Here is a 143,085-nt window from a genome sequence, read left to right on the forward strand (position 1 = left end):
TCCACTCACCACACCCACGTCGCCCGGGGCCTGAAGGCCGATCCAGCCCTGCGTCGGTGTGGATCCACCATCCGTTCTGCACCAACATTCGGTGCCACTTTTTGCCCAGGGGGCAGGGCTTTGCTGGCGGGGGGCCAGGAGGCGGGACGCAGAGCACAAAGAGGCTGGTGTACGATCCCGGAGAGGAGGTCTGGTTCTCACTGCGGCTGCTTATCCATGTGTGTACACCGTGGCTTCTTGTCTCTCTTCAGAAAGTGTCCCAGCAGGCCAGGCAGAGCAGGGGCCGCGGTGCCCTGCAGCTGCTCACAGGCCAGCCCTGGGATGAAGACTTCCCCCCAACAAGACCTGGGACAAGCCAATGCCTCCAAGGGTGTCTCCATACAGCAGAGGAGCTGCTGCCTCCAGGCCTGTAGGCAGAGGGAGGGGCCCGACCCCATCACCCTCCTCAACAATGACCCTCTGGGGCAGAGGGGTCTGGCATAGCTCACTGTGTCCTGCCTGACCTATTGCTTCTAGAGACCTAGGGCCTGGCCCTCTTCCTGAGCCACTCACCCTCTCCACAGAGCAGGCTCCTTGGATCGCTGGGCTGTGGTCGGAGACCGCAGGAGAGAATAACGCCCATTGGCAGGAGATACCACCACCGACAGGCACCACCGCTGCAAGAGAGCCAGCCCTGCAAGCAGTTGGAGACCCTCCCCGCACCAGCTAGCAGCAGATTCCCCGTTCCCCCCGCACCCCCGGGAGGGGATGGTGCAGGAGAGATGGCCCTAGCTGGGCACCAGGGCCAGGCTACAACAGGTGTAATCCTGTGCCAGGGGGTGCCCGAGGGAAGGGGCCGTGTGAACGATTCACACGTGTGGCTGGGGCTCTCCAGGAAGAAGATGCAGGTGCAGTGAGGAGGTTCATGTAGGCAGCCCCGTGGCCATCTCGGCTCCTCGGGGGGCAGGAAGGCAACGGAGATGGCAGGGGCCAGAAGGAACAGGCTGCACAACAGTCCTGAGAATGACGCCCTGGCGGCTCCAAATAACGTGTTCCCCCTGTGGAGGGCGATACAAACCCCACGTGGGACAACCAGGGGGGAAGGAGAGGCTCTGGGTTCAGCCAGCTCTGCCCCACTACACCTGGCTGGAAGAAGAGTTTCAAAGTTGAGCAGAACAGCTCACGGCGGGGCGGACCAGAGCACACAACAGACCTTCAGCTCCTGATGAAAGGTGCTTCCCAGCTGGCTGGTGCTTAGATTCTGGTGTGCCTGAGGGGGACTTGTTGCCTCTGTGTCCACTTAACTCTACTGATTTGCATGAACGTCCCTTGCTGTTTGTTCATGGACTGCCCCAGAAGGGGAGTGGCTTCCAAGTGACCGGCTGCAGCACCGAGTCCCAGAAAGAGGCGCGCAACCACAGAGGTGGAGCAACCATGGGCAGGTGTTGCAAACCTCTCTGATGCAAAGAGAGCTACCAGGCCATGTTTGGCCACAAGGAGACACTAGCAGTGCGTCAAACCTCCACACCCCCTATCCTAGCCCCAGAGGGGGCAGTGCTGGGGGCTGGAGGAGGGGCTGCAGAGCCAGTGCGGGAGGGCTGAGCCCTACAGGAGGCCCTATGGAGAGGTGGGGTGGGAGTGCTTGCCCTGCTCTACGTGCTATGGGAGGAAGTAGCCCCTTACAACATGGAGCAGCTAATTTGGCGCTTGTCCAGGAGCAGCCAGATGTGAGGAAGGACAGACAGACAGACAGCCATCCCTCTACCCATCCTTCCATCCTACTCTTCACCCACCAACTGATCCATCCATCCCTCCCTCCCTCCATCCATCCGTCCTACTCTCTACTCACCTACTGATCCCTGTATCCCTCCATCCCTCCGTCCTACTCGCTACCCACCAACTGATCCATCCATCCCTCCCTCCACCCATCCATCCATCCATCCAACTTTCTACCCACCTACTGATCCCTGCATCCCTCCATCCCTCCGTCCTACTCACTACCCACCTACTGATCCCTCCATCCCTCCATCCCTCCGTCCTACTCACTACCCACCTACTGATCCAGCCATTCTTCTGTCCCTTTGAATCATTAACTTTATCCTATCTAATCCCGTCTCTAGTCCCTCTGTCTCATCTCTAAACTAACCTTCCATCTCCACACTCACCTGTATCTCTGTTTCGTAACCTGAGCCATGGTGTCTGTTACTTTGGGGAATATTTGTGACCAGAGCGGGGCTACTGACTAGGTCTTCCCATTATCAGTGTTATGGGGCACTGTTTTAGGGCGAGTAGTGGGGGTCATGGTATAAATCACAACCCTGCTCTCAGGGATTTGTGAGTGCGGGTAGAGGGTGCTAAACGCTTGACACAGAGGTGTTATGTTTGGTGAGGGGTAACAGAGGCGCTCGGGCAGTTTTGTTGCTGTTGGGGTGGGTAGCTGGGGCAGATTGGGACAGGAACCCTTTTATCCTTCTGTCCTACAGGCCTGGAGCCTTCAGCTCCCGCTTGTCCTGCAGGGTGGCACCAATGGATGATACTGAGGTCCTGTCCACCAACCGGACACTTCCTCTTTCTGCAGGACCCAGGGGGGGCAGGGTTTGAAGGCAGCTGAGGGGATGTAGGATGATGGGACCAAGGTGGTGATGGATATAAGACAGCAGAGATTGTGCATTTACCTCACTCATAATAAACACACAGAAATGGAGATTTTAGCCACAGGATTGTCTGGGATACTTTTTTTTCGTGAATTTTCTCTCAGTATTTCCTATTGGGGGCTGTTGTTAAAAAGGGAATATTGTCCGTTAATAGTCCCACCCAGGGCTGGGAATAGAAACCCGGGAACTCTGACCCCTAGTCCTCCCCTCTGCTCTAACCTCCCCTGCCAGGAGCCCTGACACACAATCCTGTGTACTGGAAGGGTGCCAGGGCAGCAGGACTCCTGCAGACACGGCCCCGTCTGAGCCTCACTCTGACCTCTCCGCAGCTTTGGGGAAGAGCCCCTTGACTTCTGCGTCACTGGGTGGGACCTGGAGAGGGTGGGAGTGGATGACACCAGCATGGGTGAGGGCCGCAGGGACCCTGAGGTGGTGGCCATGGCTCACAGGAGAGAGGATGAAGGGGATTTGTCCCGGCTTGCAGGAGAGGAGGGTGCAGGAGGGGGAGACTGTGACAAAAGAGTGGTGACCTGGAAAGTGGAGCGCTACTAGTGGCTAAAATCCTAGGGTGGAATCCTGTCTCCATTGAAGTCAATCAAAGTTTTGCCTTTGACTTCAAAGGGGCCAAAATTTCTACCACTGAGTAGTGCCGGCCTGTGTCAGCGTGGGGCGGGGGGGACTAGACCTAGAGGCTCCTTGCTGGAGGCTTGAGGGTCCTACCACACCCGTCCCAGTAAAGAAGCAGTTGAGCTAAGTCCTCCGAGCAGGCTAGAGTGGCTGCAGAGGAAGCAGCCAATCAGAGAGGCTGCAGGGAGCAGCCAATCAGAGCCCAGGAGGGCCATATAAAAAGGAGCTGCAGAGCCTGAGACAGTTAGCTCCTTGCTGGAGAACAGAAGGTCCCAGAGGCTGTTCCTGGCTGGCTAAAGGGAACTGCAGCACCATGGACAGCTCAGTGCTGGCAGGGACTGGGGGTGCAAGAGAGCGCTCCTGGCTGGCTGGAACAAGGAACAGCCCTGAGATAAGGGTCAAGCACTGGTAAAGGCTGGGGCCATGGGGAAGTGGCCCAGGGAATCAAAGGCAGTTTCATTAAAGGCACATGGTGGTGTGTGGCTGCTATTCTTAGGGTCTCTGGGCTGGGACTTTGAGTAGTGGGTGGGCCTGGGTCCCCCTCTGTAGGCCACTGGGGAAGGGCCTACAGCTGGACAGTGATAAACCCCTGGAAGGGGAACTGAGCTGTTAAGATGCCCAGCTGGGGCCAGAACTGACCCAGAGGGTGGAGGAAGCCCTGGGGGTATGGCCTGATACCAGGGCTGGGACTGTTTAAAGACCACAGCCACACCTGACCAGAAGGGGCACTGGTGAGAGGTGGGTGCCAGGCCCTTACAGTCAGGATTCATGGTTGCCCCAAAGGAACAAATCTCAGCTGCTGTCCCTAATTCCAGACCTGTTATGGAGCTGAAAGTGTCCCAGGGCACTGAAAACTTTCAGCTCTGCATTTGGCTGTCATCTACAATATGAGCAAACAGGAAGCTTACAAACTAGCAATGCTTTTGGGGGACCCCCCCAAAAAAGGATTAAGGCAGCATGCTGGCCAACTCTCCCTCACTCAGTAAGAGGTTTGGCTGGTGAGCCTGGGTGGGAGCTGTTGCTGAAAATACAGTGGCTCCTTAAGCTTGTGTGCATTACTTGTCTGGGCAATGCGCTTTGGGTGACTATGAAACACACGACAAACCAGGTCTCCTGCAGATGGGAGAAAGGGAGCCAATTCTTGTAGATGATGGGTTGTTGTAGTTTTTTTTAACTAACATGGAGGGACACTCCAGGGCTGGTTGCAAACTGAGTGGAAAATCCTAGGACTGATTACTGTGAAGCCCATATCCAGCGTGCAGGCTCTGGGGGAGCAAAGTGCTGTGTGAATGGGTCATGAAAGATCTGGGGAGCATGGATGATGTGGTGTTACAGGGAAGCAGGGGGACTAAAACCTATTCTTCTCAGCTTCCTGAGCAACATCCCCCTAACTGTTCCCATACTGCCCACGTTGAGGTCTGTTGCCCTAGTGAGGAAAGCCCAGAGAGCTGGTATTTAACCGCTATGTTGTTCTGATTCGGCGCTATAGACTAGTCCCCCACCGCTGCCTGGTGTCTGCAGCTGTCTGCTGTGCCCTGATCTGTCCCCCACGGGCCAGAGCCGTACTGTCTGAGGTGGACGTTAGTCTCTGTAGCCACCCCAGGGCCTCGGACAGGAATGCTTTGGGCACGACTCCTCCTGGCTCCCCCATGTCTGGGCATGCTGCCAGCTGTGTGAAGTCAGTCCATAGCTGCAGGATGTCCTTGAGCTTTGTTGCCCAAGATTCCAATCCTGTTGTCGGCTGCATTTCATGGTCGCAGGGGCCTATGAGTACCCTGAGAGGCAGCCCATACCACCCCTCTGCAGCCAGCCCGCCCAGTGGCGGGGTCCTGATGGCCAGTGACTGCATGTCAGGGAGCAGCTGAGCAGATGGACAGTTGTCCTAGGGGATCCATAGGTCTGCCGAGCCAAGGGCAGGTCTCCCAGTGAGTTTTGAAATGGGCTGTCACTGGGTTGAAGAACAGCCCTGACCCACAACAAGCAGTTATGGGGCAGGGCAGAGCCCCTGCTCCCAACATCATCCTAACCTGGTACAATTCAGAAGGGAGGGCTCCTGCTCCCCTCTGCTGGTGTCTGCGCTGGGGTTACCTCCCCAGGCCCAGTGCCAGGGGACAGACACCAGGACCTACTCAGGGCTGCTCACGGGGACTGACGGGGAATTCTCCCACATCACCTGTAGTAGCTGGGTAGCCCTTGGCCAAAGGGCACCTAGAGGTCCCCTCCCAGCTCTGCTGCAGTGGGAGCAGGTGGCCCAGCCACGTAGCACTAAGGGCCTTACTCCCTCTATCCTAGCAGGGCCAGGATCGGGTCCTAAAAACCCCCTAATGCTGCATTATCACATAAGCACTTTGCCCAGCGCCACGCTGACCCGCAAAGCAGTGGGGCAAAGGGGGTCATGAGAACAAGGGATAGGGCACTGGCCAAACTCTCATATTGCCCAGATAAGCCCTTTTGGGTTCTAGCAAGGAGTCAGGTGGGAGTTTGCACTGTCATTTGTTCCTTATTTCACCTTCATCCTGTCTCCTTACACAAGAAAGGTGCCCTGTCCAATGCACCACTAAACCAAGGGCCAAAGCAGCAGCCATTCAGCTCCTAGGCTGCAGTTATGAATCTGGCTAAGAAGCAATGACTTGAACGTGTAAACACTGTGGCAGGGCCTTATTCAGGTGGGTTTCTGTGTTGGAAAATCTCTAACTTTAGCAGGAGGCTGGTTAGAAATGTTTCCCTGAAACTTTTTTCTGTCATAAAAAATATTCATGGAAATCATCTGTTCTCCTTAAATATTTGACTTTTCATTACAAAAAACACTTCGGCCACCACCTCTACACACAAACCTCTTGGTTTTCAGCTGAAAACATTTTGGCTTGTGCCAGCTCTTTTAGCCGAAAATTGAAGTCTTTGGGTTTGGGGTTTTTGACAAAAAGTCAAAATTTTCCTTGGGTTGGCAGCACAGGGAGAATATTCCAATCACTACTTCTTAGGAGGCGATGCCTGATTGAATTTCAAGGGGGTTTGGGCTCCTTAGATAAAACTTTTCAAAGGCTGCAAATGGAATTAAACTGAAAAAGGGGTGTGTGTGTGTGTGTGTGTGTGTGGAGAGAGAAAATGTTCCTTTAGTAGCAGATCTAATTTTATCATCAAAAAAGCTTCAATGGAAAATTCTCATCAGCCCTAGTGTTGCCTCTAAGTTATCTGGGTTGGACTGTGCCATTAGGCTCAGCACCGGGGAAGACAGGTTTCAGAGCAGCAGCCGTGTTAGTCTGTATTCGCAAAAAGAAAAGGAGGACGTGTGGCACCTTAGAGACTAACCAATTTATCTGAGCATCAATATGCTCAAATAAATGGGTTAGTCTCTAAGGTGCCACACGTCCACCGAGGAAGAGTGACCCATTCCCTCCCTGAGTTATAAATTACTGCAGCCCTTGTAGCTTGATGGCCTTGAAAACGAGAATCAGTGTGAGACAGCCATTAGAGCTTCTGCAGCTGGACGGTAGGGGGCTAGTGACGCCCCCCCCCCCCCCCGACACCTTTAATGTAACAAGCACTCAGCATTTTCCAAGGTTTGATTATTTGAAAATTTTCCTTGACATTTCAAATGTTGATTAAAAAAAGGGGAGGGGATGTTAACAAATTGCATGAACATTTTTTCCTGCTTTTCAGCCTGATCTAGGAGTCAGTTGGTTTGGGGCATATCCCAGTGAATATCTCACTAAGGCTCCCCGTAGGCCTCCAGTAGACCCCGTGCATAGCCGTGGGATCATGGGGGACAGGAGTCTTTTACAAACAGGGTGTTTGGTGGGCAACAGGAAAACCCTTTGCAGACTCACCAGAAATTTCCAAGGCCAGCCCTGGCTGTGTGAATACGAGTCTTCAGGTACATTAAACCAGGCGAGCCGTGACTATACATCACTTTTCTCTTTACTTGCTAGAATTGTTCTTACTGTACATGGATTTCAAAAAAAAGTTGTCCAGATAAGGCCATAGGTCGTCAATATCATTGGGACCAATCTTCTGCTGGTGTGAATCCAGGTAGCTCCATTGGGTTCAGTGCTGCAGATTTAAGCAAACTGAAGATGTGGCCCTTTCGAAGTGTGGATGACGCGCTTGTCATTGTATTTGGAGCTACTCTGGAAAAGTCCTGATGTGCCCGATGGGTTGGGTGCGATATCCCAACCTGAGAGATCTGGGCTGCCTTCCTTTCGTTCGTTTGCAAACCTTGGAGCTGATGCATGAAACACTGTGGACTGGGGAATTCTGGTTTGCCACTGCACCCTGGCTTGCCTGTGCTGATTTATGGACTTGTGAACTCAGTGAGCCCTGCCGGACAGCCCTCTTGCTGGTGAGTGGGAAATTTCCCTGTGCGTCTGCAGTGCAGGTTCCTGGGGAAAAGTAGCTGAATGGCATAACAAAGTAAGTCCTTGTTTCTTTCTGTCCTCTGAGTAGCACCAAAGATCAGGGCTCTGTTGTGAGGGGCATTGTCCAGACCCTGCCCCAGAGACAGGACACAACCAGTGGGTGAAACTGACAAAAGGGGGAGAATGGGGGCTTTTTATGTGGCTCTAAGGCAGACATGAATCTGCTCTAGTTAGGAGAAGCTGGATTTTAGATATATTTACAGGCAGGTTTCAGAGTGGTAGCTGTATTAGTCTGTATCAGCAAAAACAACGAGGAGTCCTTGTGGTACCTTAGACTAGCAGTTTATTTGGGCATAAGCTTTCATGGACTAGAACCCATGCATCTGATGAAGTGGGTTCTAGCCCACAAAAGCTTATGCCCAAATAAATTAGTTAGTCTCTAAGGTGCCACAAGGACTCCTTGTTGCTTTTAAAAAGTCATTGTCTGGCTCTTGTGGTGAGATGACAAAAGTTATTAATGATTATCGAGTCTGAGAATTTATCAAGTCATGGTTTGAAATTATTGGGCTGATCTATCCCAGAAGTCTTAGATGATGAAATGTTAACAAATTACACTCTGAAGCGCATTTGTCTGAAGTTAATACAATACACCGGGTGAGACGTTACCCGTACCTTGGGGAACATGCAACCTAAGCTGCTTCTGCTGTTTCGTTTGGGACAAAATGGCTTCAGATGAGAATGTCAAAACTAAATAGGGGGTTTAGGCACACACCAGCCATTGGTTTCAATGGAAAATCCCTGAAATCTCCTAGAAAGCCTTAGTATTTTTACAGGTAAGTCAGATTCTTTCCTTCTCTGAAAGAGCAAAGCTTGGGTGCCTGTCAGGTTTCCCAGGTCAGTATTGGCTTTGTTTTTTTTATAAACACAACCCCAAAAAACAAAAGCAATTCTGTTTTGTTTGGTTTTGGTTTTTTTTCCCTTCAGTATTTGTGCATCTAATACTAAGAGTAGAACTGGCTAGAAAATGGATTTTTTTTCTCTGCTCATGGAAAATTTTTGACTTATCAAAAAAAAAAAGTTCCGCTCATGTCCAGAGAGTGATGCTGGTGGGGAAGTGGTGAAACGGAGCGGGGATCAGCCCCGATATCTGTGGAGCGAGTCACTGAGAATGGGTGGTGGTGCGTAGGAGAGAGTGGTGAACTCTGCATCAACACTGCTCCATGTTTCCCATGTACAGAACGTAAAATTCCTGTCAAAACAAGTCATCCAATGTTCCCGAGAAGTTGGATTAAAAGGAAAGGGGCTAGAACGTACTCCAAGGAAGTCACGTTGGAAGAAATCCCTGGCATGCTATTAATTATCTAGCCTTCCAAAACGAATTTGTTAAAACAGCAGGGATGGCGGAAGCTTCAAATGGGAATATCTTAAAATAAGCACTTGGTGTGAAAATGGACATGACTCTTTGCAGACTCATTGGCAAGCCTTTATCCCCTTTTCTGAGTAGTTATTCATATGAGTAATGCCCTAGACTTCAGGGGGATTGCTCATGTGAGTAGTTACTCACTGGTGGGAGCAAGGAGTTTGCATTCTGCCCTTTAATACATAGCTCTTTTCTGTAGATCTCCAAGTGCCTTACAAAGGAGGTCACTACCATCCTTCCCATTTTACAGATGGGGAAACTGAATCCAGATTAGTGAAGTGACTTGCCCAAGGTCACTGCAATTCAGGTGTCCGAGTTCTAGTCCACTGTGCTAGCCACACTGGTTCCCCTACTGTGCGTTTCGTGTGTAAGGCTGTGTTGTGAGCAGCCCTTAGTCATTGCTGTCAGTTGAGTTATGCCAGCAGAGACTGCTCCATTGTGTTCGGCTTACCCGGGCTCTGAGCAGACTGGTCAAATCATGCTGGTGGCTGTTTTTACTTTGGATTTGGTTATCCCGGTTTGGAAAAGTAAGTTCCAATCCCCCAGCTGCTGTAAATCCCCGTCCCTCCTTTGACTTCAGTGGAGCTATGCTAGTTTACACCAGTTGAGGATCTGACACATAGCTTGCAAGAGAAGATCTGCCAACTTAATGCCACATCACCAGTGAAGTAATTAATAATATTGGAATAAACATCATGCCGCTCAGTGCCAGCGGTATAGAGACTCCTCTCAGGTAGATGACAATTCATTTGATGTGCACAGTAGTTCTTTTTCTGCATTCCCTTTTCAGATGATGCCTCTTGCTGTTTGAATTTTAAAGAGTGCTTTGCAGTATTTCTCGTTATTGATGGTAAGAATTTATTTACAGGAGTGGTCCCTAGCTGCTTAGTTGGTGAATCATAGAATATCAGGGTTGGAAGGGACCTCAGGAGGTCATCTAGTCCCACCCCTGCTCCAAGCAGGACCAATCCCCAACTAAATCATCCCAGCCAGGGCTCTGTCAAGCCAGGCCTTAAAAACCTCCTAAGGAAGGAGATTCCACCACCTCCCTAGGTAGCCCATTCCAGTACTTCACCACCTTCCTAGTGAAATAGTGTTTCCTAATATCCAACCTAAACCTCCCCCACTGCAACTTGAGACCATTTCTCCTTGTTCTGTCATCGGCTACCACTGAGAACAGTCTAGATCCATCCTCTCTGGAACCCTCTTTCAGGTAGCTGAAAGCAGCTATCAAATCCCCCCTCATTCTTCTCTTCCGCAGACTAAACAATCCCAGTTCCCTCAGCCTCTCCTCATAAGTCATGTGCTCCAGTCCCCTAATCATTTTTGATGCCCTCCGCTGGACGTTTTCCAATTTTTTCCACATCCATCGTTTTTGATGTGATGCCCAGATGCTAAGGGCCGTGGCATGCAGTTAATTTGGAAGCAGAACGCTTCATTGATTTCAGTTGGGAGCTTTTCTTCAACACCTCCAGTGCGATCAAGCCCGAAGTAACTTAGTGATGTATTTACAGGGGAAAAACCTGTTCCATTCAGGGCGTGTCTCCGTTCCTTTATAGCAAGGGCCCTTGGAACACTCCATCCCTGCGTTAATGGGTAAAACGGACAATGTTACTTAAGGGTTAGACTGTATCCTTGACTTATGCAGCTGCATATGGTAGAAAGGTCCCATCCCTTGCCCTGTAAAACCTACCTGGGGCCAGGTCTCCTATAATCCCTGCTGTGAACAAAAGGGAAGGGGTAAGGCGGGTTTGGCTCCACCCCAGCTCCATGGCCAGCTATCAGGGTGAAGAAAACGGCACCCTTTCCAAGGTTACACTAGCTCATTTCCTTCCTGGACCAAGAGGGTGGAATGGTGTCTCTGGGATACCAGGCCTCTGGGACAGTGCAGTTACACAGCACCCCATGCCCAGGGTTGGGTCTAACATCTCCCTCCCGCCCAGACTGTGTCTAGTGTCTGGATGTCATAATAACAAATCACACTCAGATTGTGATGTCCCACCCATGAGAACGTGGCCTGGTGACTGATCAGGGCTCCCGTTAAAGCCTGAGCACTTCATGTGGTTAAACACGGCTCGATTCCCTGGGCATCTCTGGGGGTAACCAGGGAGACTGACCACCAGGGCTTTAACCAAGCACACAGAACAGACTTGTTACCATCCCTTTACCTCTCGTTAATAGCCATTTAAAGCCAGTAAAATACCTAATCAGCTGTACCAGGCAGGGTGACACGTGTTTAGACGATACATTTCTGGGGCTTAACTGAGCTGTGGAAGTTCACTTGTAAGATATTTTTGATAACTTGTTCCCTGCCTTTTAAGGTGTCATTTTGTGAGCCTGCCAAGCAGCTTGGTATGTATCAGCTGGATGGATGAATTCCTTTCCTGAGTCTTGCTATACACTCGGGAGCCCATTCATTAAGAAGCATTCAGGCTCTCTCTCAATGAGTCTTGCATGCAGCCAAGTCACTTTCCCTTTCCTCATCACTTTTGCCCTTCCATTGTTTCCCATCACTGTCACTCTACTGGTACTTTGACTCCATGAGCAGAACATGAAACACTGAAATGGGACACTGGAGTCTCCTTTTTGGGTTTAGACTTGGAAGCTGAAATTAAGACCCACTCCCTCGGTACATGTCAATTGGCCTCACCCCACTGAAGTGAAGAGCTTTGAATAGTCATCCCACTGATGCAGCGTTGGGAAGACCCTGGTCTGAATTGTAAGTAATGGAGCTATGACAGTTTGCATTCGATGAGAATCTAGGTCCGTGTTTCTTTTGTTTTCTGCTCTCCTAAAAATAAAGGACATTATTAAATCAACCTCAAAGCTCTTTCTTAAAATAACCGTAAAAGCACTGGATAGCTTAAACCAGTGGTGTCAGACCTGCAACCCCTGGGCTGGATCCAACCTTCGGACTTCCCATGAATCTTTGCAGTTGTCTGCACAACCCTGGATTCCATGCCATAGGGGTGTGCTTTGGAGAGTGCCCCAGGGTTGCACTCTACCTGCCAGTGGGCATTGAGGGAGTCCGGTTTCAAACACAACTAAATCAATGCCTGCTAAGAAACATTCAGCGTGTGCCAGCAGGATCCACACATGGGAGTAAGAGTGCAACATAAACACCCCCGTAGTCCAGACTCTGCATACAGGGATAGAACCACTTGGGTGCATTTCAGAGGGGCTGGCAAGGTATACATCTGGCAGAAGCTGATGCGTGTCTGGGTGAGGGGAAGTGACGCTGATGAGTGCTTGTCTGCCAACTGGAGAGTAGATCCTCCTCACCTGGCAAGTCCAGGAAAAGGAAACTTCCAATAAGTCCAAAGGTGAATGTCAGTAACCACCAGCCTGGCTTATCTTTATCCAGTTCTGCTGAATGTGGCTTGTGGCAGAGCGTCTGTTCTGGCTGCCATATGAAATGAGTGTCACGCCCTGCTAGAAACCCCCACAAACTAGGAAGAGGAGTAAGCACAGCGAATTCAGACAGCCTTTCCTCTGACACTCCATCGTATATAACGCTGATCTTGGAACCAGGTGTTTGCCAGCAGCTGTTGCACTCTGTGTAATGTAGACACAATGGGATGAAGAAAGGATGTTGTCGCCTCATTAACTCTGTGTAAATAAAGACTGCTGGAGCTGGAGAGAGACAGACTCGATTGCCTGCCAATTAGGGCAATCCTGGGAGACGTGAACCAGGCTGCTCTGCTCTGCTTGGTAGGGACCTTAACTAGACTAGAATCACTCCCGCTTTAGTCTGTTGGCCCAAGGACTATTCCATTTATTTGAGATAATGTTGAAATAAGGAACGGTACAGAGTTCAAGCACTACAAAGTGGAACCACTCCAAGAGGAAAGCTGGCCAGAGCCGCACGTTAGACCAGCCTAGAGCCCAGTGGTTCCAGCACTTGCCCAGACTAGATTGTGCCTGATTCAGGGTGGGAACTTGACCTGCAGCCTCCTGTCTCCCGGTGACTATGCTAACCACTGGGCTATTGGCATTCTGGGTGGGGGGGCTCTCTGTTACTGCATACAACAGAGAGTTCCAAAGCCTCCCTTTCGTCCCAGTGTGGCAGGGGAAGCGTGTCAAAATCTTGACTTTTTAGTGGGATGGGAAAGCCGTTGCCTGCCCAGCTTTAAATTTAAACTCTGTGCCTCAGTTCCCCGCTGGGGACAATAATGTTTCCTTTGCCTGGCTTGTCTAGTTAGACAATAAGGTCTTCAGGGCATGGATTGCCTCATTATGTGTGTGTGTACAGCGGGGGCCTGATCTCCTTTGGGAACTTTAGACACTACTGTGATATCAATAAGAAGAAGTCGGCGTTTGTGGTAACTTGGGAAGAAGTTGCAAATAGAAGTGTGACATAAATGCCCAGATGTGCAGCGGCTTTGTTCCAGTTCCCAGTGAGTGAAGATGCATCTCTGTATTAGGAGACTGAATGGCACAGGAGATTGCTAACCTCGTCCAAGGGGAGCCTTTCACATCTCAGCCATCTGTCTGAATCTGGCCAAAGCCTGCAGTGCCTGAATATTGTTACAAGTTGATGGCTGTGTTGCTTCCTTATAAGAAACCAGATGGTGGAGCCAGCCTGTTTCCTAGCTGACAGATGGTCCCATCTCAGCAAGCACTAACTGGTGCCTTTCTTGGCAGCCGCAGAAGATGGACCAGGAATCCCAGTGGGCATGGAAATGGAATGGTCCTCTGACCTCTGGGGCTTGTCCTTCCAGGCCAGGGCTGACCATTGTGCTACAGCAGTCCTAACTCAGGCGCTGACCACCATGCTGCTGTACCTGAGAGGGTTAAGGCCAAGATAGTAAAACCCGAGGGCCTAGGTATATTCAGCTCAATCCATCCTTCGGCATCTCGGGAAGTGTCATGCTTTCCAGAAAGAACAGGAGGACGTGTGGCGCCTTAGAGACTAACCCGTTTATTTGAGCGTGAGCTTTCGTGAGCGACAGCTCTCTGCATCGGATGCAGACTAACGCGGCTGTTACTCTGAAACCCTATGATTTCCAGAAGAGCTGAGCAGTGACATCTCCTGCACTCTGAAAACCAGAGCCCCTTTTACTGACATGTGGAGTTAGGTGCCTGACATTACACACCCAAGATTGAAAACGTTAGGTAACAAGTCTTTTCCCCTAGCCTTGGTGCCGGGTCAGGGAACATGCATCTCACCATAGAGCAATGGGGATGTAACGCTCTGTCCTGGGGCCTGAACCCAGGACCTCTGTAGCTAAAAGAAGAGCCTGGCCTACTCACTCTGAACGGCCAGCCACTGTTAACTCAATGGCCGTAGCAGGCTCATAAACCTGTGTGCATGATCTCACCACTAGAGGGGGACAAAGCCATACAGCACTAGCGTGGGCTCTAGAGAGACCAAGGCTAATCCGTCCGTTTATCGTTTTCCCTCTGGTTCAGCTCATTGCTCTTTCAGTGATTTTGTTAAGCATTGTGGGAGTGCTGATTTCTACCCTCCCCCTTAAGTGTTACAATATTTGCTAAGTAAGCACCACGCTTGGTGCTTAACACCTCGTTTCTTTTTACCCTTTTCTTTAAATCTACATGACAGACCCTGACGCTCCATGGGGAAGCTGCATCAACCCCATCTCCTTTTCCTGATGTCAGCAAGAGATGCGCCAATGTGCTGCCTGAGTGCAGGGAGAACCTGTGTTGTGAAACGAATGATGGATAGCATGGAAAAGGTGGTAATCTGTTTTCAGTGTTCGCTGTCTCAATAGCAAAGCATAAAACAAGGGAGAAGAAATCAGTCCGATCATCGTTCACCGAAGCATTCAAGGCTGCATTAATCCCAAAAGACTTTAGCTAGTTCTGTGCTATGCAAGCTGAAGATGGCTGGAGAATCTCAGGGGGGCTGAGACGTGGTAGGCGAGACTTATTTCTGTATTGCAGTTTAGGTGCAGGGAGCACCCTCTTCGTCAGCTGAGCCACAAGATGTGGAAAAATGCACATCTCCAGAACTGCCTGGATGACATGTTGTTTTCAAATTCTGAAAGTTAATCTTGCACTAGCCTACACATTTGGGGTCTGATCCAGTAACTGGAGTGATTCTCACTGCTCTCAGTGGGAATTCGAGTCAGACCCGTGGTTACTTTCTGAATTCTATGCAATCCATGCTGTGGATCTGATCCTGGGTTCTGGTTCCGTCATAGCCAGCCTCTCGAGTAAGGAATTTGCTCTAAGGGACAAAAGCGCCAGCCAACAGGTTTGTGAAATTCTGTGCATAGAATCCTATAGCTGGATTGCTTTTTCTAAGGAATAAATAATCTTTGAAATCTTGTGCCCTTTCTATTATTTCATTTGTAGCATCTAGTGCTCAAAATACATGGTGTTGCTTTAAGTGCCAGCAATCACCCCTACTTCCCCTACTCTGATTGCCATCGCCACCTTCCATACCGCACTGCACCAAGATCAGCTCCCTTCAACACTTTCCCTTCCCTTCCCTCCCCCGCCTCGGTTCAGCAAAATCCTCCTGCACCCACTTGCCTGCCTGGAGGAGTGAAAGAAGAGGTGGAGCTGAGCAGATTTCCTCTGGGCTGATTCTTCCCAGGGATGGGTACAGAGTTGCAGCATTCTTACAGGTAGCATAGCCAAGTGCATAGGTCTGGCCTAATCTTTCTGAGAGGTAGAGTAGCAAAGTGGATGAGTGCTGGCTGTAAGAGCTGGGGACAGGGGCTCAATTACTGGCTGCACCTGAAGTGGTCTTGTGGAATGTCCATCAGCCTTATTTACCAGATCTGTAAAGTGACACTTGGTTTCCTTTAGGTCAATGGGTACTTATGTGCCCCCATTAAAGTGTCGCCCATTGGTTCAGCAGGGATCATGCCTTCCCTTTAGTGGCTAGTCCACATAGCAGGATTACAGCCTACTACTGCTGCCAGAAAAAGGAGTTATTCCTTTAGTTCACGTGGTGGTCTGTGCTGAAATGGTGGAAGTTCTGGATTCCTGCTCTGTTCTGAGAAATGAATAAGTGAGGAGCATTTTTGTTTGCAGTGTGGAAGCCACGTTGGTCCCAGGATTGGAGAGAGACAAAGTGGGGTGAGCGAATATCTTTTATGGGACCTGCTTCTGCTGGTGGAAGGGACAAGCCGTCAAGCTTGAGATCTGCAGCAGAGCTCTGTGAAACTCGGAAGTCGGCTGTCCCCTTGGTATGCCTTTTTTATCCTCTGTAGGAGGAGATGCTGGCATGGTTTCCACTCTGGAGCCTATGCTGGTAATGCACTGGCAGAGCGCTGTGTCATTCTGCTCCGTGGCTGCAAAATGGATGATGTCTCGCATTTCCAGGGTTAAATGGTGGTGCACAGGACCAGACCTAGCTCTCACCAGTCCTAGAAGTTTCATCTGCCTCCTGCCCTCCTTATTCGTTCCTCTGCATGGGGAAAAAAAAGAGTTGGATGGTTTTTGGAACACAGGAAACAGCTCCAGTTTTCAGTTGCTCCATGGCAGGCACCTCTTGGTTACCTGACTTTGAATATCCAGGCTGCTCCTCCCTTTCAGGACAGGGATAGTTTTGGGAGAGGATCCAAAGTGTGGCTTTAAAGACAAGGATAGCTGTGGCCTCTGTCAGCACTGGTCAGTTTAGGCAGCTTTATTGGTATGGACAGATAAGAACAGAAGACCAACAAATTCCAAAGCGTGGGTACCAAGGAGTAACCGCCACGTGGCAGCGATCTCAGGGGTGCTGAAGCTACGGGGGCACGAAAGGAATGCGTATGTGCCTCCCTTGCAACCAGACCACCCTCTGCATCTTGCCGGAGATCCTCACTCTGCAAGGAAGCCTCCCTCACGGTGGTGGGGATGACGGTGATGCAGCCTGACCTGGGGAGTAGGTGACCGTCCTTCCATAATGCAGCTGGTTTATTTTGTGCTGTGTTTCCGGGAAGAAGCCTATGAAATGAGACGTCGTTGCCCCTTTGTCTCAGAATTCAGAGATGCCTGCTCTGCATGTCAGACATTTCTCTTTTTTTCTGAGCTTTGTTTGGCCTCTCTTCTCCTGTGGATGGATGGGCTGGGTGGCAGGCTGGGATGATATTGCACCCATGCTAGGCAAAAGTGGGCCTTTGTCCCCATCCCCCCGTCCCCCCACCCAGGGGCTGGGCCACGTAAAGAGTTTGAGTTGGCTGCTGCTCACCACTGCCAGCTTTAATCCTTTAGTTTAAGTGGTAGAGGCTCATGTTTTTACCAGGAAGGTCCCAGGTTCAAGCCCCACTATAGACCCAAGTAGGATTCTCCCATTTCCCCCCTTTCCTCCTCCTCCTCCTGCCCTCATTCCAGGAAGGTGACCACCATCCTTCTCATCCAGCGCGAGAACCAGGTTCTCTGTCACTCCTTGCCCAACTCCTCCCGAGTGCTGTGTGCAGCCTGGCGGAGTGACATGGCTGGGTGCAGCGAAGGGCTGGAGTTGCTGGTGGCAGGTAGGTGTCCGTGCTGGGTCTCGGCTTGGGAAGCTTTCTTTCTGGTCCTCGGCCCAGAACTGGTGCCTAGGTACAGTTGCTGGTTCTGGGAGTATTTTGTCTTTATCCACTTCTGCCCTGTAAGTCAGGGAACGTTGGACCCTGGAGTGTGACACCCCTTCCCCCCTCCCCCCACCCAACTTATCGCTTTAAAAACTCAGAGGTTTTGTTGCACGTTGATTAAAATTTTACTTTTAAGAAAGGTTCATATTTGCCTCCCAGCTGCTTCCTTCTGCCACAAAGACTGAAGGTCTTTCCCCACAGGACCCATGTTGCAGGTGATGCCACAGGCAGCTTCTGCTTCCACGTTCTGGAGGAGCTATGCCAGCCAAGTGAAACTAAGCGGGCTTCATTATTTTCTCCTCAGTACAGTATTTTCTCCACATACCTGTAGTGGTCGGGGCAGGAAGTGCTGAGTTAGAAGCTCACATGCCACAGGGATGGTGTAATCTAAGGAATACAATGGAATCCAGTTCCTCGGCTGGTGTAAACGGGCATCGCTCCATTGACTGACTTACATCAGCTGCGGGTCTGGACTAGGAAGTGTCTTGTTGTCTGCGGTAGCCTGGGACTCGGAGGAAGGATGGCCATGTGGCTACGGCAGCGAACTTCATAACTGTGGAAAACCCACTTAATCTCTGCCTCTCTTCCCAGTCCTTTGCTGGAACGTTGTATCCCTTGGTCTTGATTATGTCGGCTCTAGGACCCCGATCCACAAAGGCACTTAGGGGCCTAAAGCTGGGGGTGAAGCATCCAAGGCCCAGTTTTAGGTGCCACCGTGACCTACACAACCCCAGCGTGATCCATGAACCAGGGGAGATGGGTGCTTCTCTGCCTAGCTAGCACGTGGGGCCTGTTCCAGTAGCCGTGCTCCATGCAAAACAGGGCTGGGAGGCGTCTCTTTCTCCCTGGCCCAATGAAGATTGAATTAATCAACTTCAAGAGGGGTGCTGGAGTGAGCCCCACATCCGTGTAGCCCTTAGCCAGGGGCCTGCACCCCAGAGGTGGCAGCAGATCCTCATTCAACCCCCCTCTCCTCAGCAGACAGAGAGGGGGCTTAAACCAGGGTCTCCCCCATCCTGAGTGGGTCTCCTAACCACTGGACTAAGTCTCCATTGCAGTCTTTGTGGAGCTGGGCCTCAGCGCTGATGGGACAAGGCCTGTCCTTGACTGTGTTTGTACAGCACCTGGCGCAGGGGGGCTCTGCTCCCTGGTGTTTTTCAGGGCTACCAGAACACACACAGCTGCTCAGGCAGAGCGGGAGCCCCCGCTGAGATGTAAGTGCCAACGTTTATTAAACCAGCTGCTGAGAGGTTGTTTTGTTGTTGTTGTTTATTTATTTATTTAATTTTTATTTTTTACCAAGTTTAACACTCGGTAACAGCGGTGCTGAAAAACCAGTGGTATCCACCCCCCGGCTCAGACCCAGGGCGTTCTCCTTACAGCCGACCTGCTTTCCCCCACCTCCCACGCCAGTTACAGCCTGGCTTCAGGGATGCTGAGGTCCTCACAAACTCCTTGGACTCTATTACTGCCTCGGAGCTGAGATTCGGGGAAGCTTTCAGCTGTGGGTCCAGCTCTGACGGGTCTCTAGGCCGAGGTCACTAAAACCAGGGCAAAGCCGGGGAAAAGCAAAGGATCAAGGGGAATAGTGTCAAGGGCTGGGGTGAGCAGCACTGCTCCACTGAATTCAGATCCTTCTCTGGGAAATGTCACCGGAGATCTGGGATTTCTCAGGGGACTCCTTCCTAGTGGTTTGAAATATTGTTCCTTGAAATGGCCCCGGGCCCCTAGGAAGAGTTCAATGTACCCACCATGCCAAGCTGCACCAATCTGCCTCCACTTCTTTCCTTCTGCGCTGCTGGCTTCCTCTCTCTGGCGGGAAGTCCCAGACAGTATTTCCCAGGTCTTTGAACTCCCCACCCCCGCCCCCTTTGCCTGCACCTCTGCTCACACGCCCTTCGCCTCCCCGCTCAGCACTGTGGGTTCAGCCCGTCGCTCAACGCAGATGAGCTGCCAGGCCGCTGCCCGCCCCGCCTGTGTTCAGCGGGTTGGATGGTTCTTCGCAGCCCTAACCCCAACAGTAGGGCGGGATATTTCTCACGTAGCTTTTCACAGCAGGCTGCAGGGGAGGTTAGACCAGCCGGAGCGCGGTCTCTTACCCTGTCATTGTAAGAGCGGGCAGAGCCTTTCCCTTCTAGCCCGCCCTTTGCTAACTTCCCATCCCCCACGCGCTCCGGGTGTGTCCACCCTGGAGTTTGCATTGCGTCGGTCTAACTGGAGTTGTACCCGCTCCAGCCTTTTAGCGCCTGGCCCCCTGGGGAGAAAAGGTCTGGTTTATAAGCACCAGCTCAGGGATTTTGCAGACACCTGGCCAAGCCCCTGGAACCATGCTGGTGTAAAGAGAGGCTTGTCCCGCTCCGCTCAGCCTGCTCTGAAATCCAGTGGGGGCAATCCCAGCTCCCTTTCCTGGCCCGAGACGGGGGCCCAGTGCACCTCACCCCACGTTTGCAGTGACCCCAGGCAGCCTTTTCAAAGCAGAGTGGGGTTACCTCGTCAACAGAAAGGCAGTGTGGGGAAATGCTTGAGTCAGCACCGAGGCGCAAGGGTTAAGACTCAGTTCATGCTGGCCAAGCCCGTGCTCTGCCCAGCCATGCTGTCATGGAATCCATTTGCTGTCTCCCCAGACACCAGCTCTTCTATTAGCTTCCTGTCACCTGGGGGCCCACCGTCCTCCTGTCCTGAGTTCACATGCGCTGCCTGCTGGCATTTCCCCTTGTTAGGTGTGTGGGGTTCAGTCCCTGGGGACCCCGTTGTCTTTCCAAATCCTACATTGAGAGGGTTGGTTTCAGCCAGTCCTTTAATGCTCTGCATTCCTTCCGTCCCGCACAGCTGCATACCTCAACACTCAGGGCACCTGGTATGCCACGGGGGTAGCTTTTTAACCCTTTCCCCCACTCTGGGTAGCATTCCCTACTCAAGTAAATCACTGCCATACATATCACTCATAAAAATAGTAAATTCCCTCCACATCACAATGGGTAACAAAAATATCTAGTTATAATACTCAAATATAAACCAGAGTTTGGAAGGCTTCAAACCTTCATGCTTCAGTGGTTAAGAAAATCCTCTAAGGGGGTCAGGAGGGAGCTTTCCCGGAGGGCAGGTTATGCCATTGCAGCTGACTGCCGAGCTGGTGCTGACCAGTGTCGGAGCGAGACGGTGGGTGTGAATGCCGCATTGTTCTCTTATACCAGCAGACCCAAAGATGTGGGTTTGTATAGGTACAGGCTGTAAGACGCCGGTTGCCAGTTAAGACCTCAGGGTTGTTGTTCTGCTGTACAAGATGCTCACCCAGCTTCACAGCAAGCGGGGATCAGAACGCAGCTGCTCCTTCTGCAAACACCCAGCTTCTGCTGCTTGCACTAGAAGAGGCTTATCTATCACGATTAGCAGAGTGGGGCCATTGACAAGTACCGGAATGACTGTGGTTCTGTCCAGCAGAGGGTAGCAGAAGACACACAACACTGGTGAACTGGCTAGAGTGTATTTTCCATGTAATCTGCGGCCTACATCCCTCTCTTCTTTAACTTCCCTTTTCACTCCATTTTAATCTTCTCGATCTGTCTTTTATCTCTGATATTAATAGAATCATATTGTGTGTCTGATTGTACAGAGTGTTGTAGTAGATGCAAATTATGATAGCAAAATGACAGCTGTTCCCATGGAAGCATACTCTGAACTGGCTTTGAAGATATTAAGGTATCTGAGAATACCCCTATTTTTGTACTCTCAGCTTTTCTCATGGGCATCTTCTGCATTCAATTCATAAATGACGGAATTTAAAAATCAGTCCTGCATTTAATACCTGCATTGTGTTATTGTGGCTAACATTCAGAAATGTCAGCTGATAACAGCTAAAAGGAGAACACTGGGCAAGCTGTTGAGATTAATCAAATGCCAGGTCTTTAAGAAGAACTGAGAAAGCAGCACATGTCGGTTTGTAGAGCTCTGCATGAGTGTGACCGTAGGGTATGCTCATCAGAGCCGGGAAACTTTACCCAGTATCCACTGGCTCAGGAACGAAGCTTATACACCAGCCCCATGCCATACCCTCTCCTGAGTCCCAGCCCTGCCTGCCAGCTCTCCTGGGGAGCAGATACCCCTCCAGGCCTTTTGCTTAGGTCCAGAGATCACGGTGTCCTGCTCTTTGCAGGCTGGACCTCAGGGCATGCTCCCTCCCCAAACACGAATTACATCAACTAACGCTGCCCCCCAACACTATCATCAATGGAGGCAGCTTGTCCTTCGCAAAACAAGAAATAAATGGATGAATGCTGCTGTCCCCCACCCCCAATACACTGACTCCTGGAGATCCTCCTGCCCCGTCTTGCTTCATACTGCTCCCCCTATCGGGGTGGTATCGGCAGACATGCAGAACTGTTCGGCCAGTGCTTCCTACCAGCAATGGCTTGCCTGATCCTCTGGACCACACCACCCACGCCCACCCTACCAGTGGTGGCAGCTGGGTCCAGATGCAGCCAGCCCCTCCCTCTCCTCAGCAGATCATAGTGACTCTCTAGATATAGTGCTTTCCTACCTGCCATCCCCAGGCTAACCGAGTGCCTCCCACCCACCCAGCAGCCCCGTGTTACTGGCCCCCTTGCAGAGGGAACTGACGCACAGAGGCTGCATGACTTGTGGTAGAGCAAGGAATTGAAGACAAGGTGTCCCCGGGTCTAGGCTGGTGCTCTAACCAGTGGACTAGCCGTCCTCTCTGGAGGGCAGCTCCCTGCAGACTCAGGCAGGTGGTACTGTATTGGGTTACGCTGTCATGTTTGCAAGGGGATTTTTGTCACAACTAGCAGGACTGGAATTTTTTTTTTAATGCTCACTGAGATTCTGCAGAAGTGGATGATATTTGCCCAGGAAAGTTCCTACTCATTACAGAGTCTAGGACTGGAAGGGACCTCGAGAGGTGATCTAGGCCAGTCCCCTGCACTCAAGGCAGGACTACATAATAACTAGACCATCCCTGACAGGTGTTTGTCTAACCTGCTCTTAACAACCTCCCATGCTGGAGATTCCACAACCTCCCTGGGCAATTTATTCCAGTGCTCAACCACCCTGACAGCTAGGAAGTTTTTCCTAACGTCCATCTTAAACTGCCCTTGCTGCAGTTTAAGCCCCTTGCTTCTTGTCCTGTCCTTGGAGGTTAAGGAGAATAATTGATCACCCTCCTCCTTGTAACAACCTTTTCTATGACTTGAAAACTGTTATCCTGTCACCCCTTACCACCACCACCGCCCACTTCAGTCTTCTCTTCTCCAGACTAAACAAACCCAATTTTCCAATCTTCCCTCATAGGTCATGTTTTCTAGACCTTTCCTCATTTTCTCCAAGTTTTCTACATCTTCCCTAAAATGTGTCCAGAACTGGACACAATACTCCAGGTGAGGCCATGATGGGCAAGTGGGTTTTTCAAGCCCCGATGCCACCCAAGAAATAAGAAGAAAAATTTTCAATAAAACATTTTTTACCCTTCAGAAAAATGGGGCTTTATTAAAACAAAAATCTTCCAAGGGAAAAGACTGAGTGCAGCTGAATTCTCGGTTGGGAAAATTAACTCAAAATGAAATGCATTGATGTGTGAACATCAAAATGTTTTGATCAAAAACATCAAAACAAAATATTTTGATATTTCTCAGTAGATTTTTTCTGAACTTTTCATTCCAGCAACAGTTTCAACATTTCAACTTTTTGTCCCGACTTGGGATGTAAATAAATGTCAGTATCAGAATTTCAGGTGGGACAGAAATTCCATGCTTTGAACAGCTGTAGAAATAACGGAATTGCTCGACTTTTCACATTTCAAGAACAGCAACTGAGCAAACAAATTAGTAAAACTGTATAAATGGAGAAAGAAAAATGTGCCGAGTGTAAATTTCCAAGCCATGTACAAGAGATTTAAAATACAATTAAATATTGAGAGTGATCTTTCATTAATGATTTGTCACTAGTGCTTTTGCAAGTATGACTAATGAGGAGACTGCTTGCAAGAATAGAAAATCCATCATGCTCCTCATTAAAGATTTCCAAGGCACAGAATGGGTATGGAGCCACAGGGGGGCTAGCCTGATGACTATCATGGTGTGGATGATATCTGCAGCTGGTACAACTGCCAATTGTGTTGACAAAAGCAAAGAAAGAGCAAAGAAAGAAATGAAACACACACAATGGGCAGGGATCTTGCGCTAGAATTTTAAGCCACAAAAGTTGAAGCGTCCAGAGCGGTGAGAGAAGCTTTTACCCAAGTGGCTGGTCTAGCAATGCTGACAGTGGTGGAAAGTGACACGCAGCCGAATCAATGAACCCTACTACCCTTAAAAAAATTCACTCCATGCATCTGAAGAAGTGGGTTTTTTTACCCAGGAAAGCTCATGCCCCAATAAATCTGTTAGGCTTTAAGGTGCCACCGGACTCCTCATTGTCAGCTACCCCCTGATACTTTCCTACTATCCTTATGTTTGTATTGTCATGCCGTGTAGGAGCCCCAGTCAGAGCCCAGGACCCCGTGGTGCTAGGCGCTGTACAAACAGAACAGAGCTGGGCCCGGCCCCAAAGAGTTTACAGTCGAAGGAGTCCTAGAAAGTAGCGGTGAAAACCGGTTCCATCATAGATCTCCCCGGAAGGGTTGTTCCCGCTAGCCAGCTGCCGGCGCGGGATAGCTCCCTGTGGCCTATTTCTACTGCTGTGCCCGGCCCAGCCGGGTTTCTCAAGCAGTGGGGCTGCCGGCTATTCCGGTCTAACGGATTTCCACCGCCCGGCTGGGGAGCAGCCTGCCAGGCTCATTCTGGCCTCACAGGGGTTTGACATGGGTGTAATGCAGCTGGCTTCGGCCGAGTTTACCCTGATTTACAGCGGCGTCTGGGCGTGAGCCAAAGCCCGTTGAAGCTAAGGGGAGTCATTTCACTGATTTCAGCGCCCTGTGGACCCTGGCCCCGGGAGCCCCGTCATGTCTCGGTAGCATGGAGCCCTGCAGGCCCTTTTCCGTTCCGAGAGGACAGGCCGGGCACCTCGCCCAGGTGGGAGGCAGGTCCGTGTTTCGGAGCAGCCAGCCCTACAGGTGAGCTGCACTGCAGATGTGAAATTAAAAGCCGGAGCTTTGCCTGTGTTTGACGAACAGGCCACGCAGGGCTGGAGCCCCGTTGGGGCCCGGAGATTAGCCAGGCACGGCGGCGGAGGTGGCCCACGGCTGTTGGTGAGAGCCGAGCTCTGGAGCTCACACTGGCTCTGCTCCAGGGCAGGGCAGGGCAGGGCAGGGCGGGGGGACACTGTCAGCTCCCCCAGCCCCGATTCCAGGCGGGACTTTCAGCGCCTGCCAAACCGAAGTGACACCAGCCGAGTGCGGAGAGCGAGCCCCCGGTTTTTGCGGGCTCTGCAAGGAGACTGCAGGGGGAGAACAATTAACCCGCATGAGACGGGGCTGGTTGCGGGTGCCCTTTGCAGCAGGAATTCCCGGGGGAAGGGAAATCCTTTGCAAGAGCCCCCCGGCCGGGGCCGCCTGCGGGGGCAGCATGGAGCCTCCCGCCGGGCCAGAGCCGCGGGGAGGAAGAGCTGGTAGGAAAAGCAGCCGGATCGCTTCGCCCGGGGCCGGTGCGGGGCCGGGCTGTCTTTAGGACCGGGAGGGAGAGCTGCGCAGGGCGGTCAATCCCCGGCCAGCCTCGCCAGCGGCCGCCGCGGTTCTTCTCCTCAAACCTCCGCCGCTTCCGCGGGCAGCCGCCGCCTCCCTCCCTCCCCGCGGCTCCTCCCGGCGGGGCACCCCGCGCTCCGGCAGCAGGGGGGCGGCTGGCCCGCTCTGCCATGCGGGGCCGCCCTCGCCTCCTCCCCGCCAGTGCCGCGGCAGGCGCCCGCGGTGCAGCCAGGCTCCCCGCCGGCTCTGCCCTGCGCCCGCAGCCCGGCGCCTTAGCCCGCAGCCCGGCCTCCCGCGGGGCGCCGCCATGCGGGGCGCGGCGTGTGCGGGGCAGCTAGAGGCGGGTCACCTTGCGGACCAGGTGAGCGCCGCCGGCCGCGGGAGGATGCACCGCAGCCCGCGGGGAGCAGGCGGGGGACGCGGGTCCGGGCGCGCCCCGGGGATGCGCCCCGGCGGGGGCTGCGCGCTCGGGGGCGGCGGGGCAGCGCGCAGGCCGGGGCCGAAGGGAGGATCCCAGCCCCGCTCCCCGGGCGATGGAGCCTGTAACCGCCGGGCTGCCCCAGCTCTGGTGTGAGTGTATGGGGCGGGGGGCGGGGGGTTTGCACGTGTTGCTTCTGACTCCTGCCCCCCCTTGTCTCGGGGGCTCCCCGGGGCTCCCCTTGTAACGGGAGCGGCGCTGGGCTCCAGCGGTTTTGTTTTCACAGCGGAGGCGCCCAGGCTCTGAACTGCCCGGCCCAGGGGGGCTCAGCCCTGGCACAAGCGCTGGGCCCCTCCCTCGGGGCCCCCGCCCCAGCTCTCTGCACCAAACCCGCCGGGGCTCGGGCTGCCGGCGGGCGCAGCTTGGTCCCGAGCCGGCGCTGTCCCGGGGGAAGGTGCCCGCGATGCCCGGCCCGGTGCCCGGAACATGCAGGGCGCGGCGCGGCGCCCGGGGCGGACACGCCAGACTGTCCAGCTAAACACCCAGGGGAAGTTTGTTTTCCGGCCAGGCCACCTGTCGGGGGGCTCCCTGCCTGGGGAGACGCGGCTCCCGGCTGCGGATCGCCCCTGCCAGCGGGGAGTGCGGTGGTGTCTGCCCCGGGGCTCAAGGCACAGCGGACCAGGTGTCCGGGAGGTGGCTGATTAAGGGGAAGGTGGAGCGGGCTTTGATCGTGTGAGCAGAGCGAGTGTTCCCAGGCTGCTGGGCAAGCAGAATAATTCTGCAAGAAGAAGAGATTTTCTCCTTCCGTTCGCAGGTAGGAACCGATTCCTTCGGGGGAGGGAAGCGGGTGGGTAAAGCCAGCCCCTGAGAGTCAGGAAATGGGGGTCTCTCCTGCCACCGATTGCTGTGTGATCTAGGGCAAGTCTGTTACCCTTTCGCTCCTCGGTTTCCTGTCGGTAACGTGGGAATGCAGCTACCTGAGGTGTTGTCAGAAGGTAGGACAAGGGTTTGTAGGTATAGTTTATACTGTGTCGTCTGCAGAGCACGATTTGTTTGCAACAAAAACTGTAGCAATGAGGCGTGCAAAGGTATATCCAGTTGTATTTTCTTAATGGGCTCTGACTCCTAAGAATAAAAGTTAAAAAAAAAAAAAAAAGATAAACAACTAAGGATAAGTAAAGAAAGGGGAGGCAAGAAAGAACCTGTGAAAAATCTAAACTAACTTGAGGGGGTTAAACATTCAGTTCAAAAATGAGCTGTGAACCCCTCTGACACGGCATGAACAACCACTGAAAGATGCTTTGCTGGTCTCAAACCCAGGAAGATGTGCTCACTGGCATTTTCCAGGGGATTATTGTGGGTCCTAGGCTGCAGCCAGGGTGAAGAATACACTTGTATCCATTCTGTATGAATTAGTTAGTGTTAATTATTGTTAATGAGTTGTCTACCTCAAACTAGCAGCCTTTGGAGCCTCTTCATACTAGTTGGAAGCTCAGCCCTGCCACAGGATACATTAATTCTCATTTTACTGGTCAAGGTGACATTTTAGCCACAATTTTGTATCTACAGCTTGTGTGTGTGTTTATGGAAGATAAATGCATTTGTAATAAATTAAATCAAGCAAAAGAACATTGCATTCCTCCACCACCACCTACTTAATAAATCATACACAGAACTAAAGCTCTTAGTTACACAAATGCAGGTATAATGCAGTTGAACTGTATATCTGCAGCACATCCCATTTAACCTAATGAATTCTGCATTCAGTATTCCTAATGTTTTGGCTTCATAGGATGGTATCAGAAGGTGTCACATATTCTAGCAATGCCCACTAGTGCCGTGAAATGCTTCTCTTCCTTTCTATTATCGATTCCTATCTGCAGGCATTTATAACTCAGCCATAAATGTCTCAGTCCAGGACAGTGTTAAAACCAGTTTGATCTGCTCTTAAACTAAAACTGCAAAGCCAATGAGGGTTGCTGACTTCAGAATTTTTGTGTGCATCCTTGTTGTGTTTCTTTGGAAACAGGAATCAGGCAGGTCATGATTTTCATTGTGCCCGTGGGGGGAGAAAAAAACAAAGTGAAGTTTTAATATTAGAAATAACTAATAACTTTGGGTCGACCAAGATGCAATAAGTCTGTGTATATGCTTGGGCGTACGGACACACAGAATAAATAATACATCCTTTGGCCAAACTTCCCTAGGTGTAATTAACACAGTGGAACCTTAGAGCTATTACAGTCTGTTCGGTGGTAATAAAACAAAAAGCCAGATCCTCAGCTGGCACAAATCAGTGTCGCTCGAGTGCTTTAGATGGGGCGGTGCGAAGGATCTGGCCAGAAGGACTCAGCAAAGCATGCTGAGTGTCATCACAGCAGTGTTAGACGGCACTGGGTTTCACTGCACCTGCAAAGACTGCATTTCAAAATAGCAATGCAGTGCAGTGGGACGTCACTGTGTGCCTGCAGGACACAGGCCATTCTTGTCCCTATTGCATATATCTATGCATTAGCGTTTGTAAAGGTCCCTATTCCCCACACACATACCTGCAAAATTTCTTTAATTTATCTTTAAGCACTGAAGTCTCGATTCAACAAAGCGTTTGAGCGTGTGCTTAATTTGAAGTCGGGGGAGTTCAGCTTTGCTGAATTGGAGCACTGGGCCTGTTTCTTCTTCTCTTCCCAGAGAAACCTGCATAGTGGCTGCGAGCTCCACAGGATTCCTTGTGCATTTTCCACTAGATTGGTGGGTGGGTGGCTGGTGCTTGCCTGGCCCAGGGAAGAAGCAAGGGGTTATTCTCAAGGCCTGCAGAGATCTTAGGGGATCTTGCTGCTGACAGGGCTTCCCCTGCTTGCAGGTACCCCCAGCACAGCTCCAAAGGGGGGTGCAGCCCTAAGATAGCATCGCTTTTTCGTGGGGTTCCCACTGGTTTGCAGGGGAGGACGATGTGTGCTCTGCTCCTGCCAGTCCCACCCACCATCTTCCCATGGCCCATCTTCCGAGCCGGGAACACACCCAATTTTCATCCCGTCTGGCCATGGTGGCGGGGGAAGGTGCGTAGGCCCTTGTTTTCTGCTCTTGTGGTGGGGTCTGCTAGGCTGGCTGCACAATAACTCTGGATTGGTGTCAGCTCTGCTCGGCTTTCTAGGGCCCATTCCCGTGCTCAGTATAGGAGCTACAAAACATCCATAAAGGCTGATCCCAAGCCCAGCGGAATCCATGGAAAGCCTCTCATTGATTTCAGTGGGCTTCGGACCAGCCCCTGAATGCGTTTACCTGTGCCTTATAGACTGTGCCCAGGCCCCACTCGACCTGACTCTGGTTAATTCTGTCTGTGTCCCATTCTCTTCGCTGCGTCCTCTTGTGCCTCCCCTAGCTTGTCCTGTCACACTCCAGTTACAGCCCAGCCCCGTTTCAGTTCCTATTGCATGGCATGTTGGCACCATTGTCTCTTTCTGGCTCCGTAATTGCTTAAAAACCTGATAAAGCAAGCTCTGTTTTATTGCCCTGACTGTGTCAGCTTAATCTAATTCTCCTGTCCCTGATAGACTGATATTAGCTATTTTACTGTACCAGTGAATTGTTTCACTGGCAAAGTCAGTTCATACATTTGTATTTTGCCAGTGAGGGAGCATTAATTCTGAATTGTCTCCCTGTTTTTCCATTGGCGCTTCCCATCCTCTGCTCTGTCCTTACCTGTATTACGGTAGAACCTAGCGGCCCCAGCTGAGATCAGGGTTTGCTAAGCCATTGTGCTAAGCTCTGTACATATGCAGTCATTGTGCTGAAGAGCTTCTAGTCAAAATAGACAAGACAGGAATGGGGTGGGTGGGAGGGGAAACTGAGGCACAGAGGTGCGACATAACTGGGTGAAGGTCACAGAGCAGGTCAGTGGCGGGGAGATGAATAGAATCCAGGTCTCCTGTGTCCCATTCCAGTTTCTAGAAACCTTGGCCCGTTCCGTGGGCCGGCTCTGTTACAAGTGACAGTGGATTTGCCTCTATAGGCTGCTTTGGAAAATGTAATTGAGAAAATAGTGTAAATTTGGAGACTCTTGGTAGGAGTTCACAGGACTGAGCCCGGCAGTCGTGCACAAGGCGTGAGGCCAGCTGTAGTGCAATAGCAGCCCTTAGAGCACCAATTGGAGAAGAGGGGAAAGGTACCTTGCATATTAAATTGGCCTCTTTCTGTCGGCTTGCGGTTGACCTGCTGTGTATGTCATCTCTGAAGCAAACTGTGATCTTGCTTGGGGTGTCGTCTGATACGACATTCATTCATTTAAATGCCTTGTCAATCAACCTAAACATTCTGGTCGAGTGGTTACCACAGACGTGATTACCCCGGAGAATTATCACCGTTGTCGTCTCAGTGTTCATGCCGGTTAAACAGATTGTGCGAGGTCACAGCTGATCCTGTACGATGGGGAACAGCCACGACCACCCCCCCCTTCTTCTAGAAGAGACCCAGGAGGAGACCCTTGATAATATGTAAGCCCTAACTTCTATTCATGGCAGTGGGTGGTAGACACCCAAATATCTCTGAGGACCTGGCCTCAATCTATCTCTGCCTCATTTCCCTATCTGCAAGATGGCAGTTAATAGCAATTCTTTTCTCCCATCCTTTATCTTGTGTGTTTAGACTGTAAGGTCTTCGGTGCAGGGACGGATTTTTCCTGTGTGTTTGTACAGAGTATAGCGCTGTGGGCTCTGATCTCAGTGGTGCTATTGTAACACAAATCACAATAATAGTTAGAGAAGAGAGAAGCCCTGGTAACTCAGCCCTCAAGGTCTCAGGAGGGAAGTCCATCTCCAGTGGAACAATGTAAGTGCAGGGTAGTTCCATATTACTACTATCTGGCTCTTATCTAGCACTTCACATCATTAAATCTTGAAGTGCTTTGCAAAGGAGGTCAGTATTATAACCCCCATTTTACAGATGAGGAAACTGAGGCACAGGGCAGTGACATGACTTGCCCCCAGTCACTCAGCAGGTTACTGGCAGAGCCAGGAGTAGGAGTCAGGTCTCCTGAGTCCTCATCCAGTGCCCTAGCCACAGGGCCACACTGCTTCCCCTTTAAGCTGCTCAAATACTACAGTGATGGGTGCACTGGCATAGAGTAGAAGAAAGACAGTGGAGTTTCTTTGGGCCCTGCGTCAGTGTAAATGTGATCTGAATTTATCTCTCAGTGATATTGAGAAGTGCTGGGTATTGTGACGCTGCAGAGTTAAGGTTGCAACTGAATTGTCATTGAATGCCCAGTTCTGGCCCTTGCTAAAATCTACAGCAAGGGTCAGATTGGCCTTGAATGTGTGAGGTGAAGTCTGGGACCAAGGTAGAATTTTTCTACTTCATTTGACCTGTTTTCTGGTGTATGGGATGAATTCTTAATTACGCACAGAGGAGCCCGTGGAGTCACTTTGGATTTCTACTGCATTGAATGAGAGCAGCACTTTGTCCTTCCCTACAATTAAGAATTCAATTATCCACACCAGAGAACAGATGTATCTGCAGGCTCCAAAAGTGCAAGGCAGGGCAGTTTGCTTTCCTTCTGCTTGGCTAAGTGACCTCAGCTGCTGACTGCGAGGTTCCTTTCTGCAGGAAGACTCTGGTGTTCCTGGCCGTCCTGTGCATGGCCTCCTTCACGCGAAGGACGGGTGTCCTGCCGGGTTTCAGAGTACATCAGTGCCTCGTGCTTGCCTCCGGTCTGGAAATCTGCTAATAGTGAATAAAGGAGAAGATCTCCAGGGGGGCAGACTCCGCTGTAGAGACCTAAGTGGGGCTCCCAGCGAAGTCAAAGGGGAAGGCTCCAGCATATAAAGTGAGCATACCTGTGTTTTCCCAAAGAAAAAGAAATACTTTTCTCTTCAGGACGCTCCAAAGCGCATCCCCTTAACACCTCCATCAAGTGTCTGAGTGACCCCAGGCCTAGCCAGAGAGGAGCGTGGCTGGGGTGGGCGGAGCTAAGAGACCCACACTGTCTCTGGGGGCGGGATCGGAAAAGGGGAGGTGTGAGCAGAGCAGTAGAACTGAGCTGCCAATCAGTGAAGAAAAGTATGAGCCTAGCTGATCGAGTGACCAGATGTCCCGATTTTATAGGGACAGTCCTGATTTTTGGGTCTTTTTCTTATATAGGCTCCTATTACTCCCCCACCCCCATTCCAATTTTTCACACTTGCTGTCTGATCACCCTACTAGCTGATGGCAATAATACCTTGGGGCCGGGGGGAGGCAGCAGGGAGGTACCTTTCTGAATGTACCTGAGCCTCCATTGGACTGTCTCTCTTCAGACGCTGATCAGGGGTCTGCCATGAATGCGTCTGGGCTTTCAGCTGCAGGCAGGTAGGTCAGAGTTTGTTACCTGTGCTGGAAAAGCAAAGGGCAGTTTAATTTCTCAGCCAAGCCAGAGTAGGTTGTGTAGCATCTTTAGAGCCTTGCAAACTTAGCAGCACCAGCTGCTGCTGTTGCAATGTGGTTTGATTGTTAAGAGGCAGAGCATAAAGCTTGCAAGCTACAGTCTTGAGACCAAGGTAGGGCACTCCCTTGTCTTCTGGGCATATGGTCTCTGTGGTGCTCCCCCTCTATCAGATGCATACCACAGGGAAAAGCCAGGGATTGCGATGCTGGACTGATTCCGCCTTCCTCTGCTCTTCACCCCTGTTTAGTGGAGTCCTACCTTGTCTAGACACAGGTCATACTGCACCTTTCAGGGGGGCTGCATGCATGAGGATCCTCGGCTGGCATCCCGCTGGTCCCCGTGCCCGGGCTGTTCTGCTCTGCACGCGCTCAGACTGGGGAACGCATCACTGTTGCCCAAACTAAAGAGGGGAGGCAGGTTGGGCTCGTGTGTGAGACGCTGGACAGGGCCGCGGGTTCTGGCTCTGGGTGACCCTTTCTCCCACCCGTTGTCCATTTAGACTGCCAGCGCCTGTCCCTTGTTACCGGTCTGCTGAGGGCCTAGCGCGTGGGCCCCCAGTGCAGTTGGGCCCCTGGGTTTTTCTGTCATACAAATACTAATAAAATCAAGACAAAACACAGCAGTTCAGCCTGAATGTCTGAACCGGTAGCAGCTATGAAAAGCCAACCGCGCGCTCATGAGCAACCCCGCTGTCCCCTCGGGAGCGCCGGGGTAAGGCTCGCTTTGCCTTCACAAGCGAAAAACTGCTTGGCCTCATGGCCTCCATTTATCAGCCTCGCAGAGCCAGGCCACGCGTGGTCAGTGTGGGGCCTGGACTGGCCGGGGGCTGCAGGTTGGGATGAGGGACGCTGCCAGATGTGTGTGTTTGGGGGGTGGCTCAGCAGCGACCGCCACGAAGCCTGGGTTGGTGTAGTTAGAGTAGCCTGTCAGCTCTTCTTCACGTCTGCGCAATGTGCCCCAGGCGGCACGGGGCCAGGGCTCCTCGCCCAGTTTGGCCCGCTGGTTGGGTCAGTAGCGTCCCCAGGCTGGGTACTGACGGGCTTGGGGCGTGCCCGCTGAGCCTCCCTCCACCTCCATCCTCGATGGGCAGACGTGACTCGCTCGTCAGGGCGGTGTTAATGACCAGGGCAGAGCTCTGAACAGCCGCCGTCGGCAGCTTCGCTCAGGCTCCAGGCAGCAGCCAGTCTTTGCGAGCAGCGCCAGGCCGTGAAGGTACGTTAAGAGTCTCCTTCAGGGCGAGGGCTGCCCGCTGAGCTCTCTAGCCAGCCCAAGTAGCCTGCGCTGTGGCCTGGCCTGGGGACTTGGGCAAGGAGCGTTTTCGGCTCTGCGAGCGAGCCGCGAGTATGTGATCCTGGCCTACGATCCGGGCAGCGAACTCCCCTGCTGCCGGGGAGCTCTGGAGATCAGAGGAGCCAATGTCAATGATAAATTAGCCGCAGTGCCAGTGTGCTTCCATTATCCTGAGTGAATGCAATTAAACGCCAGGAGCCTGAGCCCCAGGGGGTGTTTCTAACAGCACACCTAGAACAAAATCAAGCACATCAGACTGCCTCCGGTTTTACCATCCTACCAAAGTTAGAATTTCACCAAACAAGTATTGAGCATTAAAAGTCCAGGCAAGGCTCAGCCCCACCTGTCAGTAGCCCAGCGACCTGCCCCGCAGCGGATCCAAGCTTACCATCCCGGCTTGATTCTGCGCTCTTGTGCCATCAGAAGAAGCTGCAAGTCCTGCGCGGGGAGCATGCTCCATGCAAAAGGGGCAAGTGCCCCCTTTTCACAGCCCCCCTAGCTAATGGAGGGTCTGATCCTGCTCCCATCAAGCTCGGTGGGGAGTTCAGCATTGATTTCATAGAGAGCAGGAACAACCAAAGGGTGAAACACGTCCAGCTGTTTTCTGCTAAAGGAGGATCAGCTGGTGACATGGGGAGACGGGATAAAGGGGCAATAAAGAGATCTTCAGCCGGGATGTCAGAGCTTTGGTTGCTGGCTTCATGGGGTCAGGGCTGTGAGGATCTGAATTGAAAGCAATATGTTTTTAGCAAGGGAATGAGCTCTGATAATTGTTATTTATATTGTAGCATCGTTGAGAGGCCAGCCAGAGCTAGGCGTTGTATGGACACTGAGGAAATGACCGTCCCTGGCCCAACGAGTGAGAATTTTAAGTCTCTCCCTGGCCTGCAGTTTGGCAGAAGTTATTATGGTCGCTTCAGGTGACCCATCAGGCTGAAATAAAAGCCACTTTGCGGCACACAGGGTGTCAGTGTTAAAGCCCAAGTGAAGGCCCAGCGTAGACGCTTCTTATTTTATACCCAAGCACCCCCCTTAGCTTTGCATTTGGACCCTTATTTCCATCCTAGCTGGGACCCTGATTCATCTGTGTGCATTTTAGAAGCGAACTCTGATTCTAATTTTGATGAGGAAACTCAGCTTTCATCAGAGAGGTGCAGAAACAACGAACAGCCCTGTTCCCATCCCTAACGCAGCGATGTCCTGCTGTAGAACCCAGCTTTCCAAAGGTTGGCAAATGAAACTGATTGTGCCCCTTGCCGAAAGTGCAGATAGCCTGGGCTGAGTTTGGTAATAGGATACATCTTCCCCTTTCTTAGGGCTTGCCTACATGAATTGTACCGCTGTCGTTTTACCAGGCTAACGACCTGTGTGACACTCTTACTCCAGAATAGGAGAGCCTTTTCCCAGTTTAGTTTATATTGCTTTCAAAGTGGCATAAGCTAAACTGGAAAAGGGCTCTCTTATGTTGGAAGAAGCATGCCCACATGGGGAGATATGCCAGTATAACTATCGTGGTATAATTAAGCCACTGAATTTCCCCCTGTAGACAAGCCCTCCCATGCTCCACTGAGCCATGAAATAGTTAATGTTGATTGATGTAATCACTAAGACCCATTGAAATCAATGGTGCAGTTCATGCTTCTGAGGGAGATTGTTTCTGGCTCTCTGCAAACTCAGGCAGACACCTGCATTGGTTACATTCAGGCTACGGTCTCAAGGTTTTTTTCACAACCACGACAGCTAGAGACTTACTTTTTTTGTAAATGAAAGCCGAGTTTCTGGAGAACAGTTGAGAGGCCTATTTGTGTTGCTCTAGCTAGTCTTCCCGGGGTGCACTCCATATTCTGGGGAACTCTATCCTAATTGATTAATAAACCCCCCAGAAGAACCAAATCTATGTAGAGGGTTATTTATTGTGGTGAGGGTTTTCAGAAGTGCTCAGCACTGGCTGAGTTCTGCCCTCAGTGAAATCCATGGTAAAACTCCCATCAACTTTAGCGGCGGGGGGGGGGGGCCTAGGCCAGCAATGAGTGCTTCTGAAACTCACACCCTTAAAGTTGATCATTTAGAGATGACAAGGTCAAAAATCTTGAAAACGTTCATTCAAAACCCCACCTTTTTAAGGGTAAAACGTTTTGTTTCAATAATTTTGAAGTGTTTTGCCTTTTTTTTCCAAACTCATTAGCTCAAATTTCTCAATGAAAAGTCACTGCGAACCCAAAACCTGGCGTTTTTGTTTTGAACAAAACAAAGTATTTCAACAACTTAGTAACTTTTTTCCCAACGTTGTTTGGAGCTTGGAGATCTCTGCCAACTGGCCCCGTATCATCACAACCAAAAGTGTTCATGAATCAGTATTTTTTGATGACAAAGCTCTTTGTAAAAAGAAATTCACATCCAGCTGTATGAATAGGTGAGAATTTCCATAATGTCACACAAGGCTCCTTTGACCAATGGACTAATACGGGGTGGGAGCTAGACCTGCCAGACTCCGTCTTCACAAATTTCAGAGTAACAGCCGTGTTAGTCTGTATTTGCAAAAAGAAAAGGAATACTTGTGGCACCTTAGAGACTAACCAATTTATTTGAGCATGAGCTTTCGTGAGCTACAGCTCACTTCATCGGATGCATACCGTGGAAACTGTAGCAGACTTTATATATACACAGAGAATATGAAAAAATACCTCCTCCCACCCCACTGTCCAGCTGGTAATAGCTTCTTCACAAAACAACACACACACACGCACAGCTAAGAAAATTGTTTGTAACTCTGTTTGCACATGCATAGCAGGAAGGGTGAGCGCCATGGCAGGTGCTTCATCTTTGCTTCAAAATGTTTGTTGTCATATGCCTTTGAAATATGTCTGGTTTAACTCTGCTAAGCCTGTGGCTCAGAAATACAAAGGACTTGTGAGGGTTTGGAATGAGACCGTCTGCTGATGGCTCATCCTTGCTGCTTTACTGTTGAGAAATGAATAGATAACTCTGTTTCTTCTTTGAGTCCCTTGGTGTCTATTGACCTTGTTTCTATTGCACAACAAAATTTGTTGGCATTCAAGTTGCTTATTGATTAAAGCTTAGAGGCTTGCAGCTCAGGAATTTCTCCTCAAAAGCAATCAGTGACACCTTTTATTATTTTGTTGTCACTGTATTCAAATAAAGAGAGGCAAGCATCTCACCCAGTCTGTGCTCAGAACATTGGGTGATCACTACTTGAGAATCACCTCTGAATTAGGGGAACGCATTAGCCCTGTTACTATAGGAATGCTGAGTGGAAATACGGCTCATTTTCTCATCCTTGCAGTAATTTCAGACATAGATTTCAAAGTGGACCAACCACGTGATCCTTCCTGTTTAAGAAAATGCCTGTTGGTTTAGGATCTTGATTCAAGTGGGTGGCCGCCAGCCAGTTAGTCATTAGCTCTGCCCTGGGTGTGTTGAAATCAGTGGCAAAACGCTCTTGGGAGAGTGGTGCCTTAAGAAATGTACGTGTTACTTCACCTTTAAGGTCTGGAACTTCTGGTGTGGCATTCCTAGCTGGAGACCAAACTTGGCCTCTGGTCTACGCTTAAACAAGATCAGCCTGGGTACACTATTCAGGGCTGTGAAAAATCTCACGCCGTATGCAATGTAGTTAGGTCAACCTAACCCAAGGGGTAGACATGGCTTGGTTGATGGCAGAATTCTTCTGTTGACCTCGCTCCTGCCTCTGAGAGGTGGATTAACGATGTTGATGGAAACACCCCTTTGGCTGAGGTAGGAAGTGTTTACGTTATGGTGCCATAAAGCCATTGCTGTGCTGGCATAGTGTAGACATACCCTCCATGATCCCCGTAGCAACTAGAGTGGCCATTGTTTGGCCTCTTTTTTTTTTTTCCTTCTAAAACACCTAAGTGACTGAAACAACGAGGAGTCCGGTGGCACCTTAAAGGCTAGCTATCTGTTAGTCTTTAAGGTGCCACCAGACTCCTCGTTGTTTTTGTGGCTACAGACTCACATGGCTACACCTCTGCTAAGTGACTGAGGTGTCGAAGTCCGATTTTCAAAAGATTTAGGGCACTTACAGCCAAAATCCCATCGGCTTTCAATGAGATGTAGGTGCTTAAGTCAAGTTTGAAAATGTCACTTGGCTCCTAAGTCACTTAGGTCCAAATTATAATTGACTCGAGGGGAGATAGGTGCCTAAATGCTTTTAAAAATCTGGCCCTTAGGCACTTAGGAAAATTTTGTTCTGTGTTCCCCAGCACCACACCTCTTTTTCTCCCCTGGGATGGGAGAAGAATTGGAGGATGGCTTTCATTTCCAAAAGTGACAAGTGATTTGAGACCCATTAAGGGCTCTAGTTTTCGGAAGGTTCTGAATACCCTGCCTCTGTTAGGACCTTTTATGGTGTTTCAAGTTGGGTCCTCAGACCTTACTAGTCACCATGGAAATCTAGGCCGCTTTGTGCACTGCCAGATTCTCCAGTCCCACTACTTCTCTGAGCCCTCCCTAGCCACCGCGGGGGACCAGGCCCAGGAAGCTGGAGGCAGGATTAGTCTGGGTGCTTTCCCGAGGATAATGTCACTGATCTTGCCATTGCTGGAAGTGGCCCAACTCGCCACCGCATTGTGTCCCCACTCAAATCCAAAGTGTGTTTAACACTCTGCCAGATGAGATGGCGAACGTTTTATGCTCGCTTGCGCTGTTGTAAATAACAACCCAGGATGAGACTCCAGCTCCTGGAGCTGAGCGTTATCTGGTCAATATTAGCGCCTACAGCAAGCAGGCAGGGAATCTGACAGGTGAACTTGAAGGCAGAGATAAGGGTGGTTTGAAATTGCATTTCCCCAAGTCCTACTGACACAGACAAGACTTTCTTTGTTGGGCGGCGTGACCTCCTGGAGGTGTGGGTCCTGCTCGCCCGACGTTAGTGAAGCCACTCAGATGACTGGCACAACAGTGGCCACCCCGTGCGTTATTTTTGGGCACAGCCTGACGTACACATTTTATCCTAAATAATGCCCCAGTTGTGGAGCTTCCTGTCAGCATTTCTACATGGTGGCTCTGTGTGTGGGGACAAATGCGTGTCAGGGCGCCAGCCACGGGGCAGAGGGCAAGGGTTGGTTGAAAAATTTCACTCTGCTCTATCGAGAACCAGAACACTTTTTCTATCTGAGAAGGGAATGGGAAAAGCTGGACTATCCAGGGAACAATGGTTAGCTCTGCATATGATGTCTGATACTGAGAACTAATCAGAAAGTGAGAATGTTTCTTTGCCTTCCTTGTCTCGCTTTCCTTTGTCACTAACTGAAGAGACAAAAACATACCGATGCTAGAGGAGTATTAAGTGGTATAAGGCAGATTATAAAACCATTCAGAGCAGCTTCTGGATGATATCCTGTACTGTAGAAAGAGGTTTATTCAATCAGAAATTGCTTGTATCTTAGTAACGACTGGAGGCCCCAGCCAAGATCTGGGCCCCAGTGTGCTCGGCATTGTGTGTGTGTGTGTGTATATATATATATACAGTGCGAGACATGCTCTTTGGAGGCTACTGTGTGAACAGGCGAGTGATTATTTATTATCCTCGTGTCGTTGTCAGGGAACAGAGGCAGTCAGTATTTTGCCCAAGGTCATGCAGGCATTCTGTGGCAGAACCAGAATTTGAACCTATGTCTGCTGAGTCCCAGGGCAGTGCCTTAACTACAGGCCATGCTGCTTCTCTACCGCCCCATATGGCGTCCATCAGAGGGTTGTTTGGCCAGCTTGCTCCTGGAACTCCTCTGAAGCCATCCAAGGCTCAGAGATGTCCCTTGCTGAGCACAGAAGGTGAGACTGGTGCAAAACATCAGGTGACTTGCTTGGCTCATGGCGACGCGTTGCTCTGTTGTGTTTACGTTCCTTGCCTGAGCCAGCTGGAGGAAAGGTTGCCACTGGTCGAGAAGGACCTTCTGGAAGAGCTGCGGTGAATGACTATTATACTGTTGTTGAAACTGGTTCATTAGGGCCAGCTGCAGACCTGGCACCCGGGTCCCGGCCCCAATAATGGTCAAGTTCCTGTTAGATGAATATTCTTATCAAGGAAGTTAGAGGGAGCTAGGCTGGCTGTTCCTGAAGGGAAGGGATATTCAACACCAATGTCCCTCCATGCGTTTAGCCCGATGCCCAAGTAAACTGCTGTTATAGAAGGCAAGCCTGGGGACTCCTGTCCAAGAGGTCCCTTTAGAGAACTGCCCAGTAAATGATGGCCCGATTGGCTCCTCCCACAGGAAAACATGTGGGTGGAATCTGAGGGGGAAGAAATCTCCATTGGAGAGACCGGGCCCTCTTTCCACTACCCCCCAGTACATCAGGCTCCAAAGCCTGGGGGTCCATGAGAGACCAGGGCCACCAGGACAGGAGTTCTGTGCCAGCTCTGGGACCCTGTTGCTACCTACCTCGCTGCTCCCTGGCAGATATCCAGTAAGTGTTTCCCCAGCTGATGGCTGTCCCCATACCTTTTAAGGGAGGTCCCACAGCCTCAGGGGAGGGAAGGGGCAGTTTTACAAAGCAGCTGAACAGAAATATTGAGGCTTTGTGTGTTACCAATAGTCGGCGTTTTTCCTTTCATTTCCCCACAGCAAAGGGGTAGCTTGAAATTCAGAGGCCCACCAGAATATCAAATACTGAAGAGAGGTTCAATTTTAGGGCTGTCTCAAACTGATAATGATCTCTTAAAGACACATTTGTTGTCCAGAAGCTCAGTGAGAACGGACTCAAAGGTGGGTCTCCAATGTGCCATTCGCCATCACTGTTTCATGTACAGCATTCTGGGTGAGAACATAAGATGACTTCATGCCTGTAAAACTAAACTGGCTCTTTATTAAAATAACTATTTACAGAGATGCTTCAGCCAGCGCTCCAGCCATGTGCACACAGACTGACTTCCTGGTGCTTTCCTCAAACTCTTCCCTTCTGCAACCTGTGCTCTGCCCTGCAAGTTCCATGAAGGTTGCCATAATTGCTGCTCTCAAATCGCCAGCTTTACTTACAAGCTGAGGAAGCGATTCTCCTTTCACTCATGCCACTTTTACCCTGGTGTAACTGCAGTGGCATCGGTGGAGGGACTCCTGCTTTGCACTGGCATGAGCTAGAGGAGAAAATTGGCTGATTGTTTTGCAGGATGATGAGCATCACTCATTTAAACGAGTTTTAATCATAAAGACGAGGCCCCTTTTCTGACTCCTCTAATATTGTCTCATGTTAGTTGTACTGAAAAGGGTTTTAAACAATCCTTCGGTGAAACTGACCCTCAAATCCTGAGCTAAATTAATCTGGAAACTAGCTTAAATATTCTCACTAGGTTCTACAGGTTTAGGGCCAAATTCATTCCTGCTGCAACTCCATGGGCATCCACCAGGGTGGAATTCTACCCACCCTGCCCTCATGCAAGTTCTGTGAGTGCAAGTTCAGAACTGTTAGCCAAGGGAATAAAGTGTATTCTTGACATGTTAAACCAAGAGGGTCTCCGTGCCGTGAAACCGAGCAGCGGGCAGCAATTGGAACCTACTTACATTAGCTTTCTTGTACTGTAAACAAATTTCCTGCACCATCCCCAGTGGAAAGAACCGTAGAGCAGCTGTTACAAGTGTTTTAAATATCTCCAGCAAGTAGGCAGGGGGACAGCAAATATTTGAAATCTAGAATTGTTTAGAGGAAACCAGCACGAAAGACTGGGATTTTGCTTGTCATGGTCACTCCATGACAGGATTTCCCCACTCCCCTTGTTCACGTGGGATGGAGAGAGAGGGCAAAGACGCTCTAATTAGAAAGATATTGAATTCAGCTTTGTCTCTAGACAATCCACAGGAGTGAAATCCTCCCAGTAGGGCGGGTTGTCTTGGAGAGCCTGCTCTAAAGCCCACTGAAGTTAATACATTTTTCCGGGCTTTGGATCAGACTGCGGCGGAGAGATCATCTGGGCTCCTGTTGATTTACTGGATACCTGTGAACTTCAAGTAGCAATTTACACAGGCTGCATTGGAAGCAAACAGGTGTCCCTAGAAGGAGGGGTTTGGGCCAGAAACAAGTGTTCTTAGCCTGATGAGCCGCCCTGTTGATTTCTAGTGCCTGGATGTAACCCCACTAGCTAGACGGGATGGATTAGGTCTCTTCCTGAGGCTGAGTTGCATAAGAGGTTGACCAGGCTATGACTGTGCCCATGAAAGGGCATTCGTCCTTTAGCTCCAGCAGCAGGCGTGTTTGCTTTCAGGTCTGTAGGTCCTGTGTTCTCACCACTGGCTGGCCCGTGCCGCATTGATGACGCTGACACTAACTGCCATTAGACACCGCGGCTGGCCTGTGCCGGCTGGCTTGGGCTGCAGGGCTCTTCAATTGTGCCATAGATGCCCTGATGTTACCCAGGGTTTTTTAGAATCCAAAGCAGTGGTAATTTAACTGTTTTTTATTTTTTATTTTTTTTAAAGGTGGTGTGGGGAATAAATTAATGGCGGGCACAGCTCATCCGTCTGATAAATGATTGATACAAGCAAGCGTGCTTTTATTGAAAACTGCTATTCATTAGATTTTAAGCACACATACGCGATAGGTTTAGGACATTTTTAGGTATAGTTATTTACAGTTTGAGATGGCTTTGAGTGATCACCAGCCGGGTTTTTAGGGCCCTTTTTTTGCCCAGCTGATGGGGAGCTTAGATGTCAGCTCTTTGCTTAAAGAAAAGCTCCCCAAACTGCTTTAAAGCATATGTTTTATTTAATTTTTATGGCTAACTTTAAACAAAGCACATAACCTTTAGTTTTCAGAGTAACAGCCGTGTTAGTCTGTATTCGCAAAAAGAACAGGAGGACTTGTGGCACCTTAGAGACTAACCAATTTATTTGAGCATAAACTTTCATGAGCTACAGCTTACTTCATCGGATTTAGTGATTTTAGTGGGTTACCAATTTTTTAAATTTTAACGAACTGTTGTTTTAAAGAATTTTTAGTATTTGTAGTTATAACAATAATATGTTAGGGGCACTTAAAACCAAGGTTGCTCTATGTTTACTTTTTTATATAATTTTTTGTTTTAATTTTTTTATTTTGATCGCAAAGCTGCTAACATGCAGCTGTACGGCTTTGCCTCTTAGGGCCGAAGGGTTCCCTAGCTCTGTGCAGTTTGGTTTGGGCTGGCAGTGCCTGAACATACAGAATTGCTGACTGCACTTCTATCGAATTCTGGAGTAACACGGGCTCAGGCTGGAGTAACGTGGGCTCAGGCTGGAGCCCGGGCTCTGGGACCCTGCGAGGTGGGAGGGTCCCAGAGCCCGACCTGCAGCCGGAGTGTTGACATTGCGATTAAACTGCCCCGTGACCCAAGCCAGCTGGCACAGGCCAGCTGCAGATGTGTAATGGCGGTGTAGACATACCCTTTGTGAAGTGAAAGCCAGTTCTGATTGAAACAACTCCCCAAACCCACATTCCATCTATAAACAGCAGCCTCCTTAGATGAGGAATTGTTTGGAGATGGGTGAAAAAATAACTGCTAGTGTGGAGGTCCCACTGAAAATATTAACACACAAACCCGCGCTATAGATTTGCAGTGATCCCTGGAGGAACTGAGTCCCATTAGCTCCTTGGGATAGATGTAATCCCTTGCGCTCAGGTGGTATTCAGTCAGTTTGAAGGGAAACTGTCCCCCAAACACACACATTTCCCTTTTCCTCAGACCAAAAGCCTGAAATTTCAACAGATAATGAGCCCCTTCCGGGAACCCTGAGAGCTCTACAAGAATCCATTTGCTGTCAGGTCTGGGCAAGCACAATGGATGCTTTCACTTCACCCTGCTTGTGGATTTGTGTTTTTGAATGTGCCGAGTGCACACCAGGATAGGAAATTCTCCATCCAGTGGGAGTGAGGTGCAGGCATTGTGTGGGCTGCATGCGAGTGAAGTGAAAAGCATTTGCCATGCAACCGCTGCGTGAAACATTCTGGGTGATGGACCCCAGCCAGGCAGTGGGTGCGGGCCCTGCCTTTCACATCCCTCCCTGTCACACCACCACGTTCCCTGCTGTTTCTCTTGGAACCTGATGTCTTGGCTCTGTCAGCAACGTGGGAGGACCTGAATCGACCTGTATGCCATACATGTCATGCCTGGCACACAGGAATTGCAACACTGGTCCATGTGGTCCCTTATCCTGTCTCCGATGGCCGTCAGCACCAGAGGTTTCAGCGAGAGGCACAAGAAACCCTGTGTCATGGCTCTGTCCCTCTAATGGCGGTTCAGTTTACAAGCCTGCTACTGGCTGCGAGGTTTACAAGCCTGCTACTGGCTGCGAGCTAATAGGCCTGGTGCTTTGGCTCAAGCCAAGTGGTAGCTGCTGTTGCTTTTAGGTTGAGGGTTCGGTCCGCTAGGATGATCCACCCAGTGGTGTCATTGGTAGGTGGTGACCCACAGGGAGCTTTGAACTCCTCTGAAGCTCCGGGCAGCTTACCGGGCCATGGGGAGCACGGGATCCCTCCTAGCAAAGTGTCTCTCACTGGCCCTGATCCTGGTTGAAGCGTGGGGGGGGGGATGAGTCTTTGACACACTCTGTGCTAACAGTACAGGCCAGATTCCAAGGTTTGTGTTTTCTTCCCGTTCTTTGTTAATTTGCCAGGGGAAGGTGCGGTGGATGCTCATGGGGTTTTGTGCCATGAGTGTGGAGTTTCTCCTGAGGGTTAATGCTTAGCTGAAATCCTCCTTTTGGCATGGCACAGCCCAGTGCGAAAACATAACCCCAGGCCGGCTTGGCACGTCGCTTGGGCATTCCCTCTTGTTCCATGCGTTAAACTACAGGGGTTCTCAGACTTCATGGCACCGCGACCCTCTTCTGACAACAAAAGTTACTACCACCCCTGGCCAGGGGGCGGGGGGGAGGAGGGGGTCAAAGCCGAAGCTCAAGGGCTTCAGCCCCAGGCAGGGGGCCTGTAACCTGAGCCTCACCGCCCAGGGCTGAAGCCCTCAGGCTTTGGCTTCGGCCCTGGGCAGTGGGACTCGGGCTTCGGCCATGGGCCCCAGCAAGTCTAAACCAGCCTTGGTGACCCCATTAAAACGGGGTCACGACCCACTTTGGGGTCCCGCCCCACAGTTGAGAACCCCTGCGTTAAGGTCTTGCTTTAAAAGGACTGGGTTAGAAAAGGCCAGGGAAGTCCCCACTCGGGGCTCCGGTGGGCCGGGCGACCTCCCTGCGTGGAGCGGCTGGCAGGATCGGGGCCTACGTTTGTTAGTCTCTAAGGTGCCACAAGTACTTCTTTTCTTATTGCTTCCATCATTATACCTGCTGTCAGGGGTCGGGTGCAGATTTGGGAGGTCTGGTGTTTAATTTTCATGTTAGTATTTATTTCACACCCCCCCTCAGGAAAATGGGAGCCGTTACTGCAGTGTGAGCAGTGTTTCCGAGTGACCAGCTAAGACCCCTGTGGGAGGAAGGAAAAAACCAGCATGGATGGGCTCCTAGAACAGACCAGTGTGCTAATGCACGGGAAAATCGCTGAAGCTGGGAAAAAGAATGGCTTAATTAACACCAGGAACTTAATGGCGGAGAACAGAGATGGCCTGGTCTCCGTGTACCCAGCCCCACAGTACCAGAGCCACATTGTGGGCAATCTCGCTGCTCAAAGCAGGAACGACCCGGTGCAGCAGCTGCTGGACCCCAATACGCTCCAACAGACGGTGGAGTCCCACTACCGCCCCAACCTCATCCTCTACTCGGAGAACGTGCTGCGCTCCTGGGGGGAGAGCGTGAGCGCCGAGTGCTGTGAGACCACCTTCATCGAGGACCGCTCCCCCACCAAGGACAGCCTGGAGTACCCCGACAGCAAGTTCATCGACCTCTCCGGTGACGACATCAAGATCCACACCCTCTCCTATGACGTGGAGGAAGATGAGGATTTCCAGGAGCTGGAGGTCAGATATTGCATGTTGCCTGTTGGAGAGGGATGCTGGGGGGTGTTACTTTGAATGATATGGGAGGGGCATGATGCTCATTTCGAGCACTGGTGCGGCCCCGATCCTGCAAGGCACTTGAGCACACACATGACTGTAACTTCTCAGGTGAAACCTCCAGCCCCATTGAAGCCCCTGGCAAAATTCACATTGAGTTCAGTGGGGTCCATGTGTTTCACCCGTCCACTTCCACTGGAAGCCTGTGAGGCTCCCTACTGTGCACGTGCTTTGCTGGGCTGCGGCCTGGATCGTCTTGCCTGGATCTGGCTACCACTAGCTGCCCTAAGAAGTGTGTCCATGTAAGACATTACTGTGTTATCAGCCCTGAACTGTAGCCTCACATGGTCCAAATAAAACCTAAGAGGCTAAGTATTTCTTTATGTTGTTCCCTGGCCAGGGGGTTTCTCCATTCAAAAAGGCCCAGATGGGAAGAGTTTGCAAGCTTCTGGTTTCCCTAGGGCTAGCATTACCCTTTGATTGGCTCATGGACATGCAACAAAAGGCAGAAATGTTTTTTTTCTTTGCGGTTTCTGTACCGATAGAGCAGGGAAAGGGGAATTCTTCATGTCCGGTTTAGTAGCCGTCAGGCTGTCTTGGCTACCAACTCCACGCGAGAGACATGGTCTTAACAAGGTATGCCAGAGGAGTTTGCTGTAAGAACCCTGTCCTGCGGTGTTTGCCAGTCAGCTCTGGGGACTGGGATTTTAGGACAACAAATTGCCCAGCTGTCCCCTTCAAAGCCAGCTCCTCCATGTAGGGTTCGATGTAGATAATTATCATGCGTGTTTAATTGCATGATCCTGTTGTTGACACATCTGGCCCTAAATCCTGCACCGAGAGCCCCTCCCTTTCGGTGAACTCAAACCAGCCAGGCCTTCTGAGGCCACCTGGAATTTCTGGCTGGAGCAAGCTGCAGACCGCCCCTGGAACCGACGTGCCGGGGGGCTCAGTGGAGGGCCTGTGTGTGCACTGAATGGGCTTCTCCCTCTTTCACAGGATTCTGTGGTTTTTAACAACAAAATATTCAAAAGGAGCCCAGTCCAAACGGGGCCTGCTGTGATCTGGGGGGCTCTTCCTGAGAAGTCTAATGGCTGTTCGGTCAGGTCTGGCCTGTGTCACTGTGCACAAAGGGGGCCGTGTGGTTCTGAAAAGCTCTCTGCAAAACCTGGGGCGGGGGGAGTAGCCTCACGCTTTCCCTCTTTGCTTTCCAAGGAGGTAGGAGAGACGCCCTCTTTCCCCTTCCGTCACTGTAGGGAGCAGCATTGGCTGGTGGCTTGGGCACTGGGCTCAGGAGACCTGCGTCCTGTTCCCACGTCTGCCCCGACCTTCAATGTGACCTTGAAGCGTTCTGTGCCCTGGTTAGATTGCACGGCCTCTGGAGCACAGCGCGTCGCACGCCAGGCGCTCGACAGCACCGGGCACAACCCAGCCCCCGTCTACTGTTCTACCACAGAGACAATTCTGCTGGAGGGGTGGAGCTGGGCTGATTGCTGCATCAGCACAAGTGCTTCGAGCAGCCCCGGTCCATGGGACGTCCTCCCCTTGGATCCTGGGTAGAGTTTGGGTCACCCCAGCTGGGACAGAGTAGCTCCAGGGGAAATGCTCGGCGGAGGTGCCCATCTGAGGAGAGAAGAGCGGCAGGGAGTCTGCGTGTCTGAGAGAGGCGGGGAAGAACGCGTGTTGTCTGCACCTGGCACAACGGGGCCCTGGTCTCGGTTGAGGCCCCTAATACGGCAAACACACAGCAATTGTCCCCCTGGCCCAAACAGGCAGGGCAGGTTCCTGTGGGGGCCCCGTCTCTCTACACCGCGGGGGTCTATTGTCTTGGTGCTCAGTGGGCACTGGGGCTGCGATAAGCCCTTGACCCGCCTTGAGCCCAGGCTGAGACGATGGCACATGCAGGCGTGGGGGGGAGAGTAGATCTGTGCATGATCCCACTCGCAGAGACGCAGTGCGAGGCCCGTGCCAGGGCTGCGGCGTCATGGAGCCCCCAGGCGGCTGGCTCTCAGCCAGAAGAACGCTGCCTTAGCGCGGCTGGCTATGCAGAATTGGCAGCTGCTGGTGGGAGCTGAATGCTTCATGTCAAGCCAGCTCCGATAGCTGCTTAAGAGAGCACCTGCCACGGGGGAGGGTCCCTGAGCCCTGCTGACAGCAAGGGGAGAGCATGAACGGGCTAACCTCGACCCACCGCGCCCTGGATCAGCCCCGTCATTGGGCCCCCCAGTGCTATCGCAACCGAGCACCTCCTAGTCGAGAGCGAAGGTGACCTCCCGGCCCCCCTGTGAGAGGGCGAAGTATCACAGCACTGAGACAGAGAGGTTATGGCCCAGGTTCTCCAAGGCAGTTGGGTACCTAGCTCCCAGTGAGCTCAATGAAACTCAGCTGCCTCAATGGTCCTGAGGAGAGGAGCCCAAGGTCAGAGGCTATGGCAGACCGAGGACTTGAACGCAGAGCCCTGATTTCTGGCCTTCTGCCTCAGCCCCACACCCTATCTTCACAGCCGCTCCTGTGTCTCGCCCCCTGCCCGCTCCCTTACGGTGCTAATGCCTCGCCTCTGAATGTGACGCAGAGAGGGAACTGCAAAGGGATCCTAGTGCAGGTCTCCCTGGGGGGGTCCCCGGCAATGGGAACGTGTAGCCCTAACATGCCTCTCTGGGTGCGGTCCCTGCATCCGTTCACGAGAATCTGTTCACGTGGCTAATCCTAGGCTGGAAGTTGCCACAGTGTGAATGAAGAAAACATTAGCGCAGCAGCGGCTGAGGTGGGGAATGAGCTGCGCTGGGTTGTTAATGACATAAAAATGTCTCTGTCTCTGTCTAAAAGAAGAAAAGAGCCTCTGAATGACACCGCAGGAGCCCTGCAGACTAACAGTGCTCATCACCAGTTACTGGTGAGCGAAGGAGTCTCCCTCCTCCTGGCAATAACACGGAGGACGGGAAAAGGGTTTCATCCCACCGGCTTCCCTGGCTGTGCCGCAGAGTTGTTAAGGCAGATCAGCAGTAAAGGGAAATGTAAGCAGAGATCCAAGTCTTTTTTCATCAGCCTTTGGAGAGACTCAAAAAATTTGATCCTGCCATCCCGTATGTGCGGCACATTGCTGTGTATCTGGGAGAATCAGCTGCTGTGCCAAGAGACAGTTAGATGTGAGCTGCATGGCCCAGTGCCCATTCAAGGCACAGATTTGCAAGGGAAGTGTTCTCTTCCCCACACATCTGCGTTGTGGCTTCTTTCTGGGGCTAACCCCCCGCCGTAGACCCTTTCTAGGCGGGCCAACGTGTGGCCAAGGCCTTGTCTACATGGGAAAGTTATACCGGTTTGAATTTACATTGGTGGTTAAACTGGTTTAGCTAAATATTGAATCAACAATATTTAATAGGCAGCAGGTTTAAAACAAACAAAAGGAAGTATTTCTTCACACAACGCACAGGCAACCTGTGGAACTTCTTGCCAGAGGATGCTGTGAAGGACAAGACTATAACAGGGTTCAAAGAAGAACTAGATAAATTCATGGAGGAGAGGTCCATCAATGGCTATTAGCCAGGATGGGCAGGGATGGTGTCCCTAGCCACTGTTTGCTGGAAGCTGGGAATGGGTGACAGGGGATGGATCACTTGGTGAGTCCCTGTTCTGTTCATTCCCTCTGGGGCACCTGGCATTGGCCACTGTCGGCAGACAGGACACCGGGCTAGATGGACCTTTGCTCTGACCCAGTCTGGTCGTTCTTATGTAACGTTGAATTTCATCTGCTGTTTTGTTGTCTAGTTACCCGGTTCAGTGAGATTCCTTTGTAACTCTTTGCAGTCTGCTTTGGACTTAACTATCTTGAGCATAGGCACCAACTTCCTCTCTACCCAGGGGGTGCTCGACCTCTCCCACCTCCACCCCAGGCCTGCCCCCACTCCACCCCTTCCTCCGAGGCCCACGCTGTCTCTTCCCACCCCCTCCCCCGAGCACACCCTGTCCCTGCTCCTTCCTCTCCCCACCCCCAGCTAGGGTTGCCAATTTTGATTGATGAAACCTTCAGGAATACATCCATGTAACATAATCTTTAATTCCTGGAGACTCTGGGGCAATCCTGGAGGGGTTGGCAACCCTACCCCCAGCACCTCCTGCATGATGCAGAACAGCTGATCGCGGTGGGCCCAAGGTGCTGGGAGGGAGGGGGAGGAGTTGATCCATGGGAGGGTGTGGGGGGGTGCTTGGCTACCAGTGGCTGCTAAGCACATGCTAATTTTTTTTTCCGATGGGCACCTATGATCTTGAGTAATTTTGTATTGTCTGCAGACCTCCCTGCCCCCTCACCGTTCACCCCTTTTCCCATATCATTTGTGAATATGTTGAACAGCCCTGGTCCCAGCACAGACCTCTGTGGGACCCCGCTATTTACCTCTCTCCACTTTGAGAACTGACCATTACTTCCTACGCTTTGTTTCCGGTCTTTTAACCTGTTACTGATCCAGGAGAGGGAAGGTCCTCTCCCATGGCAGCTTAGTTTGCTTAAGAGCAAACTCAAGGCTTTCTGAAAGTCCAGGTACACTCTATCATGTACATTAGATCGCTGGATCACCCTTGCTCGCATGCTTGTTGACACCCTCAAAGAATTCTAATAGACGGGTGAGGCTTGATTTCCCTATACAAAAGGCATGTTGACTATTCGCTAACCTATTTTGTTCATTTATGATAATTATGTTCTTTAATATAGTTTCTACCAATTTGACTGGTGCTAAAGTTCAGCTTACCAGCCTGTAATTGCCAGATCACCTCTGGAGGCATTTTTTAAAACTGGGTGTCACATTAGCTATCTTCCACTCATCTGAGACAGAGGCTGATTTAAGCTATATGTTATGTACCACAGTTAGTCGTTCTACAGTTTCATATTTGAGTTCCTTCAGAACTCTTGGGTGAATCCCATCTGGTCCTGATGATCTATTACAGTTTAATTTATCAAACTCTTCCAAAACCACCTCTGCTGACACTTCAATCTGGGACAGTTCCTCAGATCTGTCACCTAAAAAGAATGGCTCCGGTGTGGGAATCTCCTGCACCTCCTCTGCAGTGAAGACTGGTACAATGAATTCATTTAGTTTCTCTGCAAGGCCTTATCTTCCTTGAGTGCTCCCTTAGCACCTTGGTTGTCCAGTGGCCCCAAAGATTGTTTAGCAGGCTTGCTGATTCTGATGTACTTAACAATTTTTTTGCTGCTAGTTTTGGTGTCTTTTGCTAATTGATCTTAAATCTTTCTTGGCCTGCCTGATTATACATTTACACTTGACTGGCCGGAGTTTATGCTCCTTTCTATTGTCCTCTGTAGGATTTGACATGCATTTTTTAAAGGATGTCTCTTTGCCTCTTAACATCCTCTTTTAATCTGTTGTTTAGCCATGGCGTAATTTTTTTTTGTCCTCTTACTCTTTTTTTTAATTTGATTGATTTTTATTTGGGGCATACATTTTAGGTTGAGCCTCTATTCTGCTTTTTTAAAACAGTTTCCTTGCAGTTTGTAGGCATTTCACCTTTGTGACTGTTCCTTTTAATTTCCGTTTAACTCGCTTCCTCATTTTTGTGTAGTTCCCTTTTTGAAGTTAAATGCGACTGCGGTGGGTTTCTTTGGTATTTTCCCCCCCTGCATGATGTTAAATTCAGTTACATTACGGTTGCTGTTACCAAGTGATTCAGCTATATTCCCCTCTTGGATCAGATCTTGTGCTCCATTTAGGACTAAATCAAGAATTGCCTTTCCCCTTGTGGGACTAATTGCTCCGAGAAGCAGTTATTAATCATGTCTAGAAATTTTATCTCTCCATCCTGTCCTGAGATGACACCCAGCCAGTCATAATGGGTATACTTGAAATCCCCCATTATTACTAAGCCTTCTGTTTTTGTTTCCTTTCTAATTTCCCTGAGCATTTGACCGTCATGGTCACCGTCCTGGTCAGGTGGTCGGTAGTGTATCCCTGCTGCTATACTCCTATTATTCAAGCACAGAATTTCTCTCCATAGAGATCCTATGGTACAATTTGATTCATTTAAGATTCGTACTCTATTTGACTCTCTGCTTTTTTCACATACAGTGCCACTCCCCCACCAGCACAACCTGCTGTGTCATTCCTGTATACTTTATACGCTAGGACAACTTTGTCCCCTTGTTTATCCTCATTCCACCACGTTTCTTGGATAGCTGTTACATCCGTATCCTCAGTGAATACCTGACACTCAAGTTCACCCGGTTTAGTATCTAGCCGTCTGTTTGCAGTGGTGTTGGAGCCATGTTGCTCTCAGGATGTTGGAGAGCTGAGGTGGGTGAGGTAGTTTTTAAAAGGTGCATTTTTGTCTTAACCGCTTCTTCTACTCTGTTGTGTAGAACAGCAGCACTGCTTTGGTCCTCTTAGGGTTTGTTTTTTAATTTGGGTTTGAGCCTCCCATATGCTGTTTCTAAAGGGTTTCTCTGCCTGTGGCTGTTCCTTTATAATTTTGCTTCACCAACAGAAGTTGGTCATTAAAAGATATTACCCAACCTACTTTGTCTCTCTATTTAGACTTCGAGCATTTGTAATAAGCACTTATAACATTTGTCTGTATTTAGTTGTCTGCCTTCCTGTGATGTAATTGAATGGGACTCTTTTTCATTTGACTGTTTCTCTTGAGTTCCTGTCTGTACTTTATCAACTTCTATCCTCTCCTCTTTGCTAGGACACAGATTATCCCGTTTAATAAATCCTCCCCTCAGAGATGTCTCTGTCTGAACCATGTGCTCTTCTGCACCCGTCGGCTTTCCCTTGGCCCTTAGTTTATAAACTCCTCTGTGACCTTTAAAATGTGAAAAGCTAGCTGTCTGGTTCCATTTTGGTTTAGGTGGAGCCCATCCTTCCTGTATAGGCTCCTCCTTTCCCAGAAGGTTCCCCAGTTCCTACTAAACCTAAACCCCTCCTCCCTACACCATTGTCTCATCCATACACTGAGACTCTGCTGTTCTGCCTGGCCCTGTGCATGGAACTGGAAGTATTTCAGAGAATGCTACCATGGAGGTCCTGGACTTTAATCTCTTGCTTGACAGCCTAAATTTGGCCTCCGGGTCCACTCCCCTATCCCTGTGTCTCTGGTGCCAACATGTACCACAGTCACCGGTGCCATCCCTGAACTGTACATAACTCTGTCTAGATGTCTCGAGGTGTCCGTAACCTTTGCACCTGGCAGGCAGGTCTTTATGTCAGGGCTAATGGCTAGACAACCCACCAAATAAGGCTTTATTAAAATACGGCACAAGTTCCTTACTGAGGTATTCTTCTGTGGCTGGGCTGCTGTCTCTACTCCAGGAGTATCATTCGTCATACCGCGCTCGCTCTGCTATGCTAACGTCTTAGTAATGAGCTTATTAAAGAAACCCAAGTTATTGATGAAATACAGGAGTGAGAGAGTGAATTATTCATACATAGAGCATAAGAGAATGGATTTGAGTTCTCTTGTTAAAAAAAAATCCACCGATGACTGAAATATTCTCTGTAAAATGAAAAAAAAAAGTGTTTGAGTGAATAAAAACCGAAAGCTGTCCCTTTGCCCGACGAATCGCAGCACAAGGCCAAGGAGCCTAGAGGTGGATCTATTGCACCTGAGCTCTCCGCTCAAGTCTCGTGAAAATCGCTACATCTGTCTCAGTGCTTATGTGGCCCTTTTCTCCATCGTGTCTACGTGCCCTGGACTCGTGCCTGGATTTCCAGCCTCACAGGGCTCTGCTCCCATTGTACAGGTGGGGAACTGAGACCCGAGGGGCCTCGATGACTTGCCCAAAGTCCCGTCAAGGAGAGTTTTGTCATTGATTTCAGAGAAGACAGGATTTCACCCCTGGGCTCTGTGTTAACAAACTCTACTTACTGTGTGGCATCTACGTGGAGGATGAAACGGTTGACGGGATTCTAAGGCCTCTTATGACTGAAGTCAGACTTGGATATTGATTCTAAAATTCCTGGGTGAGAGCTCGGCTTGTACAACACGTGCCCAGAACAAACACCAGTGAACAAGGTTTTTTCCATTCTCCTTGGACAGGCTGGCGCATGCTAAAGCCATGTATGTTCCTTTGAGTGCAGCTACCATGAAAAACATGCAGTTTGGTTCTGTGGAGGGAGCCGTTTCATCCAATGTTGGAAAATGAATTGCCTTCCACCCTAACGCAGTGATGAACTTCGTGCTGAGATGGCTCGGTATTCCAGCAATGCCTCTTCAGAGCATGCAGAAAGCGGAATGGTCCAATTCTCATCTCGGATGCACAGAATCCCCTTTTTGGAAGAAACCCTATAGGGCTTGCACACGAATGGGATTTTAGACCTAGGAAACAATAATGCAACATGCACCTGAGATGGAAATCTGGTACTTAACAGACCTTTGCAGTTTCTATGGCATTTATGTGAGCTGAAGAATCTATCTCAGGTATTTGTGTGCCCCCCATTGCTATAGTATTCGTGCACCTCACAATCTTGACGATATTTATCCTCAGAATGCCCCATGAAATAGGGAAGAGCTCTTAGCCCCATTGTACAGATGGGGAGCTAAGGCACAGAGAGGCTAAGTGATGGGCCCAAGGTCTCTCGCACACAATCTGTGACAGAGTAGGGACTTGAGCTCCCATCACCTGAGCACCAGGCCAGCACCCTAACCACTGGATCATCTTTCTTTCTGGAATATTAATGCAAATGCAAACCTATGGGCCGAAGCCTGCAAACACACTTTACTCCCTGGCCTCGTCATGCTGCAGCCAAGCTATGCTCGTGTGTACAGGTCTCTAGAATCTGACCCGATTGTAGAGCCCCAAGTCCCAGAATAGCGAACTCTCTCCTGGGTTTTCATTAGAAACCATACGGTTCGCAGGGTTCTAGAACTTAGCGGTAACGGCCAATTCTCGTCAGTCAGCGCCTGAGGTGAGAAACGGAATTTTGTTCTTTGACACAGTTTGCATTCAGTCCCTGTCATCTTGTTTTATTTTCTTAGTTAATGAAAACCAAACTGCTTTTCTTTTCTTCCTTTTTTCTTTGATTTCAGGTGTGAGTTTGGGAGTTCTCCATCCACAAACTAGCTTTGATGTTTGAAATGCATGTTTGCAAGGTACCAGCTCTCAGGTGCCGTCGAGCTTTGCGGCTGTATTTGCCTTTCCATTTAAAACGAATGACCTGTTAACATTAACAGAAGCACCTGGGGTAGCAGCATTCCTGGACGCTATGGTACTGACCCGATCATAGGACTTTTGTGACCTTGACCCAGATTCAGTGATGTCCTTCCCCATTTACCCTCCCTGCCACCCCAGTTGCATAGAACAGTGTGAAGTGTGTTGTGAAAAGCGAAATCAAAACAAGTTTTGCTGGGATGTTCAAAGGGGCCCAACTCCCATGGGACTGTCAATGACAATTTGGGTCCTTACCTCCCGTAGGGCCCTTTGAAATGCCCCAGCCTTAGTTCCCAGCACTGCGAGGTCTGCAGCCATCCTTATCTCCTGCAGGAGCAAGGTCTATAACGTAAGTCCTGGCCCCACAGATATTCTGTCCCCCACATGCGCTGGCTGTGGTGAAATGTTCATCGTTCCAGTGGGTTATAGCTGGTGGGGGGAGAGGCTTTAGGGTGGGAAAGGGAATAATCTGTTACAGGCAGAACAGACAGATTGAGAAGTTCAGGTCAGACCCCCTCCCCACATTTCATGGTTCTACTATGTAGGCAATTAATTAACAGGCTGTACTAGTTATGTTTTATTTGCATTCAATCTTTTTCCCCCTAAAAGGAAATATGTTAATAGAAGCCACTGGAGTCTGTAGACACTGAGCTCTGCCAAGCCATAGGGATATTAACACTTGTTATCCATGCATGAGACTTGGGGATACTTTTCAGTTGTCTCTTTACCAGCCTTCCTCTGAGTCACACTTACTACACCTGGGGTCCAGACATAGAATCATAGAATATCAGGGTTGGAAGAGACCCCAGAAGGTCATCTAGTCCAACCCCCTGCTCAAAGCAGGACCAATCCCCAACTAAATCATCCCAGCTAGGGCTTTGTCAAGCCGGGCCTTAAAAACCTCTAAGGATGGAGATTCCACCACCTCCCTAGGTAACCCATTCCAGTGCTTCACCACCCTCCTAGTGAAATAGTGTTTCTTAATATCCAACCTAAACCTCCCCCACTACTCCTTGTCCTGTCATCTGCTACCACTGAGAACAGTCTAGATCCATCCTCTTTGGAACCCCCTTTCAGGTAGTTGAAAGCAGCTATCAAATCCCCCCTCATTCTTCTCTTCTGCACACTAAACAATTCCAGTTCCCTCAGCCTCTCCTCATAAGTCACATGCCCCAGCCCCCTAATAATTTCCGTTGCCCTCTGCTGGACTCTCTCCAATTTGTCCACATCCTTTCTGTAGTGTGGGGCCCAAAACTGGACACAATACTCCAGATGTGGCCTCTCAGTGCCGAATAGAGGGGAACAATCGCTTAGCCAGTCAGTTAGTCACCAGCCTGTAGCATGGGATTCTTCCGTCCTAAGTGCAGGACTCTGCACTTTCCTTGTTGAACCTCATCAGATTTCTTTTGGTCCAATCCTCTAATTTGTCTAGGTCACTCTGGACCCTATCCCTACCGTCCAGCGTATCTACCTCTCCCCCCAGCTCAGTGTCATCCGTGAACTTGCTGAGGGTGCAATCCACACCATCCTCCAGATCTTTAATGAAGATGTTGAACAAAACCGGCCCCAGGACTGACCCTTGGGGCACTCTGCTTGATACTGGCTGCCAACTAGATATCGAGTCGTTGATCACTACCCGTTGAGCCTGACGATCTAGCCAGCTTTCTATCCACCTTATAGTCCATTCATCCAATCCATACTTTTTTAACTTGCTGGCAAGAATACCGTGGGAGACCGTATCAAAAGCTTTGCTAAAGTCAAGATATATCAAGTCCACCGCTTTCCCCATCGCCACAGAGCCAGTTATCTCGTCATAGAAGGTGATCAGATTGGTCAGGCATGACGTGCCCTTGGTGAATCCATGCTGACTGTTCCTGATCACTTTCCTCTCCTCCTGGTGCCTGTGCCATGAACATTGTACATAGCCACAGCAAGGCCAGACGGGCTCTATACTGGGATGGTAAAACGAGCTGTCTGGTAACCGTTCCATCGTGGGAGGATGTGTGCACTGTTTCTTGAAAACTGAGGGGGAAACCAGACTGGGGGGAGATGGGAGGCGGCAGCTCTATAGTGAAGCAGAGAAAAAAGGGAGAACTCCTCGTAGTCTAATCAGTGCCCTCCATCAGTGTCGTTGTGCTTCTTTACTGTTGTCACTGGCACACCGTGCCGGTCGACGTGCAGGGCCAAACGCTCCACAAGTCTTAACCAATGGAGCTGCAAGCATTTACAGGAGCTGAGAGTTTGGGTCTATGCATCCTAAGTGAGGGTCACCTAGAGGGCTCCACCATTGCCCGGAAGTGAGCTGTGTTTCTGGGACAGCACTCCAGCCTGTACAGAATAGAAGCATTTCAAAGCAAGGATTTCTGGAGCAGGTTTTTCAGAAGCAAGGTATATGAAATACCAACTACGTTGAGCTTCCATTTAGGTTCTGATTGAAGTGTGCTTTAGAAAGTAAAGGGCAATTCATCACTGATTCTCAGCCCATCTTTAGGGACATAAACACGCCCCCTTTACTGCACACATACCGCTCTTGTGAGTTGGAGAGATTGTTGAAAGCTCCCGGGATTAGCTCCCTGCCATTCTCCAAAGAATATGGATATTTAGACGGCATCTTCACACTTGCAATTACTGCTCTCTGAGAAGAGGGCATGATTTGGCCAGGTGTGGCACTCTCCATCCTGCTCTGAGGTCGATTTGTATATTGCCATCTGAAAAATCCTGTTCCAGAGGCAATGCATTGAATGTAAGTTACTGCTCACCCTGAGACATAGTAATTCTTGGTGTCTAGATATACACATTCAAAATCCAGGAAGAGCAAGGATGGGCTCAGACAGCCACACTTTGGTTCAAGCATTTGGCTGTGTTTTGGATTTACAAGGATAAAATCAAAAGCTTGCTTGGTTTTGGATTCAGAGTCCACATGAAGTAAGGAACGGCCTCAAGCTTTCTTAGGCAGGTACTGTAAGGAAAGGGGCTGGATTAATTCTAGATACAGCAGCAGAACTGTGCTGGTGATGGTCTGGAGATTGTCATAGCATAGAAAAGGGTTAAATGGGAAAGTTGTGCCATTGGAACCATGTTTCTTACAAAAGATCATTTTGAACGCAATAAATCCACCTACAGTGCAATCAATGAGCCAGCCAGAACCTCTCATTGAGTCTATGGTACAGTCGTGCACACCGATATTTGCAGCTCCAGCAATAAGCCTTATGGGGAAAGCAGTATATCTGGCGATGCACAAGTGTCTGAAATCTGCTCTGCTCATTCATGTTTCACTTTGAGTCAAAGTTTGTTACTTTGTCCACAGCAGAGGCCCTTAAGAGTGGTAAATCAGAAATACAGTGCCTTCTGTAATGTTTCTTCTCTACATCGTGCTGCTATATAAGAATGGCCATTCTGGGTCAGACCAGTGGTCCACTTAGCCCCGTATCCTGTCTTCTGACAGTGGCCATTGACAGATGTTTCAGAGGGAATGAACGGAACAGGGCAATTTATCAAGTGATCCATTTTGGCTAATAGCCATTGATGGATTTATCCTCCATGAACTTAGGTAGTTCTTTTCAGAACCCAGTTATGCTTTTGGCCTTCACAACATCCCCTGGCAACGCAGGGGCAAGATTCTGCATTGCATCTCTTAATCTCCACACCACTGTGTCTGGTGGCCCCAGACACCTTCCTCCTTATGCGGGGCTTGCAAGGGGTTCTTTAGAGAGCAGCCTCCTAGCTCTCTCCCACCATGCCTGCACTGGGGGGATTTTTACCTAGCCAAATAAGAGGCCATGAGGGCCCCATTAGGCTGCCCCAGCCCTTTTAAGCCAGCGCAAAAGGGCAGGCACAGGGGTGAGGATCTCACATGGGGTTCCCTACAGATTTTCGCTCTCTCATGGTGTTCATCTCAATTTGAGCTTTCCCTTGTAAAAAGTTTCTAGGTTTGAAGACAGGCTTTCCCCTATGACTGTCTGGCGTATCGTCTTCAGGCTTGACAAAGCCCTGGCTGGGATGGTTTAGTTGGGGATTGGTCCTGCTTTGAGCAGGGGGTTGGACGAGGTGACCTCCTGAGGTCCCTTCCAACCCTGAGATTCTCTGATTCTGTGGGTGACCAGTCCAGGCGTGAGCTGGGCGAGATGCTAACTGCCACGTTCGTCTCAGTGCAGTGTTAATACACCAGTAGCTGTAGGCCACCGGCAGTATTTCGGCGCTGTCGTAGACCCAGTCTAGGTGATAAAACACACCCTCGTTAAACGTGGCAATGGCCAAAACACGTTATACAGGTAATCTACTGGTGCCTGTGTGGACAGGGGGATAACAATCAATCCACCACTTTTTATCCTGCTAAAATCTTCTGCAAGGTCTTTTTGAACAAACAAATAGTGAAGAGCAAGATTCAAAAGGAAAAGTAATGGCGGCAGGGGGAGGAGGGGTTACTACCGGCCTCAATTAATTGTGCTCTTCCCCCCACCACAGACCTTCTTTAAAGTGTCATTCCCCCCCCCCCCACACACACATTTTCATTCAGTGCCCCGCCAGGGCCCAAAATCACAGCTGCCCGTTAATCGAGAACCCTGGGCACATGCAGAGCCAGGTCATTTGAAAACACGTCCACATGCTCCCCAATCCATTTTGCTCTCTTACAGAGCCCCCTAGTTACCTACACCCCACTGGATCTTCCCCGATAATTCTGCTCTCCCCACACAAAGCCCCCTGACACTGTCCCTCCGTAGAGCTTCCCAATTAAGCCCACGATCACCGGTGCCTCCCCTGGTGCTGGAAGGACCTCAGAGAAGATCAGAGGCTTTCCTCTTCTTCAGCGCCCTACCAAGAGCCCCAAAGTCTTCAATAAGTCCCACATGATTCGGTGTGGGTGGTGCCAGGGTGAGTGAGCACCAGGGGAGGTTTGCCAGTCAGTGTCAGAGCCCGTGGGAATACAGTGACGCCTCGTAAAAGGAATAGTGTCTGTTAGTACAGCTGGACTGGACAAATGAGTTCATTTTTAAAAATACATTCTCTCCTAACTCTCCGTGAAGATGCATGCGTGCACCTTCCATTCACGCGAGCAGGACCTGGACATGCAGAACCCCTGCCCTTGGCTATGTTCATGGTGAAACAAGACAAGTGCTGCTAAAGCTGTGGGGTCATGAGCAGGAACAAAACCTGTGCCCTGGGTCATAAAACCAGACTGGGTGAAACCCTGGCCTCATTAAGCCCATGAGGAAACTCCGCTTGACTTCCGCAGGACTAAGATTTCACCCAACATGTATTAAGGGGTGACTTCCCCCCAAGGAGTCAGTGTTATTCACAGAGTAAGAGATTCAGCCGGGTTTTGGGCTGGTGAAGTAGGGAGAGTTTGGGAAGGCAAAAAAAATCCACTGTCCAATCCATGGCCGGGGTACGTGGCTGCCTCCGCCACCAGCGCTGAAAGAGCAGCCGCGTTCCTTACCTGTCCCCGGGGAGCGCTTTGCTCGCCATGCTGCTGCAGCAGGGTGTCACGCTCGTCTTGCGCCAACGACGCCGGAAGGGGTAGGTCCGGGGTGAAGTGAGCAGCCTGTAGGAAGGCGAATGTCTGGGGGATCTGATAGGGATTCAGCGGCACTCACCCTGCAGGGCAGGAAGTGGCTGGCAGGAGGGGTAGAGGCTCTGAGGCTGGGGGAAGTATTTGACAAAACTAAATAGAAAGCTCCTCCCAGTGAATGCTGCTAGCCAGTGTGGACTGTTACGGCTACCAGCTCTGAGCCCATGGTCAAGCCCTTCGCTTGCCCAGACTGCCTGCGTGGGGCTGGGGCAGAGTCCCTCTCCACAGGGCAAAGGGGATGCCCGGGCCCCAGTGAATAGCCGTTGTGCTGATGCTCCTTGCAGGGCCGGAACAGGCGGCCTCGTACTGATAGAGACCCGGGTGAAGTGCTTAGAAATGACGAAAGCACAAGAGGCCGTATCGTAAGAGACTAACATGGTTACTACGGCGTCACTAGGGCTCGACCAAGGTTTACACGTCGGGCCTTCCCCCGAACAGGGAACAGCAACAGGGTCTGTGCTTAGTGTGACCCCCCGTCCCTAACTGGGCAGGCCAGTCCCGAAATGTACAGTTCGAGTCCCGGTCCTGGGCTGAATGACTCCAGGACAGCATTTGTCCCCGATGCCCTGTGGCCCCGCTCTGCCTCCGCCTGAGGCTCGGGGCAGTGCCAGCCTCTTCCCCGTGGGGGGCTGAGGGGAGCCTTAGCACCCCATCGCCATGAGGCCCCGCCCCCTGCTCCTCCTCTCCCCCCGTGGCCCCGCCCTCTGGCCAGAAGCTGGAGACTGGGGCTGCCTGGGCAACTCTTACTACTGCCCGAGTCCCGGACCCTCCCCTTGCCCTGGTCAGCGCACCCCAGGGACAGGGACACAGGCCGGGGCTTCTCTGGGGCACCCTAGCCCCCCGGCCAGGGCAGATGGAGGGGCCCGGGCTCCCTGGGCAGCTCTTACCATGGCTCAGCTCTGGCTTCTAGCCTGGGCGGGGCCACCGGGGGAAGAGGAGGAGCAGGAGGCGGGGCCTCATGGCAAGGGGGTGGGGCTCCTGTATGTGACCCTTTTTTTTGCATTTTGAAAAGGTGATCACCCTGTCTGTGCTATAAAAATACGCTGAAAGTTACTGGGGAGGTTCTTCTCGTAGGTGCTCACAGACTGCGCCTTTGGCAGGGGAGGAGTAATTGCATCATTAACCGGGTTTTTTTTCTTTCTTCCTGCTTCCTCTTGCTCTTCCAGAGCGACTACTCGAGTGACACAGAGAGTGAAGACAATTTCCTCATGATGCCCCCAAGGGATCATCTCGGCCTCAGCGTATTCTCCATGCTCTGCTGCTTTTGGCCACTGGGGATTGCTGCCTTTTATTTGTCACATGAGGTAATGTAAAAGTCTCTCCTGCTAACTCAGAACACTGTAGCCTAGGATTTGGATGGACCCAGTGTGATGTGGAAGGGGGCAACTGGGCATATATTTTTGGGTTACACACACACACACACGTTGTGGGTAGCTAGAAGCAGAGAGGGGTTCAGAGTATAGATAACCCACTGGTGAGTGTGTGTTACAGGTCTCCTTCTGTGTAAATGCATATATCGATGGTGGTATATACCTACATGTTTTCCTTTGTACTGAGTGCAGATGCTATAAAAGTCCTTAGCTCTGATTCTTGTGGTCCAGTCCTATGTTGCTTCATAGCTGAGAGGGTCAAGAATTTTCTGTTGGAAAATATCCTTTTTGGAAAAATTCAATTTTGCAAGGGAGAAACTTAAATGTTGCTGAAAAATTTCCATTCCCCCTTCCCAGGGAAACTCTAAATGACCACTAACAGACAGCCCACCTGGAAGGCTCTGTCAGTTTCATTTTCTGTCCAGGAGAAAAGTGAAATTGACAAGAGCATTCCAGGCAGGCAGAGGGAAAGCTGAAAAACTCCATTTTGGTTCTTTCCAAAATGGATTTTTTCTGGGAATCCCTTCCTGAGACCTTTTTGCTTTTTTGACTTTTCAACCCCATTCAGATGGAAAAATTTCCAAAAACATGAAATTTGTCTCAGGAAGGATTTCCCTTTTCCAGCCACAGTATGACAAATATCCACTGAACGTCTCTACATCTCCCTCCAGTACGTCTTCATAAAGCCTGAAATCTCTCAGAACAGAGGGTCATGTAACTTACAGGCCTGGAATCACATTGGTGGGCTCGTCAGTGGTCATAATGAAGTGAGCTGCCAACACTAGGCTGTTAGCTGTTACCACTCAAGAAAGAGATCTTGGAGTCATTGTGGATAGTTCTCTGAAAACATCCTCTTAGTGTGCATTGGCAGAAGTTGGGAATCATTAAGAAAGGGTTTAGTTTATCAATTTGTTCCAAAACCTCCTCTAATCACACCTCAATCTGGGACACTTTCTCAGATTTGTCATCTAAAAAGACTGGCTCAGGTTTGGGAATCTCCCCCACATCCTCAGCCATGAAGGCTGATGCAAAGAATTCATTTAGTTTCTCCGCAATGGCCTTATTGTCCTTGAGTGCTCCTTTAGCATCTCGATCGTCCAGGGCCCCCAATGGTTGTTTAGCAGCTTCCTGCTTCTGATGCACTTAAAAAAATTTTTGCTATTACTTTTTGAATTTTTGCTATTACTTTTTTTTTTTAACTATTACCAAGTGGTCAGCAAGCAGCAGCCTGTTGCAGAAGACAAGAGCCCACTTACCATTACAATTACCTGGCTCTGTCAAATTTCAGAGGGCCTGCTGGGGAAAATGGTCCTACCAGAAGGCATCCTTGCAATTCAGATAGATTAATAGAGGCTTGATTGTCAGAAAGGAAGGTACAGTGTGTTGTATATTACCTCTAGGGCAGGGTGACAAGCATTTGGGGGGAAGGAGTCAACAGTTTTTGTTTTTTAATTTAAATATATTGTGAAATGTTAGTATTATTAAACTCCGTTTTAAAATGTAAAATGTATTTTTGAAAGCTGTTTTCTCCCCCTCCCCCCAAAAAAACCCCAGACAAATGGTCTCTGAATGGTTATTGAGAGGTTTGGGGTTTTTTTGAATTTAAAGTGTTTGAGAATGTTTTCCATCCATTATTTTGGTGTGGCAGTGGTGAGAGAGAGACACGCACACAAAGTGGGGAAGGTAACGTCTCTTATTGGACCAACTTCTGTTGGTGAGAGACAAGCTTTCGAGTTACACAGCGCTCTGCTTCAAGTCTGGGAAAGGTACCCCGAGTGTCACGTTAAATCCAAGGTGGAACAGATTGTTTAGCATACGTAGTTAACACATAGTGCAAGATATTACCTCACCCACCTTGTCTCTCGCATATCCTAAGGAACCGTTCTAGGTGAGGTAGCCTGTTAACACCCTATAGTCATAGGTCTAAAAAGGGATGTTCGTGCATTGCAGATTGTTGTAATCAATAAATCCAGTGTCTTTATTAAAACTATGATTTTAATGGCTAGCAGAGTTATGAATTTAAGCTCCCAGGCTCACCTTTTGAAAGTGGTGCACAGGTTTCCTTTGAGGATGAGGACTGAGAGGCTAGACATAGAGTGGTCGCTTTGTGAAAAGTGTTCACCCACCAGTGATGTGGTGGTTGTGTCTTTTATCGCTTTCCGGTGTAAGTTTATTGGAGAGCGCAGTGATTGTCTGGTTTCCCCCACATAGTTGTTGTTGGGGCATTTAGTACACTGGATGAAGTACAGCGCATGTTGTGATAGGCTTGTGTAGGATCCAGGGATCTTGAAAGGTGTGTTGTGGGGGTTGTTGATCATTGCAGCAGGTGGAGATATGTCTGCAGGTTGCATCTGTTGCTCTGGCAGGGTCTGGTGCCGCTTAGAGTTGGTGGTTCCCGGTCTGTGGGGAGCTTGCTTCTGATGAGGAACTTGGCGAGGGTGGTGGTGGTGGTGGAGGGGGGGAGTTTGCAGGTCAGGAGAGAGTGCATCATGGAATGGGCCACCCAAATATACCCCAAGAGAACTTCTTAATACGGGGGGGTGTGGGAGCCTTTGACCACACACCCCTAGCTGCATCTACCACCCCATAGTGGAACCCACACAGGGTATCATCAAACAGCTACAACACATACTCGATGTGGACCCCCTGCAGAAAGAAATCTTTCCTGAACCCTCTCTTCTGGCCCCATTTTACAGACAGGGAAACTGAGGCATGGGACACTGAAGTGGCTTGTCCATGGTCACCTGGCAGGCCAGTGGCAAAGTCAGGACTAGAACCCAGGTCAACTGAGTCCCAGTCCAATGCTCTGTCCTTTAGACCTCACTGTCCTATCATGTCATGCGACATATCACGTCTGACAGATAAATAAACGATTGACGGCAGCGTCAAGGCGGGTAGTTTGCAACCAGGCTTACTGAGATTTGTGTGCATGGACAATTCTGCAAATACTCACGTGCAACAAACAAATGTGCAGAAAAAGAACAAAAGACTAAATTCATCAGACAACTTGTTCGCAACAAATACCATCATAGGAACAGCTCTGGTTCTTGGGGACGTTGCTGTCCCATGCAGCAAAAGGGATGAGACAAAGGACGTAGGAGTGTTGGCTTAAATTTTCAAAAGCGATGAGTGGCTTTTCAGTGTCTCTATTTTTAGTTATCCAAATTGAGACACCTTAAAAAGGGGAATGGCTTTCACTAAGACACCCTCTGAAAACATGGCCCCTTTGCGGGGGTCTCAGGTTGGGCTCCCAAAGTCCCTAGTTGCTTTGAAAATGTAGACCAACATTTCAGCTCAGGGTTAAGTGCCGCACTGGGGCAGTGCGGAGAGGCCTGTATGGCCCTGGCCTATGCAGTATCTATTCTGTGGATGCTTTATCCTCTCCATCCTTTCAGGCCGACATCTTATGTAAGCATTAAATTCACGTTCCAATAAAATAGTGTAATATCATCAGAGAGCGAGTGAGAGTGCGTGCTTTGAAGTGTCCCTCCTGAGAACTCAGAAAAGGAGCCTTTTCTTTGTCCTTGTAACAAAGCAATATTTTAGAAGGCTTGAGCTTTAAACGGCTTTGCAAATGAATGACTCCGACAAACCCTTATGTTTCGGGATCGAGTCAAAATTAGAAGCATTTCTTCAGTCTCCTCGTGCAAAGCTCTTGTGAGGAAGGCGCTCTTCAAAGACGAGAAGGTTCATGGCAGAAATCTTTGCAGCTGGGCTTTGTGCAGGTCTCCAAATCCAGCAGTTCCAGGCTGCGCTTCCATCCTTCCCGCCTTAGACCCCACTTCCCCAAGAGAATTGGTACTTAGTGTTGTGATTTAAAAACCCCTCCTGTCAAGGCTTTCCAGGCTCCATACAGAAGACACAGTGATGTCTTGGTTCTTTTTAAACTGTTTAAATATTAATAGTTAGTTAATATTGCTTCTATTTAATTCATATTATTGCTGTATTTACATTGGCCTAAATCTTGAAGTCCATACTCAAAATCACTCAGGGAAGCTCCCAGTGGGCCAGATCCTCAGCTGGTGTAAATTGCCACTTCAGTGGAGTTACACCAACTTACACCATCTGAGGATCCAGTTCATTGACTTCAGTGACAGTTTGCACCAGTAATAACCTCAGCATTTGCCCCACATTGCATGTTGCCAAGGTGGCCAAGATCAAGCACTCAGCAGTTAGGAAATGCCAGCATTAAGGTTGCCTGTGTAACCTTAATTTGGCCCCTTTCTGTTTATTTGGTCCTATTCTGCCTACGTGTTAGGATAGGCTTTAATTACACAATCCCATACTGTTTTTCCCCAGGACCCCAAACTCATTCAGTGACTGGGTAGCTGTTTAATACCTTTCTTTAACCTCTTCATCCAAAGCCAAGCTTGAAGCCTTATTCCCTGCCCAGAACAGCGAATTATTCACGTCCTCCCTGGCAGTGCTCTCTCCAGTGTGTCTGAGGGCTAGATCCACAAAGGGGACTCAGACACAGCGTAGCAACACCGAACGTTTAGGTGCCCCGCCGTCAGATGGAATCCACAGCTCTGAGTTAGGCGTCCAGGCTCCCTGGACAATGCTTGCGGGGGGAGAGGTGCTGTGAGACCCACAAAAGCCAGCATTTCGAGCGGGGCGCCGCCTAAACTAGCCAATAGGAAATGCCAAGGAGAGGGGTGTGGCCTACGCCCCACCTCTTAAAGTGACTTGGGTAGCTAAGTCCGAGACACTTCCTTCCGTTCAGGATTCACAGCCAGGAGTCCTCTCCTGGAGTCTGGCACCAAAGCCCTTTCTCATACAAATCCAAGGCACCAGAGGTGCCCTTATAGGCTTTCGCCTAGTGGTTTGGACACTCATCCAGGCTATGGAAGGCTCATGTTTGATTCCCCCTCTGGCTAGGTAGCAGGGTCCTGACTGCGCATTTCCTTTCTTCCCAGGTGAGTGCACTAACCACTGGGATGTAAAGTCCTTCTGTCTCTGCCCTTTTACACACAGGGGAACTGATCCAGCAGGAAAGACCGAGAAAGCCCCACACCCAGATATCCTGTGGCCCAGTGGCTCCTCCAGCATTGTTTTGTCCAAGGCCTGATCCAGTGGGCCGCGACTGAGAAGTCCGATCTGGTAGGCTCCCACCGACAGGATAAGCAGGGAAACAGTTAGGTTGAGGCTACCTTAAGTCAAGGGTTAGGGGGGAGGGATAGCTCAGTGGTTTGAGCATTGGCCTGCTAAACCCAGGGTTGTGAGCTCAATCCTTGAGGGGGCCATTTAGGGATCAAGGGGGCGGGAGAAAAAAAATTGGGGACTGGTCCTGCTGTGAGCAGGGGGCTGGACTAGATGCCCTCCTGAGGTCCCTTCCGACCCCGACGGTCCATGATTCTATGAAGGCAGCTCCAGCAGCTCTGCCTGTAGAATGTGTCCAGCTTGTGAGAGCATCGGGCTTGCGCTCAGAAGCTGGGGAGTGACAACACTGAGGTGCTCTCCTGGCACTGCCCTCGGCTGCTACGTGACACTTTTCAATTCACATCCCGTTTCTCAAGTGCATCATCTGATCTCTTTCTAAAGCTGTCGGCTCACGGGTACAATCATCCAGTACCGTGTACTCCTCTGTATGACGGTGGTTTTCTTTTCTCCCACCCTTTGTCTGCCTAGTTTATTTAGGCTGTAAGCTGTTTGGCATAGGGGCTGTCCCTCACTGTGCTGTATGTACGGATCCCCGTGCAATGGCATCCTGATCTCGGCTGGGGCCCCAGCCCACCTGGCCTGAGAGCGTTGAGTCAGTTTCTGACCTACCCCTAAGCCTTCCCGCTGAACCTGAGTTACCGCCTGCTGCCTATGGGGTCATCTCTCCTCCTCCAGCCGTGGGGTTGGAATGGCGGGAGCTGCTGGCTGCCATCCGCTGCTGCTCTGTATCTGCTGTGGCGTGAGAGGCGCAGCTGCTCCATGGCACGCTCGCTCCGCACCACGCACCGTGCAAAGGAGTAGCAGCAGCTGGCAAGAGCCGGGCTTGCAGCCCCTCTCCCGGCACCCATCCCGCGGGCAGGAAGAGGAGAGAGAGCCTGAGCCAGAGAAGGCCCAGTTGTTTTCCCACATGACTGGGAACTCTGACACTTGCCTTGTGACCCTTGGGTCAGGTTGAAGAGCTCTGCTCTGTGCATGTGATTTTCAACTCACGTAAAGTAGTAGAAATCCAGCTTGTCTGGCCATCCAGTTTCCCCCCAAGTCAATAGGGTTCTGCCCACTGACACCTGGAAGAGTCTCTGACATTTGGGGATTGATCGGCTGCACGGCACCAGGACTCTCCAGGCCAGAGTGCGACACCAGAGCAGCTGATGTGAAAATAATCCGTAGGAAATGAAATCGACCGTGAAGCACAGCAATATTGCCCCTTTGGCAGTGACCTTGGGGGGCGTTTGCCTTTCCCTGCAGCCTGGGAAGTGGGTCACTTAGGATTATTCGGGTGTGTCTCAATCATTGCCCAGCCATTGCGGGAGCCTCGGGCACTGGTGGACCTGGGTCCCGCCTGTTCTCCGCCAGCAGCACATCTCCTGTGGGCTGTGATACTTTGGTCGGATTTTGGCTGTTGGGTGCTGGGTGGTGCCGGTGGCCTATGACGTACTGGAGGTCAGACTAGATGATCTGCTGCTCCCTTCTGGCCTGGCAGTCTATGACTCTAGGACTTGACTGGCGTAAAGCACCCACGCAAGTTTGCAGCGAGTTAGCTTCCCAGTTTAGGAGCTTCTCTGGAAAAGCGCAGCCCCTAATAACCCTGGCATCAGGCCTCAGCCCCCCGCAGGCGCACTGACTTGAGTTGGGGACCGTGAGTGCACACGTGAGGATGCAATTCCAAGATCAGAGCCGTGACCAGCTATACAGACACTCTGGGGAGCTCCCTTCAGCTCTTCGTAAGAAGCGGGACATCTGTGGTGTTCTGTCTACCAGCAACATTGCAAGCCAGGAGGACGCAGAGAGAATTCCACATCCAATTCCTGCAACAGGTGGTGTTTGCCCAGGACACTGGTCCTGCCCACATCCCTGGTCTCAGGGGCACCTTTCAATGACCTCGAGTGGTCACTGGTCGAACATCTCGTTTGACTGACACTCCTCCAGAAGCACAGCATGCCCTGCCCTCCATGCCGGTCGTTGACTCAGAGTATGGGCAAGGCAGCTTGCTACAGCGGGTAGGCATCCCTGGCTGATCTCCTCTCAACGTTCTCATCTAATCTGCTGCCCCTTAAGGCAAAGAGACGGGACTACGCAACACAGCAGCCAGTGTGTGCCGCAGAAGTGCTTGGAAGCAGATCAGGTAGACGATTCCTTAACAATCATTCCCTTACCAAGGAGGAATGAAGGCCAGATTATGCACTTGCAGATTTCACTGAAGAAACGTTTTCCCTCCAGCAAGATGGCTCACACGTGTGGATGTTCACGAGGGAGTCGGCTGGCTGCACGCAACGAACAGACATGGCTGTCATGACGGTGATAATGCCACGTGGTGCCTGCATATTAAGTTGAGTTTGAGTGTGTCTGCATGTCTCTGGATGTCGAGAACTGGCGGAGAAGGGCATGTGCTTGCCAGAATACAGATCGGTCCTTTGTTAATGAATTTGACAGTGCTGGGACGAATGTGTGGCCATCAAGTATGTATGGGCTGTTATTGAAAGGCTGCCAGATTGAAAGTTAGCATCCAGAGTGTGTTTGCAGAAAGCCTTTGGTTTCTCATTGCTCTTGCTCATTGTCACCCCGATCATGCAGGTGATAATTGGGTGGGCGGAGGGTGAATACAGAATGACGGCAGCCAGTGCCAACATTAAATAACATGACAGCTGTTCTCAGCACAGCTACTGGGAGGAATGACCTCGCTGGAAATCTCTCCCAACATCAGGGAACTGAACTGCGGTGCCTGGAGAGGAAGAATGGTTTGGTAATTAAGGCACTGGCCTGGGATGCAGGAGATCAGGGGTTAATTCCCAGCCATGCTGCAGACTTCCAGATCTAGCCCATTGGGGTTACAAAACCATCATCCTTTGAAAGGAGTCTGCACACAGAAGAGAATTCAACAGGGCTGGTGATGGTGTGATGGAAGAGCTGTCTTTATGGTCATTTTGCCCTCTGGTTTCTATTGGCTAAAAAGGGCTGTGGGTCAGGAAACCTTAGCAATACCTTGTAGAAGGCCCCCTTGTCCCCTGGATCTTGTGGTCAGGTTCCTAAGTCAGGAACCAAGGCTCAGAAGAGGAGGTTAGGTTAATGAACCACTTGATTGCCTCGGCCCTGAAGCTGATCTTAAATAATTGGAAAGGTAGCTTGCAAGGAACAGACTCATCACAGTTCCGTTTACTACATGTCATTGTTTAATTATGAGAAGGCTGTGGCCCAGAAAATAAACCAGCTTGAAATGTTCAAAGAGATAGAGTTGTCTTTTACAACCATACCAGTGTGGCAGGGGCTGGTCCAGCCTGGGGATTTATCGATGAATGCTTTATGCTCTGAGGCCATAAAAACAAATGCAATTTCAACGGGTGCTGCTCTCGTGGCATATAAGAGAGGTTGTGTGTCACTGTTAATCGGTGAAGGAACGGGTTGTTCCGACACCAAGGGAGAACGTGGTTTTTAGAATACCCTTAATGTGACCTGCTCTTGCCTCCATCCTGAGCACTGCACTTCTGACACATTTACAAGGCTGCGTGATAGAGGATGTCCGGGCCAGTGCTAGCAAACATCATGAACGTTAAATGGTTGTGATTTCCTGCGTACTCACAGACATTGATAACACCCAGTGGTGTCAGCCAAGACCTGGGACCCCACTGAGAGACAGTCCTTGCCCGAAGAGCTACAACCCCAACAGACAAAGGGAGTGTTGGCGTAAGCCTCGGTTTACAGGGGAGGGATTACAGGGCAGAGAGAGTGAGGGATTTGCTTCTGCTCACGCAGGAAGCTCTGGGCAGAGTCGAGAACTGAATAGAGATCTCCTGAATACTTGCTCTCACTGCCTTACCCACCAGCCTATCCTCCCTTATGTGCTTTAAGCCCACCACAGATTTCACTTAGCAGCCATTTCATTTGTCTCTGCTTTCAGTCTTTCCATGGAGTGGCTTGAAAAAGCACGTGGAGAAATGAATCCTCCCCGGGGGATTGGAAAAGCCAATAATATTCCCGATTGCCTGTGCTGAATCCAGCACTGACGACTGTGGAACATGCAGTGATTTCTAGTTTTAAATAAATTAGAGAAAGCAGACGGCTCCTGGTCCGTACTCTCCCAGCCAAGGCAGAGAGACGTACTGGGGTCCTTTGCCCTCTGTTTCCAAATAAGCAGGGAGATAAGACATGTAGTATAGTCCATATGATGGGCGGGATTTTCAGTGCCTGAGGAGCACAAGCCGTGATCTTGGAGTCCATGCTGCTCCATCACCGGCGCTTTGGAGAGGGGCGTCCTTCAAACGGTGGTGTCTTGTTCTCATCCGAGTGGAGAACAGGCCTCAAACGCCTGCCCTCCCAGCCCGCTCTGTGGCCCTCATCCCCGTAACAACCACCGGAGCCTCCTGAGGTCCAGTAGAACGCGTCATGCGCCTCGTCAGCCGGAGGTCGGGCGGTGCCGTTATTGTACACGTGGGGAGCTGAGGCACAGGGAGAGACGTGACTTGTTCACGGTCACACCAGGAGTTTATGGCGGAGCAGGGCCGTGGCAGGCTTGGGTGCAAGTGCCAGAATCCAAGGATTTAGGGCTTGATTCTCAAAAGAAATCAGGGGCCCAAATCCTAGAATCAGCCCCCACTGGGGCTCCCAAAACCCAGCTCAGCTGCCACCCAATCTGTTGGGGCCTGAATGTTTGCAGTAAAAGTTCCCTAGGCGCCAGTTTCTGCAATCCTGCACCAGTCTAGCTAAAATACACGGGCCATGTCCACTCCTCCCAGTCTCCTGCTATCCCACTGATAAGGCTCAAAGATCCCAGTCTGCCAGTGGCCGAACTTTCTACCCCACAACTGGTACTGCCCGCCCCCCAACAAATGGACTGGTGCTAGGCACACTTGTCCCTCCAATCAATCACCTCGCGCTGGACTTCTACTCCATACCCCCCCCACCCGAATCAGGGCTGCTCCCCTCCCCAACTCGGCAGCCACCTCCCAGTAAATCCCTTGTGACCCCGGCACTCCCCACCAGGGCCTACTGCCCAGAGCCATGCTCAGGGAATTCCTGACATGGGCTGCCCAAGGGCACCCTTGGAGTCTGCAGGCACTGGCGGGGAGTTCCAGCTGTAAACCAGTCCCTGGAATTAGGCACCTAAACCAGGTCAGACCTTCCTTATGAGAAACCAGAGGGAGAGAGACCTCCCTCCATGATAGCCTGCAGCCCCATGGCCGGGGCACTCCGCTCAGATTGGGGAGACCTGTTTTCAAATCCCTATTCGACCTGTCTTGGAGCAGGAACTGGAGTCTCCCCTCTCCTGGGTGAGTGCCCTGACCACTGGGCTATTGGGTATGCTAGGGCATGCTCTCTGTCCAATCCACCCCCTCCTTTGGCGTGAGGCCCATCTGGTAGGCCTGCTTTGGACAGCACCTGCTGGATTGGGCCCCACAGGCAGGGGAATGATACTGTGAGAAGCCTGCCGGGACTTGGGTGTCCCCATTGGTGGGAATTTGGGTGCCAGCTAAACAAGGGGTTTGAGGCTCTCCGTGAACTTGGGCACCTAAAGGGCAGTTAGGCGTATTAGCCCCTTTGTGGATCCAGACCTACCTGGCTGGCCTGAGGTCACTCAGCAGGCCTGGGGCAGAGCAGGGATCTGAGCTGGACTCTGAGGTTCCAGGCTGACGCCCCAGCCATCGGCCCATCTGTCCGCGGCTGGCGCTTTTAGTGCACGTGAGAATTAAGCCTATGTGCCCCTAGCTGTTCAGAGGCAGCCAGTCTCCTCCCGCTGGAATCACACCTGACCCTTTGAGATTTCTCCAGTCCGAGAAGGTCTTGTGTAAAATGCCGCTCATCACTCCTCTCAGATCAGTCTGGAACCTGGGCAGAGTGTAATGCTCCCACCGTGTGAGAATGGGGAAGGTGTGGAGTGAGGGGAAGGTGCAGGAGAAGGTCAATAGCACTCTTCTCCAGTGTACGTAAAATATTCCATTAGTTTTATTACCGAGAATACATTGGCATCATGTGGATCCGTAGGCGCATTTCAGTGCCGTAAGTACCTCTGAGAGATGCGAGGAGGCTGAGTCTCGTGAAAGGGTTATTTTGATTAGGAACAGCCCTTGTCTTTGGGAACAATGCCATAATATTAGTTAATGGGCTAATCTTTCACCTCTGGCTGCACAGATTTCAGTTGCCAAAGGCACAAATGAATTGAGTGGTGGAATTAGGTGACCCAGGAGACTGGTAATAGACTATGGGAAATTTAATCTCTAGATCACTGACCAAGGCTGGTAGTGGCTAAAAGTAATTGGCACCTGATGGCTGCTCAGAGACCAGAGGCTAAGGCACTGATTCAGGGAAACACTTGGCTCCCGAACCGATTGGTCAGTGCATCTTCGCTATTCCTGCGGTGGCCTGGTAAATGATCAAGGTCAGGGCGATAAAGCTCAATCATCTCTGGCTATTTCTTTGGGCTCTTGTCGGCATTTCAGCTGTAGGGCTTTCAATCAGCTATGGCTCAAACAGGACCTCAGACAGCCACTAGCTCAGAGCTATGGCTGAGATTTGCAAAACACAGGAGGCGAACGCATGGCTCCTAAATCCATATTTAGGCACCTGATTAATAGACTAAGTTTTGGAAGCACTGAGCCCCCTGCTGTTTCTACTGAACTCAATGGGAACCTCTGAGGGACCCACATTGGTAGTGGGAATTTTATTCATTATTTTATTGTCATCGAGTGCTGGGTCATCCCAGTCATGGCCCAGCACTCGATACAGACACAGAATAAAAAGACCATCCTTGCCTCCAGAAGCTTACAATCTAATAGTGCCCAAGCCTTTTACAATCCAAACCAGGCAGTTGTGCACGTACATTTAGACATTTGGCAACTTGGCCAAAGATGCACCATGAAAACCTTTGGAAACAGTGGAAGCAGCCAGTCCAGCCGGGAGCTATAAGTGTATAACATCCTTTGTCATTTAAGGCTGCTAGAATCAGTTCCTGCTTGAGAAGTTCTTTTGTCAGTCATTTGAAAGGGGTGTGTGAATTGTCTCAGGTGATCAGTTCACATGACGGTGTCGAAACGAAAACAAAAGATGGCAAGCCAACCAAACAACCCAAAACAAATTAGCCGTTGCAAGATGTGTGGAGACACATGCTGCATATCTGAGAATCGTGGCCTGGTCTTTGATATACAGCTCTGATTGCTATTAGCATGGAAGAAAAATACCTCTGCAGACTGCGGAAAGGTCAGTGTTAAGTCCTTTCTGCTGAAGACATCTGTTAATTTTATCACTCTTTGCATTACACAGCAGGCATGAGAAGCTTTCTTTTTGCAAAAGGGGGCCGCCGCTGTAGAAGAGGAGAGACCGCTTTATTACATCAGCTACATCCAAAGATGCCCCCCCCCCCCCCGTAGCAGAACAGAGCCTGATATCTTTATCACAGAAGAAAGAATTAAGATCATTTATCCTCCATATTCTGTTGAGGGCGTCACAGTTCAGGGCAACTGCACCTGTCTCCCCCCTCTCTGCTCCAGCCGAGGCACCCGCTCCAGGCTCCCAGTTCCTCAGCTGCCTTCCAGACCTGCATTTCTCCCCCTTCTGGTTGGGATTTTTTCCCTGTCTCCACGGTGTTTTTCCCCAGCAGAAATCAGACTGGCTGAGCTGGCCCGCTTTGCTTCTCTCCTCCGAGATGGTACACGGCACCGTTGCCGCAGGTTTGAGTTACCACCCAGCTCGTTCCAAGCAAGCACTCGTATTCTTCAGGCAAAACCTTTATAGAGCAAACACGTGAACAAACCAGTGGGCAGGTTCACAAGCGTACCAGAGAGCAGCCCCTCCCTCCGACAAGGGCCCACACTGGTGATTAGTCTTGCACACCCCATGCAGGCATTTTTCCCGTAGTCACAAGTTCATCACAGCTTCTGCTCGGAACAAGCACCCAGTCTTATGGGGCCTGAGCGGGCCCAAGACTTTCCAACTCTTCTTCCCCGCCGCACCCCCCCGTTGGTTCGGGGATCATGTCTGTTTTAACTTGGGCTGTTTAACCAAAAATCCTTTCTTTGTCTGTTGGACCCTGAAGGATCCAATATGAATCCGTATGTGAGAGCCTCTCTCCAGCTGGTGGGAGTTCTCAGGAGCTGTTAGAACCTGAGGGAATTTGCCTAACTGCCCCCCACTCTTAGTTCCTGGGGGCTGTCGTCCTCCTCCCCCCTGGAAATACAGACAGTCCCTCACTAGTGCATACATTTGCATTTTGAACACAATGAATTCCTGGCAGACATCATTGAATCAGGTTTGTCTAGGATAGTGCGATCTCTCTCCATTCTGTGCATCCAATGAAGTGGGCTGTAGCTGACGAAAGCTTGTGCCCAAATACATGGGTTAGTCTCTAAGGTGCCCCACGTCCTCCTGTTCTTTTTGCGGATACAGACTAACACGGCTGCTACTCTGAAACCTCTCTCCCAGGGGTCTTCACGTTGGTTTGGCCTCTGATGCGTCTTTTTAAGTGTTGTTCCAAGTTGTGCTCACCTGCTTCCTATGCCATGGGAAAAGAAAAGAGGAGACAGTGCGGGCCAGTGCACAGAAATCGGCTTGGGAGATCCACAGGCTAGTTCTGCCACCGACCTCCCTGCTTTGCAAAGCGCTTTCTGAGCTTTGGATGGAAAGAGCTGGTCAGAGAGCATAGTCACACGACGGTGACATTCATTTCACTTGCACGAAGTCTGAAATTAGCTTCATGCGGCAGCTGATCGTCTCTAGTAGTTTAGCAGGTGACAAGGATAATGCAGTGGTGTTGGCATTGTTCGTAGCGGTCTAGTGTCAGAATACGACCGGTCACAACGAAGCTCAAGGGATGATTGTGCGAGGTGCTGGCAAGAGACGGACCCTGCCCCAAGAAGTTTCCAATCTAAATAGACAAGATAATCCAAGGGACTGTTCTTACCCCACTCTAGAGCCAGGGGAGGCCCGGGGAGGTGAAGGCCCAGATTTCTGAAGGTCGTTAGGCATTGCTGTGCTCAGCAGCACACCACCTCACTGATTTAAGAGCCTGCATCTCCTTGTCCAAAGGGATTTAAGCCTGTCAATAGGGTTTTGGCTCCTCAGTGTCTAACTCCCTTTTGAAAAGAAGATTTAGGCTCCGACCTGCAGCGTTGCAGTGTTGAGGGCAGCAATGCCTACATGCACTTAAAAAGCCGGGCCTAAACGCCTGGCCCAAGGCATCGGTGACAGAGCCAAAAACCAGACCCTTGCTCTTCTGCGACTCAAGCCAGTGCCCGGTCAGTCAGCCCCTCCTGTTCCCTCGGGCTGTGCGGTGGGGGGTGCAGGCAAGACTCGAGCAGCGTGAGTTCAGGTGTCCATGCCGCTCACAAGCAGCGGGGTCAGGAGTGAATGACCTGGGTCAGGTGATGGCAAATATCCAGAAAGCTTTCCTGTGGCACCCGGCCACTACGAACCCTCTGCTGCCATGGGCGTGAGGGGGAAACCACTGTAGAAGCGCTTTGGTGCGTTTACTGGGTCGTTTTTCATTCTGCTCCCTAGGGACCCGCTTCTTTGGTGTGAATCATTCGAGTGCCACTGAGGGGTAGTAATTAACACCCCTTCAGGCTCTGCCGCGGAGAGTCCAGCCGGACAGGTTGTAAAGAGAAGAGAAAGATGCTGACTGATGACATTTTAGGAGCCTCTAACACTGACCTGAAATAGATTTGTCCATATATAAGAATGACCTGATTTCAGGTCTGGTATCCTGGGACGTGCCAGGGCTGGCAGCAAGCGCTGAGCCTCGCTTCACAATGGTCCATGGAAACTCCTCCTAACTCAGCAGGGTTACAAGACACCCCTATTCCTGTCACCAGGCTGGGAGCGGTCACCCTCCTAGACCTGTACCCTCAGGCCAGTGTAATTCGTGGCTAAAATTCCACCGCGAAGGGAATAAGGAAGGAATGTTCATCTGGGAGGTGATGAGCATGTATTAATAAGGGCAGCTCTTCAAAGTTACTCAGAGATTTGTAATTCCAGCACCATACTCCACCTGCTATTGTTAGTCACGCTAACAGCGTGCTTAAACAAAGGACTACGGCCCAGAGCCTCAAAGTAATTTAGGTGCCTATCTCCCATTGGAGCCAGTGGCCTCCAGATCTTAAAGCATGAGCTATTAGTGGGCGCTGTTGCAACTCATATCCTCTGTGGATTGGCACAGAACACCCATTCACCACCAGTGAGCTACATGGGTTTGATTCATGTTGTTTTGTGTCCTTGAGTGCTGTTCTCATTCAGTTAAAATCACTGGATTTTAAAACGGCTGGATTGTTGTAGCCCGTCCCAGCACTGAGTGGCCTTTTGCCTAGTTGGCTGCACTATGCAAAGAGTTTGAGTCTGCTGGTCCTTTGAAGTTAAAATTCTTTTCGGTCAAGCCACAGAACTCTGTGTTTTTAAACCCTGAGATTCCTGGTTCCGTTCTTGCAGTTGAACTGACAAAGGGCATTACCACACTGAACAATCAGAAAAAAAATGCGGCCAAAATGTGTCATAAGATATTGAATTTGCCACTCACATTTGCCATCCCAGCTGACTTGGTTCTGGAGACTTTGCCAGAAAATTACTTGGGACAGGGCTGGAATCCCATTTGAAGGGACCCCATTGGCACCAGGTGATCCAGGCAGCAGGGCCGAAGGGAGAAGTCTCTAAAAAGAATGGAAGAAAAAGTTTTTTAAACAACGGCCATGTATGGAAAAAATGGATTGTCTCCATTTGAGTGAAAAGGGGAGGCTGGTGACATTTTGGTGTTATGTTCAGGGCACACACACAGAGAGTTAGAAATTCAGCAGCAGGACTCTCCTGGCAAGGTTGTGACAGAACACCGACTCTAACACACAACAGCCACATACAGAGACAAAGCAGGCTGCTCCCTGAGCCAGAGAGCCACAGCTCAGCCCTCCTTACATGAGCTGCCTGTCTGCAGACGGACTATTGAAGACCCAATAAGGGCTTCCCTACAGAGCCCCTTAGCCTGCCAGCAGGACCAGGAAACCTCTTAAAACTTAGTGACAGCGTGCCATTTTAACACAGCTTTCAATACACCACATTAGGTGTGACGGCTACACTATTGTTTTTATGGCAATGAAAATTAACGCTGTCTGTGGTTAATTGATTTATAATGATTATTATTAGCATTGCAGTAGCACCTGAGAGCCCTAGTCATGGGCAGGGCTCCCCTGCTGTACAGGCACGGAAAGAAAAGACAGACCCAGCCACGCTTACCCCCAAACCGGGAAACACTGGTTTGCAGTTGGTCGTTCTTTGCACAGCAAAAGGAAGCAAGGCACAGCACATGCCGACTGCAGCCTCTTCCCCGAGTGAGGTTTTCTGTTTGCTACTAGCAGCTAGACCACATATAAAAGTTGCTGAGTCTTGGCTACTGCCTCGGAGCTAACTGAGCTGATCCTTTCGCTCTGGTAGTAGAACCCTATGTGTTCCAGCCAGAGGCAGGAGATTTGTTCCTTGCAGCCGACACGAGGCATTCTTATGCTGAAGAGCCAGAGGAAAATGCTGCCAAAGAGTGTCATGAGGCATTTCAGTTTCCACTTAGATTTACATATGGCTGAAATAGGCCAGTTTTGTAATGCATGCAAGTGTGTTACTCATTCAGGTTGCAAACTCGTATTTTGTGTGTGCAAGAAACTGCACATTAATTTTTGTTACTGGATTGATTTAGTGCGGGTGGGGGAGGGGGATGACATATTTCAAGAAAAGCAAGTGGAAGATTTTTGTCCATGATACATGGTGCAGCAAAATTCAGTTGATTACTAATTCCAGAGAGAGGAAACAAACCCATGCTGTCATGTCTTGTATCTTCCTTCAAACATTTAATCTCCTCTTTCCTGGCTCACATGCTTCAGAAAATCAGAGCCATTAGAGATGGGAAAGACCTGTCAGTTTGTCTGCCACTGCAGTGCTGTGTAGGATAATAAAGACAGAGTAGATACAGACAGGATCTTTGCTCCCACACTTCAAGGAGTATCCGTATTAAACAATGCTCTGACTGTTTCTGTCCTTCACCGTGGGATGGATCCGAAGTCCACTGAAGTCAGTGGAAAGAACCACTGAAATCCAGGGGCTGGGATCAGGCTGGAAGTTGCCAGATACTGAAATAGCCCTGGCTTGTTCTGGATGGAGTGACGTGAGTCAGTATTTCCATGGAGCCAGTTTTCCCCTCTCCCCATTTGTTTGTGCCTTCTTAAGCCACAAGTTTGGAAGCCTCTCTTTCCAGGTGCCCAGCTCAGGGGCAGTGGAACCAGGGGGGCACTAAGCACTCCTGCAGTGGAAATATTTGGGGGGGTCTACCCCCACATAAACTCAGGCCAATGTGGGTGGCCAGGGAAGCACAAGCAGGATGTGGAGGAGCTGAAGGAACTGCCGTGATGTCCTGCATCAGGCTGGGGAGCAGGTAGGAACCCACCGGGACCCCCCCCTTCCCAGCCAACTGCCACTGCACCCCCTGGCAATTCTCCCCTCTGGTCCCCCATTCACAACATGCTTCCGCCACGGGCTTAACTGGCCTCTTTTCTACAGGTGCTGAGCTCCCCAGGAGCTGCAAATGCCCCAAGTGTCTCCTGCTGGCACCCGAGCCTGGAGGCGGCCGAAGTGGTCTGGGAAAGGTGGCTGTTTGAGGGTGAATGCCTCAGGGCAGGGGCTGTCTCTCATTGTGTGTGTGCGGCGTGTCTGGCAGCCTCTCGGGGTTGTTGAAATACAACGTGAGGCCATAGTCGTATTTCAGTGCCGCCCTTTGGGGCAGTGGCTGTCGCCCTCTGTGTGTGCAGCGCCCAGCATCCGGGTGTCCTGCTCCGTGGCTGGGGCTCCTAGGCGCTGCCTCGCCCGCCGAATGTCACTTCTGAGGGGTGACAGTCCGGCAACGCCCACGCGTCCGGGGTCACGGTGACGCCGGGGCGTAGCTGTCTGACCCTGGCAATGCCTAGGACTCCCTGAAAGGGTCGCTCAGCGCAGCCTGCCTCCCCCGGGGATGCAATCTGTGACAGCCCTAATCGAACAGGGCTTCTCTCTCCTTTTTGTCTGGCGAATAGTCAATTTGCCCCCCAGAAATGCAGTTTGGGGGACACGGTAACAATCAGTGAATTCGATGAATGGTTGGGAGGGGGGGTAAAGTGCTTTGTTTTGGCCCTGTTGAAATGAAGCAGTTCAAATGGTAATTTCAGAACAGTGATCCGTTTAGAAATCTATCCTTTTTTTTCACGCAAATTTAAAAAAGGGTGGGGAAAAAAACAGAGAATAACCAAAAAAGAAAAAAAAATCAAAAATGTAATTTGACCTCAGACAAAACAAAACAAAAACTCACTCCAGGTGAAGTGAAATGTTGCATCTCTTTTTATATCAGCAAGAAAACCTGCAAAAAGACAGTTTCAGTTCAACCAAACCACGTTGTTTTGGATTTTTCAGTTTGGCTGTCAAACCAAAAAACCCATTCGTCACTCAGCTCTAATCCCTCCCTGCTGAGAGTGGCCAAATAAGCATCTAGTTGTCCTGTCCCCGTGGAGATGAATGCCTTTTACCAGGAAATGATGTGCCACCAATTATTTCACCGGTGACGAGTCCTTCCTGGTGGGCTTTCAAGACCTAGAAAAAGCTGCTCATGAACCAACTCGTCTAGTGGAGCTTCCTCAAATTGCCGTTTCATACTTATTAATTCCACTTTCTCCCAGCTTGACACCTTGGGTGGGGGAGGAGGGAACAATAAGAGAACTAAGCACCCACGAGCTCAAGGCAGAATCCCCATGCTGCTGAATGAAGCACCCAGATTCATAGATGTTAAGGCTAGAAGGGACAAGTAAATCATCTAGTCTGACCTCCTCCCTAATACAGGCCAGAGAATTTCACCTGGTTACTCCTGTACTGAGCCCAATAACGATCCATTCTCACCTACTGATTTCTGTGGGATTGAAGAGCAAATGGTGCGTCGAACATCCAGAATATGCTCCATGCCAGGGGGAACTGTAAGGTGTTACCCACTGTGCTGTTTTGATTTCTTCCTCCACCAGCTCTCTTTTCAGCCGTGCACACTCCAGCCTTGCTCCACTCCGGCACGCCTCTCCCCATGCCTGTCACGCCCCCTACACCGGAGTGGAGGGCAGCGAGCCCACTATGCCCCCTCTAGGCCAACTGAGGATTCCCCCATGATTTGGGGCTGGCTTCGGGTTGCACCCACACAGAGAACTCGGGATGTGGCCCATGGTCTCTGAGCTCCCATTCTCAGGAGTGGTGATGCCCCATTAACGGCTTGAATAGTTTCTGCTACCATCCGGAAGAGCGTGCCAGGTTCGCTGGCAGGATGCTGGTCCTGCCGTCCATCTGGCCCCAAACCTCTGAAAATTCCTTTGCTTGAGCCTCTGACTTCTCCTGAATGCAGGAATCTTCAGAGCCAAAGCCAGAACTGGAGCTTTCCAGCACCCTGATTTCCTTTTTGCATGAGAAACTCCTGCAAGGCGGCACCTCTTCCCAGGGATCAGTCTTCTCGGGGCAGCAATTCCACCAGCACACGTTCTGGCACTTTCTCAGAGAGAATCGATCACGGCAGTCCTGTTTCTCTGGCAGAGGTGTGATTTGCAATTGCTTCCCATTCTCCACGGCTTGTGTTGGCCTCGGCTTCCACCGGCATAAACATCTCCGTGTGCCGTGGTCACAGAGGTGACCCCAATACAAAAGAGCCGCTGAGAAGAGACCGGCTATTCCTCTGTCAGATGAATTTGCTGGCTCCTGTTGAAGCAATCCCTGCAAGTTCCTGAGTATAGTCTCCGCGGCTGACTGCAGCATTCTGTCTAGCGTCTGTGTGGTAACACGTGCCACAGATTTCTGACCAGTCAATGTCCATCCTTGGTTTATCAGATGTAGCTGTACCCTGAACTGGTGCATTCAGAGTTGTGGCTCTGGACATATTCCAAGCAAGGAAAAAGTGCTTCCAGACGTTCCTCTTGGCTCTGCTGTTTGGTCTGCAGAGAAGCCATGAAAAGAAGGCAATTAGGGGACCCGGGGAAGTTATAGTGCTGATCATGGAGGTCTGTGAGTGCCACAAGGGAACATTTCCTGGCTTTATGTTTGTGATTTACATTGATTGCATTGTAGAACTTTACAGTCTAATATAAGTCTTTGCAGCTGTGTTGGGAGCAATAAAGAAGAAAATCATGGCATGAAGAGCCTTCTGGTCCTGACATAAACTTCACTATGTTACGTATTAACCCTGCTCTTGTCCATGTACAGCAGCGTTAGCGCTTCCAGAACTTCTGTCAGGGTCTGCTGCCTCAGTCCCCCAAGTGACCATCCCCTCCCCAGAAGAACAGAGCAGAAATGTCTCACTAAAATACCCGCTGATTGGCTTGTCTTTGCAGGTCAGAGAACAGACTATGGGATGATAACTACTATCGGTTTGTGAGAACTAAATCCTAGCTTTGTGAAATTCAGCTGCAGGACTGGCTGGAAAACGAGGATTCAGTGAAACATTTGAGGTTTGACGTTTGCTTTTGTTCTACATTGGAATGAACCCAAGACCTTTTGTGAAAACCAGAAAGAGAGAGAGAAACATCCCCTGTGATGGGGTATTTACCCCACACATGCCATGAAAGGGTTAATATGGGCCTGAAAGGCCAAATCCAGCTTGGGTGCAGCTGGAGGTTGGGCCAGGCCTAATTATAGCTACAGGCCAGCTGTGGGGAGCTGGTTTTTCCCCCCATGAAGAGCTGGGTGAGCCCAGCTGGATGGGAGAGACCCAGAAGAGGAAAGGCAGCAAGTTCCCTCTCTCTGGGAAGCATCCTGGAAAAAATACTGACAAGGAGAGACGAGCCGGAAGTCTGACAGGCCCTGGTGTGCTGTAGCCTGCCTGAACCCTGAGGCCATGGCGTTGATCCAGGCCTAGAAGCCTGTGGCTAGACAGGAGGACTGGCTAAAGCAGCAGAGGCGGCTGCCAGCCGAAGGTTTGGTTTCTAAATACAACACATTAGGGCTTTAGCAAAGGATTCCTTGGTCCCGGAAGAGGCAGGACTCTGTACAGTAGTCAGGCCAGAGAGCCAGGACACGCCCATGGTCAGAATAGGCAAAAGGAGAGAAGGGGAGGGGGAAACTGAGGCAAGTGGCTGCAACACACATCCAGCCAGGAGGGAGGTGCTGGGTTAGCAACTTGCCACACATCCCCACCCCAGAATAGCCAGCTGGGCCAAACATTCCTTTGGGATGTGGGAGACCCAGGATCAAGTCTCTGTAATTCAGAGCAGGGACTTGAGCCTGCGCTTTCCCAGATCCCGTGTGAGTGTCCTGAACAGCTGGTGGCTCAGGAGAGGGTCTCTCTCTGTCTCTCTCGACTAGAAATTCCATCCTGGGCCCGAGAAACTTTCCCACCTAAAGTCTCGTTGGAGCGATACAGTCCCATGAAAATTCCCAAGCAGCTGCAGTCAGCACAGCGCTAACCAGTATCAAGCTTGGGATCAGTCTTTGTGGTCCACCTCCTAGCCTGTTCTCAGTCTCCCCTTTGTAGTCCTGTTGTGTTAACACAAATTATGGAGCGATCAGCGGTTGCTCTTTAGTTAAGGTTGTGACTTGGTTTCTGTTAAAAGAAGAATGTTGAATCCTCTCTAAATCTATATTAGTCAGATTGGCTTGAAAACTGGTATGCTAGTTTCAGGGGCAGGGTAAAGTTTGTGGTGAAGATCTGAGGTTATTTGATCGTGGTATTATTTAAATCTTCACCATGCTATTAAACTCTCCATCAATGGGTGAAGCGGTACACACATCAACCCTACCTGGGGCCACCCATGGGGCCACCCCAGAGATTCATGGATTCTCAGAATTAAACCAGATCTAGGACTTCACTAAACTTTCTGGCTCTGTGCCTCGGTTTCCCCTCCCACCCTTTGTCTGTTAGACTGTGAGCTCTTTGAGGAAGAGGTTGTCTTTCACTGTGGGTTTACCTAGTGTCCCGCACAATGGAACCTAAATTTGGCTGGGGCCTCTAAAACCTATTTTAATGCGGATGCTACTAATAGAATACCTCTGCTTGTGTGTATTGTAAAGGAAGGAAGGCCCTGTATGCAGGAAAGGAAAACAGGAGTCATCACCCATGTTTGTTGTTGGTTTGTTTCAGAGCATCGTACCCCCCAGGGGAATGTTCTTCAGTCAGTTGAAACTTAGGCGTTGTGATAAGATGCGGCTCACGCACGTAGTACAAAGTAGTGGAGAAATCAGCAAAAGGAAGTCATTTGGGTCTGAAATTCAGAAGCTGTTTGTGGCAAGGGCCCCCTGTTGCTATGTGCGTTCAGCAGCTCTCACTAGAACAGGTCAGAGAAACTTCAATGGAACCATATTCTCTTGAAATTTGAAACTCTTCACAAAATTGGGCCAAGTTTTGCCAAAATGTGTTTGTGGAAGAAAAGCGGGAGAGAGTTCTGACAATGTCGAAATGTTTTTGACGTTTTTGGAATGAAATGTTTCAATGATTTGTTTTAAAGTGGCTGTGTTTCTTTTTTATTATTTATTATGTGCTGTATAATATAACACACAATTTAAAGAAAAGTCACAATCAAAATGAAATGTTTCGATTTTAATGATTTTTCCCCCGAATTTTCCTTTGTGGAGAATTTTGAAACGTTTGGGGTTTTGCTCTGAACGGAAATGACGTCAGAATTTGACATCCCAAAATCCTTTGTGAAATGGCACTTTTGCAATCTCTGTCTAGCTGGGGCCTTGTTAGTTGCTACCCTAACCCAATAAAATCCAGGGCCACCCATCTCCAAATAGGGGTTTGGATTTAGGGAGGAGACTGTTTCTTAGGTTAGGTCTACACTGTAAGCTGGGGATGTGATTTCCCTGCTCGTGTACACCTGTTTACTGAGCTTGCGCGAGTAGCAGGAGCAGTGTAGACGCGGTGGTTTGGGTGTTGAGGGCGGAGATGTAGCTGAGCACCTGAGTCAGGCCAAGTACCTGCCCAGGGCAGGTCTGTGCTCAGCATAGCTCAGCCATGCCTCCGCTGCCACGTTCGGCTGCCCCACTTCGCTGGCGTGAGTACGTGTGCACAAGCAGGGCAATCACACCCCTAGCTCACGGTTTAGACACAGCCTTAAGGGGCTGATACCCTAGCACAGTAACTAGGGAGAAATTGTGGATGATTTCAACACTGTATTAACAGTGACTGATATTAGACGATTTGTAGTTTCTTCCCGTATTGTTAAGCAATGGAATGAATCCAGTTGCTGGGCCAGTTCTTGCTACCCTGTTGATTTATTTTATTTATCCGCTATCTCTTCTTTGCTTATTCTTTACAGCCAGTGTTCATTTTACTACTTCTCTCTTTTGTATACAGGGCAGGTCCTTGTTCTGTACCTCCTGTTTCATTTGTTGCCCGGATGTAATCTCTCCACATTCACAGGACAGCTAAGCCAACAATACCACATCGCCCAGCTTGTCTTGGCAAGGAATCTTTTAGGGTTGGGCACTAATACGCTGCCGTGGTTTCTGGTCCGGAAGGGTAACCACACCTTTTTCAGGGTTGCGGATTGCAAAGCTGTTCTCGGTTTGGGAAACATTTCCTTTCTCAGTGCTTTATTTTTCAGAATTAAATTCTTCTAAAATAAACGGCCTTTTAAATCAGCTGGGGGAAAACGGTTAGCAGTGTGGGTGTTTCAGGGTTGAACGACCGCCATGGAACTGTAGGAATAGATGCTACTCGTTCTAGCGGCTACGCGCATACGTTTCTCTCCTTCAGACGTAATCTCTCTCGCTACTCAGAAGGTAGGCTGCTTCTCCCGTAGAACATCTCAACAAAAACAGGGAAATGGTTTTTGTCAACATTTTCCATGGAAAAGTTCAACTCCTCAGCAACAACATCAAGAAGCATTTTTTTTTTTTAAACCAAAAACCTAAATAATTCAATTTGGAAATGCTGCCTTGGTGCCTTATGGGAGTTGTAGTTGAATGCTTTGGCGTCCTGGTTGGAGACTACATCTCCCACAATGCATCACCATGTCTACTCATGGTGAGGGGAGACAGTTGCATCATGGGGCATGTAGTCTGGCCAGGGAGCCTGGCCCTCAGAGAAGAAAGGAACATGTGGAAACCAAACTACAGCTCCCATGAGACACTGTGGCAGGATAGCCAAATCAAAACATTTTTGGTTTGGGGTGTTTGTTTTTCAACAAAAACATAATTTTTTTCTGCAGAAACAGTCACATTTTGGCAATAACCCTGTTTAAAAAAAAAAAAAAAAAGAAAGAAAAGTTATGTTGGAAAATTTACAACCAGCCCCAATGGTTTTCTGTAGTGAATTCTAGGCCTCGGTCTTGGAGAACCCCATTGTCATTAGCTCACGAAAGCTTATGCTCAAATAAATTTGTTAGTCTCTAAGGTGCGACAAGTACTCCTTTTCCATTGGAGTCAGTCTCTTGAATTGGGAATATGGTGATGTGTTTTACCCAGCCTTTATTTTCATAGAACCATAGGGCTGGAAGGGACCGTGAGAAGTCATCAAGTCCAGTCCCCTACTCTTTGGCAGTACCGAGTAAACCCAGACCATTCCTGACAGGTGTTTGTCCAACCTGTTCTTTAAAACCTCCAGTGATGGGGATTCCACAGCCTCCCCTGGAAGCCTGTTCCAGAGCTTTAGTACCCCTTACAGCTAATACCCAACCTAAATCTTCCTTGCTGCAGATTAAGCCCATTACGTCTTGTCCTAATTCAGCGGCCATGGAGAACAACTGATCACTGTCCTCTTTAGAATAGCCCTTCACGTATTTGAAGAGCACGATCATCTCCCCCCTCAGTCTTCTTTTCTCAAGACTAAACATACCGTTTTGTTTTGTTTTTACCTTTCCTCACAGGTCAGGTTTTCTAAACCTTTCGTCATTTTTGTTGCTCTCCTCTGGACTCTCTCCAGTTTGTCCTCATCTTGCCCAAAGTGGGGCACCCAGAACTGGATGCAGTGCTCCAGATGAGGCCTCACCAGTGCTGAGTAGAGCAGGACAGTTACCTCCCGTGTCTTATATACGATATCCCTGTTAACACCTGCAAAATGATATTAACTTATGTTGCTACTGTATCACATTGTTGACTCATGTTCAGTTTGTGATCTGCAATATCCCTCAGATCCTTTTCAGCAGCACGACCACCTAGCCAGTTATTCCCCAATTTGTAGCTGTGCATTTGACTTTCCATCCTAAGGGAAGTACTTTGCACTTGTCTTTATTGAATTTCATCTTGTTGCCCATCCATTGTGATGCCCATCTTGCCTGCTTAACAGACGTTTATTAGTATTTAGACTCTGCAAGGGACAGTATTTACCAGGCTGCTGTTTCTGGTGTTCTCTTCACAATCAAAAAGAGATGATCATGATGGTCCTAGAGTCCATTAGTTTATGAATCAAAATAAAATCCTATCTGCGGGGAACAAAGTGTGTGAGACTCAGACATCCCTCCAGAACTTAACAGCCAGCTTCCAAGGACTCCGTCTTTCAAGGGATTGGCTGCTTTGCAAAAAAGGCCACTGTTGGAGAGGGACTAGAGCAGTGCTGCTCTCAAGATTTTCAGATTTCACAATACATCTTCAGTCAAAGCATCCTCTTCCCTCCCTCGGGTGGGGTCCTCCCTCAGGGCTCACAGCAGGAGTAACCCCTGGGCTCTCCCAGGTGCAGGGCCCAGATTGTCTCTCGCCCCTGTGCATGGCAGTCAGGGAGAGGTGAGAAGGTGGCTGTCGGCTTGCTCCTGGCTGCCTTTGTGCCCGTCAGAGGCAAATTAAAAAACCAGATTGATGCTGAGGGGACCTGGGCTTATGTCCAGGCTGCCAGTTCCCTTGTGACCTTGAGCAAGTCCCTGTGTGCCACTCTTCCCCCTGTGTAAAAGGGGGGTCATGGTCCCGAGCTACCTCCCAGGGGCCTTGTGAGGGTCCGTTTACATGGTGAGATTCCGGTTCCTCTCCCCAGGCACAGGGCTTTGTACACTTTTGTACGGCCTCTCCTCTCGTGGGGGTGGCTGGGGGCTGTACTCTGTTATATGGGTGAGCCCCTCCAGTTGTATTGGCATCTGCAAATCTGATCATGATTAAATTAATCCCCAGAGGAACAGCCGATGAGGAAATTGACGAAGCAGCCACGCAGAGGACCAAGAGGTACATAACTATCTGTACAGCCCAATAGCCAGTGCATGAGAGACTGACGCTCAGGAGACCTGGGCTCTGTTCTTCATGCAGCTGCTGACCCCCGGGGTGACTCTTGGCAAGTCACTCTTCCACCCCCCATCTGTAATTTGCGGGGGTTATGATACCTGACTCGTCTGCAAAGCACTTGGTGGTCTGTGGGTGAAGTCTGTTGTGTGAGGTGGTGGACAGAACCCCTACAAGAGACGGGTGGGATCTACGGAATGGGAATTGGCAGGACAGATCCAAAGAGTGGTGTCAATCGGTGTTGCTAATGTCTGCCTGGCTTCCCAGCAGGAGCATGTTGCTACATGCTGCTAACGGGTCTGGCATGCATCGTGCGGTGCGTGGGTGGGTAAAAACTTGTGCAAAGGAAGCTTGAGACCCTCAGGAGGAACCGCAGCTCTTTACAAATAGCCTGGCCCCGTTTACAAACCCGAGCACCTCCCCCGCTCGATGGGAAGATCAGATGGTGCCACGAGGAAACCTGTGAATTCTTATCTAGAAACAAGAATGGGCCTGATTCCAATCTCGCGCCAACTGACTTTACACCAGTCTCACCCTCTTGATGTTGCTTCTAACTGACACCGACAGATGTATTGTTGTTTCTATTACACCCATGGGCCCTGCAGGAATCAGTTCCTTTCCCGATGCCGGTCGCTATTTTTACCATTTTTTGACATGCATCCGATGAAGTGAGCTGTAGTCCACGAAAGCTTATGCTCAAATACATGTGTTTGTCTCTAAGGTGCCACACGTCCTCCTGTTCTTTTTGCGGATACAGACTAACACAGCTGCTGCTCTGAAACCTGTTTTTACCAAGGCTCTTGAAGGAAATATAAAATCATTGCTGATAAAGTTTGCAGTGGCACAGATGGGCGGGGTGGGAAAGAGAGGTGAGGACAGGTCACTGGTGCAGCGCAACTTGGATCACTTGATGCAGTGGGTGAAACCAAAACACCAGGGCTTTTTAATGCAGCTTCATCAATCTAGGAACAAAGAGTGTAGGTCCCACTAACCAGCTGGGGGACTGGACCCCAGAAAGCAGCTTCTCTGAAAAGGACCTCGGGGTCATGGTGGATAACTACTTGAGCATAAATTCCCACTGTCATGCGGCAGCTAAGAGATGTAAGATGACCTCTTAGGTCATTAACAGGGCAACATCGAGCAAAAGTCGGGAGGTGATGATAGACCCATTCGTGACACCAGTACTGGATACTGTGTGAGTTCTAGTGTCCACACTTTTAAAAGGATGTAGAAAAATTGAGAAGAGTTCACAAAAGAGCAACAAGAATTCTGCAAGGTCTGGAAAACCTGCCTTATAGTTGGAGACTAAAGGAGCTCAGTCTTTTTCACTTCACATAGAGAAGATGAAGAGGTGACTTGGTCAGAGTCTATAATTAACGTGAGAGGGGAAAGATGTATGATACTAGAGGGCTCTTTTATCAAGCAGACAAAGGCATTGCAGGAGCCAATGCCTGGAAATGTACATCATCGAAATTCAGTCTGGAAATAAGATGCCGTTAGTTAACAGTGAAGGCAAGTAACCAGTGAACATTTCACCAAGGATTGTGGTAAATTCTCCATCACTTGGAGTCTTTAAATCAAGGTTTGATTGCTTCCCAAATGGTACTAAAGTGAAGTCAGTGTGAAGCTTCGTGTGCTTAAAGTTAAGCAGGTGCTTAAGTGCTTTGCTGGATCAGGGCCTCTTGCCAGGCAACTGGACCAGCTGGAACACCTTGTACATGAGAACCCAGATGACCAGAAATCAAGGCAAATCAGAGAGAGCTGCTTGTGTTCTTTTACCATCTACTGGGTAGGTGGCTTTGACATAATGGGGTATAATCCAGACCAGTGTGGGGCTGAGTCACCCCTGCCCTGTGACCTGGGATGTCTTGCAATGTCTTGCTGTTGTAGCTTCCAACCTGGACTGCTCAGAACCAGCCACCAGCCTGCAGCCCACTCCCAGATGTGTTTGTGTAACTGTAGCCTGCAAGTTACACCCTGGTTCTCACCAACCTGGGTTGAACTGCAGGGTGCCCCTGATGCACCCCCAGTCCCAGATTTACCCCCAGTAAGGTATGTCCTGCACTGTCCAGTCCCCTCCCAGGCAGTCCAGAAATAAGTTGGTTATTCTTTTCAGGGAATAATATACACAAGCTTATCATGATAAATGAAGTTACCCATACACTATAACTTTAAACACACTAGATTAGATTAAACAATAAAACAAGTTGATTAACTATGAAGAGATACCTTCTAAGTGAGCACAAGTAATGAGGCAATAAGTCAGAAATGGTTACAAGAAAAATAAAGATGAAAAGCTTGCTATTGTCTACTTTAGAAACTATCTTAGTTGCAAAGCAAACTTTCTCACCACGTGCTCCAGCAGATTACTGACCAAACTCTCAGGTCAGGACCCCTCCCCTAGAGGCCAATGGCTGTTTCCTTTTGTATTCCCAGGTGGAGAGAATGAGGTGGGCACGCAGAGGGGAGGAGTACCTGGGGGTGTTTGCCTCCCTTCTGATAGTATTAGTCCCGCTCTTGAAATACATTTCCAGCTGAGAGCCAGGAGACTAAGAATCTATGGAGAAGGATGTTCCTTGCTGGTTGTTTTTTGTTTGTTTGTTTTTAGTTTTGGGTTCTTTTTTACTACTTTGAGCTTCCTTTATTTTCCCTCCCTGCTTGATGACTGTTTCTTACATAAATGCAAATTAAGGCAGCCACACATTCCTTCCTTTGTGTAGGACAGACCTGCCTTCTTCCTGGGCAGGGCTGCATGGTTTGGAACATATGTCAATAACACCATACAGGGGAATCCTATTACTTCACCTACAGTGTTGCCACACACATTGTACCAAGACAACACAGACCAGCAAATTATGAGTTTTCAAATGATACCTTACAAGGCATACTTTGTACAAAGATTATTACAATAGCGTGTAGGGTGTGAATACAGGGGTGTATTCCATCACACTGGCCATGTATTTTTTTCAGTCACTTCCCGTTTCAGGCACAAACACTCTCTCATTTGTAAACTGAATATTTTGTCTCTACTTTACCACGATCTTGGTGGGCATAAGCAATCCACTGCGTCTGGCCTTTGTGAAGTTGGTATAAAAGGGCTCTCAACTGAACATGGGTGTGCACTGTGAAAAATACTGGAGGCTGTAATAGGTGAGATGCAAAGGTGAGATGTAATAGTGCCCTCATGATTCAGAGTAGATGTACAACTCAGGAAACTAGTCTCTGCATCAATCTGTTGGAGCTCAGGGCTGTCAGGAACACTTGCCTTCATTACTACCTCTCATTTGGGGCAAATCAGTCAGGGTCATGATGGATAATCTATCCTGCATGTTCTATATCAACAAGCAGAGAGAAGCAAGATTTCCCCTCCCAGTGTGCCAAAGTCATGAAACTATGGAACTGGTGCATAGTTCATCAGATGCAAATTTCAGCTTACCTCCCAGGCATTCAGAACACCACAGCCGATGTCCTCAGCAGGCACTTCTCACAAGGCTATGAATGGGAGCTAGACACTCAAATTCTCCACAGTATACTCCAAAGATTGGAACTGCCATAGGTGAAGCTCTTTTCCACCTCCAGGAACAAGAAATGCCCTCTTTTCTGCCCAAAAGGGGGTCTGCGCTGCCATTCCTTGGTAGACGTCTTTCCTCCAGTGCCTCTGATACTAAGGGTGATGAACAAGATCAGACAGGATGGGGCCAAAGTTATCCTTATAATGCCAGTCTGGCTGAGACTAGCCTTGTACCCTTACCTGCTTCACCTATGTATCCAACCATAGCTCAAGCTCCCTATTGTTCCCCATCTCCTGCCGTGTGCTTCATCCCAACCTAGTGGTTATTCACCTAAGGGTATCTTGATGGTTCACAAGGTTAGAATCCTCCTGTTCTACAGAAGTTGGGGCAAAAGACATATCTGGCTTCAAGACTAAGCTTGATAAGTTTATGGAGGGGATGGTATGATGGGATAGCCTAATTCTGGCAATTAATTGATCTTTGACTATTAGCAGTAAATATGCCCAATGGCCTGTGATGGGATGTTAAATGGGGTGGGATCTGAGTTACTACAGAGAATTCTTTCCTGGGTGTCTGGCTGGTGAGTCTTGCCCACATGCTTAGGGTTCAGCTGATCGCCATATTTGGGGTCAGGAAGGAATTTTTCTCCAGGGCAGATTGGCAGAGACCCTGGGTGTTTTTTCGCCTTCCTCTGCAGTGTGGGGCACGGGTCACTTGCTGGAGGATTCTCTGCACCTTGAAGTCTTTAAACCACAATTTGAAGACTTCAGTTGCTCAGACAGAGGTTAGGGGCTTGATACAGGAGTGCGTGGGTGAGCTTCTGTGGCCTGCATTGTGCAGGAGGTCAGACTAGACGATCATAATGGTCCCTTCTGACCTTAAGGTCTATGATTCTTGGAACAATCCATTCAAATGCATGCATGATCCTGGGGTGACAGCCTGCACTTACCTTGCTCAGTGGTTCTACTGTTCCTAGCAGTAGGAAATTCAGACAGATGCCTCTCATTCCAAGTAATCTTTTGTCCCAGAACAGTGTGCTGAATACATGATCAGAAAATGACCTGGGGGGGGGATGTTGGTCTGCAAGACTTTCAAGACTTGTCATTCTCTTCAGTTTCTATTAAAGTGCAGAAAACCCCAGATGTAGGCACCTTAAAGTGGCGCTTCGCAGTCTTTCATTTCAGACTGTGTGTTTGGAGTAGTCAGCCCCAATTTCTAGCTTTAAAAGTCCTAAATGCCTTGGAAGATCTTCTCAAGCTTTTGAGCTGTGGGCATTCATTACACCTACCATGAAGCTCTTGCTGGCGGTGCTCCAGTAGTCTCAGCTGTTGAAGTGTGAACAGTGATAAGCATGTTCTGTAATTTTTTACAGCTCATACGCTGATGCTCTGAGAGGCTGCTGGTAACTAACATGCTGAAAGTATGGTATGTGACTTCGGGAAATGCCACGTATTCTGTATTCCTGAGCAATTTCCTGACACAGCTTACAAATCAGGTTATTACTGCGGTAATGTCCCATTCCTTTTAACAGCAGAAGTATTGAAAGTCAGCAGATAAGGAACCTTTTAATTCCAGTGGGACCGTCCCAACTACTCACTCACCTGTGTTCCTCTACACCCCATGGGACGTACATCTTGTGCTCTAGCCTTTACAAGATAAGCACAACCTGCCTGAAATTAACAGGGCAATTACAATAATGCAGCGGTTCTCAAAGTGGGTCATGACCCCCATTTTAATGGGGTCGCCGGGGACAGCATAAGACTTTCTGGGACCCAGGGCTGAAGCTGAAGCCTGAGCTCCACCCCCACCTGGGGCAGTGCGGCTTGGGCTTTCTCCCCCAACCCAGGACTCTAAGCAGGGGATTGACTCAGCCTGCAAACAGCCCACGGCAGGAGGGACTGTTTGAAGAACAAGACGTGACCATGCGATCCAACAGCCATTGAAATGCAGAGTGCTGTTACTGACAGAAGTCCAAAGAGAGGCAAAATATTCTTCTGATCTGTCCGGTGGTCCAGATTGTCTACTACACTGAGCCTTGTCCGGACACTTCTAGGCCCTGGACCTGCTAACACTTATGCAGGCTCTTAAATTTGCTACTGTGAGCCAATAGGATTCCGGTAGCAAAATTAAGCACTTGCCTAAATGTTTGCAGAATCAGGACACAGATAGATAAGGAAAAAGCCAGGGTAGTGGGAGATGGTGACACTAGCAGAGACCTGGAGAGGGCTGCTGAGAGCAGGAAGGCTCCTGCAGGAGACTCCGAGGTTATGTCTACACTGCACTGGAAGCCCAGGGTTAGTGGGACTCGAGTAGGCTGACCCGTGTTAGGGAACCCTGTATTGTTTTGTAACCCTAGGTTAAGAATTTTCTGACCCATACTCGAACTGAGGGCTCTGGTGTCCACACTCCTGTGTGCCGACCCGAGTCAAAGTAACTGTATCCCAGAGTCCCCAGCGCCAGAAATCCTCATGTGGCCACTGTAGCCCAGGGTGCATTGTGCGGAAAACTGTCCTGCCCGCACTGCATGTTACCAGGACAAGGCAAAAGGCTTGCTGAGTTCACTCTCCGTTGCAAACCCACGGGGCTCTCCGACAGTGTCCTTGCAGATCGGCGGTCAGAGGAGAATGGGTCAACGCCGTCCTGAACTCCTGCAGCTTCCGGTTTCAATAGAGTGGAGTACGGCTTGTGGGATAGAGAGGACTAAGGAAGTTGTCCTGTGGGATACTCCCAGATGACCTGAGTCAAGCGGGGCTGCAGCTGCAAAGCAATCGAGCTCAGACCCTGGGATCCTGGCTTCACTCGAACTCAGACCCTCCAGCCCTGCAAGGTCCTGGGACCCTGGATTAGCGCAACAGTAGTGTAGACACAAGGAGGGTAAGCCTGGAGCCCGGGCTCAAGAACAGGCTTAGATTGCAGTGTGGACATATTCTGAGACACCCTGGGGGAGAGAGCTGCAGGCAGCAGGAGGCTCCTGAGGCCTGCCAACACAGGGACAGACTCCGGGCAGCAGGGTCTGGGAGGGCCTTGAGGAGGCATGAGGGAGGATGGACTTTGATTGTAGACTCTGAGCACTTCCTTGCCAGTGGGCTGTGATCGATAATGAGGGGTTTATTGGCCAAGAGAAAACCAGCCTTTGTGGAGTTCTTGGGGCGATACTGGCAGGCCAGGCGCCAGGGCAGGCCAGGTCCCCACATCCCCGCTGGATACTGTGAGATGCTGAGCTGAGATCTGCATGCTCGCCTGTGGGTTCATAGTGCTACGGAAGGGACTAAGTGTGTCCATGCCACTTGGACTGTGTGGGTGGGATGGAGTGTGGGGGGGAGGTAAGGTGTTTCTAGGCATAAGGAAGAGATCCCCAGCTGCTTAGCCCTAAGGATCAAATAGCCCTTGCTGATTATAGAAGGTGATATTACCTTTTGAATCCTAGCACTGTAATTCATTTGTGTGTCTGTTTGCTTGCTTTAACCCAGTAAATAACTCTCTCATTTCCTGTTCCTATTTAATACATCTTCACATGGTTTACTATAGCACTGTACTATACCTTTACACAGGCGTTGATCTGGGAAAAGGGCTTGGTTCTTTGGGATTAGGCGCAAAGTGAATATTGCTGTGATTCTTATCATAGAATCATAGAATATCAGGGTTGGAAGGGACTTCAGGAGGTCATCTAGTCCAACCCCCTGCTCAAAAGCAGGACCCATCCCCAATTAAATCATCCCAGCCAGGGCTTTGTCAAGCCTGACCTTAAAAACTTCCAAGGAAGGAGATTCCACCACCTCCCTAGGCAACGCATTCCAGTATTTCACCACCCTCCTAGTGAAAAAGTTTTTCCTAATATCCAACCTGAACCTCCCCCACTGCAACTTGAGACCATTACTCCTTGTCCTGTCCTCTTCTACCACTGAGAATAGTCTAGAACCATCCTCTCTGGAACCACCTCTCAGGTAGTTGAAAGCAGCTATCAAATCCCCCCTCATTCTTCTCTTCCGCAGACTAAACAATCCCAGTTCCCTCAGCCTCTCCTCATAAGTCATGTGTTCCAGTCCCCTAATCATTTTTGTTGCCCTTCGCTGGACTCTTTCCAATTTATCCACATCCTTCTTGTAGTGTGGGGGCCAAAACTGGACACAGTACTCCAGATGAGGCCTCACCAATGTCGAATAGAGGGGGATGATCACGTCCCTCGATCTGCTCGCTATGCCCCTACTTATACATCCCAAAATGCCATTGGCCTTCTTGGCAACAAGGGCACACTGCTGACTCATATCCAGCTTCTCGTCCACTGTCACCCCTAGGTCCTTTTCCGCAGAACTGCTGCCTAGCCATTCGGTCCCTAGTCTGTAGCTGTGCATTGGGTTCTTCCGTCCTAAGTGCAGGACCCTGCACTTATCCTGGTGCAAGGGGCCATCTATCCCAGAGATACACTCACCTGGATGGCAAGACAGACTGGAGTACCCTGGGGGCCTGTCTGTCACTCTGTGTTCAGGCTGTTAAAGTGCTGGAGGAGTCCGCACTTGGTGCGGTTGCTTGATGACATCTAAGTTTGGAACTCACAGCTAGTGCAGGGTTTGTGCCCTGGTTTGTAGCAGCCTCACCTGAGGCTGGTACACTCTTCCATCACCGTTAGGAGCATGATGCTTGGGAAGCCCTGAGAAGGGGAAACTGAGGCAGGGTCCCTGCAGCACTGTCCCAGGCCACAAGCGGGTGCTCTAGACCAGCATCCATCCACATTCCTCAAGAAAGGCAGACCAGTGTCCTGCTGGCTTTGTTCGGATCTCTTCTTTTCCTCTTCTAGCGCTGATCTTCGGGGGTGATGTGTGGGACCTTGGTAGCAATGACCTAGCTGTGACTTTGGCAGATTGCCAGCCATGTCCTGTTTAGCATCTGATATTTTCTCCCACTTGAGATGGGCCATTCTGGTTTGCATTCTTGTCAGAGCATTTTGTTTTCTGGTCTAGTTACCTGAAGTATAGTGCCTTTGTGACTGCCTCAAAGTTCATATTGTTTGGCTCAAGAAACTTTGTGAGATGTTGGAATGGAGGTTTTTGTCCATCTGTGCACAAGTCTCTGCTCTGGTGGTCCTAATGAAGCGTTGTGAGATGGGCAGTGATGCTCTAGGAATGCGAAGTAGGGACCCTTGGAGTGCCCCAGGCTGTTGGTTTTCCTTTTTTTCTTCCCTTTAAAACCCAGTCCGTCGCTGTGGGCTTTTTTGCTAACTTATTTGACTATGCATGGCCCAATGCCATGATGCTTTAGATCTCTGACACTCAGGCAATAATGAAGGGAAGTCACTTAAGCCTTTTTCTACAGAAGAAAGGTGCACTGGTTTAACTTAAATTATTTTTAAAAACTGGTTTAGTTAGTCCGGTGCAAAGCACAGTGTTGACACTCTCTTATTTCAGGTTAGCTTAAATCAATTAGGAATCCCTTTAACTAAATTGGTTTAAAATCACCCCGTAGTTAATTCAGTGCAACAGTCTCATGTAGACAAGCTGCTAAACATCTGTGTACCAGGAGAGGAGCTACTGACTTGCATCTAAAACTGAAATTACTCTCACATTTTGAAGTCTAGATGTGACCTGCTTAACTGTTCGCGTGGGCGAGAGCTTGCAGTTGAGAGGCTTGTTCCTGGAAACTCTTGGTTTTGTTTGTACAGCTCCCAGCACAGTGGGGGTCTACACCATGACGGGGGCTGCCAGGCTCTAAAACAACATGAAAAAATAATCATAGTTCCTGAGAAATGAATAGAGGCAGTGTGGCCTAGTGGGTAGACCAGTGGACTAGGACTCGAGGGGCCTGGGTTGTATTCCTGCTGGGTGTTTTTGGCACAGTCACTTCCCCACTCTGTGCTCAACTTACACCAGGATAATGGTACTGACCTCCTTTGTAAAGTGCTTTGAGATCTACTGATGCAAAGCACTAGATAGGTGCTAGGTATTTGGACTAATGCTCAGAACAACTGTTGGTTCTGTAGAAAGCCTTGACTTGCTTGGTTTTATTACAGAGACCTCTATATCTAATTTTATCATGTCACCAAGTTCCACTTGTATTGAACCTTCTCTCTCTCTCTCTCTCTCAGCTAGCAGGATATTATTGCACATATTTCAATTCGATGCACGTCGGCTTTTTCACTCACTTAGGAAACACAACACGTCTCCCATTCTCACCAACGTCAAATTAATTTCTCACAACAACCTGGTATATACCACAGAGAAACTGCTCATCAGGCCCGGTTCAACTCCACATGCTTTCATGTTGTTTTCCGATGGGTCTGTTAGACCAGTCAGTGGTTTCATCTGGCGGCTGGCTTGTTGCAAAGACAATGTGCCTTTGTCAAATGACATTTGGTGTGATCTGGAATGCTGCACATTTCTCAGTGACTGTGTTTAGCAGTCGGCAATCCCTTTCTACTCCCGCTCCCTCTGGAACGGATCGCTGTGCTCCAAGCACCAGGACAGGCGGAGCATGCCATCCTGTGCAATTCCTCTTCAGGGCCGCGTATTCCCAGGAAAGCTCACCTCCCCCGCACCTCGGCAAGGTCCCTCTCAGGAGGGACTCGGGGGACTTCCTTTGCTACATCTTTGCCAGCGATTTAGTTTTCTTCTGATGCCGCTAAGCACCTACACAACACCAAGGTGTCCTAGTTAGGGACTGGCGTTGATTTGCTAGCCAGAGTCAGCTGATGTGGGTCCGGTTACAAATGGCCAGCATGGACCTGGTCAAAAAAATTTCATCAAAGCGTTTTTGACAGAACAGAAATTTTTGTGGAAAATGTCTAATTTTATTGAAAATTTTCAGTGTTTTGTCAAAAAAAACAAAAATCCATAGAAAATTTTCAGCAGAACCAAACAATTTTATTTGGGTGGGGCGGGAAACCACCCAGCTGGATCTGGTTTAATATACCCTTGTGAGATGACTGGGACAGTGTCCACTGATACTTTAACTAGAAGGCTTATTTGCAGGATACAAGAGAACTGGTTCAAGTAACTCTGTGGTGCTGGCCAAGGAAAGAGTTGCTTGTACCGAAGAGAAAAAGTAAATATGGGCCCATGTTCAAATCTGTAATTGGCTTAGTCAGTTTGCCTCTAGGCATGCTGGAATAGCAAAATACAGGGTTACGAGAGAGCAACTGAATTACCGAGGAATTCGTAAAGGGGGAGCAAGAGATGAAGTATTCATAGATTCAAAGGCCAGAAGGGACCATTGTGGTGATCTACTCTGACCTCCTGTATTCTCCTTGATGTATAATCCAGGCCTTCTCAAGACACGCGTGACTAGCCAGTGTTTCAAGAGGATTACTGTCTCCCCATGCGCTCTCATGGTAAAGCGCGCACCTGGAGCAAAGGGCGAAGGTCCATGCTGAAGCTAGAGGAAGTTAGCAGAGCTGCCCCAAAAATAAGAGCAATCTACAAAGGAAATCCAATCGAAGGCACCTCTTCAGGGGCTGATCCAAAGCCCAGGGAAAGAGTCCCGTTCATGTCACTGGGTTTGGATCAGACCCCTCATGAGTCACTATTGTTTCTTAAAGTGGATCTTAATGACTTCCCGTATCATCTCCTTGCAGCTCTGTGATGCCATTTCCTGGGCCTCCTCCCCAGATCCCTATGTCACAATAATCGTCCTGCCAACAGCGAGGGCCGCCAAATGGCTGCGCCCACTGGAAACTATTGATGCCCTGCCTCCATCTGACCAGAGGATGTCCCAAGTGGGCCACGTAAACATTCCACCTGAGTATGCTTCCTTTGCCGTGCAGTCAGCTCCTGTCGGAGACAGAGGGGCCGAGCTCCGGACTCTAGCTCAGATCCGCTGAGTAGACATAGTGGGCCAGATCCCTGGCTGGTGCAAACTAGAACCACTTCATTGGAGTCAATGGGCCAGATCCTCAGCAGGTGTCAATTGGCACCATTCCATTGAACTCAATGGAGCCAGGGCGGTTTACACCAGCTGATGAGCTATAATTTTTAAAACACTACTCTTGCAATCCAAATCTTTGAAGGAAGAGGCAAGGACAAGACTGGAACGGGGCTGGGGCAGGGATTGGAGCCGGCTGGGAGTCTGTGATGCTGCGAGGCAGCCCAGAGGTACCTGGCCGGGCAGAGTTGGGGAAATACCTTTGTTTGGGGGTCATCTGACCCAGGCTCTGCTCAGGGATAGGCTGCCACAAGCCAGAGGGTGGAGTCACCGCAGGCTCTGCGGGAGGGGAAGTCAGCATGGCTGGGTTGTTGCCGCATGCCTGAATAGGGACTCACCGCGGCTCTGTCAGAGGGGCAGCTGAGCGAGCAGCCCTGGTTTGCCTCCCAGTAACTCGCTTCAGTGCTAGTCCCTTGTGCATAAATCCTCTGGCACAGATGAAGAGTCCATCCCTAAGAATACTGCTTCCCCTTAGCTTCACAACGCAGAGCCAGTCAGCGCCCCTTGGACTCGCGTTCCTTTTTGGGGGTGAGTGTCGCCGCTCAAATTCTCTCCCACATAAACCCTCTCTCCCTTTCTTGGGGTTAAAAGAAGATCATTTTAAGTACAGCAAGGGTGAGTCACCTGTTTACTCCAACAACCATGACAGCTGAGACTTGCTAAAGATTCCTGTCGTGACCTTGTGCTTCACTCCCAACCTGCTGCTGGAGATAAACCTCTTGCTCTGCAAAACAGCATCAGCTTGTGTCTAGAGAGATGGGCATTTAAATAGAACTCATTCCAGCTTGGTAACGCCACTTCTGCATCCTTCCTTTGACGCATGTTGGTTCTTGTACCACTGGGCCGTCTTGCTCATACGCAGCAGACAGCAGGAAGTCTTGAGTTCACGCCATCACGGGCCGCAGTTCAGGTGCTGTCCCAGCCTTCACTGGTGAGGTGCCACACCCAGTTTATTGCATTGATGCATGTGGGTCATGGGCTGTCAGATCTCTTCTTGACAGTGGCCAAAGACCGGAACAAAGAACAGCCCTCACTGCCAAAACACTGAAGAGGTATAGACGTCAGTGCCCTCAATGAAACCAGACACGCTGATGAGTCCCATCTTGAGGAGGTGGGAGCAGGTTACACCTACTACTGGATTGGCAAGGCTAAACGTGAACCAAGATATTGGGGGGTAGAGGTCACCATATGGTCCGACATTGCCTGCAAGCTTGACTCACTCCCCGAGGGATGCCACACCAGGACAAACTCATTGTCCTTGGCGATTTTAATGCTTGTGTGGGAGCCAATTCTAATATGTGGAGCAGGGTGTTTAAGCCACCTGGATTCCTACTGTATAATAAGAGGGGCACAAATAATCCACACCGCGTCTTCTGGTTGCTCCCCCCAACCTCGCTGCATCCTCATGTCGGTCTTGGTTGGCCTGAGTTTCAGCCCCCTGGCGCCTATCCCTGCCCTATTGTCATCCACATGTCGGGTGAGGCATTTGCCAGCACTGGCTGACTTGGGTGAGGTGGAGCTGTAGGTCCTGATCCTGGCTGAGAGGGAAACAGAGTCAGGGAGAGGTGAAGCGACTGACCCAAGGTCAGAGAGCCAGGTTGGTGGGGGAATCAGGAAGAGACCCAGTCCAGCACCCCAGTCACTGTTCCATGCAAAGCCAGCTCCAGCAAAGTCCCTGGAGCTCTGCCGATTCACACCAGCTGAGGATCTGGCTCCAAATCTTTACATGACAGAAGCATATCAATTCCATCGCCGTCTGACAAACAAACCATCGGAAGCCTGTGGAAACAGTCAGGTCATCCGAAACACATTATCTGGATCCTGAATGCATCTGGCTTCCCAGAATGAATAATAAAGAGCTCAGCTTAGATCACTTGCAGTTTTACATGGTGTCCTGCTGTTTGACTAAGGAAACATGATGGAATTTAACTGAGCATGAATTTCTCAACCTGGTGATATTAAAAGAAAATATTTACTGAGTCAACAGACAATTTTTCTGTAATGGACAGAAATTAAAAAAAGCAAAGTGCCTAGCTCACGTGAAGTCTATCTGTTGTACTATTGCGATGTATTATACTTTATCAGCAATACCTCAGAACGTAAGACTCCTCGCAGACACCTAATCTCTGACTCACAAGAACACACAAGCGCTCCAATCTAGCGTAACATTGTCTGCGTCCCGTTGAAAAAGTAGCTGGCTTCCTGCATTGGGACAGTGCCTTGACAGGAGTGCAGGGAGGGGAGGGATAGCTCAGGGGTTTGAGCATTGGCCTGCTAAACCCAGGAGTGTGAGTTCAATCCTTGACAGGGCCATTTAGGGATCTGGGGCAAAAATTGGGGATTGGTCCTGCTTTGAGCAGGGGGTTGGACTAGATGACCTCCTGAGGTCCCTTCTAACCCTGAGATTCTATGACAGAATTAGAGATGAGCAAATAATTAAACCAATTGTTTGTGCACATTCTTAAGTAAAATATTCATGAAGTATGGATTTGAGTATTGGAGAATTATTTGCCTGGCAGGGCTAATAAAGCAAAAAATATTTAGCAAATGTCACAAAATACAAATGATTTCAATGAATATTATTCAGCCAGCTCCCCACAGGACCCTGTATTCACTGATGAACAAGCAGCCAGCTAGAATGTGAGTTGATAGCTCATCGACGGGGCGTCACTTTCAGAACTCCACGCATGCAACTCTGTGCTCCAGTTCCATCCCAGCGGTTTGTGTGTGTCCGATTCCTCACCCTGCATGCGGCCTCCCATGCTGTGTGCTGCCCTGTCTGAACGCGTCTCCCGCAATGGCGGACCAGTGTGACTGTCACTCACTCATCACCCCTACACATCCGGGGTCAAATTTTCAAAATTGCTCCAGGCCTGATTTCCCAGGACTCAGCACCCATGAGCAGCCAGGTTTCATTCGTGCTCAGTTCCCATTTCAGCACCTATATAAAGGCCAGGTTTTCTCATGGGCTCAGTATCCCAGGTTCCCGCAGTGTGCTGACCCCTGGGGAGAATCTAGCCTCTTAGAGTGTGCCTGGACTAAGCTAAAAGGGGAGGCGATCGCTAACACATTTTAACTAACAGGGAGGGTTTAAAATGTGTGAGTTGGCTGGGTGAAGAGAGGCAGCATTTCTCCGTCTCTCTATAACACAGTAGCTCTTGACCACCGTGTCCAATCAATTCCAGAATTTCAGGGAAATGTTCTAGGTATCCATGAGCAGAATGCTTTTGATTTTGGTGAAAACCAGGAGATCTAGAAAAGCCTACATAGAATGCAGGGCCTGTAGCAGCTTAATAGGCTGCTCTCTCTCCTGGGCTACACCAGCGACCCTCTAGTTAAAACATATTCACAGATTTTGAAAAAACCCACCTTTTACTCTATTTTTGATTGACTCTTCCAAACCTGTGGGGACCCCTTTGAGGTTGCCTGGCTTGACAAAAGGAAGCCATTTGAAAGGTATTTACATCTGTAAGGAGCTTCTGTCTTTGAGGCAATGATTGTCAGACTACTCTGTGACCTGATGCATTGAGTTACTTAGACATGGTCTGCACACTACAGACTCAGGGGTAAATCCACACACTTGTGCAACGCAGTTATATCAGCTGAAGTCCTGGTGTAGACAGTGCTATGCCAACGGGAGGGCTTTTCCCATCCCCACGGCTACTGCCTTTCGGGGAGGTGGAGTACCTCTGCTGATGGGAGAAGTTTCCCGTTGCCTGCACTAAGCACAGCAGCTGCAGCGCTGTATGCGTAAACAAGCCCGTATCCTGACAGATGCTAAGTGTAACCCACTGGTCTTTTAATGCCTTGAAGGAAGGTCACTGAGGACTGGTTCAAAACTCTGTGAAATCAAAGGGAGGCTTTCACCAGTTACACCTGAGTCATTAGTGCAACTCATTAAGGCATTGGGAGTGGGTCCTTTAGAGAGACACTTTATCCCTTACCATGGACAGATGGGGGCATGTCAGACATGATCTTCTGCTAATGCATTTATTAGGTTCAGCATCACTTTTGCTACCGATGTATTAAAATCAGTGTAGGATTCCCTGCACTGCCCCTATACGAGGTTTCCAAGTGATGCAACTAGCATGGGGAATTTAAACACATGCCCACGCGTCCAAGTGACTAGGAGCTGGCATATTCAGTGACTACTGTTCAAGCTTGACTCCTCTGCTGTCAAACAAATGAAATGGGGGGGAGGATGTTTACAACCTTTTTATCAATTTTTTGCAGGGAGAGCGGTGCCTATCAATTTGTCTCCAGTGAGGTATTCTCTGCCTGTATGCAGCAAGCAGAGGGGAAGGGTCTGTTTAATTCTCTTATTTTTATCCTGTGAAATAATGTTATATTCTAGAACCTTACCAGGCTGCTAATCCTGACTAGCTGTAATAAAAGGAAGATAATTATTAGCAATTGGAGCACTCCTGATTTGACACTCCTGGCTTACTATTTGCATGCTAATGGATCTCCACCACAGAAGAGTTCCACCCCTGTGGCGCAGTTTGTTAAACCTTATCGTGTGGAAAGAAACCTTGGGAATGGCCTTTTTTTATGTGCCACCAAAATGCGTCAAGGCAGCCAATATTGCAATCAGTTTCTTTGATTCCAAAATAAAGGGTCACAACCAGCTAATGTGACTTTAGAATCCATCATAGTAGTTCACTTTCATGTGAAATAATACTTTTTCTATTAGTGTGGCAATAGGAGATTTCGGGAACACAGAGCACAAGGGTAATCCATTAAGGGAAAAGGTAGTGCATATTAATAAAACATGGCAGAAAGAGATTGTATGGAACCATTGGAAATATACAAGTCTTTGTTTGGTTCGTTATCCTTTCTTCCCAGTGATAAGAACAAAAGTGGAAATATTTAAGATGTATTTGAAGAAAGCTCTGGTTTTCATGGAGGAATTCTCCTCTTCCTTGGGAGGCCATGGGGCTTTTAGTTAATGAGCGAATCTTCACTGTGATCCCAAGGCTTTCTATAAAAAGGAAGAATGAGACAGTGATTAAGATACTGGCTACCAATGCAGAAGATCTGGGTCTCTAGTTCTGCTAAAGACTTCCCTTGTGACCTTGGGCTATGCGACCCCACTTAGCTGCCTGGTTCTTCATTGCTCTATGGCCCCTTTGTGCCAGCTAGGCTGCTGCAAAGGGTCTCCAAGCAGACATAACCCCTGGTGGATACTGCCATGCTGAGGGCTGTAGTACATCTCGCTAGCTCTCCACCTGCTTTGCATCACCTCTGCAGGAGTGACTAGAGGGGGTCATGCCAGGGCAGACCTGCATCTTGGCCATTGTGTGCTCCTTCAAGAAATCACTGAAGCAGGGGTGCAAGAGCAGCAGGGATGAACTGGGCCCATCTCTCTCTCTCTGACAGTTCCCCATCTGTAAGGCAGCGATTAGAACAATTCCTTGTTGGTCTGGTCCATTTAGACGATAAGATCCTCAGAGCGGCAGCTCGTCTTTTAGGTGTGTGCCACACCTACGCCAGTGGAGCCCGGATCACTGCTGGGGCTACAGCGATACAAATAAAACAGAATCTTACAACAACTGCAGTGTCTCATAACGGCATGGATCAGTGGCAGAGCTGCATGAGGCCAGAAACACAGCTGGCTGCTAGCACACGTATGAAGAGGGGTGGGCATTATACGTGTGTCTTCCATAGCGAGGCAGCCGACTGCTTTGTTGCTCTGATATTACCGACGGAATCCTGAACCATACAGAGCTGTCTTTGATCTGCTCCTGGTTGCCGAGTGAGGTAGCTGTTAGAGTCTTGTCCGCTTGGGGTATGTCCCCGCTGTAGATAAAAGGTGTAGTGTTAACCTGGGTTAGCCAACCCGCATTTGCTAACTAAGCAGAGAAGGCATAGCAACTTGGCTTTTAACTCCATTTGGCTCCTCTACAGTCTTTAGCTCAAAGTGCTACTCTGAGTTATAACTTGTGTCCTCATGGCTATTTTAATCCGAGTTAGTTCAGGGGGGTTAATACAGGCTTTTTTTGGCAGTGTGGCCATTCCCTTGGTGTTGGCTGCGTATCAAAGGACACGTTTTAAGGCGCTCTCTGAGGGAAAGGATACATATGTGCGAGCTCATCTACACATCTGCTGGGTCATCCAGACTACATATGCTCTGTCATGGTAGCACTTCCTTGTGGTTGTACTGAAGCTGTGATGGTGTGTGTGTTTGTACCACAGGGTGCCCAGGAGACCTGGAACACTGTTCTCTACCCTGGCTATCCCACCTGTAGTTGGGGCTGTCTGTAATGGAGGAATGCCCAGCAGCAGGAGCTGTTCTAGGTAGAGAGCAGTAGGCCTGGGCAGCTCTGGGAAATGTAGTTTAGGAGTCGGGTGGCCATTTTGTTTGTGTTTGTAATGGCTTACAGTAGAGAAGGATGGTTGTTAGAATGATTGGTAGGGTGAGTTGCTGCTCTGCTCTTTGAATGAAGAGGGAACTTTTAATTCCTTGGCCAGGCAAATATCGGCCATCTCCTGCTAGCAAAGGGCTGAGCTGAACAGCCAAGGGAGGCTTTAGCCAGCAAAGTTCAGGCATGGATAGGGGGACCTGGGACAAGCAGAAGCCTGGCTCTAGCTGAGAGCATTGGCCTATAAGGCCCTGATCCTGCCAGTGGCGTAGCTAGGAGAGGAAATTTGGGTAGGCCCCGACTTTCGGGTGGCCGGGCAATGACAGACGGTGCTCGCTCAGCTTCTCCCCCAACACCCTGTTCCTAGCCCCAGTGCCCCCAGACACAGGGCTCCCCCGCCGAGCTGGGCACGCACATGGGGTGGCTCAGAACATGGCCAGGCAGGCTGCCGGAGTGTGGCTTTCTGATGGGCGGGCTCAAAGCTCCATCCTGCACCTCAGGTGCCCGAGGGACGCTCCGGGCTGCTGTGACACCATCCCACCCCTGCTCACAGCTGGGTGGGCCTGCATGCTAAGTGGGAGGGGGGCTGCAGCCATGGCTACACCCCTGGATCGTGCAGACTCACGGGGGCGAGTCCTGTACACAAAATGACACACAGGCCCCAGTCTTGGCAGGCTTGGGGCCTGCTAGGCTCATTCTGTGATGCACTTGGGGCTCCTTGACGGGGGTTGCAATGGTTTGCGATTTGTATTTTGCTAAATGTAAACGCTTTTACAGAGGCCATGCCTGGTTCCTTACCGAGCTGTGTGTCCTTCACACCCAGCTGTGCCAGAACTGCCGTTCACCCGGCATCCTTCTGCAGCTGTTGAGCAGGTTCCAGCCTCCCCCGGGGAAGAGGCTGTTGCATCGGCCTCCCTTTTAGAAGTGAACGTTCCAGTTCTTCAGGGATCTCTCTTGGACTCTGATCATTCATTGTATGCAGACCCTCCCTCCGTCCATACAGAGCCCCTGGCAGGAGAGGGGCTTGGCCAGCTCCCTGCTTGCAACAGATCAGGTTTTGGGACTTCAGCTGGAGAGCCGACGCTCTGGTGTGTTCCGGCTGAGGACATAAAGTTCTGGCTTTTCCTGAAGTCATGCCGAGTGCTCTGACGCATAGAAGACATAGATCTTTCCTGCCAGGGTGTAGACAGCTTAATGCAAGGCTAAGGCTCCTCTGTCGAAGCAAGTCTCAGAGGAGGAATACAAATGAATCTTGAGTTCTTTGTTCCAGGTCAGCTGGTGAATTTTATTCAGTGTAAAAATGAAAAGGTCTGAAGTGAGATTCCTCTGTTGAATGAGAGGTTGAGTCAAGCGGTGACCCGGGGATCTAATCACTTAACTTTGGAGCTGTGCATGTATTCACTGGCATTTAGTGACTGTTTAGACTCTCTCCGCTGGAGGCATATGTGGAACGGAGCGTTGCCTTTTCGCATTTAGACAAGCTATTTATGCTGAATTTGTTTGTCGCTGATTCTTGCTCTGGGCTGGGTAACCTGGATCACTGTTGCTCTGTGGGGGGAGCTCCTAGGTCTGGTCTCAAAGGTCACGTCCCTCTAGCAATCTCCAAATCTCACATACCTATTGAGTTACTGGTTACGGGACCGACTGTCACCGCCCGCAGAAATGCCCGTCAGAGAGGTGACCTGGGGTGGGGACATTGTCTCCAATGTCCCCCCCAAAAACATTGCATGGTGGGAAGGCGAGAAAAGGGATGGAGTTGCCCCTGCCCAGGGGAGCAAATAGCAATTCCATGGGTCCCCCAAACCACCCTTGAAGCAGCTGTGGCCCTTAGGCAGCCTGTAGGCCCCCTGTGGGTTCCCATGGCAACCAGCTGCACCACCAGGGACTCCGTGAGATGCTGCCCCCAGAATTCATGAGGTGGGTGGGCTCCCAGGTGTGCGAGGGGGCTGCAGATAAGACAGTGTCGCTTGAGGAGCTGCACTCATCAGTGTTTCCCACTGGGTTAATTTTCTGCTGGATTCCCCTGAAGAGCTGAGGGGCAGTGAGATTTGCGGCAGTCCCTGCCTGTCCCCAGGCCATCCCGGCCCTAGCCATGGATCACTGACCCATAGAAGTTTGTTGGCTTGAAAGCACGGGGGGTAAACTACAATGGACACACCTGAAAAAGCAGGAAGAGAGAAATAGTGCTAACGATCTTTGGCTCAGTTCTCGCTGTAAAGATAGGCAAGAACACCAAGTAGACGCATGTACTGGAGAACCAGCATGTAAGACTAACATACTGCAATTGCGGGGAGTGCTGGACTTACTCTTTCGGAAACAAAGTGAAGAACTTTAAAGCGCTGGACTCCGTTTTTAAACTCTGTGGCAGAACATCTCGAGCCCTTTGAAAGAAGAAGAGGGAAGTTGGCAGGTAGACGATGTAAAGCGAAACTGGCTTGATTTGAGTTGAATATTTTCAAAGAAGTAGAATGGCAAACCCTCCTTCAGCTGTGCGATCATTTCCTAATGTACGAACACCAATGCTGGGGATTCGGATTCGGAATAGGGTCGTTATTTTATCATTTCCTTTCTTAGAATTCATTCTTTGTTATTTGCTTGACGAATGCAAAGCAGGGGGAGTTATCCCAAAAGAAAAACTAGAAATCCAAGATGAATGCACAGACTGAATGTATCCTGGAAATGTGTCTGATTAGTCTGATTTGTATAAGATCTGTGGACATGACTTCCGTGAAAAGCTACATAATGAGGGGAAAAATCTGGTTCGTTGGAAGCCAGGTGTGCACTTGGAAAAGTATCCTAACTATGCCAGTCTTACAGCACAATGTGTCTATCTGAGTTGGAGATCCGAGGGCCTGCACAGTGTATGTCTGCGGGGCCCAGGCTGCACGTGTATTGCAAGGACCACAGCAATCACTCAGAAGAAGAATATTGATCACAGGAATAGCAAAGCCCGCCAGGCTGCTGTTACAAATTTTACAGTCAGCCAAGCAAGAAACAATCAGAAGTGCCACTTCCATACAGCGGAGCCAACAGGGTGTGTTTAGAAAGATGGAAAGATTTGCCAGAGTTGCGAGGAGTCACGTTACCGGGTATCTGACTGGGCTGGGTGTGGGAAGCGGGAATCCACTCACCTCAAGCAGGCAGGGATCTGGAGCCTTATGCAGGGAGGAAGGACGGCACAGCTGAGGCACGGCTCAAAATCAGGGCAGATCCTCAGATGGTGCCAATTGCCAGAGCGCCTCTGACATCAGAAGCTGAGGATCTGCCAGCTCCCATGAACCATAGCTCTCCGCTTTAGTTCCCCCTGTGTACAGTGGGGGTAATGAAACTTACCTGCTTCTCAGGAGTGCTTTGTGTGTGAGTGAGTTAATTGTGGCACAGCACTTTGAGAACATAAAGCTCGATATAAATGCTGAGAAGAATTAGGGGTCTCTTCCTGCTGACAGGACTTGGAATAAGTTGGCCAGGAAAGCGGAGATTTTTTGAAGCAAGAATTCCCAGCCACCACAAGGCTGATGTGGCTTTTTGTCAGTCAGTTTGAACTAGCGAGGCTGTGGATGGGGCATGGGACCCAAATGGCAGAGAGGCGCCCAGCTGCCGTTGACTTTCCAGAAGAACTGGGCACTTCACTGCCATTTGTGCTTTTGAAAATCCCCCCTGTAAATCACCTCTAGATTGATCGATTAATCAGATGACCTTAACACAGTCCCTTCTCCAACGACTAAAATGGAAATACAAAGCAGTGCAATGGAACTGGGCCTGCAGTTAACATCCATTGGCAACGTACTTGGAATTCATATGGCTGCCTCTTACCTATGGCCTGTGTGTGTAGGTGCATGCATCTGCCATTAGCACTTCATTCACGCATCTGATCCTTAAGGGACAAACTCTACTCCAAGCTGAGGGAAGAGTCCTGATCACTTACCCACAGGCAGCCAACACTTGGATGCATTTGTCTGACAAGGAAACAAGTTGTCTTCGTTGTCGGGCGGAGTTCTCGTTCTTTCAAAATGAACTGGTGCTGATGCTGTGCTTGTCTAACATCTCCTCCCTGCATTCTGCTAGTTCTGCGCTATTGCGCCCGGGATTCCCATTACGAGTCGCTTGTTTTCGGTGTGTCAGGAACTCACCTGGGCTTTCTAGTTTTTATCTTCCCTTGAATACAGATTAAAATGTCGCAGGCCCCACTCTGCTGAGACCGAGACAGAACTGAGCTGCCCTGTGCCACATCTCCAGAGTCCAAAAGAAATGTGGATACCTCCGTTAAATGATGGATAAAGCCTGGATGTTTTGAAATCTTTTTACTGGTTGTCCCAGCTCTGGGAAAGCGCCCCCTTCTGGACACCCGGCTGCTGCGTATGAGTCCCACCACACTGGGCCCATGCGCTCAGAAGCTTCCCTGGTTCTGAGACGGTTGCAGTACTGGCTCCTCCTTCGGCCTCTCTAACACTTCCCTGGCACGGGCTCTGTCTGTTACCCCTTTATGGAAATTGAACCCGATGGCCTGGCTGCCCTAGACCCCCCAGACTTCACAGTAGCTTAAGCATTTAGTTTACATTTTGCCTCTTCAGGGACGTGTGGTAGCTGAAACACATGCCACAAGCTTTCCAAAGGTTTCCGAACACAATTACTGTTTATTGAGCTGGCACAAGAAATGCAATAACTCACCTCTTTGCCATCCCTGCCTCAGTTTCCTCACCACTCTGGGTGTGCTTTGGGATTTGGGCAGAGTTAGAATTGCCACTGCTGATGCACAAAAAAATGGGACATCCAGGATGATCCTGAGCCCACAAAACTGGCCAGTGGGCAGTGTGCACCGAGCACCCTTATGGATTTCCCAGGACTGCTACCTGGGAAAACCTGGACGGACACTTGGTGGCATCCCTAGTCAGAGGCCTCGGGGGGTCTAGGATGCCCCTCCTGCACACAGCTTCTCTTCTGAACCATGAAGCCCTTCTCTCTCCTGCAGCCAGCTTCTTACTTCCTCAGCTGTCCCTGTAGTCCCCTCTGCTACGAAAGCCTGCTCCTCTCTCTCGCCCCAAACAGCCTTCGTCTTTTTAAACACCTGCTGTGTCACCTCTGTCCCTTTGTTCTCCTGTCTGGATATTTTCCATTATGGTTAACAGAGGGAGTGGGAGACTCGTGTGATTCATGGTGGGGATTTTGTCAGCCCATGAATGACGCGCTACACATGGAGGCAGTCAATGCATCACATTCATAGATTCCCCAAATCGTTCCCCTCTGCAGAGGAGGGAGGAAGACTCCTCCAGTCCTGAGGTTGGTGCAACAGCCACCCAGTGCAATCTGGCACAGAGGACACCTTTCCCTCCGGCTCCCCAGGGACCTTCCAGCACATTGCCAGCTGCTCAGGCCGTGGCAGGGGGCAGGACGTAGGGTTTAACTGCTAACTGTGATGGATGTGTTTCTGGGGTTAAAAGCCAGCATCGCAGAAGAGGCATTTGTGAGCAATGTGGGTGTGATGTATGATGCGTATGATTTTTAACTTGCAGCTACAGAGATGTAATATTTATCTTCCTCAAGCCCATAGACCCGCAGCCCAGAGAGACGATTAATATGTTTTGTAGACTCTCTGGTGGAAATGCCGGAGCAGTTCCTTGAACAGTCTCTTGACACAACAAGACATTCATTTTGGTAGCTGAGCAAAATCGGAATTTTCCCATAGCTTTTCCACAGCTTTGCAGAAAATACCTTGCAACCACCGTAGCGTCTAGAGGGAGTACGTGGTTAAATGCTGTCCTTCCAACCACACTGCCCTCAACTTGGAGTCCTTCCAGCTGTGTCCACAGCCTGCTCCGGGACCTGTCCAGTACTGTACAGCTACTCTCAAGCCCATGCGGTCACCCGGGAAATCCAAGGCACATGAGTCAGAGTCCTGTTATGGGTTGCTTGAATGTAAGGACAATCGAGAATCGGTGGAGGGCCAGGCTCCGAACTCTTTGCAATGGTGCCCAGTCCAATGAGTGAAGAACTATCCCCAACTCATAATTCTTTCAATGTTCTGTGCCGGTCTCATCTTTTATTTATCAAACCTGCTGGCTCTGCTGCTGCAGCACCTGCAGCCTAAAAATGGAGTTAAACTGGCTTAGCACTCACCTGGGTGCCAACCCCCATCTTGCCATGCAAGAGGAAAGGAGGAAACTGAGGGAAGTCTGACACGATTCTCTCTCCGTCTTGGCTGCGGATCAGTATGGGACTTCGGCCTGTGCCTAATTTTAAGCACAAGAGCGCTGCTCACATTCTTAAAACTGGGCTCCTGCCTACATACCTTCCTCAGTCTGAGACTTTGTTAACTGTGCTTAAATGAGCACTGAGATCCTTGCAGAGGCATTGGGCTGTATCTGATTACCCGGGGAGCTGGGCCAGGTTACACCAGCTTAGGAGCCAGTCTGAGTGGCTTGGGAAGAATTGCACTTGCGCTCTGTGTTGTTTTAGCCCAAGTGGCTCAGCAGAGGCCCGATCATGCTATTTTCATAGTTATGATTTTCAATCCTGTAGCCCCTGCATGGATGGACGAAGTCACTTGTTAGCGTAACCTAACATGGGGCAGTTTTTACTTTTACCTGTAAAATGCAATTTTCTTCATTCGTGGCTGGGAGGTACAAACACTGTGGGCTAGATCCTCAGCTGGTATAAAATAGTGTCGTTCCAGGGACTTCAGTTGAACTACCCCAATTGATACCCCCTGGGGATCTGGCCCATTGACTCCAGTGGAGTTACAGTGGTTTACACCAGCTGAGAATCTGGCCCAGTTTTTCACCAATGCAGTGCTGTGAAAGCTTTTATACATTTGACCATAATGAGGGTTCTGCGAAAAGGGAGATTAGATTTTTGCGATGACGTTGGCTCCCATTCTCATGGCCAGTGGAAATTTTCAAGGGTGGGGAGCGATATTCTATCCCTGAATCCTGTCTATGTTGTAGTTTATCATGGTGTGAATGTGCTTTTCTATCCCTCTTTGATGCTTGGCTGTGGAACTAGACAGATCTGCAGCACAGTGGCCATAAAGCCTGCCAGGTAAGGAAGTTACTTGTTTTCACTTTAAGCTAATAGTGTCGGAGGTAGAGTATACGAGAACAGTAACAAATGGTTCAGTCACTGTGTCTTCATTTAGAAGCCTTGGCCTGTGTTAGATTTAATTCCTTCTTCCCTTACAGCTTAAAGCAGAGATGATGTCTGATCCATTCAGCTTCTTTCCTGTGCTGACACCTCAAGAGGGGTACCTGCAGCTGGTTCCCTCTCCCGGATTCTGTGGGTTGATCTGTGCTGACACTGGCATAGGTTAGAGCAGCCAGCAGAGAGAAACAAGCTTCCCATTCCACTTGTGCCTCAGGAGATAGGCAAAAGGGAGCAGAGTTAGACAGAGAACGTGCCCATTTACCTTCCCCCGGGGCTCATCGGCTAAAATTGCACAGCCATGACATAGATTTCTTCAAATCAGGGCTGCCTCTACTAAACGTAGCACTTCTGGCTAACTGAGGCTGAAATGAAGATGTATACCAATTAACAGGCTTCTCTTTATTTTCATAGTGGATTTAACATGTCCTCCCGAATCCTGGCAGTCAGACACTACCAGGTGGTTCTGATCTTAGAACCAGATGTTTGTATCACTTCTGTGTATATTTATAATTTTTTTAGTAAGCTGAACTGCACGATATTTGTGAAAGGGCTTTGTGATGCCGTAGCTAAAAGTTACGTTCTGATTCACACTTAGGGGGGAGTTGAACCTGATCATCTTATGGGGAAAACCCAATCAGTGTATCTGTCCCAAAGTTTCAGCACATAGTCTGGGTAAAGCTGGAATTTGGGAGAAGTTTCAAGAAAATTTACAAGTTTCCAAATTCTAATCCATCAAAAATTGGCCCCAATCACCTTCTGCATTTCATGACTTTTTGGGCTCCTAGTTTAAAAGCTACAAAGTATCATTTGTATACAGTGAAAGTTTGGAGCTGGGGAGCTGTTGTTTTTAAGTTTTAAAAAGGAGAGGGGGAGGATGTTGCTAATCGTGAGCGAGCTCTTCTAAGAGCGGCTGTGGAACCTCCCCTAGTCATTCCTGCGCCAGGCCCATAACTTCTGTTTGAGCTAGAGCTTATCTTTGAGAAAGATACCCCATCTTCATTAAACCATGCCCACTGGTGGAGAATCCTCCACATCCCAGGTAACTTGTTCCAATGGTTAATTACCGGACTATTAAAAATGCGTCTTATTTCTAATCTGAATTTGTCTGGCTTCGGCTTCCAGCCACAGGATCTCGCTATGCCTTTTTCTGCTAGATTAAAGAGCCATCAACTATCGGTCATCTCTGCCCCATGTAGGTACTTGGTCAAATCACCTCTTTGCCTTTTCTTGGATAAGTGAAATAGATGAGCTCTTTTAGTCTCTTGCTATACGGCAGTTTTCGCGGACCTCAGGTCATTCTCCTAGCTCTCTTCTGAACCCTTTCCAACATCTCTGATCTGGTATGGCAGTTTCTAACAGGATCCAGCACAAAGAGGGAACACAACAGTATATGAATGACTGCCTGATAAAGGGAACATACGTCACCTACAGAGAAAGAGAGACTGAAGTTGAGGTGTACAGTGCAAAAGAATTTCCCTGTGAGTTGAAAAGTGACCTGCTTGAAAGCGAACGATCACTCGTGAAGCTGCAGGCAATGTGATTCGAGCAACGATCATGCCAAGTGTGAGTTCAGATCTTGTCTGCTCACCCTGCCATATGATGCAATCATTATTTTTAACTGAACACCAAAATCATCCGGAAATTAAAAGGTGACAGTGGAGAGCTGTAAACCGAGGACAGTGTGGACAAGAAAATAACGCGCTCTGCCTATGCTTTCTAGTGCCTGAGCTTACCCTAGCAAGAGAAGTCTTTCTTCAAGATGGCTTTTCTCACCCAGAGTTTTCCAGCAAGATGGATGTCATCCCCGTCCCCTCGGTCAGGATCTCCTCCAGAAGCCCAAAGTGCTGGTCCCTTTGTTGTCCTCACTGAAAGAGAGAACTTGGGGTTCTTTGTCCCGTTCTTTTATAGTCCAGTGAACCTATGAAATGGATTCTTCCGAAGGTTCCCCCTCACAGTAAAGTTTTATTCAAGCTGTGAGGAAGGTGAGGTGGAGTCTGGCAGTGAAGGAAGCTCCCTGATGTTCCCTCCTCCGTGCCCCATCCCCTGCTTGCTAAATGCAAATTGTTCTTTCTCCTGCAATCTCCTCCCCTTGATAGCTTGATGGCCCTGTTTACTGCTTGTATATAAATTGAGGTAAACCCACACTACTTGGTTAGGACAGACCAGTTTTACCTTTTTGCCTTGGCAGGGCTGTCTGGTCTGGAACGTGTGCTAGTGACATCCTATGGGGGCATTCGTAACCTTACATATCATATTGCTATCATATGGCACCATGATATGATTGGCGAGTTATTAGTTTTCAAATGATACATCATCAGGCATATTCTGTACAAAGATTATTACAAGGGTGTGTAGGGTGTGAAGGGCTACCGAGGGCAGATCTGAGCACGGCAGTTGGGGCATTCCAGACAGATTTCCCAAGGGAGTATGGACCGGAGCCAGAGCCCATTAAATTCAGTAGGAGTTTTTTTAATTCCCTTCAGCGAGTTTTGGATCAGGCCATTTGTTAAGACTGCTGCAGATAGGCAGGGCATGCAGGGGGTGGAGGGGTGGAGAGAGAAAAGAAGTTGAAGCTATCACAGTCCCCTAAGGAAGGAATGACCATCTCTGAAGCTTTCTGTAGGAATAAAGTGTAACGTGTAAATGGAAACTCCTCTTGCTATGGGTCAGCTCCAAAGTCCATTGAATGGAAAGATTCCCAGGTCCATATCCTCAAAGGTATTTAGGCACCTAACTCACATTGGTTTAAATTTAGGTTACGCACCTGAATACCTTTGGGGATCTGAGCTCGGGATCAGGTCCTATGGCCAAGCCTTAAGAGTGACTAGTACGTTCGTGTAGTGAACCTGAGACCCTTCAACAGGCCCTGCCTTTCAGGCAGGCCTGTTTGGCCGTAGCCCATGCTGGGCTAACAGGAGACCCCTGAAATCACTCGTCGCTTTGGAAACTTTTGGCCTGTGTGTTCAGCCAGATTCCCAGAGCTGGGGAAATACCGTGTGCTGCTCAGGAAGTCAGCAGCAGCTTCTCCTGAGTGGCAGCGGAGGAGGGGTTAATCTCATCATGGCTGCTGTTTATTTGTCACTCTTTCCCAAGAATTATCCTCCTCCACCGCCGGCCCACCCCGATTCCTGCTAACGTATTGTTTAGGGTTGTTTTCGCTTTCATAAGCCATTATGCTCAAGAAGAATTAGGCTGATAAATCAGAAGAGACAGTTCTCCTAATAGAGTCACTACGTAATGGCCAGCAGCCTTTCTGGCTTCCGGGATTGTCATTCGGCTGCTCGAAATTGCTTTGGGGAGCAAGATGGTAAAAAGACAAATACCGGCGTAGCGGGAACCGGTTCCAAAGCTAAAGATGGGCAGAGGAGTGACAAAACCAGACTGACTGTGCACCAAGAAATATAATGAAAGCATTCATGATGCCCCTTCCCCCCACCCACTGATATATTGTAGTTAACTGACAAGAGTAAGTCTGCCAGTGACCATATGAAGCCCACAGAGTGACAGAAGCCATTTGGGAGGCTGGGTGGCCTAGTGGATAGAATACAGTGTTGGGCCTCTGGAGACCTGGGTTCTATTCCCAGCTCTGCCACTGGTCTGATGAGTCACCTCACTGCGCTGTGCCTTAGTTTCCCCATCTGTGTAATGGGGATAACGACACTGACCTCATTTGTAAAGCACTTTGAGATCCATTGACGAAAAGCACTAGATAAGTGGTAGCTATTGTTATGAATCAGCCCTGTGATATTATTCCTTTTCTAACTATTTACTGACCTGGATCAGGGACTGGGGTTTTTTGTTCCATGGTTGCACAGTGTCTAGCGTCTCATTCTTTACGCTGCTCCTAAGTGGTAGGGCAGGATAAATAATAGTGTGATCATCACTAGACTTGGAAGGATTTGATTTTTATTGGTAAATGTTAATTTCACCAAACACCGACCAAAAAATATTTCCATCGCTAATCACTGAAATGTACAGACAGGCACGGTAAGCAAAATGCTGTTTGCGAATGTATTAGAGTTTGATTTAAGGAGATTTACTTTGTATATTTTGACACGTGATGATGACAATTTGTGTTTTAACAGTTATAAAGCTTTCACTTTTTGACTCTCAGCATCTCCTGTCATTAAATAATTGTCTCCCCGCCCCCAAGTAATTTCCCACAACTGTGAACATTTAAATAGATAAAAATAGAAAAAAATGCTTAAAAATAACCATTGATATTGTCTGTCAAAATTTTTTTTAAATCAAAATTGAATTCTACTAATAAATATACTGTTAACATTCTGCATGTGAGGACAGCCCATGCATGGCACCATTTCATATCCAGGGTTCCCAGGAGTAAGGTAATTTTAAAATACAAACTAATGGTTGACTGGGGTCACAACCCAGCAAAGCGCTTAAGCACATGTGTAATGTTAAGCACACAAGTAATGCCACTGCGGTCAATGAGGCAAAGTCCCACATCATCACAGGTCTCTAGGAGTCTACTCCCATGGCTTTGAGGATCTTGGCCTACGTGTGTCACTGGCATGGGGTGGACATGGGTAGTACTCCAAACAGGGAAAGGATGCTGTTTGAGACATTGGTTTTCATTGTTAGCAAATGGAATTGCAGTAACCAAAGGAGAGCTTTTCAACCTTGCAGTTTCCCATCCAGCATCCTTGTCATGTAGCTTTCTAGGGCAGACAGGGGAAGAATTCAACGGACTGGTTTCAGTGGGATGGTTCCCATCAGCTTCAGCCAGCTTTGGACTGTGTGTATGAGCCATTGAGTCAGCTAGGGAACGAGACGTCCGAGCATACTCCATGCCTTCCCCGCCCCTGTCAGAGTGGGGATCAAGGTGAGGTTCATCCTGTAAGTCCCTGGGGGTGGGGATCAAGTTCTAAATACAGCTTTGTGCAGCCAAACCAAGGGAGAAGCACCCATATGCCCCTGAATGTATAAATGGCCCCAGTTCCGCAAAGCACCTAAGCGTAGGAGCAGTAACCTTGGTGGTTAGTGGGAACACCCAAAGCCTCTAGCTGCAAACCTGCTGCCCCTCAGCAGCATGGCTCTGGCTCTTGTCCCCAAACCATGTGGAGTGACTGTCTGCAGCAGCTTTGGCCAGGTTGGCGAGAATGTTTGTCTGGCAGCTGGCAGCGAGCGTGGGAAGCAGGAAGAGCGTCGGGTATTTGAAGGCCATCCGAGAGGAGCCAGTTGTGATTTCCACGTTTCGGTAGATTTTTGGGTTCCCAGCTCTTAAACTCCCACTCAGACACTGCATGTGGAAATGGAGAAATGGCCTCAGGGCGAGTCCCATAAAATGTTCCATTTGATGCCCACAAATCCTTCCCCCACCCCCATACCTTACATGTCTCCAGTGTGGATATTCACTGTGGAATGGTACAACTCACTTGTAAGAGAGATGGGGGGCGGGTAACCTTCTTTCTGTTTTACCCACTAATTATGTTAATCATTTATGGTAATCATTTGCCAGTAATAAATACATTCTGGTGGTTGGGCTAAACAGCGATACGGAAATGAAAACATTCAGGCTGGTTTGCCTTGCTTCGTTAAGGGCAAGGCCAAAGTGAAAGCCAAAAAAGGCCCCCTTTGAAAATGAGATTTGATCTCCTAAATTAGTTAGGTGCTGTGATGTGACCACAGTAGCACCCAGATATCTTGCAAAATCTGTGCCTATCTCCATTACATTCCACGCAGAAGCTGTTGCTGATTTATGAATAGTAAGATTTGTCTCGGTATTGTAGGAGTGTGTCCACTTCATTTTCAGGGTCGATAAATACAGTTTTTGTCGGTTTATCTTGCAGACGAACAAAGCAGTGGCCAAGGGAGACTTCCACCAAGCAAGCTCCAGCTCCCGGCGAGCACTCTTCTTGGCCGTGCTGTCAATCACGATTGGAACTGGCATCTATGTGGGGGTTGCTGTGGCTCTGATCGCCTACCTGTCCAAGAACAACCACTTGTGAGGCTCAGGAGAGAGGAAGAACCACCCGTGCAGCCCTCTGCAGTGCAGAAAACCACAGCAGCTTGGACTGCAATTTTCCAAGGCACCCATGAGACACACGTGCTGGTGTTGGATACTGGGAAGACAGGAAAGTGGGTTGATGGTTTATGATGCACCAGTCCTGCATCTTTTCATCCTCCAACTCTTCTCTGTTTTACACAATACTGTGTTTACAAGAATCTAGCTCCTGCTGGTGACCTAGAACTTTGCCCCCACCCCTGGTTTGCCCCGGCTTGCTCGTTAATACGTTAGTCCACACTGCATTGAACTCTGCAGGAGCACACTCAGCCACTGGTTCTTAGAGGAGCGAGCCCTCAAAGGGGAAGTTTTTCTTTGGACAGTAGGACGCGTTTGCTGAAGGGTGAGATTGAGGCCTCAGCATAGAACGGTGTTGCCTAATCTTCTTGCATTCAGTAGGCTGCCGTAAGAGGAAAAAAGAGAAAACGATTTTCCTTTCCTGCTTTTGTTTCATTTTCAAATGAAACTAGTGGGGCGAGGCCGTGCATAGCGACAGCTAAGCATGAACACGCTCAGTGCACGGAACATGAGGTTTGTCTAGCATGGGCTCTGTTGTAAAATTAATCCTTCACGTCAGTCATGCTGCGTGGGTGATGCTCCTGAGCCACGTACCGCAGTCAGGCAGCCTCCGCCTCCCTGCGGGGATGATGCAGCAGCTAAAGACGAGTAGCCCTTGGAAATATGTCCTGGGCACGCAGGGGACTAACAAAGGGAGAGAACACTTTGTAGCCCACCCTGGAGCAGACTCAGACAGAGAACAGCAAAGGAGGACACTCAAATTCCTACATCATGGCACCCCAGCTCATTCGTAGAAATCATTTTCTCACTGTGCTGTCCTGCCAGACAGCTGGACGGGTACACGGGAAAGGAACTAAGTGTTCTCCTCGCTTCACAAGAGGCTTATTTGCTTTCTGACACCCCACCGCCTTTTCCTTTTCAAATCTCGCATTCCTTTCCAGAGCATGGGTTCATTAGCGAGAGATCTGTACATAATAATGTTGGAACATGGATCATTGCAAATGGCTGTTTTAATATTCACTCATTGGGGTTCTGTCAGCACCATTTATTTATCGAAGAAGGCCCGTGAGGATCATTTGTTCCAATTCTGTATTTCTTGTCTGGTTTCTCCCTTTGTTTTGGGAGGGAGGGGAGTTGGGGAGGAGTACAACCCCGTTCAGGACTAGTTTTCAGCTAGTTCTACAGTTCATTAAAACACGCAGCACTCAGCAGCTAGGGCAAGTGCTGGAGATTTCTTTGGACAGCTGCAGCTGTCGGTGCCCTGTAATGTGCAGGGATAGCAGCCCAGGTGCTCTCAAGCCAGAGTTCATGCAATCAGGGAAGAAGATCTGATTCTGCACTGTAGATGGTGAAGGCCAAGATAATGCTCCCACTGCACCAGGCCCGAGGTGTAAAGCAGTGTCTTCCTCGTCCTTTTTATCCACTGTAAGAGCGGGGCAAAAAACAAAAGGGAGAGTGCAAGATAAACGCACAGCCGTTTAGGCTATAGCTTCATTACACCCTGACCACATGGATTTTTCGAGTGTGCGGCAACACACATCCTAACGTGTAGGTGCAAAACCTTAACAGCACCACCACTGCGTGCTGTAAGGGACTGGGTGTGGCCCCTCTTGGGCAGGAAGGGTAGTTAGCAAGGGCAAGGTCAGGGGAAGAGGGGCCGAAAGCTGAAGTGGGAACAAGTGAGACTTGGCTTACACCTGGCCAAGCGAACGGCGTGACGGTGATGGAGCCCGGGCTTGGGCTCTCCCCCACGAGCATACAGTCCAGGTGTAGCGTTTGAACAGTGCGTTCAGCCGTGCTACAAACCCTTGGGGGCGAGTCCCTTCCATACGGGTGTCCCCTGGGTGCTACGTGGTCCGTGAGCCAGCGTTAGCCCAGCACACCCATTAACGCTCCGCAAAGCGCTAAGGCGGGAGGGGATGCACGCCCCCAGCTCAGAGCCCCCAGCTCCGGCCCTACGTTCAGCTCAGGATTCGTAGCACTGGCCCATCCGTACGCGGGGCCCCTCTTGCTCCGCCAGCTCGGAGCACCCCAACACTGGGGATGTTCGCCTCGGGATGGCAATTTTTGACCCACCCGGTGGTGGGTTTTTCAGCTGTGTGGCTCCTTGGTTCCCCTGGGCAGACAAAAGGGGCAGTGCTGGGGTTTGGCTTTGGAGTCAGCCTTGGTGCTAAAGCCTCTTGCTGACATTTTACGCACAGGCAGTGATGGGGGGGGCAAGGCCCCCCATCCCCCCAAACTACAGTGAGCCCGACCCAGGCAGCAGGAGGCTCGTGCTGGTGGCAGAGTGCCCTTTCTGCATGGGGGGGGGCTGCAGCCACTACACCCACAGGCTCTAGCAACCCCCCCCACACACACACACACCCTCCCGCACCCCTGCCCCCGCCCCATGCCCGGCAGCTGCAGCTATCTCCACGCAAGCGGTGCTCCCGTGTCCTGGGCAGCGAGTCCTTGGGGACCAGTGCCCCCTTGGGGGCTCCCGTGAGGCGGCTGCCACCCCTGGGAGGGATGGAGAGGCAGAGACGCTCTAGTGATGGCCGCTAGGAGAGAGGACTGGAGGGGTGTCACCCTAGCGATGACATCATCCCTGTGGGGGGGGGCTATAGAGCACCCCCAGGCACTGTGGGGGTAGGGATGGGGGGAGCATTATTGCAGCTATTGGGGGGGGTCATCTCTAGGTTATGGGGGGGCAATAGGGGGCAGCCCCCCATATGGTTGGGCAGGAACTTGGGCTGGGGGGGATCATCCTCAGGTTAGGGAAGGGGAAAGGGACTGGTGGGGAGGCATCACGCTTGGCTAAGAGGGAACAGTGTGGGGGGGAACATTCCCCTCCCCCAATGGGGCAGGGACTGGTGGGGTGTCACCTCCCCCCCCCAATGGGGGCACAGGAGATTCTCTCCCAGTAGCAGGACAGGAGGGGGTGGAAGAGTTGGGGGTGGTGGTCCGGCAGGAGAGCTCTCAGGTCTGCACCACCTCCCTGCTGCCTAGCAGGGGGAATCCCCCCATGGGGCAGGCTGGTGGGGGAGTCACACATTGGGGTCCTACCCCTTTCCTGGTGACCAAAGTGGGGTTTGCCACGTTTGTCCAGAGGGGGAGGGGTGCAGAAGAGTCATCAGGGAGGGGTCTGTTGGTCCCTCCCTGGTGTGGAAGGAGGTGGTCTCCTCAGGGGAATCCCCATGGGGGCCATACGTGTGTGTTGTAGGGAAAGGCTGTTGATCCCTCCCTTGGGAGGGGGTGTCAGTGTATCTCTGGGATAGATGGCCCCTTGCCCCAAGAATCACAGCGACATTCCGGTTACTCCTGATCTCAAAGGACCGGTCCCTTACCCCTAGCCAAGTGCACGTTATGTCTCACACCAAACACAATGCTTCCAGCCAGACCTCTTGCAAACTGGAGATTTATTGAAAAGGAAAGCTATAGTACAATCCTATAGTAAACGATGTGAAGATGTATTAAATAGGAACAGGAAATGAGAGAGTTATTTACTGGGTTAAAGCAAGCAAACAGACACATGAATGAGTTACAGTCCTAGGATTCAAAAGGTAATATCAGCTTCTATAATCAGCAAGGGCTAGTTGATCTTCAGGGCTAATCCAGGCTAAGCAGCTGGGGATCTCTTGCTTATGCCTAGAAACATCTTCCCGTCCCCCTGCACCCGCACTCCACACATAGTCCAAGAGATATAGACATGCTTAGTTCATTTTGTCTGGGGGTTTTAATCCCCCTCCTACCACATGCTCTGAGCTGCAAATTGAGTTGCTGGAAGGAGTGCACTTCCCCGCCTCTTCATCACAGGGTGGGGCGCAGAACAGCAGTGAGAGTCTTTTGTTGCTGGTTTATCAAGCCAGATATGGGGATTTTCCAGTTGTAAGATCCACCCAGAGCTCGTGTGACATTGAAGGGTCTCCAATTTTGGCAGTGCGTCACACGAAATAACTCTTCTGTGTGGCTGATTCATGCGGTCCCAGAGGCTCGCAATACACCTGCTCAGATATTACACGACCGTATGGAACAGCTATTGCAAGTCAAATTAACCCAGGCAGCACTAAACAAGCATTCGGTAGAGGCTGATCACTACTCACTTCCTATCATCCTAATACCCACCCTAGCACTATTAACTCTTAGGGGAGCCGGCCAGACTCTAGCTATGCATCTGTCCATGTCCAGCTGGGACCTAGGGACCTTGCCGTGAGCTGGCACCTGGTCTGTCAGCATCACACAGGGAATGGAAGTTCTTCTCAAAAACAGTAATGGGGTTATGTGAAAGACACCACAGGATAGGGCATCTGCAGGATCTCATAGCAGAAGCCACTACCATTTGAGCAAGAAAAACAGCCCTTAGCACATTCATAGAATCATAGTCTATCAGGGTTGGAAGGGACCTCAGGAGGTCATCTAGTCCAACCCCCTGCTCAAAGCAGGACCAACACCAACTAAATCATCCCAGCCAGGGCTTGTCAAGCCTGACCTTAAAAACGTCAAAGGAAGGAGATTCCACCACCTCCCTAGGTAACGCATTCCAGTGTTTCATCACCCTCCTAGTGAAATAGTGTTTCTTAATATCCAACCTAAACCTCCCCCACTGCAACTTGAGACCATTACTCCTTGTCCTGTCATCTGCTACCACTGAGAACAGTCTAGATCCATCCTCTTTGGAACCCCCTTTCAGGTAGTTGAAGGCTGCTACCAAATCCCCCCTCACTCTTCTCTTCTGCAGACTAAACAATCCCAGTTCCCTCAGCCTCTCCTCGTAAATCATGTGCCCCAGCCCCCTGATAATTTTTGTTGCCCTCCGATGGACTCTCTCCAATTTGCCCACATCCTTTCTGTAGTGGCGGGCCCAAAACTGGACGCAGTACTCTAGATGTGGCCTCACCCATATCAAATAGAGGAAAATAATCACTTCCCTCTATCTGCTGGCAGTGCTCCTACTAATGCAGTCCAATATGCCGTCAGTCTTCTTGGCAACAAGGGCACACTGCTGACTCACATCCAGCTTCTCATCCACTGCAATCCCCAGGTCCTTTTCTGCAGAACTGCTGCTTAGTCAGTCGGTCCCCAGCCTGTAGCAGTGCATGGGATTCTTCCTTCCTAAGTGCAGGATTCTGCACTTCTCCTTGTTGAACCTCATCAGATTTCTTTTGGCCCAATCCTCCAATTTGTCTAGGTCACTCTAGACCCTATCCCTACCCTCCAATGTATGTACCTCACCCCCCAGCTTAATGTCATACTCAAACTTGCTGAGGGGGCAATCCATCCCATCATCCAGATCATTAATGAAGATGTTGAACAAAACCGGCCCCAGGACCGACCCCTGGGGCACTCCACTAGATACTAGCTGCCAACTAGACACTGAGCCGTTGATCACTACCCAGTGAGCCCGATGATCTAGCCAGCTTTATATCCACCTTATAGTCCACTCATCCAATCCATAGCTTTTTTAACTTGCTGGCAAGAATACTGTGGGAGACCATATCAAAAGCTTTGCTAAAGTCAAGATATATCACATCCACCGCTTTCCCCATAGCCACAGAGCCATTTATCTCATCAGAGAAGGCAATCAGGTTGGTCAGGTATGACTTGCCCTTGGTGAATCCATGTTGACTGTTCCTGATTACCTTCCTCTCCTCCAAATGCTTCTAAATGGATTCCTTGAGGACCTGCTCCAGGATTTTTCTGGGGACTGAGGTGCGGCTGACTGGTGTGTAGTTCCCTGGGTTCTCCTTCTCTTTTTTTAAAGATGGGGACTATATTTGCCTTTTTCCAATTGTCTGGGACTGCCTCTGATCGCCACGAGTTTTCAAAGCTAATGGCCAATGGCTCTGCAATCACATCAGCCAACTCCCTCAGCACCCTCGGATGCATTAGACCTAGCTCCATGGACTTGTGTGTGTCCAGCTTTTCTAAATAGTCCTTAACCTGTTCTTGCACCACTGAGGGCTGCTCACCTCCTCCCCATACTGTGCTGCCCAGTGCAGCAGTCTGGGAGCTGACCTTGTCTGTGAAGATCGAGGCAAAAAAAGCATTGAGTACTTCAGCTTTTTCCACATCATCTATCACTAGGTTGCCTCCCCATTCATTAAGGGTCCCACACTTTCCCTGACCTTTTTCTTGTTGCTAACATACCTGTAGAAACCCTTCTTCTTACCCTTCACATCCCTTGGTAGCTGCAACTCCAGGTGTGATTTGGCCTTCCTGATTACACCCCTTCATGCTCGAGCAATATTTTTATACTCCTCCCGAGTCATCTGTCCAAGTTTCCGCTTCTTACAAGCTTCCTTTTTGTGTTTAAGCTCACCGAAGATTTCTCTGTTAAGCCAAACTGGTTGCCTGCCATATTTGCTATTCTTTCTGCACATCAGGATGGTTTGTTTCTGCGTCCTCAATAAGATTTCTTTAAAATACAGTCCGTTCTCCTGGACTCCTTTCCCCCTCACATTCATGCCCCTATATACATAGCCTACCACTACAGTGGGACAAAGCCATATTCTGTTAAACTGGGTCACACATGCAGAGAGCGAGTTGTGAATAGCTTCATGACTCATTGTCATTGTGGCAAGAGACTCCTCTATCATTGATATCATACTGAGACAGAGGGACGATCAGCGGGTTATTTCAAGTGCCTATACACAAATGCACGAAGCCTGGGAAACAAGCAGGGAGAACTGGAAGTCCTGGCAAAGTCAAGGAATTATGATGTGATTGGAATAACAGAGACTTGGTGGGATAACTCGCATGACTGGAGTACTGTCATGGATGAATATAAGCTGTTCAGGAAGGACAGGCAGGGCAGAAAAGGTGTAGGAGTTGCACTGTATGTAAGGGAGCAGTATGGCTGCTCAGAGCTCAAGTATGAAACTGCAGAAAAACCTGAGTGTCTCTGGATTAAGTTTAGAAGTGTGAGCAACAAGGGTGATGTCGTGGTGGGAGTCTACTATAGACCACCGACCCGGGGGATGAGGTGGACGAGGCTTTCTTCCAGCAACTCGCAGAAGTTACTAGATCGCATGCCCTGGTTCTCATGGGAGACTTCAGTCACCCTGATATCTGCTGGGAGAGCAATACAGCAGTGCACAGACAATCCAGGAAGTTTTTGGAAAATGTAGGGGACAATTTCCTGGTGCAAGTGCTGGAGGAACCAACTGGGGCGGAGCTCTTCTTGACCTGCTGCTCACAAACTGGGAAGAATTAGTAGGGGAAGCAAAAGTGGATGGGAACCTGGGAGGCAGTGACCATGAGATGGTCGAGTTCAGGATCCTGACACAAGGAAGAAAGGAAAGCAGCAGAATACGGACCCTGGACTTCAGAAAAGCAGACTTTGACTCCCTCAGGGAACTGATGGGCAAGATTCCCTGGGAGAATAACATGAGGGGGAAAGGAGTCCAGGAGAGCTGGCTGTATTTTAAAGAATCCTTATTGAGGTTACAGGGACAAACCATCCCGATGTATAGAAAGAACAGTAAATATGGCAGGCGACCAGCTTGGCTTAACAGTGAAATCCTTGCTGATCTTAAATACAAAAAAGAAGCTTACAAGAAGTGGAAGATTGGTCAAATGACCAGGGAAGAGTATAAAAATATTGCTCTGGCATGCAGGAGTGAAATCAGGAAGGCCAAATCACACCTGGAGTTGCAGCTAGCAAGAGATGTTAAGAGTAACAAGAAGGGTTTCTTCAGGTATGCTAGCAACAAGAAGAAAGTCAAGGAAAGTGTGGGCCCCTTACTGAATGAGGGAGGCAACCTAGTGACAGAGGATGTGGAAAAAGCTAAAGTATTCAATGCTTTTTTTGCCTCTGTCTTCACGAACAAGGTCAGCTCCCAGACTGCTGCACTGGGCAGCACAGCATGGGGAAGAGGTGACCAGACCCCTGTGAAGAAAGAAGTGGTTCGGGACTATTTAGAAAAGCTGGACGTGCACAAGTCCATGGGGCCGGATACGCTGCATCTGAGAGTGCTAAAGAAGTTGGTGGATGTGATTGCAGAGCCATTGGCCATTATCTTTGAAAACTCAGGACGATCAGGGGAGGTCTCGGACGACTGGAGAAAGGCTAATGTAGTGCCCATCTTTTAAAAAGGGAAGGAGGATGATCCTGGGAACTACAGGCCAGTCAGCCTCACCTCAGTCCCCGGAAAAATCAGAGCAGGTCCTCAAGGAATCAATTCTGAAGCACTTAGATCAGAGGAAAGTGATCAGGAAGAGTCAGCATGGATTCACCAAGGGCAAGTCATGCCTGACTAATCTAATTGCCTTCTATGATGATATAACTGGCTCTGTGGATGAAGGGAAAGCAGTGAATGTATTGTTTCTTGACTTTAGCAAAGCTTTTGACACTGTCTCCCACAGTATTCTTGCCAGCAAGTTCAAGAAGTATGGGCTGGATGAATGGACTATAAGGTGGATAGAAAGCTGGCTAGATTGTCGGGCTCAACATTGGGTAGTGATCAATGGCTCCATGTCTAGTTGGCAGCCAGTATCAAGTGGAGTGCACCAAGGGTCGGTCCTGGGGCTGGTTTTCTTCAATATCTTCATAAATGATCTGGAGGATGGTGTGGATTGCACCCTCAGCAAGTTTGCAGATGACACTAAACTGGGAGGAGAGGTAGATACGCTGGAGGGTAGGGATAGGATACAGAGGGACCTAGATAAATTGGAGGATTGGGCCAAAAGAAATCTGATGAGGTTCAACAAGGACAAGTGCAGAGTCCTGCACTTAGGATGGAAGAATCCAATGCACCGCTACAGACTAGGGACCGAATGGCTCGGCAGCAGTTCTGCGGAAAAGGACCTAGGGGTTCCAGTGGACAAGAAGCTGGATATGAGTCAACAGTGTGCCCTTGTTGCCAAGAAGGCCAATGGCATTTTGGGCTGTATAAGTAGGGGCATTGCCAGCAGATCGAGGGACGTGATCGTTCCCCTCTATTCGACACTGGTGAGGCCTCATCTGGAGTACTGTGTCCAGTTTTGGGCCCCACACTACAAGAAGGATGTGGAGAAATTGGAGAGAGTCCAGCGAAGGGCAACAAAAATGATTAGGGGACTGGAACACATGAGTTATGAGGAGAGGCTGAGGGAACTGGGGATGTTTAATCTACGGAAGAGAAGAATGAGGGGGGATTTGATAGCTGCTTTTAACTACCTGAAAGGGGCTTCCAAAAAGGATGGCTCTAGACTGTTCTCAGTGGTAGCAGATGATAGAACAAGGAGTAATGGTCTCAAGTTGCAGTGGGGGAGATTTAGGGTGGATATTAGGAAAAACTTTTTCACTAGGAGGGTGGTGAAACACTGGGAGGTGGTAGAATCTCCTTCCTTAGAAGTTTTTAAGGTCAGGCTTGACAAAGCCCTGGCTGGGATGATTTAATTGGGGATTGGTCCTGCTTTGAGCAGGGGGTTGGACTAGATGACCTCCTGAGGTCCCTTCCAACCCTGATATTCTATGATTGATGGGGGTCAGACTAGTCATTATGTAACTACCTGAGCCACTGCTAGTTACTTTATGAGAATATTCATGAGCCCTAGAAGTTCCACAAAACTGTAGCCTGAATTAATAGCTGAAAATTCTTCGTTGTTTGCTTTCTGTCATTCATTATTAGTCTCCTGTTTAAGAAATGCCATATGCCTGACATGACCAATCACACATGAATAATGAATAGCAAACAGTCAAAGTGAGACCATTACAACCAACTCGAATTATGAAAACCAAGTTCAGACTAGCCAGCAAATACTGAACAAAGAACGACATAAAAACAAACGGGGGACTGCTGTGCAAATAGAAACGTTCCTAACTTGCCTTCAATGGAGCTAGGACCATTTACATGAGCTAAGGATCAGCTCCATTGTGTAAATGATCTGCAACAAACAAGCTTTACCTGCAGTGATGATGCAGCAACGTGGAGCAGCATGATTACTCTCCCCATAGTACCAGCTGTTCCTTAACCTCATTGCATATGTTCACCACCGAGCAAAAGCATCAAATGCCCTGTCACTGTACACTTCACCTGTGTGCATACATAGCCAGGACCACTGCAAACAGAACTCACTGAGAGACGCACAAATTGCCTACTACAGAAAAATATTGATAGCCCCTGAGTCAGCCAAGTTGCCTTCAGGCATCAGTGATCTGCCCCATGACTCCACACCAAGCAAAGACTGTCCCAATAATTATGCTGCGTACTGGTGAGCAGGAGATGTGGATTTTAATCAGGAGTGCTGCTATTGGCTTGTCGTGTGGCTTAAACAATGCCATTTCATTCCCCAGCCGTGAGCCGGATCTGGCTAACGCTAATCTACTTTAGAAGTGCATTGAGACTGGAGCTAGGTGAAATTTTTTGGACAAAACTATTCACAAATTTGACACAAATAGTTTCAGCAATTCACAAGCCAGTTAGAGGCTAGGGGCGGGGTAGGAGATGTTGGTGCCACTGATGTCCCACAGCCCGCCTCCCACCCCCCACATTTATAACATTTAGCTTAGTGGTTAGGGCTCTCCCTTGGGGTGTGAAAGATCCTGAGTCACATCCCTGCTCTGGACCAGGACCAAAGGAGACTTTGTCAATTAACCAACAACTCCAAAACATTTCATAGTTGGATTGACGCAAACTAACATTTTTCTTCAACTTCCAGCAAACAAACAAAAAACCGTTTATTGCCCCAGCTCTAGCTGAGAGAGAGCCTGGACTCATTAATATGTGTAAAGTACGTTGAGGAACTCGGGTGGCAGATGCTGCTGCAGAAATGCCAAATACTAGTATTATATGGAGACATGGCTAGCACCTGTACATGGTCCAGACCCGAGATACAGACCAGGAGTGGGCAAAATTATGAGTCTTATTCACAGAAGCCAGGGTTTTCCAATTCTAGTGCCAAGACACCAAGATCCCTTATTGTCATCAGCTTCCCCATCTCCTCCCTAGCCACCGAACAATCGTCCCCCAAATATGAGTACCCAGGGAACACAGACCCCAGTTCATATGGCATAGCTGCGACATCCTCCCTAGCATACATAGCTATGCCTCCTGCTTTCCCCTCTGACCCCTTGGAACACCGCTTGCCTTGCCGCACTCCACCTGGGCCCTGCCGGCGTTTCTGGGCCTTCGCTCCTCCCACCGCCAAGACTCCACGTTGCTCAGCAGAGTTCCCACAATGAGTGACTACAAACCTGTCTCTGCCAGCAAGGGAATGCACTGATTGACTCTTGTAACGTAAAGTACTATCAAAGGGTCATGCGTACAAGCCAGGTGTTCTGCTTTCTTTATTGATTGCTTGCATCTCCTTCCTTGGAGGCATCAGAGGTGGCCATGGCTGGAGATGGGACATTGGCCGGGAAACACCAGGGCTGTGAGGTGGTGCTGAGCTGTCTGGTGCTTGCTCCCATGTTCACGGCCATACCAATCACCACAGCTAGGGTTGGGAAGGAATTTTCCGCCAGCTCAGATTGGCAGCGACGTTGGTGAGTTTTTGCTGTCCTCTGCAGCATGGGGTGCGGGTCACTTGCCAGGGATATCGGAGGCTCTCTCACTTCAGCATTTCCCTGCCACTGCGGTGGCCTCAAGCACAGGCCTGTTCTCTGCCTGTGGCCCATACTAGTCTAGTCTCCGGTGGGCTGCAACACTTTGGGCAGGATGTGTTTAACGTGCAGGTGGAGGTGGCCTGTAATATATAGGAGATCAGGCAGGATGACCTGCTGGTCCCTTCTGGGCTATGACCACAGAAGCCTCAAGGTGATCTGGAGCGAAGGCTGGTGCTTCCTCACTGGCATAAACAAAAGAACCCCAAGTCTGGTTTTGGAGAGAGGCTGAGGTTTGGACCTATTCTTATTTAATGATTAACCCACTGATCCAGCCCTACTCTAGCTGTGTGCTGAACACATTCCAGGCTGGGACGTTGCTGTCCATATAGAAATGCCAAATGCATCTCTCATCAGGCACTCTGCAAATGAGGAAATGAGGCCAACAGAGATTAAAGTGGAAGCTGGGAGAAGAACTAGGCCACTGGCTATTTGTGAATTTGGTCTCTTTAACTCTCTGAGAGGCATTTAGATTCAAGCTCCTCAAAACTAACTAGGTGCCTAACTCCTCTTTGGTTTCAGTGGGAGTTAGGCACCTAAATATCTGTGAAGACCTGGGCCCTAGCTACTGCAGTGACTGGCACCGTTATTATCATGGGAGTGTCCCCAGGTTAAGGAGGGACAAAAAAAACAACAGACTGGAAGCTGGATCTGTGCTACAAGGGCAGCATCGCTCTTCAGCAGCCATCTGGGAACAGTCAGCAGTTAGCGTGCTTCATGCCTTGTTTCTGGTTGTTTAGCTTGGCCTCTCGCTGCCTCTGAGCAGAGCTTCTGCAAGCGAGTCACACTCCAGACTTCCCAGGGAGAACTGGGGAATTTATCTTCGACTGACAGAGCAGTAAATGATGCTCTAAGCTACCGAGGTCTCCACTGTAAGACACTGAGAATCAATGAAAGTATCTCAGTGGTTATGAAATCCTATCAACCAGTAGCTGTAATGTGTAATTAGTCTCTGAACTGACTGTGTTATTTGCTCAGAGTCCATCTAAGCAAAGCATCTGAGTTCCCTCGAACGAGCCAAGGTCATCAGTAAAAACACTGGCCCCGAGACTGATCCTTGAGGAACTCCACTAGTAATCTCCCGCCAGCCCGCTAGTTCATCTTTCAGCACAAACTGTTGTCTTCTCCTCTTTAGCCAGTTCCTTATCCACCTTGCAGTTCTTGTGCTGATCCTCATTTCTCTAATTTAACTAATTATTTCCCAGGTGGTACCCTGTCAAATGCTTCACTAAAGTCCAAGTATATTAGGTGTATTGCACTTTCCCGATCTAAAAAGACCAGTTATTTCTCAAAGAAGAAAAGCAGGTTAGTCTGGCCTGATCTGCCTTTGGTAAATCCCTGTTGCATTATGTCTGCTTTACTGGCTACCTAATTTCCTTTAATTATTCTTTCCATCACAATTTGCTCTAAAGCCTTGCATATTTCTGAGGTCAGACTGACAGGTCTGTAATTGTCTGGATCACTTTACTTCCCTTTCTTAAATACAGATATGTTAGTTATTCTCCAGCCATATGGTAATACCCCTGAATAGATTTATTAAAAATTCTTGCTACTAGCAATCTCATGTGCCAGTTCTTTCCGTATTCTGGAATGGAAATTATCTGGTCCCCCTGGTTTGAGTGCACTAAGCTCGTTAAAGTTGTTCTTCCACCTCAGATGTGGTCATTTCCATTTCATCAGCTGTCCTGCCTTCATGCCCATGATCCATATGATCATCATCCCGTAAATGACGCAGAGTATTCATTTTGGTTTGGGGCCATACCTAGATTATCTTTAACCTCCTGCCCATCCCCACTGCATAGTGGCCCAGCCTCATCCTTCCCTATTCTCTGTTTATTTATATAATAAAAAACCTCTTATTTATTTTAATAGCCTTGGCAAGAGCTTGACTTTTACCAACTCTCACTTTATTCCTACATTTTCTAACTTCCATGATGTAGCTTCCTTTGCTGATCCCTTTTTCCATTCCCTAGGGGCTCTCTGCTTACTCCTAATAAACTTTTTGCGGTGGTTATTCATCCAACTGGGTCTGTAGGGGCCTTTCCCTACAGGTTTTTTTCTCCTTGCTTGGAATGCAGATTTGAGATTGTTTTTGTAGAGTTGATTTGAAGAAATTCCAAGCCTCGTCCAAATTTAAGCCCTCCAGCTCTTCTGGCCAGTTGACTTCTTTAATTAATTACCTTAATTCCCCAACTCTTCCCTTTTGACATAAAAAGCACAGCTGATGACCTAGTTTGGATAATCCTTCCATTTAATTCACACCGATCACTCAAGCCAAGATTATTTCCTATCACCAGCTCTTCTGTGATGTCTTCACTACTTACCAAAACCAAATCTAAAATTGCATCACCACTTTTTGGTTCAGTGACAGTTTGATGAAGAAAATGGTCATCTATCACCTCCAGAAATAACTGAGTAGCATTTATTCTCCAATCTATACCCCATGATCACAATTCCCAATAGTACTTCTCTCTAATAATATTAAACAGATCTCTACCCATAGTTGAGTCTGACGGGGGAGGGAAGGGGGTGTCTATTGAAGACCCCAACTCTATCCCAACAGAATCTTATAAAATCCTTCCCCACAGTGATTTTGACCCAGACAGAGTCTGTTTTGTCCATACCGTCACTTCCACATACCACGGTTGCCAACTCTCCTCATTTTATCCCAAGTGTTGCAATGTTTGGTGCGTTTGAAAGCCTCAGCTCCTGGAGTCAGGTGACTAGTTACGTTAAATCCAAAGCAGACTGCGAAGAGCTACAAAGGGATCTCACAAAACCGGGTGACTGGGCAACAAAATGGCAGATAAAATTCAATGTTGACACATGCAAAGTGATGCACATTGGAAACCATAATCCCAGCTATATATACAAAATGATGGAGTCTACATTAGCTGTTCCCACTCAAGAAAGAGATCTTGGAGTCAGTGTGGATAGTTCTCTGAAATCATCCACACGTTGCAGCAGCCGTCAGAACAGCGAACAAAACATTGGGAATCATTTGAAAAGGACTAGATAATAAGACAGAAAATATCATAATACCACTGTGTAAACCCATGGTACGCCCACATCTTGAACACTGTGTGCAGATGTGGTTGCCCCATCTCAAAAAAGATCTTTTGGAATTGGAAAAGGTTCAGAGAAGGGCAACAAAAATGCTTAGGGGTATGGAATGGCTTCTGTATGAGGAGAGATTAATGAGACTGGGACTGTTCATCTTGGAAAAGAAACGACTAAGGAGGGATACGGTAGAGGGCTATAAAATCATGATTGGTGTGGGGAATGTGAATAGGGAAATGTTCTTTACCCCTTCACATAACACAAGAGCCAGGGGTCACCCAATGAAATTAATAGGTAACATGTTTAAAACAAACGAAAGGAAGTATTTCTTCACCCAACACACAGTCAACCTGTGGAACTCCTTTCCAGGGGATGTTGTGAAGGCCAAAACCATAGTGGGGTTCAAAAAAAGAATTAGATAAGTTCACGGAGATAGGCCCATCAATGGCTGTTAGGTAAGATGGTCAGGGAGGCCATCCCATGCTCTGGGTGTCCCTAAACCTGTGACTGCCAGAAGCTGGAAGTGGACAGCAGGAGATGCATCACTCGCTAATTGCCCCTCTGAATCATCTGGCACCGGCTACTGTCAGAAGACAGGATACTGGGCTAGAGGGACCATTGGTCTGACCCAGTTTGGCCACTCTTATGTTCCTAATCTCAGCTTTCCAGACTACATATAGCACTTACTCCAGTGTCCCTTAAGCAAGCAATGTTCCCAAGGCCGGGTAGACCCTCTGCTGGGCTCCCTTTGCAGAAGGGCCTACAAGCTGCTCCTCATCCATCAGCAGAGAGATCCATCAGCCAGTCTTTGCACCCAGACCCACACCATGTCTGGCTTCTTCCTTGGCCTGTTCCAAAGCCTGTCAGAGGTGCCAGGAGAGCGCTAATAAATTACCCGCTTTGGGGCTCTTCTTACTTTGGGGAAGGAGGCTGTCTTTACACCCCCACTCCCTTTCCCAGCATGTCCTGCTGCCCCAGCCTGGGCTGACATCAATAACAGGCCTATACTGCCCCAGGCCCCATCCGTAAAGGGCCAGCATAAGAACATCAGAACCGCCACAGTGGGTTAGACCAATGGCCCATTTATGTTGCACCCTGTTACAAGTGCCTTGAGGACCCCCCGTGAGCTCAGGGCTTCAGGTGTTCAGTACACACACATCAAACGAGACCGTTCGGCATTCTCCCCTTGTGGCCAAGCACCGTAAAATCCTGCCGCCAGTTCCCAGGCGGCCTGGGGGAGGGGGCAGAGCAGGGGCAGAAAGAAGCGGGGCATGGACGCGGCCTCAGGATGGAGCAGGGGTGGAGCATCCATAGGGAAAAATAAAAGTCAGCACCAGTGAACTGCACTGTTCCTTGGACCAAGAGACGATTTCACCTCCTTTGGGGCGCACACAACACGCGCGCAGCAAAACGGCCGTAACAAGGCACGCAGAACTAACAAAGAAACCGCCAGGGCTTTGCTTGGTGTAATGAATAGCAGTGGCTTCTGAAATTTATCATGGCCCGTGCGATGGGTCTGAGTGGCTTTCAGATGATATTGCACGTCTGTTTACCAAGACGCAGACTGTGAAGCCTGGGGATGGCGCGGGGATAAGCTGTCGATCTGCTTCTGTTTTCATGATGAATTGTAACCCTGATCCAAGGGGAGGTGTGACTAATGTTCTGCATTAACATCTGCCCTTCCCCAGACACGGGCGAACAGCGAGAGACGCAGTAAACTAGGCCACCAGCTCTTTCCCCGCTCCAGCACCAGGAGGCCATTCTCTGCAGCATAAAGCTGACCTGTCAATTAGCAGCATCTCCTCCTCTGGGCCACGCACACTGGACTAACGCAATCTGTGTGGGACGTGCCCACCCCTGCGCCCGGAGTGGTCTCATGTCATTCCTATTGCTATCAGGTCACTTGCTTCTGCAGTGCATGGTGCTGCTCGCTGGGGGGCTGGTGCTATTTGTAGGGCCTAGGGGAAGGGTTGAGGCCTAAGGGCTCCGCAGTGGCCCCACTGGGGAGAGGGTTGGGAGGGGGTTGTTGCTGGAGCCCACTGCACTGTGACTATTCTCGGCTTGCCAGTACATTTATTAGAGCAGCCCTGAAGCTGTTCTGACAGTGGCTTAAATTCACTTTCCCTCTTGCCTTCTGTTCACACCCCACGTACAGGAACAGCGTAACCGAGATGAGGGGCCAACACGTGTGAGAACATGCATGATCATGTGCGTGAGTGACGCGTGGCCATAGCTGGAAACACTTCAAATACCCGGAAGACTGACAGACTGTATAAACATGACCCCTGGTGCTAGGACAAAGCGCAAGCAGAATAATGAAGTCCAGCGCTGTCCGTAAATTCTGTGGTTACTGAAGATGAGGGGAGGGTAGCAGGACTAGAGAGCGAACCAGGCACTGGAGGTCAGTGCATCGAGGGGTTTCATCCAAAGCCCAGGTAATAGCAAAGCACTGAGAGGAAACCAAAGCTCTGTTTACTAGTCCAGAGCCTGTCCTGCCCTTCCAGGCGATGCCAAATCTCACACACCAAGATTGCGGTCTCGGGAGAACCATAATTTATGGGTCAGAACTAGTTCATCAGGTTGCAGGAATCCCATGGTCGAGCAGCAAACAGTGCAGCGGGTAGAAAGGCAGGAGGGCAGTTTGTCTGTCTGTTGTACAGGTCGCCTCGGCTAGCTTTGAAAAAGTAACCTAGCTCTGGCTTTTGAAAGGCGTCAGCAGAGCACAGCACACCGGCTTGTCCTGTGCTGAGCTGTCTGCTGCTCGGCAGGAGGGAATTATGCAGTTACCACGCATGCAGGGAAGCTCTTTGATCTGCAGCTGCTTTTCAAGCTGGCTAATGAAAATAAAACAACCCTACTCCCAGTAATGGATGAACTGTCACCCTGAGGGATCAGTCACACTGCCCTGGAACGATCACGAACAAACTTCACTGGAAAAGAGGTACCACAAAATAGTCCTCTTGGGTTGATGGCCAGTGGCCTGGACCAAGGCAGCAGAGCTGGGGGCTAATCCTGGCTCTGCCACTGAGCAGCTGGATGACCTAGGGCAGGTCACTTCATCCCCTTTTCCCTCTCCCACCCTTTCTCTGCTCACTCTGTTGTAAGCTCTTGAGGGCAGGTTGTACACATCCTTAGTGTGATGGGGCCCCACTCTTGGGGGACACCGCTAGCTGCTACCATACTACTAAAAATATCTCACCTTTCTCTACCTCCATCCCGCTCAACCCTTTCTCCCCACACACCCTTGCACCCCATCCACCCCTCTGCGCTCACACTGGCTGGCCGGAAGGCTGGGCCAGTGGTCTGTGGGGCAGTATCCCAGGACCAGCGGAGGCTAACTCCAGCAAGTGGTGTGTCTGGCACAGGAGGTGCAAGCTCCCCTCGCATGGCGGTCGGGGGCAGAGGGATATCACGGGTGTTGACTTTCTGGGCAGAGCATAAGACACAAGGTGCTGGACACGTGAAGTGAGAAAAGTGCCCACAATCAGTTTTACGGGAGTGGTTTGCCCTGGCCCAATTCCCGGATGAGAAATGATGCGCTACAGTGGAAGCCAGCCGTGTAGTTCAGACTCCGGACTGGGACTCTGGAGATGTGGTTCAATTCCAGGGTGGCTGTAGATTTCCCAGATGACCTTGGCCAAGGCACTTCGGCCCAAGGCTCACAGGTATTTCAGTGTCTTTCAATGGGAGTTAGGTGGCTTCTTGTCTCTAAGAATCTGGCCTTTAATCTCCCTGTGCCTTGAGTTTCCAGCTCTAGAATGATACCATGATGAGGGATCTATAGAAGTACCCAGACACACGTCTCTAATTCATTTTGTAGCTACTCTTCCCGAAAGAGCAGGGTGGTGTTAGTCTTCTTTGACATTCCTCCCTCATAAGGACTGATGGGAAAGATCAGGAGAATTTGATAGCAACAACTATGGGACTGGGGCCAGACTTCCTTGTTAGCGCACGGAATTGGATTGCCCAGTATAGTTCCTGGAGCTACCAATCCAGTGATGACCTGTTCTTTGTTATTTTCTAACCATTTGAGACATTCGCAGGATGCCAGGCTGATCTAGAGCACTGACATAAATGGGCAGATGAATCAATCTATGGGCTAAGTAATATAGATTTTCTTTCAAATGTGAATGCACGAGGCATCAACTTGTGTTATAACTAAAGTGCTTCGGTTATGACTAACTTTGTACAGCAGAGACAGAGTTATAGGTGATTCGAGGCAGTGAGGGAAGTGAGACTACAGAGAGCAAACAGCTATTAATGATTAGAGCTGGGCGGGAAGAGGTTTTCCCTTCCCACAAATATTTTTGAGATAGTGGACCCCCCCTTGCAAACCCCAATCAGGATGAAACAGTGACCGCTTGAAGTTTTTCAGGGGAAAAACAGTGCAAGATCTCGCAAGGGCCTGGTGCTTTAGGCATCCCTGGGAGATCCCAGTGCAAGTCCCTGTTCCACTGAGTAGAATGGCTTGAGCAGGAGACTAGGCTGGTAGCCCCAGCACTCCGCTGGGCTGTGGGAGAGCTGGCTTTTCAAGGCCCGTTCTAACTCTAACCACCAGGTCTTGGCTGCTCTGAAATGAATGGGGCTGCTTTGTCTCCCCTTCTGAGCAAGAAGTCTACGCTGGGCCCGAGAAGCATCTCCTGACAAAACTTTCTTCAAACCTGGCACGGCCTCACCCAGAGTTTCAGTCTCAATGAATAGTTTTTTCCCTCCAAAATGAAAAACTATTTTGCCAAAAAGTTCCCGACCAACTCGGTTCATTACACATCATGCACCCCCCCGCCCAGCGCGTATGTAGGGCCCCCCTTGAATCAGGGACATGATGCCAATATTTTGGCACAGGATTCTAACCCAAACATATCCCTGAAATTTGATGCTCAATCCCTCATAGCAGAGAAATTTGCTGCGGGGGGGGAACCTTCCCTGTGCTCAACTGCTCTGTTCATTTCTCTTCCCCTAAAGATGAAAAAAAATCACACACAATTACAACAGTGAAAACAGGGAGGCACCATTACTCGAACAGGTTCCCAGGGGATGTAAACCAGGGCCAGACTGCAGGTGTTTTGCTCCTGAAGATCATCACACACACACAAGGTGAAAGTATAACTACTCCAGGTGACACTCTCTCCCCTGTTCCTGGTGGCTGGGATACATATAAAGGCAGATTAGCCTGCCATAGTGTTGGCTTAAAAAAGCTGGGTCTTTTGGAATCAGAGGTCCCAGGTTCAAGCCCTGCTCCCAGCACCACACGGGAACACGGCATTACCAAAGTACTCCACTCGCCGGGCAGATTTGATTATCATCAAAGCAGCACTGCCCGCCCATCACTTCAAAAATTTCCTTAGCTAATAATCTGCCGTGTAGGGCTGCTGCCCTCAGATGGCATAGAGTAGCCCTGCCTGGGGGCTACATATCCAACACAGCTGCCTCGCTGAAGACATGAATAGAACCTTTGTCTCTCTGGCCAATTACTGTTTGGTGTCCTCTAGCAGAGAGTTCAAATGTCCCACATTCCCTGCCCCCAGCAGCCCACAGCTGAGGAGCACAGTAACAATGAAGTCAGAGGGGCATGTGGAAAATTGAAATGCACTGAGAGAGACGCTGACTGTGAATGAAAAGGTCTCAGGTCAGCAGTGGGATTTACAAAAAAAACCACACAAAACCAAAAACGTTTTATAACAGTCAGAGCCCCATAATGGCCAAGGTCACCAATGGCAAGGGCCTAGCTGAGTGGGGACATTGAAATTAGTTGGGTTAGTCTGACAATTGGCCCTTTACAAGGATCTCTGCCCTCTGGCAGTATAACACAGTGGTCAGCTGGCTCCGTTGGTGGTCAAAGACCTTGTAAGGGATTCTGAGAACATCCTTCCCAGAGCACCGGCTTTCCCCTGAGCACCTCTCTCTGGGGAAATGGAGACATTCCCCAGCCACAGCCCTTAAGAGAGAGATTTTGACAAGGATGGTGTTGCAGTCAAGGCCCTGGACTATGGATCTGGGTTCAATTCCTGGCTTTGCCACAGACTTTGTGTGTGACCTTGAGACAGTCACTTAATACCTCTATGCCTCAATCCCCACCTGCAGAACAGGGATATCACCACTTCCTTTCTCCCACCTTTGTCTTCTCTATGAAGGCCATGTGAATGGGAAATGCCAATATAGTTATACAGGTGCAACCCTGCCCGCTCTTACTCTGTCTGAGCGTAACATTCACCAGTTTAGCTTAGCCCCGATTCCCAAAGAGCAAAAAAGGCCACTGACACCAGAATGCACGTCCAGCCAGAGGGTTATACCGGCGTAACCATGTCTGTTTAAATTCAGACCTTGGGTTATACACAAAAACCCTTCCCCTGTAGGCAAGGCTGCAGGTGTAAGCTCCTCAGAGGCGGTGTGTTTCACAGGGCCGAGCATGGGGTCCTTCTATAATAGAAATAAATAATAATAATAATAATAATGTTGATCCCCTGCTTAGCTGTAACAGATCTCAGGCCTTGTAGGTCAGCTTTCCCACCAGGGGAAGAAATCAGTGACGCAGAGTCTGGGTCTGTGTTTGGTATAGCTTGTTTAGTTTACACAGACACAACATTCAAGCATCATACTAGGCAAACCCCTCTTTCAGGGCTCTCTCAGCCCAGCACCAATACCCGGTTCCCAGAGAGCACCTTTGCCTCAGGTAACACAGAGTGCAAACAGGAGGGAACAGGGGGGAGGGATAGCTCAGGGGTTTGAGCATTGGCCTGCTAAACCTAGGGTTGAGTTCAATGCTTGAGGGGGCCATTTAGGGATCTGGGGCAAAAATTGGGGATTGGTCCTACTTTGAGCAGGGGGATAGACTAGATGACCTCCTGAGGTCCCTTCCAACTCTGATATTCTAGGATTCTCCCTGGTTGCTAGCTACAGCACCCTCAAAAGAAACTGCATCAGAAAACTAACACCACAAGATGTCTTCCCAAGACTGAACATCAGCTCATCTGCTAAGAGAAAGTGTTTGTAAGACTTTGTATAACAGTGCCGCCTCAATCATAGAATCTCAGGGTTGGAAGGGACCTCAGGAGGTCATCTAGTCCAACCCCCTGCCCATAGCAGGGCCAATCCCCAACTAAATCATCCCAGCCAGGGCTTTGTCAAGCCTGACCTTAAAAATATCTAAGGAAGGAGATTCCACCACCTTCCTAGGTAACACATGCCAGTGCTTCACCACCCTCCTAGTGAAAAAGTTTTTCCTAATATCCAACCTAAACCTCCCCCACTGCAACTTGAGACCATTACTCCTCGTTCTGTCATCTGCTACCACTGAGAACAGTCTAGATCCATCCTCTTTGGAAGCCCCTTTCAGGTAGTTGACAGCAGCTATCAAATCCCTGCTCATTCTTCTCTTCTGCAGACTAAACAATTCCAGTTCCCTCAGCCTCTCCTCATAAGTCAGGTGTTCCAGTCCCCTAATCATTTTTGCTGCCCTCCATTGGATGTTTTCCAATTTTTTCACATCCTTCTTGTAGTGTGGGGCCCAAAACTGGACACAGTACTCTAGATGAGGCCTCACCAATGTCGAATAGAGGGGAACCATCACGTCCCTCGATCTGCTGGCAATGCCCCAACTTATACAGCCCAAAATGCCATTGGCCTTCTTGGCAACAAGGGCACATTGTTGACACATATCCAGCTTCTCGTCCACTGGAACCCCTAGGTCCTTTTCTGCAGAACTGCTGCCTAGCCATTCGGTCCCTAGTCTGTAGCGGTGCATGGGATTCTTCCGTCCTAAGTACACGACTCTGCACTTGTCCTTGTTGAACCTCAGATTTCTTTTGGCCCAATCCTCTAATTTGTCGTGGTCCCTCTGTATCATGTCTACCTCTCCTCCCAATTTAGTGTCATCTGCAAACTTGCTGAGAGTGCAATCCACACCATCCTCCAGATCATTAATGAAGATATTGAACAAAACTGGCCCCAGGATGACTCCTGTCATAAGAGTAATAACAATGAGTCTCAGGAATAAGTTATCTTTGGCAGAAATCAGGTAAGATTAAGCATCAGCTGTCTTAGGTGGGTGGCAGAATTTTAACGAGACATTCCTCTGAGCTTCTGCAACCCCATGCACTCCAATGCTCCTCCATCACCTCGATGCACTGATTTCAAACCAATGGGAGCACAGCATTTGGCCTACGGAATGTAAATGTCCTTAGTGAATATTTAAGGACAGAAACACACATGTTCTCTGCAAGCCCTTGGGGAGAATGATTTACAGTTGCAATCCTCATTTACATTCGAGGACATGGGCTGACATCCTGATAAGTTCATGTTCATTACATTCGATGGTGCTGCACCCACGGCTCACACCACAAACACCCTAATTGGTTTTAATTATTGTAGCCCGAGAACAACGCGTTTTTCCGTTCTTGTACACATTGCTCCTCTCAGTAAGGATCAGAATGACAAGAGTGTTGGAAGAGGATTTGGAGTGACAGTCAGAGACAATAAGAAAAGGAGGCCTTGTGGCACCTTAGAGACTAACCCATTTATTTGAGCATGAGCTTTCGTGAGCTACAGCTCACTTCATCGGATGCATACTGTGGAAAGTGTAGAAGATCTTTTTATACACACAAAGCATGAAAAAAAATGGGTGTTTACCACTACAAAAGGTTCTCTCCCCCCACCCCACTCTCCTGCTGGTAATAGCTTATCTAAAGTGATCACTCTCCTTACAATGTGTATGATAATCAAGGTTGGCCATTTCCAGCACAAATCCAGGGTTTAACAAGAATGTCTGGGGGGGAGGGCGAGGGAGGTAGGAAAAAACAAGGGGAAATAGGTTACCTTGCATAATGACTTAGCCACTCCCAGTCTCTATTCAAGCCTAAGTTAATTTTATCCAATTTGCAATGAATTCCAATTCAGCAGTCTCTCGCTGGAGTCTGGACTGGAAGTTTTTCTGTTGTAATATCGCAACTTTCATGTCTGTAATCACGTGACCAGAGAGATTGAAGTGTTCTCCGACTGGTTTATGAATGTTATAATTCTTGACATCTGATTTGTGTCCATTTATTCTTTTACGTAGAGACTGTCCAGTTTGACCAATGTACATGGCAGAGGGGCATTGCTGGCACATATCACATTGGTGGATGTGCAGGTGAACGAGCCTCTGATAGTGTGGCTGATGTTATTAGGCCCTGTGATGGTGTCCCCTGAATAGATATGTGGACACAGTTGGCAACGGGCTTTGTTGCAAGGATAGGTTCCTGGGTCAGTGGTTCTGTTGTGTGGTAAGTGGTTGCTGGTGAGTATTTGCTTCAGGTTGGGGGGCTGTCTGTAGGCAAGGACTGGCCTGTCTCCCAAGATTTGTGAGAGTGTTGGGTCATCCTTCAGGATAGGTTGTAGATCCTTAATAATGCGTTGGAGGGGTTTTAGTTGGGGTGACAGCTGAAGGTGACGGCTAGTGGCGTTCTGTTATTTTCTTTGTTAGGACTGTCCTGTAGTCGGTGACTTCTGGGAACTCTTCTGGCTCTATCAATCCATTTCTTCACTTCAGCAAATGGGTATTGTAGTTGTAAGAATGCTTGATAGAGATCTTGTAGGTGTCTGTCTCTGTCTGAGGGGTTGGAGCAAATGCGGTTGTATCGCAGAGCTTGGATTTGTGCTGGAAATGGCCCAACTTGATTATCATACACATTGTAAGGAGAGTGATCACTTTAGATAAGCTATTACCAGCCGGAGAGTGGGGTGGGGGGAGAGAAAACCTTTTGTAGTGGTAAACACCCATTTTTGTCATGCTTTGTGTGTATAAAAAGATCTTCTATGCTTTCCACAGTATGCATCCGATGAAGTGAGCTGTAGCTCACGAAA

At 49.5% G+C, this 143,085-nt stretch overlaps 1 protein-coding gene across 6 annotated transcripts; it reads left to right on the top strand.

The window, feature by feature from the left end:
- The first annotated feature begins 24,575 nt into the window (after positions 1–24,575).
- Positions 24,576–119,838, top strand: SYNDIG1 (synapse differentiation inducing 1). 6 transcript variants are annotated; one of them, XM_084624036.1, is made up of 4 exons: positions 24,576–24,626; positions 44,680–45,227; positions 61,153–61,290; positions 118,393–119,838. In XM_084624036.1, exons 2-4 carry the CDS (start codon positions 44,763–44,765, stop codon positions 118,549–118,551), a joined length of 762 nt encoding a protein of 253 aa, XP_084480162.1. In that variant the 5' UTR covers positions 24,576–24,626; positions 44,680–44,762; the 3' UTR covers positions 118,552–119,838. The 6 variants fall into 6 exon arrangements, with proteins under 6 accessions (XP_084480162.1, XP_084480164.1, XP_084480161.1 ...); XM_084624038.1 differs by lacking the exon at positions 24,576–24,626 and adding an exon at positions 24,741–24,761; XM_084624035.1 differs by lacking the exon at positions 24,576–24,626 and adding an exon at positions 24,965–25,120.
- The last annotated feature ends 23,247 nt before the right edge of the window (positions 119,839–143,085 follow it).

This window comes from Lepidochelys olivacea, assembly GCF_965140295.1.
Source record: "Lepidochelys olivacea isolate rLepOli2 genome assembly, chromosome: 3".
Classification (NCBI taxonomy): domain Eukaryota; kingdom Metazoa; phylum Chordata; order Testudines; family Cheloniidae; genus Lepidochelys; species Lepidochelys olivacea.

What these genes read in the sequence shown, in the direction of transcription:
- SYNDIG1 (XM_084624036.1), top strand. Translation starts at nt 44,763, where the DNA reads ATGGATGGGCTCCTAGAACAGACCAGTGTGCTAATGCACGGGAAAATC. An exon ending in AGGATTTCCAGGAGCTGGAG is followed by an intron (nt 45,228 to 61,152) that starts GTCAGATATTGC and finishes TTGCTCTTCCAG; the next exon opens with AGCGACTACTCGAGTGACAC. An exon ending in CCTTTTATTTGTCACATGAG is followed by an intron (nt 61,291 to 118,392) that starts GTAATGTAAAAG and finishes TTTATCTTGCAG; the next exon opens with ACGAACAAAGCAGTGGCCAA.